Source organism: Crocuta crocuta, unplaced genomic scaffold (genome assembly GCF_008692635.1).
Source record: "Crocuta crocuta isolate KB4526 unplaced genomic scaffold, BGI_CrCroc_1.0 scaffold30, whole genome shotgun sequence".
Taxonomy (NCBI): domain Eukaryota; kingdom Metazoa; phylum Chordata; class Mammalia; order Carnivora; family Hyaenidae; genus Crocuta; species Crocuta crocuta.
The window spans coordinates 9,618,350-9,749,968 of record NW_027528345.1 but is presented as its reverse complement, the minus strand read 5'-3'; the positions used below and the strand labels follow the sequence as shown (position 1 = coordinate 9,749,968).

The window sequence follows — 131,619 nt, the reverse complement described above, 5'->3', positions numbered from 1 at the left end:
CTCTCTCAAAAACAAATAAAACAATAAAAAAAAAAAACAAAAAAACCACAGCCTTCAAACTGGGATCTAGGTATCTTGAGAGTACAGTTGAGCCTTGAGCAACATGGGTTTGAATTGCACAGACCCTCTTCTATGAGAGTTTTTTTTTTTTTTTCCAGTACAGGACTGTTAATGTATTTGCTCTTCCTTATGGTTTTCTTAATAACACTTGCTTTTCTCTACCTAACTTTGTTGTAATAATACAGTTTATAATACACATAACATACAATATATGTGTTAATCAATGTTTTATGTTATTGGTAAGACTCTTGGTCAAAGGTAAGCTCTTTGTAGTTAAGTTTTGGGGGAGTTAAAAATTATGTGGATTTTCTTTTTTTTAAGTTTATTTATTTTTGAGAGAGAGAGAGAGAACGCACACAGGAGGGGCAGAGAGAGATGGAGAAAGAGAATCCGAAGCAAGCTCCACACTGTCAGCATAGAGCCTGATGTGGGGCTCAAATTCATGAACCATGAGATCATGACCTGAGTTGAAATGAAGAGTAGACACTTAACCAACTGAGCTACCCAGGAGCCCCATCTTTCTTTTTTATTAAAGTTTGTTTATTTATTTATTTATTTATTTATTTTGAGAGAGAGAGAGAGAGAGAGAGAGAGAAAAAACACGAGTGGGAGAAGGGCAAAGACAGAGGGGGAGAGAGAATCCCAAGCAGACTCTACACTGACAGTGCAATTTGATGTGGGTTTCCAACTCACATATTGTGAGAGTGTGACCTGAACTAAAATCAAGAGTTGGACGCTTAACCAACCGGGCCACCAGGCACCCTGCAAATTATGTGGATTTTCAGTGGCACAGTGGAGTCCATGCTCCTAACTCCGTGTTGTCCAAGGGCCAACTGTGTATACTATAGACAGCACAGTATTGAGGGGCTCAATTTCCAGATTTTGAACTACAAAATGTACTACAAAATGAAAGTGATTTGCCTGGGAATGGCTGGCATTGAGGATTTCTTTTTCCTAGCCTCCCTTCCCAACTGCTCTGGCCTTTCACAACAGAAGAACACCCCTAAGCCATCTGAACTGTGTTTTGCCCCAAACGAAGGGATAACATGAGAATGCACTATCCTTGAAGGAGAATTTCTTGAGAGCCAATTAAGAAACACTGACAGGGCAGCACCTTATTTCATTCCCTGGCCAAATACTGGCAAGCCTCTGTGCTGCAGACAATGGCGATCTTAGAATTAGAAGTCACAGTGAGGTGGTGGAAGGCCTTGTAGGAATATAGTATTTTTCATTTAGAAAAATGAAGTTAGGGGCACCTGGGTGGCTCAGTTGGTCAAACATCCAACTTTGGCTCAGGTCATGATCTTACAATTCATGAACCTGGGCCCTGTGTTGGGGATTTTCTCTCTCCTTCTCTTTCTGCTCCTTGCCCACTTGCATGCACACTAACTCGCCCTCTTTCTCTCTCTTTCAAAATAAGTAGATAAACCTTAAAAAAATAAAGCTAAACTTTAAACCATGTAGGTTGTTTTTTGCCAGTTGAGTGATACTCCACAAGCAGAATGGGCTAGATCTATGGCTCCATGTTTTTGATGAAAATCTAAGCAAAGCAATTATTCAATACACAATACACCAGAGATATCATCATTTGCAACTATTTCATCTTTTGATGAACACTGCCCTAACATTCACAATATGCAGGACTGCCCAGACTCTCTCATCGCTTCCCCTGACCACCCCCTCAGGCTAACCACACTACATTCATCTCCTAGGCACCCTTCCAGGTCTATGCCTGTGTATGTGTTCATGCCGGTTCCGTCCTCAGAAATACCCTTCCCTCCCATCTCCGTGTGTTGAGTTCCTACCTAACATCTGCTTGATCTGAGGCACTAATTAGGCACTGAGGATGGAAAATGAGCATAATGATAACCATGGTCCCGTTTTCATAGGATGTAAGAGCCTAGTATGGGAGACAGACAGATAAGCAGTGATGATATAATATTACAGAGCTGTGACGGGGAGCCATGAGGGCACCCTCCCTTCACCTGGGGCTCAGGGAGGTCTCAGAGAAGTGACCAGAAAACAAAAGCGCATTGCTAAGCAGGAGTCAGTGGGACATTTTGCAAGAAGGGGAGAGAAGAGGGCTGATCTATGCTGAGAGAACAAAAGTGAGTTTGATTGACACTGGTAAGACAATTCCTCTGTGAAGTCAGGATTTTGACCAGGAGAGACACACTTAACTAGTTGTAGGGTCCAGACAGAAATTTCTACCAAGTTTGATCTGTTTCATGCTCTTGAGAGATTGGTCACATTCTCTCAAAAGCCCAATTTAGAATAGGCCGAAAGTCAAGGGAGAGATCATCCCTAGAAACATTTTCTCTTGCTTTTTTTCCAAAAACAAAATATTTGAATCCGAGGCTCATTTGCAGGGGGGTGGAGGGGGGAGGGAACAGGCAGCCTTTTTATATTAAGTTCACCAGAAATAGCGCTAAGTGAATACTCTTAGGAAGTCTGTTAAGAAAGTGACAGGTGGGGAGCGCCTGGGTGGCTTAGTCGGTTAAGCGTCCGACTGTCGCTTAGGTCATGATCTCACGGTTCGTGGGTTCGAGCCCCGCATCGGGCTCTGTGCTGACTGCCAGCTCGGAGCCTGGAGCCTGTTTCAGTGTGTGACTCCTTCTCATTCTGGCCCTCCCCTGCTCATGCTGTCTCTCTCTCTCTCTCTCCTAGAAATAAATAAAACATTAAAAAAAAAAAAAGAAAGTGACAGGTGGTTAATACATGTGGCTCTGCTCTAAGGATGAAGGCACCCTCTAAGCAAACAAGTTAATGAAATAAGTAGAAACACAGAAGACAAAACATTCCATTTCCAGGGACTGCCTTGTGCCACAACAGAGGAAAGACTGTGAAAGCTTCAGGTATCTGGTTCCTCACTGCTCCACCTCTGATCCTGTCCCTCACTGTCCTGAGACAGAGGCCATGAAAGGACCTTCACTGAGGGATGTTCAATTCTCCACTTCACACGACCACTCACAGTGCTTGTTTGTTATCAAGCTATTTATGTCTATGAAAGACTCTCCTCCACAAATATATTAGTAGAGGGGCTCAGTGGGTTGAGCGTGGAACTTCAGCTCAGGTCATGATCTTGCGGTTCCTGAGCTCAAGTCTGAGTCGTGAGTTGGGCTCACTGCTATCAATGAGGAGACTGCTTTGGATCCTATGCCCCCACCTCTTTGGGTCCCTCCCCCACTTTCACAAGCACATGCTCTCTCTCTCTTTCTCTTTTTAATGTTTTATTTGTTTCTGAGAGAGAGAGAGAGAGACAGCGTGAGCAGGGGAGGGTCAGAGAGAGAGGGAGATGCAGAATCTGAAACAGGCTCCAGGCTCTGTGGTGGCTGTCAGCACAGAGTCCAACATGGGACTCGAACCCACAAACTGTGAAATTATGACCTGAGCCAAAGTCAGACGCTTAACCAACTGAGCCACCAGGGGCCCTTACTCTCTCTCTCTTCAAATAAATAAGGGGCTCAGTCGGTTAAGCAACTGACTTCGACTCAGGTCATGATCTCAGGGTTTGTGGGTTTGAGCCCCGTATTGGGCTCTGTGCTGACAGCTCAGAGCCTGGAGCCTGCTTCAGATTTTGTGTCTCCCTCTCTCTCTGACCCTCCCCCATTTGTGCTCTGTCTCTCTCTCTCTCAAAAATAAGTAAACATTTAAAAAAATTTTAAATAAAATAATTAAAAAATTTTAAAAACCCAAATACATTAGCAGAAGAGAGGTGTGATAGATGTAGTATCAGCCATCAAATCTTTCCTGTACTGGTCACAATTAAGTACCCAGTAACTCTGTTAATTCAAAACATAACATATACACAGTCTCGTTCTCTGATACAGTCCACTCACATATCATTGCAGTGGATTTTTATTTTATTTCTCATCTGTTTTCTTAGTTGTGTATCTTCTTTAAGTGCCCATGTGGAGGCTTAACATATTCTCTATGAAACTACTCACTATGGCAGTAAAATCAGGCAAGTCTCATCCATGAGGGCTTAGTTATTGAAGCACCAAAGGATGTCATTCTAAAACATTGACCGTATGTGGAAGTCACATGACATGGACCCGGAGGACTCACATGACTAGTTATGTTCCTGTAGACTATATTGTTGGTAAAGCTACTTCATCTTTCAGGAAAACCATTATAAACTCACCCTAGAACACAAAAATTCACTTGTGCTAGAAAGTTATTATCAAGCGCTGGAGGGTCAGAACTACATTTGCTAACATTGTTCCATTAAAATTGTTTCCTATCAGTGACAGCATATTTTTTAAGATGGGTGGGCCAACTGTAGTTCTGCTCTAAATCTCTGCTTTCTATCAGTCCCCCAAGCATTTTCTGATTATGGCCTTTAACAAAGTTTGCAACCATGGTGAATGCAGGTCTGTGTTGAAGTATGTATATAAATGCATTTGCAAATGGGTTTAGACCTTTTTGTGAAAAAGGCCTCAAGTCTCCTAAATAGAAAAATCTTCACGTAAATCAGAACTGACTCAAGAGTTTGGAAAATGGTACAGGGCTTAGTGACCTTATATCAAACCACAGCCAAGGCCACATTTTAACACGTTCCCATTCCCAGATTAATTTTATTTCTGTCACCCTCTTCACCTCTGAAATTCCTTCTATTTGGCAAAATCAGTTCCATTGACGAGAACAAACACATTTTGACTTCTGTCCCCGATGCTACCCTGTGTGCCTTGATGAAAAATACAGTTTTAGTTTTCGGCCCTGCACCTGAGAGACGTGCGAGTGGAATGAAATGAATTACGCCCCCTCTTTTCCCCGAAGCCCCAGGTTTTCCTAAGAGAACGCCCATATGACATATGCCAGTGCATTTAGGCCTGAGGGCTCCTCAAAGCTGTGCCCATTTTCTTGCAGAGGATCAGTCTGGTCTCTTTTTAGATAAGCGGACCTGCATGTGAATGCTACCTTGGTGCCAGAGCCTTTCCTGGGGAAAAGGCCGGGCCTTCCTCACCTGCAGCCAACACCTCTCCTTCCCAGGCAGGGCCTTGCAGCGGCGCCGCGCGTCCAGCAGATGGAGCCGCAGCTGAATTTTCGTGAGCTGCTCTCTACACTGTAGAAGAGTCTGGAATAAACAGGAAGGGGTATTTTTGTTGTTGTTTTTTAAGCATTCTAAATTTCAACATCTATTGCCTTCTTTGTTGGGTCAGATGCCCTTTTTATTGAACTAGATTGAAATGCGTTAGAAGTTTAAAAAAAAAAACCGTGATTATGCAATCCCAAATACATGTTTTTTAAGGACTTCCAACCTTTCAAAGGGCCAAAGAAGCAAGTTTTAAAGTAGCATAAACTGTCATAAGAGTATAGTTATGTCAGAGTATAGTAACGTCAGAAACGTTAGCAGGCAGTCCTGGGTAAAGAAAGACTGCCTCAGAAAAACACCAGAAAGGAGGGTAGAGAGCAGGGAAGCCTCCCCAGGCCGCGGCGGAAGTGACCTCCGAGCTGGGCGGTGGCAGCCGCGGGCGCCGCGAAAAACAGCGCCGCCTGCTGGTGAAAAGGGAAACAGCTCAGATCTCGCCGGAGGCTGCGGCATCGCCACGGCGACCGCTGGGACCGAGCCAACATTCCAAAGTCCGTTGCACTCAGGATGCTGCAGAATATACCCCCACCCAACGAAACTGAAAGTAATGGGCACAACCCGAGCAGCTCTTCTGTCGAGAAGGGAAACCTACAGGACCGTTATGGTTTAGGGAACACAGTGTTTCAAAGGGTTTGACTGTTTTTAATGCTTCCTGGAGCTAAAAGAGATCATTGCTATTTAAGATGGTCCTAAAAAAGAGTGAAAATAGAACCTGATAGAAGTTCTCTTTCATTTATCCTATGCTGCTTTATTTACAAAATATGATAAGAGGTTATCAGAAGCAAATTGGAAAAAAACCCCAAACGGGCAAGGGACTGAGTTTCAAGGTGATTGTGCTTATCATTTCCCATAATGGCCCCTCATTTTTATTCCAGGGTTGTTGCAGTGCTGTTTCTTGAGTCCCTCCTCCTCTCCCCACTTCCCTTTTCTCTCCACTCATTTGACAGGAGCCTCCGCAATCATCTGCTTAGAACACGTCATCATCATCCACTGGGAGAGAGCTGTGGCACCACCTTTCTCCCCCTATGGCTGAAGCCCACAGACGGCAGATGAGGAGTTGTGCTTCTGCGCTGCAGCCGCGCGACTGCCGGCAACTGTAACTTGCAAGATGATGCCCAAGTGCAGCTTCCCCTTTTTATGCTGCACAGAACTTTATGCTGCCCTTCTTGAAGCTGATGCTTTCTCCTTTAGAGCCATGTCCTTCACATTGCACAGATGATGTGTTGAGTCCCTTCCACTCGCAGAGATTCAGGACAATGAGTGTAAAAGCCACACATCTCTGTTTTTCTTCTAGTAAGGGAGTAAAGATCCATAGGTGGACGGTTTCATTTGGATTAGTCATGCTGTTTATCAGGTCCCTGTCCTCTGACATGAAAATTCCCATCTCCCATCGGGGTATAGCTGTAGGCATAAATTATAGGCTCTGGTTCAAAACAGGGCCCTCTCTTTTGTCCAGCAGCACCAGAAACACACTAATTAGGGACCTTGCTGGAACAGAAGGCTTCTTGAGGGTCCTGGAAAAGGAAGGTTGGGTCCCCAAGTCCTGTACATGATCACTTGGCCTGTAGCCTTCACAATCTGGATCCAACCAGATGAGCACTGAGAGCTCAGTGTTTGGAGCACAAAGAAGAACAATGAATATATAGTAATTTAGTGGATCAGGGACAGAATCCAAGAGGAAGCCTGACATTTGTTTATCAGTAGAGAAACAGAAGTAAAGGAGGGAATGTCTCCCTAAGTGCTACTGTGTTATAAAAGTGTCTTCTAGAGAGAGGCTACATGAACAGGGCAGCTGATAACATTAATAGTGTGCAGGTAGGCACACATCTGAACACTGCTGAACCAAGCGGTACTAAACTAATGGGCAGGGATACAGCTCTAAGCCTTTCCTGCCACAACCCTCAGAGGGAGTTGGCTCAGACAAAGCAAAGCAGCTTCTCCCTCGGTTCTCTTTGTTCTTCCTTGGAAAATGGGCTCTCTCTCAAGTCTCATACCCCAGGTGCTTTCCCCTCTTGTACAAGGGCAAAATAAAGTAATCGCCAATAATGATTTGGACAGCATATTTTTGGAGTCCTGAACTCTGTGAAATGCAAGGTCGAATTGTTTTTAGAATTCTAATGTGCTGTACATTTTAATTCTGGGTTTATGGGGGAAATTTTCAGAAAGGTGCCCCTCTTTATCAAATAATAAAGAGATCGCCTTCAGAAAGGGATAGTGGAGACAGTGTTTTGAATCCCACTTAACCTAACAACTACATGCGCTGCACCTTATGCTTAAGAATCTCTTTCTCACAGGGCTTATGATTTAATGAGCAAATTCCTTTGTCTGCTAAGAAATCCCTTCAACAGTGTAAAAAAAAAGGCTCTCTGAGAAATCACACCTTTTTATACTATAAGTGACTTTTTCCTAATAAGAATGATTTTTAACATAGCTCCTTTAAAAGTAAGGACCTTCAGAATGGTCCATTCCAGATTTAAGTGTGGAATTAAGACAAAGGATGCTTGTTCTCATATCAGAAATAGGCATGCCACTCCCCAAGCACTCATAGCATCTGCTGGCTGGACTGGTTCTTAAACCAAAAGCCACACATGGCCTCTGTGCTTGACAACTGAGGTGGCCTTTTATGTCCAGTTGGAACTTCAGTTTGGGCCCACAGAAAATGGGTTCTAGGGGTCCCAGAAAGCTTACTGGGCTGAGAAGGACAAGGCTGACATTTTGGAAATATTATAGGTTTACTTCTTGGGAACTTCCTCCCCAAAATAAATACTTTAAGGTCTTTTAGGACCTTAGCATCCTCAGGCTCTTTATAACAGTTCCTGTATTTTTGGGATTTTATCTGCTCACTAAATATCGGCTATTTTGTCCTCCCTTTTTATTCAGTCAAGACTTAGGCTGAGTAAAGAGCAGCTCCTCTCTGCCAGTTCCTGGTGACTTCATTCTTTCCAGCTCTTTCCAGAGGGTATGAGAGCAACCCCCAGCCAGGAGACTGGCCCTGTGTTAGCAGCTTATTTAATGCTCCAGTTCCACAGGTGAGGCACAGATGAGCTTCTAAAATAATCCTGGGGGCACCTGGGTGGCTCAGTCGCTTAAGCATCCGACTCTTGATTTTGGTTCAGGTCACGATCTCACAATTCGTAAGTTCAAGCCCCATGCTGGGTTCTGTGCCTGCCCTTCCTTGGCTTGTGCATGTGCGCTCTCTCAAAACTTAAACATAAAAAAAGTAAAATAAATCTGAAGCTAGATTAGGAATGAATAAGCAGGTGTACATACATATACCTTTGTAATTAACAGAAAAATTTGAGAAAATAGTCACTGGGCATGTATATTCATACTACTACCCTGGGTGTATGTTGTTATCTGTTACCCAGACTGCATATGACATAATGCCTTTCATCTGACAGGTCCTTTTCTGTGTTAACCTGGTATATTAAGGTACTTCAGTTTAATAGCCGTAAGCATTTTGGGGGCAAGAGCCCTGTCATGCACTTCCTTTATGTTTTACACAGTACCCGGCAGGGTATTAGACACGCAGTAGGTGCTCAGGAAATTGCTGCTTAAAAAAAAAAAGTATGGACTAAAGGAATGATGAATGGCTGTGCTTTAATCCTGAGATTAGGCCTGCCTTTACTGTCACATCTGAGGAAACTCGACAGTGAGATTTCACACTGGAATATGGAAGTGGAGATATTAAGCTTCTCTGGCTGATAACGATAACAGCAGCTGGCTTTCCTATATGCCAGAAACTACATAAGTACTTCATGTACATTATCTCATTTATACTTCACCACAGGCTAAGTTTACTGTTACTACTGCCCTTATTTTACCTCTGACAAAACATTACCTAAGCAACAAAACTAATAAATAGCCTCATCAGGACTTGAATCCGGGGATAAGTCCGTCTCCAAAAGCGACGTTTTCAGGCACATTGATGCTCCAGAATATCTAATAACATATGGAGCTCCATTTACTCACAACACAATGTCTGAGGTGGGAGGGAAAGAGGGAGAAGAGGGAAGCAAACAATTCATAACTCACAGGTCTCAGTCTGCACAGTTTTGATGCTCCTTCCTGGGTACTATCCATTTAATTCTCATAGCACTCTGTCAAGTATGTTACTACTATCTCTTATATATAAGGAACGTAGCTCTGAGAACAGGTGGGTTTAAAAAAACAATGACAAAATACAATGACAAAATGTTACAATTCAGAGGCTGAGAGGTAACAAAACTGCAGATAGGTAACATGGTTCCTGCCCTAGGCCCTTCCCTCTGCTCAGAGTGCACGTTAGGTGCTTGCTACATCCTCTTCCTTACTAGTTAGCACTCAGTCGGCTAGAAAGCTTATGCCCACCTCTACCTGCCCCATTAATACAAATATGGTTAATGTTGATTTGATGTGCCAGTAAGTCATTTCAAAAGCAGACGCAAGGTAGAGAGGAAACAGTAAAAGTGACAATGCATGGAACGCTATGTGACAATTAAAAAGAATGAGTTACAGGGCGCCTGGGTGGCTCGGTCCTTTGAGTGTCCGATTTCCGCTCAGGTCATGATCTCACAGCTGATGAGTTTGAGCCCCACATTGGGCTCTGTGCTGACAGCTCGGAGCCTGGAGCCTGGCTGGGGTTCTGTGTCTCCCTCTCTCTCTGCCCTTCCCCCCTGCTCATGCTCTGCCGCTCTCTCTCAAAAATAAATAAACATTAAAAAAATTTTTTTAATGAGTTACATTTAAACAGACTGCCACAAAGTGATCTCCACTCGCATACGAAGTTGAAAAAAATAAGGGCCAACTGCAGAATAAAAAATACAGCAGGGTACCATATATGTTTTTAAAAGACACAAAACAATATGATACAAACATACACACACACACACACACACACACCTACCTATGCAAACACACATAGACAACAGTTGGTTATACCCCAAATTGATAACTGAGTTTCCTGGGAGTGGAGAACTAGGTCTGGGGTGAGGTGGGTAGCATTGGCTGACTTGATCTTTTTTACAAGATAATTTATTCAAATAACATGCATGTAAAAGAAAAACAAAGAAGGAAAGATTAGAAAAGAAACAAGCAATGCTGCTGGAGAAGAAAAGATTAGCAACACGCAGTAAAGTGCCATCAGTGGTAAAAACACGGCAAACTAAAATCCACTGCTCATTCCTGTTCATGAGAGACCAGTGGATTAGAAGAGAGTTCTCATGTTGGCATTATTATTATGAATTGGATGATTTTAAAAATGCAATGTCTCCCAATTCTAGCAGAAATACAGTGCATTAGACCTGGAAGCAGACAGCCGGAGTTCAAGGCCTGACTCTGCATTTCTCTGTAACCTTGGGTTAATTTCTCAGGGCCTTACTTTCTTATCTGTAGAGTGAAGATAAGAGTAAGATATTTCATAGGGCGCTTCAAGGATCAAGTGAGATAATACACAAGAAAGAATAGCAAAATCACGCAGACTGACATTTAGAACTTAGAAATTATGTTTGTGTTTATTACCTCCCATTCTTTCTCTCCCACTTTAGAGAATTCTGCTTTCTCACACCTTTAAGTATGCCCCACACTGAGGCAGAGTTAAATGAACAAACCATCAGTCTTCAATATAATATTTGCTGATAACAGGCCTCCATTATTTGAGACTATAGATTATGTACATGCATAGTTTTTAAGCTTCAATAATGTGCATCCATGTATTTATTTTAAGGAATGTATTTATTTGATTCATTTATAAAATATACCCTTTACCTGCAAAACCTATTTTTGATGCAAGAACTAAAATATTCAAATCAGAGACAGCATTTAAAGGATGAGCCAAAAATATAATTAAAAATTTTTTTGCATCTTAAATGTGCTTATTTGTGGTCCTGCTAAAATTTCAAGCTGTTCTGAAATTTCGAGAATCCAATTATAAGCCTTACAATAAAAAGGGCTTCAAAAGTAATAAAAGAAATACTAATGCCACCAATATAATTAAACACGAAGGAGAAACATGAACAAATTAATAAATATCAATTCCATGCACACAGCACCGCGCCGTGCCAACAACCCATGATGTAACTATTTTAAATTACAACCTCACCTTTGAAACAGAGCCAGGTTCTCTACTTTTGCTGGATGTGCCTGTGTTAAAAAGCGCAGGGACCTGAAGATTTCTGGCGAAGTAAAGAAGGATCCAGGTGAAGTTGTTTTGTAGTTTGATTTCGGAAAGGATCCATTTGAAGGAACCAATTCCGAGCACACAAAGCCCACGTCCCTCCCAAGCTCCTCCACCCCATTAAACTGGGCTGTCATTTCAGAGCTAGGCACCCATTGTTCACTTGTTCTACTCTAATTAGACTTGACAGATTGCTCTTTCTAGCTAGACTGCCTATTGCCAAGAACAGAGAGAAGAGGTGAGGCTGACCTTGTCATTATGCCCTTGGGATCAGTGCCCCTCCCCCCATCCTAGTCCACCAAGAAAGGTATCCCAGCAGCTCTGATCTGTTCCCCTTCTCCTCCAGCCTCCTTCTTACATGCCCCTGGCAGTCTCAGCACCACTGAAATGTCTTTCAGTACTGTGAGATTCAAGCCCTAGTCTGTGGGAGTGGAATTAAGTGTGCTCTAGTATCTTTCATATTAATACTCTGAACCTTGTTTTTCTATTTTTTTCTTTAGGCCTGGTGGGAAAAAACAGACCAGCTTTTCTTTTTTTATGATTTTTTAAAAAGTCTATTTATTTATTTTGAGAGAGAGGAGTGGGGAGGGGCAAGAGAGAGAGAATTCCAAGCAGGCTCTGCATTGTCAGTGCAGAGCCAGACACTGGGCTCAAACCCATAAATCATGAGATCATGACTGGAGCCGAAACCGAGACTCAGATGCTCAACTGACTGAGCCACCCAGGTGCTCCCAGACCAGCTTTTCTGAAGGGATGGATACTGTAGTCCCACCCAGGAGCCAGGAAATATTGATTGTTTAATGAGACAACTCTGGAAAGATTCAGGCCCTGACATTACCTACATGTGTCTGAAGCAAATCCTTTGCCACACTGCCCTCAGTTTCCATATCTGTAAAATGCCATCAATACTTCTTGAACCTTTGACATATCAAAAACATGTTATACTGGCATTATATAAAAATTAGATAATAAAATGGTAGAGCTAGAAATGATCTTAGAGATCATCTAGTCTAATATCTTCATTTGGAAGATTAAAAAACCGAGGCCAGGGATATCTGTGTGGCTCAGTCAGTTGAGCATCTGACTCCTGATTTTGGCTCGAGTTATGATCCCAAGGTCATGGGATCAAGTCCCAACATCAGACTCCTCGCTGAGCATGGAGCCTGATTAGAATTCTTTCTTTCTCTCCCTCTGCCCCTTTCCCGTGCTCACACACTCTCTAAAAACAAAGAAACAAACAAACAAAAACCAAAAAAAAAACCCAAAAAACAAAAAAACAAAAAACCCACAGAGGCCAAAAGAGGGAGGTGACATTCACAGTGTCATGAAAATAGTTCTCAGACTTTAAACATCTGACACTGAATAATAGCTTGCTAACTAACTTTGTCACTAGGCTGCTATTTCCCAGTTTATCCTATGCCAAGAAAGCAACTTTCTCTGAGGAAGGAATTCTCCTCACCCAAGAACTACATTTTCAGAAATGCTTTCCTTTACTGAGAATCCAGTGGTCTTGTAATAAATGGATCCTGACTCACCCAGTGCTACATGCCTCTTACAGGGGCATGGGATGGGACTCAACAGACTTCAGGTTTGGGGCCTGGCTCTCAAATAGGAGTCACCCTGTCCTTGACCTAAGTCTGGCTATAGTCATAGCCTCAAGAGCTGTAAGCAGGAGACACTATTAGAAATTTCTCTTTGGGGGGCGCATGGGTGGCTTAGTCGGTTAAGCATCTGACTTTCGCTTAGGTCATGATCTCGCGGTTCATGGGTTCGAGCCCCGCATCGGGCTCTGTGCTGACTGCCAGCTCAGAGCCTGGAGCCTGTTTCAGAGTCTGTGACTCCCTCTCTCTCTGACCCTCCCCTGCTCATGCTGTCTCTCTCTCTCTCTCCTAGAAATAAATAAAAATATTTAAAAAAAAAAGAAATTTCTCTTTGGAACATATCTAGTGCTTCCTAGTTTGTAACATAAACCCACTCATTTATTGTTCATTCACTTACCTACAAATATTTATTAAGAGCCCATTTTTTGTTAAGCCCATGAGGGCTGATAAGACGACTAAAATGAGTAGTACCCAGCACCAAAGAGCCTCAGAAGGAGCCAGCATGTAAACATTTATGTGCATGGGAGCAGTGGGGTCAGGGTGGAAGGAGGAGGCCATCGATTTTCCTTGGTTGGGATTTAAGGAATTAAAGAAACATAAAGGAGATGATACTTGAAATGAACTTTGGGAAATGAGGGCTATTTTCCAAGTGGAAGTGAGGAGGATACATGGCATTCAGACAGAGTGAGCCTGTTGTTTGGGGGAAAACAATGATTTGACCTGCATAATATGAGGAAGCATCAACCTATATGAGATTGGACATCTTGGCCTTTATGATAGGTCTTTGTGATTCAGATGGGGCTCCCCCCACCCCTGGGATCAGGATGGAGGACAAGTCACAGGCCTAGATTAGCCACTCATTGTCCCATTCCTATGGCCTTCCTGATTGATTTGGGTGAGATATGCTCTAAGCCTTGCAAAGTAGATCTCAGGACTTTAATCTTTAAAGTTACTGGAAGAGGGGTTCTCTCTCTCTCTCTCTCTCAATCTGTCTCTCTCTGCTGGACATGGAATCAATAGGGTGCAGGGCTGCTACAGTCACTTTCATACCACAAGGGACAAGCCTGTTTGAGATTGAAGGCAGTACCTGGAGGGAACACAACCAAGAGAAAGACTGAGAGAAACAGGGCCCCGGTGATGGAAGCAGAACTGCATTCTGCCGTACTTGGAAACAAAACTATTGCTTGTTAGTTTGTGTTGGGTTTTCTGTTGTTTTCAACAAAATCATCTTAACTGATACAATATTTATGGGCATCTGGTGCACTGCTTGACACATGAGACTGTTTAATAAATGTATGTTTAATAGAGAAATAAGTTGTTAGGAAGAGCAATTATTTATCTCTATAGGGCAACTTGGCAATATGTATTTACAACTTTAAAAAAGATCATCTTTCCAAAGATGGATGGTGGTGATAGCTGTACAGCAATGTGAATATACTTAATGGCACTGAACTATACACTTAAAGATGGTTAAAATGGTAAACTTATGTCATATATTTTGCCACAATAAAAAATAAATAAAAGACAAAAAAATCATCATTAGACTAGAAATAAAGGCTTATAGTCCAGTTAACAAATGAAAACATAGGGGGCACCTGGGTGGCCCAGTAAGTTGAGTGCTGACTTTGGCTCAAGTCATGATCTCACAACTTGTGAGTTTGAGCCCCACGTCAGGCTCTGTGCTGACAGCTCGGAGCCTGGAGCCTGCTTCAGATTCTGTGTCTCCCTCTCTCTCTGCCCCTCCCCCAATTACACTGTCTCTCTCAAAAACAAACATTAAAAAAAAGAGTATACTTATCTTTAAAAAAAAAAAAAGAAAACATAGGGACAGAAAAGCTTGTTGCACTATACCAGTAATACTAGTAATCATCTCTACTTTTAGAAAATGTATCATAGGGAAATAGATAAGTATACAAAGTTAGTTTCTCTGAACATTACTGATAACATCATTAGGGACTGGGTAATAAAATCATGATATATTCAAGTAATGGAATATTATACAGTCATTAAATTGATAAAGTAGATTCATATGCTACTTAGGAACATATATATCAGAATGCTAGAGATATTGGAATTATATTAATATCAAATAGTTTCGCAAAAATAAGGAAAGACTTCTTATAAGATTTATGAATTAGATGGGGTAGCTTAGTCAGTTAAGCAACTGACTTTGACTCAGGTTATGATCTTGTGGTTTGTGAGTTCAAGCCCCATGTCTGGCTTGAATATTGAAATGTTTATTTTGAGAGAGAGCAAGCATGAGTGGGGGGAGGGGTAAAGAGAGACAGAGATACAGGATCTGAAGCAGGCTCCAGGCTCTGAGTTGTCAGCACAGAGCCTGACATGGGGCTCGAACCCATGAACCATGAAATCATGACTGAAGTCAGTCGCCCAACCAACTGAGCCACGCAGGTGCCCCTAAAAATTTAATTTATGAATTGGAGCCAAATAATTGGATGGAAGTACATCATTCAGTAAGTGGTAGGAGGTAAACTGCTCACTCAGAAAGAACTTACTGTTATCACTGAATTTCAGATATCATTGGTTGTAAGATACCTCCTAATTTCAAAGATGTTAAAAAGTGAAAAAGTATGTATCTAGAATTTACCAAATATAACACGTCTAGGGGCAGAAAATTGTACATGTTGATGACTGGGGTGATGGAAAATGGGACATGAAAATCAGTAGATAAAGAGAAGTCAAGAGGGGAAGTGTTTTCAGGTTTATGGAATAATATTATTTTACACCAAGTGAAAAGAAGCTAGTGAAAGGCTTTGAGGGGAGGTATAAGATGACCACAAAAACATGCATTGAAAGTTAATTTTGTAACTAAACTAAAGGAAGCAAGCACTATCTCTGCTAATTTGGACACTGTGTAATAGGCAACAGTGAGTGTTAATTCATATACATTTGTGAGATTTCTTTCTCTACTGCATCTTAGGTGGAGGCCAGGCTTATAATTAAAAAAAAAAAAAAGATTTTATTTTTAAGTAATCCCTACACCCAGTGTGGGGCTTGAACATACAACCCCAAGATAAGACTTGCATGCTTTACAGAGTGGGCCAACCAGGCTCCCCAGCCAGGCTTGTAATTTTAGCTCCCCCCTCCCTTATTTTTTTTAATGTTTTTTATTTATTTCTAGGAGAGAGAGAGAGAGAGAGAGACAGCGTGAGCAGGGGAGGGTCAGAGAGAGAGGGAGTCACAGACTCTGAAACAGGCTCCAGGCTCTGAGCTGGCAGTCAGCACAGAGCCCGACGCGGGGCTCGAACCCACGAACCGCGAGATCATGACCTAAGCGAAAGTCGGACGCTTAACCGACTAAGCCACCCAGGCGCCCCGCCCCGTTGTTTATTTTAAGAAGGAGTTTGGCAGCTGAAGAGAGGTAAAAAGGCATGGGAGTAACAAATTGCTAGTACTGAAGATCAAAGGTCTACATTTTTTCACGTAAACAGAATATATGGAATATAAATTCCCTATATTGTTTCTGTGCACAGAATATACGCAATCAGTTAACATATAGTGTAGTATTGTTTCAGGAGTAGAATTTTAATGATTCATCACTTACATCATCCCGTGCTCATCACTAGCGCCCTCCTTAATGCCCATCCCCCATCTCATCCCCCACCCACCTCCCTTCCAGCAACCCGCAGTTTGTTCTCTATCTTTAAGTCTCTCTTAGGGTTTGCCCCACCTCTGTTTTTATTTTATTTTATTTTTCCTTCCCTTCCCTATGTTCATCTGTTTTGTTTCTTAAATTCCACATAGGAGTGAAATCATTCTTCTGTCATTAAACTCAACTACTTCTATCCAAGCAGCCTCACAAGTTAGGAATTTGACCAGCTGTCCATGGGGGAAGTTGGCTTTAAAAAATGTCAAGCATCTCTCTCTCTTTTTCCCCCCCTCTCTCTCTCATTCTCTCTTTCACACACACACCCCCACACACATTCACAGACTTCAGTGCTTAGCAATACACCATATATATGCTATTTATTCACATAGCTTGTTCCTTATTTTCAGTTATTTCTGTCCTCTGTGAAGTGGAAAGCATTAGAGAAGGCAAACTGCTCTTGTTACTGTGACTCACAGCCCATTCAAGTCAGGCACCCAGGATCACTGACCAGCAACAGCTGCATCCACAGCATCACCATAAAGTTGTCCTATGTGATGTAATTACTGATTACAGACAAAAGGACTTGACCAAAAGCCGTGGGTATGGCTCTAGGCAAAAATGCATTGGTAAATAAATGTACTGCATAGAAGCTAAAGAACATGTAAGCTCTGAAATTCCTAACCTTTGGTAAACTACGAACTCACCTTGGGAACTTTTAAAATATCTTGATGTGAGGTCCGAGGGTCATATATTTTTCAAAAAAGCTTCACAAGCAATTTCTAAGCATTAAAAGCTGAGAATCACTATTCAAATCCCATTTCTCTTATTTAACCTGTGGCCTAGATAGGTTGCTGGCTTGCCCACGATCACACACTTGGTTACAAACAGAATTAAGGGGCTCCAGGGTGGCTCAGTTGGTTAAATGTCTAACTCTTGATTTTGGCTTAGGTCATGATCTCCCCACCCTCTCTCTCTCTCTANAAAAAAAAAAAAAAAAAAAAGAAAGAGAGAGAGACTAGAACCTAAGTCTCCTGATTTCTGGGTCTTTATTCCTATGCTAGTATCCTGTGCCACTGATTGTGTTCCAGGTTTTTACTACTATTCCTTCCTAACACATTTGAAAATGTGTGATTTTTTAAAATAGTTTGTATTTATTTTGGAGACAGAGAGAGACAGAGCGTGAGCGGGGGAGGGTCAGAGAGAGAAGGAGACACAGAATCTGCAGCAGCTCCAGGCACTGAGCTGTCAGCACGGAGCCCAACGTGTGGTTCAAACCCACGAACCGCGAGATCATGACCTGAGCCGAAGTCAGCCGCCCAACTGTCTGAGCCACCCAGGTGCCCTTCCTGCTCTTTTCCCCACCTCCTCTCTTCATTTCTGGCTAACTTCCGTGAAATATTCAGGACCTGGAAACATGCCATCTCTTCCAGAAAGGCCTCTGACACCTCCCTTCATCCTTAGGATGGTGGCCAAACTAAAGTAATGGCAAGGAAGTGTAGGAAAGTATTAAGGAGGTACACAATTGGTAGAACCTGCTAATGTGAAATAAATGTAAAAATAAATCATAAAGGTCAAACAGAATAGGGGCATCAGGGTGGCTCAGTTTGTTAAGCATCTGACTCTTGATTTCAGCTCAGTCATGATTCCATGGTCATGGGATCAAGCCCCACATCAGTTTCATGCTAAGCATGGAGCTTGCTTCGGATTTTCTCTCTTCCTCTCTCTCTGCCACCCCACCCCCCAGCTTGTGCATGTGCGTTCTCTCTCTCTCTCTCTCTCAAAATAAATAAATAGGGGCACCTAGGTGACTTAGTCAGTTCAGTGGCTGACTTTGGCTCAGGTCATGATCTTACAATTCATGAGTTCAAGCCCTGCATCGAGCTCTCTACTGACAGTGCAGGGCCTGCTTGGGATCCTCTCTCCTCTCTCTCTCTGCCCCTCTCTCGTTTGCAAGTGCGTGCTCATGCATGCTCTCTCTCTCTCTCAGGGATGAATAAACATCTAAAAATTTTTTAAATAAATAAATAAACATTTAAAAAAAAAAAAGATCAACCAGAATAAACAGTGAACTGGAGAATAAGAACCGGTAACAATTTAGAGTAATTTCATGTACGTTTTTCCAAGTTCTATGTCACTTGCAATTTTAATAAGATGGGTTCTCTGTGTCCTACCAAGTACACATCTTCCTTAAGCATCTCTTTTCTAATAGTGCTTTATTGATCCAGGCCCTTTAATGACTCTCTCCTTGCTAATGCACCAAGCCTAAACTCCACTTGTTTTAAAGGCTTTCAAAGCTGGCCCAGCCCTTCCCATCAGCTCCACCCAGTTGTGGCCAGACCAGCTGCTTCATCCTCCTGCAAGGGTCTTGCTCACTCCTGTCTGGCACTGTTGCCACCTTCTTGCCCGAGGCAGTCCTTTGCCTGTGCACATCTCAGGGACCACTCGATGCTCAGCTTCATGAAATTCCTGCCTGCCTGGTCCATGCCTCCCTGTGCCCTCTGATCTCCTGAAGCATTCATAGTTAATAGCATCCAATTTAGCATTTAATTATATATGCTCACCTAACATAATTTACTGTTGTTTTAGTGTGTGTTAGTCATGTTTCCCCCAACTAGATTATAAATTTATTGGGGGTAGGAACCATGATTTATACTTCTTTAAAATCATAAGTTCTGGAAGCAGAACTAAGGTTCCTCATCAGTAAGAAAACCGTTGGCTCTCCTGCCTGCCAGCTATGTGACATCGAGCAAATGCCCAACTTCTCTATGCCTTAGTTACTGATATTTAAAATGGAGATAATAAAAACACCTATCTCATAGGAGTGCCTGTACTGCTAAATGCAACAACTCATATACAGTGCCCAGCAGATATGTGGCACATTGTAAGAACTCAATATACATTAGCGAATACTCTTATCCCCCACATTGTTTAGCATATCATTGAACAGATGCCCCCAAATTAATTGCTGCTGATTTAGTAGGCTCCATATAAATCTCTTTTAGGTACCTAAAAGAATCAGACACTCTTGTTTTAAGACAAAAAGTGTGTATTTGTACAGACAATAATTATTTTTAAACATTTAACAAGACAATTTTACCTCCCAAGTTTTGGGGGGCATCTCACCATTGCCCTGAATGTATTTCCTCTCCTGGGTCCAGGTGAGGAAATCAAGAGGATCCCCCTCATCTCATAAGGAAATAGGGAATGACCATGAGATGGCTGGGGTATTCCAGATGCCAAGTACCAGTCATCTGCTAAGAATCCATACTAGAGTCCCCACATCTGTAGTCTTCTATTTTTGGTGTGTACACCTCAAGGAAACAAACATACACATTTCCGTATTGGCCTGTTGGTAGCTGAGGCGACAGTATGTCTAGTGGAGTGCAAGACAATGATAAAGGTGAGAAGAAGGTAATTAAAGGCTCAAGCCTGAGCTCTAGACACACACTATTATTATTTTTTATATTATGCCAATTACAATGCATGCCCCCCACCCAATACGATACAAACTAAATGGCTTCAACCAGCTTATTTGGAAGAACCAAATTCCCACGGGCTGCACCCTGGTGAAATTCTTGAGACTCGGGTTACTATGGAGAAAACAGTGTTGCTGTGGTGGAAGAATGGGAGGCTACAGCAGTTGGTACTACCTGGATGGTCCTGGGACATGTGCAAGGATCCAAATCATAACATATCGTAGAATGTGAATTGCATTGTAAAGCAAATCTTTGGGGTTATTCTTCCTCCTTTATATGTAAGTGGTATATTTTCTAAATGAAAGACTATTTGAAAAATGCATTGGCTGAAAAACAGAATGAATTTTTTTACTTTACGATGTGGAGGTATAGGGCACAGAGGCTAGAAGGCAATTGCACTGAATCACAATCTCACCAGCTGACTATTTCCTTTGTCCAAAGCTCTCAAAGTGATGAATGAGGAGCCACAGCTATTAGGCAAGGTGGGAATCAGATGCAGATGTGGTGGGAGGCCAGGGATATCATAAGAACAGTGAGTACACCTAGTTTCCACCCTGCGTCTGCCACCACCTGGCTCTGCCTCTTTGGACAGATCATCTCACTTTTCTGATCTAAGTTTCCTCATTAGTAAGATGACCAGTAAGGGCAGGGAAATCTCTCTAAAACTCCTTCCAGCGCTGACCTTTTATGGTTCTGTTGAGTCTAAGAAAACCTATGAATTATTCTGCATTTTGGATTACTGTTTCCCTAAAAGATTCATCTTTTCCTCTCCTCTGATCCTTCCCTCTTCCTTCCTCCCAAACCATCCCAGCATGCACACTCTGTCCCTTTCTCCCTCAGACTTGTATTTCAGAATCTGAAAAAATATTTTCAAGCTTAAAAATATTGGTTACAGGGGCGCCTGGGTGGCTCAGTCAGTTAGGCGTCCAACTTCGGCTCAGGTCATGATCTCACGGTTTGTGGGTTCGAGCTCCATGTAGGGCTCTGTGCTGACAGCCAGCTCAGAGCCTGGGGCCTGCTTCAGATTCCGTATCTCCCTCTCTCTCTGACCCTCCCCTGCTCATGCTGTCTTTCTCTCTCAGAAATAAATAAAGCATTAAAATTTTTTTAAAAAATATATTGGTTACAATGATGTGTGCCTTAGATTTTTTCCCTCTGGAGGTGTCTTGGAGGCATTTGCTGGAAGCTTGAATTTAAACTTGTAGTTTCAAAGGAAGAGGAAGGTGGATGATACTGAATGGCTGGCCATGCAGAGCTGTCTCAAGGCAATTTCCCTATACAAGCTGAACAGCAAGCAGTTCCACATAAAGCTAATAAAGATATGGCTTCCCTATTTTCCTTTAAATGGTTCCTTAGAATTAGGATCGCTCTAGAGTCTCCATAATCGTTCCAAATCACACTGGTCTTTCAATACCGTTCTCTGCTATAATTTCTGAGCAAGCAGTCAGCATAAAAAAGGACTAGGTCAGCTCTCTTTGTGTGTCAGCTCTTGGCAGCGCAGCTCCTTTGGGACGTGTCTCCTGGCATCCACCCAGCCTAACTATCAACAATGGAAGCTTCTCTGTGTACTTCCAGTAAGTCATAAATAAACCTCCTCAATCCTACCTGTTTTCTGAGAAGAGCTTCAACCATCCTTTACCTTAGGGTAAAAAGAGAGAGAAAGAAAGTGAGAGAAAGAGAGACATGATTGCTCTCTTTTTGGTTTTTCCTAAACCATTTTAGGAAAATGGTTTTTAAATTTCCACTTAAGCAATTGTTCATTTTCATCATTCCCTACTGCCAAACAGTTAGATGTGTAATTTGGGTTCCAGTCCCTTTAGTTGCCAGGTTTGAGACTGGATTGCTTTCCCACTTTATATAAATTGCCTTTTCTGAAGCAGCAATCCTAAGTATGGAAAGTGTTCGTTGTAGAAGAGCTCCTTACGTGAACAGCAGGGAAGGCATACCCTCCAGCAGGGTAACGAGGAGCAGGGGCAAAGACTTCCCTGGCTGCTTCAGAAAGCCTAATAACTATCCCCAAAAGGTAAGAGGGCCAGGACTGTGGAGTCCCAGGCATCAGGCCAATACTAAAGGAAGAACAACAACAATTCCTGTTTAGCTAAACAAGAAAACAACCAATCTCAGTTGCAGCTCAAACAGGTTGGATTCCTTAAACACCACTCATCCAAAACCTCCTCTGAAACATTAAGCCTCATGCTACTGTTCTGAGGTAAACATTAATCCTATTTTCCGGCAAGATGTAGAATGAGGTCAAGCACATTATTTCCTACTGCAGTCAATGTCGGAATTAAAGAAATCTGCTGAATCTATTCTCAAAACTATATAAATTAGTCACTTCAGCTGAGTCATTGTTGAGTTCAAATGAACATCATGTTTCCCGGGCATGAAAAATGGAAGTATGGATTTTTTTTTCCTTCTGTCACATTCCACTGGCCATGAAAGAGGTCCAGAAGGACCAGAAGTGAATATTACCAAAGAAAGTCTCCGATCTGCACTTTGGTCCCTAGGAGGAGAAACAGATTTCTGTGTTTGTTCATGCTTTCTTATAATGCCAAACTCTGAACGAGAATTTTGCACATGTTCGCACAATTCAGACAAATTTATATGACTTTTTTAAAGTAATGAAATCTTTCATATAAAGATAAGAGTTTAAGCAATATAGGGGCACCTGGATGGCTCAGTTGGTTGTGTACAAACGACTCTTGATTTCGGCTCAGGTCATGATCTCATGGTTTGTAGGTTCGAGCCCCACATTGGGCTCTGCATTAAAAATATTTATATAAAAAAGAATTTAAGTAGTATAAAATGCATTTTAAAGCATAACGATAAAATCAGTATTCATGAGGGATGCCTGGCTGGTTCAGTATGTGAAGCATGGACTCTTGATCTCAGGGTTATGAGTTCAAGCCCCATGCTGGGCATGGAGCCTACTTGAAAAAACAAAACAAAGCCAGTATTCATGAAACTACTAGCATCCCAAGGAGCAGATCACCACACACTGATGAAGCTCCCTGTTTCCCCTGCATGGCACTCCTGACTTCCGCACAGAAGAATGTGCTTCTCGGGGCGCCTGGGTGGCTTAGTCGGTTAAGCGTCCGACTTTCGCTTGGGTCATGATCTCGCGGTTCGTGGGTTCGAGCCCCGCGTCGGGCTCTGTGCTGACTGCCAGCTCAGAGCCTGGAGTCTGTTTTGGTCTGTGACTCCCTCTTTCTCTGACCCTCCCCTGCTCACGCTGTCTCTCTCTCTCTCTCCTAGAAATAAATAAAACATTAAAAAAAAAAAGAAGTTAAGTACAGAACAGTTCTCAAGGTGATCATCACAGAAAATAAAAAACTTAAAAAAAAAAAAAGAATGTGCTTCTCATTCTCTTGTTTTTCTTGATATTTCCTACATATTTATGCATCTCTAGACAAAAGTGTTTAGTTCTGCTTGCTGTCCATATTAGTTTGCTAGAACTGCCTTAACAGTGTAGTACAAACTGGGTGCCTTAAACAATAGTAATTTCTTGTCTCAAAGATCTGAGGGCCGGAAGTCCGAGACCAAGGTGCCCTCAGGGTTGGTTCCTTCTGAGGGCCATGAGGGAAGGGGCTGCTCCAGGCCTCTCTCCTTGCCTGTAGGTGGCCATCTTCTCTCCGAGTCCTCATATCATCTTCTCTCTATGCTTCTCTGTGTTACACATTTTCCCTTTTTATGCAGATACCAGTCATCCTGGATTAGGGTCCAGTCTAACGACCTTACTTTCACTTGATGCCCTCATTAGAGACCCTGTCTCCAAATAAGATCACATTCTGATGTACTGCAGGTTAGGACTTCAACATATAAATTTTAGTAGGGGGGACACAATTAGCCCCATTAGACTCTCACAAATAGGTTCCCAGGGAAGCAGACTCTGAGATAGAGTTTAGCAACCATAATATTTATTAATATATTGGGGATCAACATCTAGGGAAAGTAGGGCAAGGAAGCAGAATTTTGGCAAAGGGATAAGTCAAGTTGTGATACAGGCTTGACAACTACCATTGTTAAGTCAACCCCACAGGTTGCTCGGAAGCAAAAATCACCCTTTAGAGTTGTCTCACCTTGGGCTGAGATGGTCAGGGCTTTGTACTGCCACTTCAATGTCACTGGACCTAGCCATCTGAGAAAGGGGCATGGCCTTGGGCGGACAGCTCTCTGTAGGGGCTAACAGCTAAGGGTATCTGCCAAAAGCACCCAGTAGCAGGAGCAATAACCACCTCCCAGTAAAGGGAGATCTGGGCAATGCATCACAGAGTCCACCACACTGGATTTGAATTCTATCAAAATGAAATATGTTGTATGTTTTCTGCAACTTGCTTTTCAAAAATTTTAATGAATATTCTCAAACACATTCAAAAGTAGAGAGAATAGAGGCACCTGGGTGGCTCAGTCAATTGAGCATCCAGCTTTGGATTTCCACTCAGGTCATAATCTCATGGTTCTTGAGATAAGGTCCCACATCAGACTCTGTGTTGGCAGTGTGGAGCCCACTTAGGATTCTCTCTCCCTCTCTCTCTGCCCCTTTCCCACTGGCACTTTTCCCCTCTCTCAAAATAAATAAACTTAAAAAAAGAGAGAGAGAATAGTATAACTAACTCCTATACACCCATCATCTATATTCATCTATTATCAAGATTTTTTGCAACACTTGCTTCATCCATTCCTTTCTCTGTCTTTGTCTCTCTCTCTCTTTTTTAGCAAATCACTTTATTTTATTTTCATTATTATTATTATTTTATTTTAGAAAGAGAGAGTGCATGCACATGGGGGAGAGGAGCAGAGGAAGAGAGAATTGTTTTAAAGAATGTTTAAATGTTTATTTATTTATTGAGTGAGAGAAAGACAGCAGGGGAAAGGCAGAAAGAGAGAGAGAGGGGCGCCTGGGTGGCTTAGTCGGTTGGGCGTCCGACTTTTGCTTAGGTCATGATCTCGCGGTTTGTGGGTTTGAGCCCTGCATCGGGCTCTGTGCTGACTGCCAGCTTGGAGCCTGGAGCCTGTTTCGGAGTCTGTGTCTCCCTCTCTCTCTGACCCACCCCTGCTCACGCTGTCTCTCTCTCTCTTTCTTAGAAATAAATAAAAATATAAAAAAAAAAAGAAAGAGAGAGAGAGAGAGCGAGAACAGGCACTGCACTGTCAGCACAGGGCCCAACTTGGGGCTCGATCCCATGAACCATGAGATCATGACCTAAGCTGGATGGAGAGTCAGACGTTCAACTCACTGAGCCATCCAGGTAACCTGAGAGAGAGAGAGAGAGAGAGAGAGAATCTAAGCAGGCTTCACACTCAGGCTGAGTCCAATGCAGGACTTGATCCCATGACCCTGGGATCATAACCTAAGCTGAAATCAAGAGTCAGGTACTCAACTGACTGAGCCACCCAGGAGCCCCTCTCTCTCTTTCTTTATTATTTTAAGGCAGATTTCATGTTGTTGTACCTCTGCACACTTCAGTATCCATCTCTAACAATATGAACATTTTCTTACATAACCTCAATGTCATTATCACATCTAATAAATTAACAACAATTCCTTGGGCTATATTAGGATTTACCTGATTATCTCAAAAGTTTTATTTTATTTTAATTTTTTAATTTTTTTAAAAAAATTATTTCTGAGAGAGAGAGGGAGACAGTGTGAGCAGGGGAGGGTCAGAGAGAGAGGGAGGTACAGAATCTGAAACAGGCTCCAGTCTCTGAGCTGGCTGTCAGCACAGAGCCCTACGTGGAGCTCGAACCCACAAACCATGAGATCATGACCTGAGCCGAAGTCGGACACCCAACCGACTGAGTCATCCAGGTGCCCCTCAAAAATTTTATTTTTATAATTTGTTGGTTTTAATTAGGATCCAATCAAAGGGAACACATTATTTTGTTTATATCTCTTATCCCTTTTTATCTAAAACCATTCCCTTTCTTTTTATCTTCATGCCATTGTCTTGAAGAATAATTACAATACAAATAAATTAAGACTATGGCCATTTTTTATTTTATTTGCTTCTGAGTGGCTTATATAACTTATTCTTCTATTCTCCATATCTCCTATAAATCAGAAGTTAGCTCTAATGCTTGATGGAATTCAGGTTCAAGGATCTACGTTATAGGTAGCACTGTATGCTTCGTACTGCATCATATCAGAAGACACAATGGCTGGCTATTCAAGGTTATCTTAGTTATGCTAAGACTCATGGGTGGGGTCAGGTTGTGACAGCCTGAGCCCCCTCATCGTAAAATGCTTCATCAACCTTTCTTGTAATGGCATCTTTCTTTGATGACCTTTGCCTGAATCAATGAGTTGACATTAATAGTTGCAAAGTGGTTATTTTCAAATTCTGTACTTTTCCCTACATTTATTAGCGAATATTATTTTTTAAAGCAGTATTGTGGGGATGTCTGAAGCAATTCATATGGAAAAAACTAGGATAAAACTTAATTCTTTCCCTTTAAGTTGTCAATTTTCAGAATACAGCAATGAATGTTTTCATTTTTCTCTTTAAAATCTCATTACAAAATCATTATTTTAAAAATATAATAAGTGTGTTTCCATCAATTACAGTAATTGATGGATTGGATGCTTTTAGTGTCCCATTTTTTAGCAATAGGAGCTTCTTCATGTTAGTTTCCGTGTTCTTTTGACACAATTCTGCTAATTAAAAAAATGTTTTTAATGTTTATTTTTGAGAGGGGAGAGGGGCAGAGAAGAGAGGGAGACACAGGATCTGAAGCAGGCTCCAGGCTCTGAGCTGTCAGCACAGACCCTGACACGGGGCTCGAACTCACAAACCACAAGATCATGACCTGAGCCAAAGTCAGATGCTTAACCAACTGAACCACCCAGGCCCCTCTACAATTCTGCTAATTTTGAAATAAATTTGCTTGCTTTCTGGAATAATAAGATGTCTCAGGGTCATCTTATACTTTTCATGCCCTTTACCAGGAATAAACCATTTCTCTACAAAGTCCTGATTCTTTTTTCTTTTTGTTGTAGAATAGTTTCAGATTCACCAAAAAGTTGTGAAAATAGTACTGAGAAATCTCATATATCCCACATTCAGCTTCCTCTATTATTAGCATCTTACATTATATATTTGTCACAATTAATGAACCAATATTGCTACATGATTATTAACTGAACTCCATACTTTATCCAGATTTCCTTAGTTTTTACCTAATGTTTTTTTCTATTCTAGAATTCTATCCATGATACTACATTACACTTACTTATCATGTTTCCTCAGGCTTCTCTTAGCTATGACAGTTTCTTGGACTTTCCTTGTTTGTGATGAACAGCCTTGACAGTTTTGAAGAGTTCTGGTCATATATTTTGTAGATTTTCCATCATTTGGGATTTGTGTGGTGTTTTTCTCATGATTGGACGTAGGTTACAGGGTTTGGGAAGGAAGAACACAGATATAAACTACAATTCTGGGTATCATTCTCAGGGATACATACTATCAATATGACTTATCACTGATGTTATCTTAACCAACTGAGCCACTCAGGTGCCCCTTCTCACTGGTGTTATCTTGATCACTTGGCTGAGGTTATGTCTATCAGGTATTTCCACTGCAGAGTTACTCGTATCTGTGAAGCTGGGATGACGGCAGAGTAGCAGGATCCTAAGCTTACCTTGTCCCATGGATACAACTAGACAGCAAGTACAGAAGAAAGGAGTCAAACCATGCATCTTTTCTGACCACAAACAATAAAATTAGAAAAAATCTGGAAAGAGCACAAATACAAAAAGGTTCAGTCACATACTACTAAACAATGAATGCATCAACAAAAAAATCAGAGAACAAGTTTAAAAAGTACAGAGAAATAAATGAAAATGAAAAAACAATGACCTAAAATTTTTGGGATGCTGCAAAAGCAGTTTTAAGAGACAAGTTTATAGCAATATAGGACTACTTCAAGTTCAAGAAGCAAGAAAAATCTCAAACAACCTAACCTTACACCTAAAGGAGCTAGAAAAAGAACAACAAATAAAACCCCAAAATCAGTATAAGGAAGGAAATAATAAAGATTAGAGCAGAAATAAATGATATAGAAACTAAAAAAACAATAGGTCAATGATACCAGGAGCTGTTTCTTTGAAAAGATCAACAGGGGCACCTGAGTGGCTCAGTTAGTTAAGCGTCCAACTCTTGATTTCAACTCAGGTCATGATCTCATAGTGCAGAGCCTGCTTGGAATTCTCTCTCCCTCTTTCTCTGCCCCTACCCCACACATGCTTGCACTTTCTCTCTCTTTCTCTCTCTCTAAGTAAAAAAAAAAAAATTTAAAGATCAACAAAATTGATAAACCTCCAGCCAGACTCATTAAAAGAGAGAGAGAGAGGACTCAAATAAACAAAATCACCAATGAAAGAGGATAAATAATAACAGCACAATGGAAATACAGTTATAAGGTAATATTATGAAAAATCATATGCCAACAAATTGGACAACCCCAAAGAAAAGGGTAAATTCCTAGAAATATATAACCTCCACAACCGAAGCAAGAAGAAATGGAAAATTTAAACAGACCTATTACCAGCAATGAAACTGAATCTGTAATCAAAAATTTCCCAGCAAACAAAAGTCTAGGACCAGATGGTTTCACAGCTGAATTCTACCAAATGTTTAAAGAAGAGTTAATATTTATTCTTCCGAAATGGTTCTAAAAAATACAAGAGGAAGGAAAACTTCACAATTCATTCTATGAGGCCAGTATCACCCTGATACCAAAGCCAAATAAAGACACCATAAAAAAAGAGAACTATAGGGAGGGGGGGATGGGCATGGAGGAGGACACTTGTGGGGATGAGCACTGAGTGTTATGTGGAAACTAATTTGACAATAAACTATTTGTAAAAAAAAAAAAAAGAGAGAGAACTATAGACCGATATCTCTGATGAACATAGATGCAAAAATCCTCAGCAAAATACTAGCAACCCAAATCCAACAATACATTAAAAAATCTTTCATCACAACCAAGTGGGATTTATTCCCAGGATGCAAGGGTGGTTCAATGTTCACAAGTCAATGGACGTGATACATCACATCATTAAGAAAAAGGATTTTAAAAACCCCATATGATCTTTTCAATACATGCAGAGAAAGCATTCAACAAAGTACAACATCCATTCGTGATAAAAACCCTCAACAAAGTAGGTCTTGAAGGAACATATTTCAAATAATAAAGGCCATATATTAAAAATCCACAGCAAATCTCATACTCAATGGGGAAAAACTAGAGCTTCCCTCCTAAGATCAGGAAGAAGACAAGGATGTACACTCTCACCACTTTTATTCACCATAGTACTGGAAGTCTTAGCCACAGCAACCCAAGAACAAAAAGAAATAAAAGGCATTCAAAACTGGTAACAAAGAAGTAAAACTTTGCTATTTGCAGATGACATGAAGCTATGTATAGAAAACCCTAAAGACTCCACCAAAAAACTACTAGAACTAGTAAATGAGTTCAGTAAAGTTGTAGGATATAAAAATCAATGTAAAGAAATCTGTTCCATTTTTATACACTAATAATAAGCTGCAGAAAGAGACCTTAAGAAAATAATCCCATTTGGGGCGCCTGGGTGGCTTAGTTGGTTAAGCATCCGACTTTTGCTTAGGTCACGATCTCACGGTTCGTGGGTTCGGGCCCCGTGTCGGGCTCTGTGCTGACTGCCAGCTCAGAGCCTGGAGCCTGTTTCAGTCTGTGACCCCCTCTCTCTCTGACCCCCACCCCCACTCATGCTGTCTCTCTCTCTGTCTCCTAGATATAAATAAAACATTTTTAAAAAAAAGAAAAAAAAAGAAAATAATCCCATTTACAATTGCAGCAAAAATAATAAAGTACCTAGGAACAAACTTAACCAAAGAGGTGAAAAAACTATACTCTGAAAACTATAAAACATAGATAAAAGACATTAAAGATGACACAAAGAAATAGAAAGACACTCCTGTTCATGGGTTGGAAAAAAAAATGTTAAAAAATGTCTATACTACCCAAAGCAATCTACAAATTTAATGCTATCCCTCTCAAAATACCAACAGCATTTTTCACAGAACTAGAAAAAACAGTCCTAAAATTTGTATGGAACCACAGTAGACCCTGAATAACCAAAGCAATCTTGAAAAAAAAAAATAAGAGAAACCTGGATGGCTCAGTTGGTTAAGCATCCGACTTTGGCTCAGGTCATGATCTCACGGTTTGAGGGCTCAAGCCTCACTCTGGGCTCTGTGCTGACAGCTCGGAGCCTGGAGTCTGCTTCAGATTCTGTCTCCCTCTTCTCTACCCGTCCCCTGCTCACATTGTCTGCCTGTCTGTCTTTCTCTCTCTCAAAAATAAACGTTTTAAAAATAATAAAAGAAAAGAAAAACAAACACAAAACTGGTAGTACCACAAATCTGGACTTCAAGTTAAATTACAAAGCTGTAGTAATCAAAACAGCATGATACTGGCACAAAAATAGACACAGAGATCAATGGAACAGAATAGAAAACCCAGAAATGAGCCCACAATTATATGGTCAGTTAATCTTTGACAAAGGAGGAAAGAATATCCAATGGAAAAAAAGACAACCTTAACAAATGGTATTGGGAAAACAGGACAGCTACATGCAAAAGAATGTACCTGGACCACTTTCTTATACCACACAAAAAGAAGAAACTCAAAATGAATTAAAGACCTAAATGTGAGACTTGACACCATAAAAATCCTAAAAGAGCACAGGCATAATTTCTCTGACGTCAGCCATTGCAACATTTTTTTAGTTGTCTCCTGAGGCAAGGAAAATAAAAGTAAAAACAAACTATTGAGACTACATCAAAATAAAAAGTTTCTGCACAGCAAAGGGAACAATCAACAAAACTAAAAGATAACCTACTTAATGGGAGAAGATATTTACAAATGACATATCTGATAAAGGGTTCATATCTAAAAATATATATATATTATTATTATGACTTATTTATTTTGAGGGGGCAGGGAGGAACAGAGAGAGGGAGAGAGAATTCCAAGCAGGCTCCACACTGCCAGCACAGAGCCTGATGCTGGCCTCAAACTCACAAACAATGTCATGTGTCTGTTGGCCATCTGTATGTCTTCTTTGGAGAAATGTCTGCTCATGTCTTCTACCCATTTTTATTTGAATTATTTGTTTTTGAGATGTTGAGTTGTATAAGTTTTTTTTCTAATATATTTTAGGGGCACCTGGGTGGTTCAGTCAGCTAAGCATCCAGCTCTTGGTTTAGGCTCAGGTCATGATCTTTTGGTTTGGGGGATTGAGCCCTGTGTCAGTATCTGCACCGTGCCTGCTTGGAATTCTCTCTCTCTCTCTCTCTCTCTCTCTCTCTGCTCTTCCCCCACTCATGCTCACTCACTCCCTCTCTCTCAAAAATAAATAAAAAAAATTTTTTTAAACATGAGAAAAAGAAAGAAAATTGAAATCCTTCTGTTTGGGAGCTTTGTCTAACTCACCTCCATTAATTACTTAATTATCAGATGTACTCGTAGGTATTTATATTTTGGATTTTAATTTAGTACTACTTCATTTATTTATTGCTCAAATTGCTCCAGCTTTTACCACTGGGCTCTTTGCAATTGGCTCCTATGTCCCTTTGACATATTTCATCATTGTGGGGGTTTTTTGAGCAATCCATTACTTCTGGCACTATAAGATGCTCTAGGGTCATCTTGTTTATTCCTTGCCTTAGTCCTAGAATCTGCCATTTCTCCAAGGAACTCTGGTTCCTTTTATTGGAAAATGTTATTATGAACTCATGATAGGGGGTGGCTGGCTGGCTCAGTTGGTAGCACTGCGACTCTTGATCTCAGAGTTATGAGTTCAAGCCCCATGTTGCGGGTAGAGTTTACTTTAAAAAAAAAAAAGGAAAAAAGAAAGAAAAAGAAAGAGAGAAACATAAGATAGGTATGCTTGTTGCTACTGAGGTATCATTGCTTCTATGCACTTCCAGCTGACAGAAAAAGGAAACATATGTATGTATACTAACCTGTGTATACACACACATATTTGTTAATATTTTTATATGTAATTATTATATGTATATTACATGCATATTAAGTTAATCATGGGTTCCTACTTATGCCTCCAACTCGAATCCATTATCAAATTTTAACTTTTTCTCTTTGTTTGTCTATAACCTCCAACTCCCAACAGTAAGAAAGAAACTTGGCTCCCACCATCCACCATCCACATACTTAATTGTTCAGTTCCAGTATAGATACATAGTGGTTTCACTATATATTGTTAACTTGTACCCTCTGGGATACAACTTTATTGCCTAGAATACAGGACTTATCAACAGTTCTTTGCCTTTGGTCTTACAAATTCCACTCATTTCCAAAGTTACTTGGATCAGCACTTTTTCTCCCTCTTCTCTTCAGGGAGCTTGTTTCATACATCTGTAATGCAGTTAGATTGTTTTATCGCATTCTATTCTGAGATCCCCTGACCTCCTTAATGACTTGGGAATAGTTTCTGAAACTCATTCTGTTGGTGTTAAGGGAGTCCTTTGCTACTAGGATATCATTATTTCTGTTCAGTGAGCAGAATCAGAAATTTTTTTTCATGGCTATAATCTTTTGTTTTTAATTTTTAAAATATTTATTTTTAAGAGATCGACAGAGCTTAAGTAGGGGAGGGGCTGAGAGAGAGGAAGACACAGAATCTGAAGCAGGCTCCAGACTCTGAGCTGTTAGCACAGAGCCCAATGCACAGTTCGAATCCATGAACTGTGAGATCATGACCTGAGCCAAAGTCAGACACTTAACCGACTGAGCCACTCAAGCACTCCTATAATCTTTAGAAAAAAAACAGCTTTATTTAAATGTAAGTAATGTATCATTCGATTCACCCAGTTAAAATGCACAATGTAATGGCTGTAAGTATATTCACAGAGTTGTGCAACCATCACCATAATCAATTTCAGAGAACTTTAATCACCCCACTAAGAAATCCTGTATACATTAGCAGTCACTCTCCATTTTCTCCAACTTCTTCCCACATACCCTCTCCCCACCAGCCCCAGGCAACCACTTATTTACTTTATGTCTCTATGAATCTGTCTCTTCTGGACATTTTACATAAATGAAACCATACAATATGTGACCTTTTATGTCTAGCTTCTTTCACTTAGCAACATGTCTTCAAAGTTCATCTACGGAGACAAACCAAGGAGCAGACTCTTTTTTTTTTTTTTAATTAAATATTTTTATTTATTTCTAGGAGAGAGAGAGACAGCGTGAGCAGGGGAGGGCCAGAGAGAGAGGGAGACACAAACTCCGAAATAGGCTCCAGGCTCTGAGCTGGCAGTCAGCACAGAGCCCAACGCCAGGCTCGAACCCACGAACCGCGAGATCATGACCTAAGCGAAAGTCGGATGCTTAACCGACTAAAGCACCCAGGCGCCCCCAGACTCTTAACTATAGAGAACAAATGTGGTTACCAGAGAGGAGGTGGATAATGGGATGGATGAAATAGGTGATGGAGATTAAGAGTATGCTTATCACAATGAACACTGAGTAATGCCTAGAACTGCTGAATCACTATATTCCACACCTGAAACTAATGTAACACTGTATATTAACTATAATGGAATTAAAATTAAAAACTTAATATAAAAAACAAAAAACCTATATTCTAGTGGAATCACAAACTACATGTAGATAGATAGATAACCTTCAGGTAGCTGTAAATGCTATATTATAATAATAAATAATAATAATAATAAGGTTTGAGAGAGGAGGGTAATGTGTGGAACCGGGGTGGCTCAGTTGGTTGGGCATCTGATTCTTGATTTTGGCTCGGGTCATGATCTCACAGTTCATGGGATTGAGCCCCGAGTAGGGCTTTGTGTGCTGATAGGTTGGAGCCTGCTTGGGATTCTCTCTCCCTCCCTCTCTACCTCTCCCCCACTTGCATGCATGCTCTCTCTCAAAATAAATCAATAAACAAAAAAAAAAAAGATACTTGTTGAATAAATAAATCTGTGTTGACAGACTAAAAAAAGTTCATCTCTATTGTAACATATGTATCATTCCTTTCTATTGTTGAATAATACTCCTTTTTAAGGATATACTGTAATTCATTTGTTCATTCATCAGTTGATGAACATTTGGGTTGTTTTCACTTTTTGGCTTTTATGGATAATGCTGTTCTGAACATTTGTCTACCAGTTTCTCTGTGGGCATATGTTTTCGTTTCTTGGATCTATAACTAGGCATGGAATTGCTGAGTCATATGCTAACTGTGTTTAACATTTTGAGGAATGGCCAAACTGTTTTCCAAAGGGGCTGCACCATTTTACAGTCCCATCAGCAGTGTATGAGGCCTTTAATTTCTCCACATCCTCACTAACACTTATTATTATCTATGTTTTTATTATAGCCATCCTGGGGGTGTGATAGGATTTCAGATATTTGTTTTTAACTGTTGAATCTTGTTTTTATGCTCTTTCCCCAGAACACCTTCTACAGTAAGAAAGTTTATCAAGTAAATTAAAAAAATTTTTTTAACGTTTATTCATTTTTGAGAGACACAGAGAGGCAGAGTGTGAGCAGGGGAGGGGCAGACAGAGAGGGAGACATAGAGTCCGAAGCAGGCTCCAGGCTCTGAGCTGTCAGCACAGAGCCCAATGCAGGGCTCCAGCCCACGAACTGCAAGATTATGACCTGAGCCAAAGTCAGACACTTAACTGACTGAGCCACCCTGGCACCCTTCAAGTAAAATTTATTTAATGATGACAATTTATTGATGATAAAGAGTTCTGAAATGGTGGAAAGAGAATGAAACCTAAATGTAGATATACTCAGGGGGTGCCTAGCTGGCTCAGTCAGAAGAACATGCGACTCTTGGTCTTGGGGTCATGACCCATGGGTTTAAGACCCATGCTGGGTGTAGAGATTACTTCTATAAATAAACTTAAAAAAATACATAAATGTAGATATACTTGAGCTCAAGATCTAAGTTTTTCTCTTGTTATATGTATAAAATGAAAACAGTATCTGTCTCACATGGTTTAAATGAGGAATAAATAAATGAGATAACAGATGTGAGAGCTCTCTGTAAACTATACAGCAGTCTATAAATATCATCATTGCTAGCTGTGCGGGGTGGTAAATAAATAAATAAATAAAAGCTTTTCTTTAGTGATGTTCCTTCACACAATGCTGTATTCAATTTTCAGCTCCTGAAGAAGTGAAGCCATATATTAATCTTTGAGTCCCCAATAGCACCCAGCACATGCTTATGTCTGCCACCTTCTCCTTTACTTAAACTCTCAGGGAACACTCAGATCCATAGTCAGGAATCATTTGCTCGATTTTTCCTCAAGATGCATTACTCAGATCATTACTTCTGTAGGCAGGAACTCTCCTGGGTCTCTAACTTGCTTGCTTCATGTTTTACCTTCTCTTCTTGCTTTGGCCATTTGGATTTAGCAATTCAGTTTTAGAATGTGGTAACCGTAGCACCACTAGCCTGAAAACTTGATAGACCATTGCATCTGGCTATAGTCCCATGGCTCCATGCCTTACATCTCACCTCTCTGCCCATCCTGGACACTTAAAACATTAGTGATTGTCTCATCTGGGGAGGGACACTAGTCACTCATGTCCTGTCAAATCCTGGAAACCTTCCTCTAAAACTCTCACGTTAGATTCTTCCTTTCCATTTTCATTGCCATCAGCCTAGCTCAGACTTCCATTACCTCTTGCATCTTTTTAAATCATATGTTCATCTTCAAGTGACTTTGCCACTAGACCATAGGTTAATTGGAAAGGAAATAGAATACTGTGAAGTTGCTCTAAAATAGGATACCAGTAGTAAACCCAACCATAGCACAAGGCCACATATACAAAAATCTAGTACAGTGAATTTCAAACAGCAGGTTTACCACTCATTAGTATATCAAAAAACCAATTTAGTGACTTGTGACCAGTATTTAAAAAGTGAAATAGAATAGAAGGTGATCCAGCAGTCATATTTGCAATGCTGTTTTCTCTCTCCCACAGTACCTTGTGCTCTTCCTTTCCAACCAGAGTCCAGCAGAAATGCTCCCGCAAAGAAGAGTAGCAAGAAGAAGGGCTATTCTGCCATCAAGGAGGTAGTGACCAGAGAATACACCATTGACATTCACAAGTGTATCCATGGAGTGGGTTTCAAGAAGCATGCACCGTGGGCACTGAAAGAGATCTAGAAATCCACCATGAAGGAGATGGAAACTCCAGATATGCACATTGACACCAGGCTCAAACAAGGTGTCTGGGCCAAAGGAATAATGAATGTTCCATACTGTGTATGTGTGCAGTTGTCCAGAAAACCTAACGAGGATGAAGATTCCCCAAACAAGTTCTATACATTGATTACCTATGTACCTGTCACCACTTTCAAAAATCTACAGATAGTTAATGTGGATGAGAACTAATCACCGATTTTCAGATAGGGATGCATTAAAAAAAGGAAATAGGACAGGATAGAAGACATCAGAAAATATTATACATAGTAAGAGTATTATTTAGGGTATATAATATGAACACAAAATGTAGTATTTACAATGCGTCAATGGCCAAAGTCCGGAAAAATACCAACTAGTGGTATTGTAAATGTTCTGTTAAAAAAATTATTAGAAATAACCTAAATGTTAAGGTTGATCTATATTTAGCATGAAGAAGTATACCAGAAGGCCTACAAAGGCCTTTAGACTTCTTGGGTTTGAACTCTGGCTCTGTTGCTTACTTGGTGACCTTCAGCAATTTACTTAAACATTTTGTGCAATTTTATCATCTATAAAATGGGGATAATTATAGCACCTACCTCTGAGAGTTATAATGAGGAATAAATGAGTCCATACAAGTAAAATGCCTAGAACAGAGCCTGGCACATAGCAGTAAATCAAGAAATGTTAGCTATTGTTATCAATATTCTCAAATCATTTGGCAATAGAAGTCATGTTTTTAAATCCCATTTTTCTAACAATTACCATTCCAAGCCAGGTCATAAGGCTTCTCACACATAGAGACTAGGCCTATCATCTATAGAGTTCAATAAAGACTCTTTGGGTGATCGCCTCAGAATCCAAAAGCCCCTTATAGATGCTGTTCTGAGAAAACTATGCTGTCCCTGCAACCATCTTTGTATGTCTCTCTTAGACACACCCAAACATACCCAAATGTTCTCATTTGGCTCAGTGGCTCACACTGTCCTGTTCATGCCTGTGAACACAATTTCTACCAAGTCTTGTGTTTGAGGGCCCTCATTTAATAAAACTTGTATTAATACACATCACTGAGCAGATGACTTCCTTCACTTATACTGTATGAGAATCCGGCAACATGATGCCTAGTGACACAAGGATGGGCTGTGCTTCACTGAAGTTACACTGCTGATGTATTGCTCTTTGAGAGCGCCTCTCCTGGTGGTTCAACAACTAGCTCTAAGATAAAGAGGCAAAAAAAGCCCAGATTTGTAGCACTGGCCAATTTCCATGGTGTAAATGTTCCCATCATGACCAATTTTAAGCTACCAGTGTGATGTCACTGAATACAGAGTTCCAAAGAGGTACCTACATCCTGTTTGCATGAGCCCTAAGAAGCAGGCCCCAGCACACCATCTGCATGTGACCATTTCATGTTTTCTGCCCAGTGCGTATGTAAGAATGAAAACATTTTTAATTATCAAATATTCCTTTGTTCTGAAAAAACCAATTCAGTGGACTTTTGGGGTATGCAAAGGAAAAGGAAAGATTTTATTCTAAAATGAAGATTTTGAGGCAATGTTACTGCAAGGACCTGAACAAAGGTCTGGGTAATGTAAAATGTGACAGTTCTCCAGACTCTTCTTTTTTGAAGTTTGTTTATTTTGTGGGAGAGAGAAAGAGAGTGTGCAAGCAGGGAAGGGGCAGAGAGAGAGAGAGAGAGAGAATCCCAAGAAGGCTTCGTGTTGTCAGCACAGAGCCTGACACAGGGCTCAAACTCACAAACTGTGAGATCATGACCTGGACCAAAATCAAGAGTTGGCTGCTTAACCCACTGAGCCAGCCAGGCGCCCCAGACTGTTCTTTTGAAAAGGCATTCTTTTCTAAATTAGAATTCAGATCACATAGTCCCTAAAAATGATCTCCTGTTCTTATTAGATAAGCAAAAGAGAAGGAGAGATCAGATGAATGTAGAAAGGCTTTATGGGCAAGTCTTTGCCTTACATTGAAAAAGGGCTACCAGTCTGACTGGGCTGGGATTGCAGAGCCCAATCTGAACCACTCACCTAAAGACCTCAGGGAGTGTTATTATATTTTGAATAACCTGGATTTGGGGAAATGTGAGGATGAGGCATCACGGGGTTCTGGAGGATTATCCTGGCAGGGCCTTTATGGCAAAGTCAACCCAGAGGGGGCAGACATTCTGAGTCTCAACTACGCCATCAGGGAACAGTGAGACCCCAGAATCTATAGTTTTCACCTTGGCACAGGTGTGATGTACTACACAATTTATTCCCATATAAAAAGCATTCTGTATTAAACAGAATACATAAGGTAGTGGCTCAAAGTCAAATGTCGGAGATAGACAGGTCGAGGTTTGAATTTTCATTTTGTCATGTATCAGCTGTGAGAAACCTTGGGCATATTATTTCTCTGAACCTCAATTTTCACAACAGAGGGGAAAAAAGTGATTATAATTGTACCTACCCCTATGAATTATTTTGAGGATTAAACTAGACAGTATAGTATTTAGCCTTGATAAGGTGCTCAAAAATTGGTAATAATCACAACAATAAATATCTCTTCAGACTCACTTTTGGAGGCTAGATGCCTGATGGAAGTAGATATTTGTGATATTTGTGTCATCTCAGCATCAATGTTTACTAAATCTCAGCCCAGATTTGCAATTGTTTCCAGGTAAGTTCAGAGCTATAACTGTCTACATCTGGGTGGGAGATACACAGGAAGCAAAATCTGAGGTCCATATTTGTACAGGATGGCTTGAGTAAATGGGTTGTACTAGTCTCTGAAGCTTACCTAAAAACCAGTATTTCATTTCAAGAGACGATGCAGGTTATTTCTGGGGATCTTATCAGAATCTCTGGATTCCTATTTGAAATGGTACCATCATTTGTACCAGGACTTCTGTTGTCACCAAGGTGATCTCAAGCTGTCAACAAACGTGAACGCAACCTCAGAACCGGAAGTCATCTAAATCTGATGAAATCTTTCTTGTCTGTGTTCTTCTCTCAGGCTCTTTATTATGCATTTAGTTAAAGCTGGTGACACCAGATATAAGCTTTATTTTAATTAAGCCATTCTCCAGTGTCCTCTCAACGCCCTGCGCTGAAGGACAGGCATTCATGGAGAGGACGCTGAGGATGGAACTCTTTGTGTCAAGTCTCCATTTTACACTGATTTTCACTGAACACAAGACAGACTGTTTGCAGCAGGACCATTGGGGATAACGGGCACTGGATTTTGTGCAATGATTTTTATCTCTGGTGTTTCTGGCACTGATTAAGGTTTCAGGCAAACAGAGGCACTGAGGACCTAGCAACAATTGCTACGGAGCTTCCTGGTTGCCAGCAACAGTAAATGCCACAGAGACACAAAGACTCAACCTTTCACATGTACACAATGAAGCCTGGGGCCTGGTTTCCTATTTCAGACACAACAGAGTCTTCCAGGTAGAGCACAACAGCTTCTTCTTTCCCCATTTTATATTAGATTTTTAAAATTTTGCACAGAAACATATTGCCCAGGAGCCTGTATGACAATCTTGCTTCTAAATTTGTTCAAGAGCACTAATATTCTATCTAACCTCTCTATAGTACCGTCCATTTTTACTATTTTGAGAGATAAATGGAATGAAATAATATTGTATATCTGATTTGGAATTTTAAATAAGGTGTGACTTGTTTAATGTGTTTGGAATTGGCAATCTTCTGTACAAAGTTACAATTAGTTTCTACCCTTCTGTTAATACTCAGAAATACTCTCTGAAAGATCTTCTTGCCCAAGTACAGTCTCTAACTTGTTTTTAGAAAAGTTAGAAACATACAGAATATGAAATAGAGCCCTGGAAATTTAAGGTTTTTCCATGACTCATTCAAGGAAATTGCATAATAGCCCTTCCTCTGCCAACCTCACACACTCTTCTCAAATACCTTGCTCTTTTCTTTATTCCATTCCTCCACCCGTCACTTTTTCTATCCTTTCTATATGTCATTATACTTTTTCCTCTTTTCTCTTAAGGCTGTAAAACTCTCTAGGGTATAGTCATGTGTTATGCAAGGTGATAAGGGAACTGAAGTGCCCCAAGCTTGCTAGTCTGTTTCCTAGCAACTATATGACATGTTGCTTAGTAACATGAGGGGTGAGAGCGAAGTCTCCCTCACATATCTAAAAATACTGAAATCATTAAAAAAATAATAGTGAGCTTATTAAAATATACCATGTTTACCATAGAAGTGTACCATGAAGGGAACTTATTTCAGACCATACTATCTTGAGGAAACCTCTATAAGTCTTATAATCAGTATACTAGAAAAACAGATAGCTTTTCTTATAAGAAGACAAAGAAAATAAAACCACAGCGTTTTCTAATCCTTTCTTTTCTACACATGCATAATCAATGTTTCAGCAGAATGAAGAATTGTTTCCTAAATGATCTCTTAGGCTGCAGAGATGAAGAAAAACACAGCCTTTCCTCTTCTTAGCACATGCATAATTGATTTGTAAATCTAAATGAAGACTGAGAAATGTTTCCCAAAACACCTCTCTAGGCTGGGTGTCATTTGAGAGTTGTGTCTTTTAAGATTACAACAGTCTGGACAGTAATTCTCTGCAAACTTATTCAGTGGTTATCAGAATTCAGAAATAACTGAATCATACCACCCCAAACCATTACAACTCTTTAGTTTCAAAATGGTAAATATTAAGTCTAAGAGAATACTATTTACTGAATTAGATCTACTAAGTCAGATTCTCTGTTTTAACTAGCACCTTAGTTACTTTAGCACATTTAGGAAATACTAGAAAAGAGGATGATTCTAATATGTTACAAAGGGTTATCCTCTACTATTTTGACTCTTGGATTTATGTTTAATGCTTAAAGAAGAAGCTTCAAAGACCAAGTGCTAAATATTCTGCCACATCTTGCCCTTGAACTAGCCCCTCTGGCTAATAAAATTGGTCAAGCTTTAGGGGCACTTGGGTGGCTCAGTCAGTTAAGCATCCAACTTCGGCTTAGGTCATGATCTCACAGTTTGTGAGTTCAAGCCCTGTGTTGGGCTCTTGCTGACAGCTCAGAGCCTGGAGCCTGCTTCACATTCTTTTCTGTTGTTTTTTTTTTTTTTAATTTTTTTATAATGTTTTATTTATTTCTAGGAGAGAGAGAGAGAGAGAGAGACAGTGTGAGCAGGAGAGGGGCAGAGAGAGAAGGAGCCACAGACTCTGAAACAGGCTCCAGGCTCTGAGCTGGCAGTCAGCACAGAGCCAGACGCGGGGCTCGAACCCACGAACCGCGAGATCACCTAAGCGAAAGTCGGACGCTTAACCGACTAAGCCACCCAGGCGCCCCGCCTGCTTCACATTCTATGTCTCCTTCTCTCTCTGCCCCTCCCCTGCTCATGCTCTGTCTCTCTGTCTCTCTGTCTCTCTGTCTCTCTCTCAAAAGTAAATAAACGTTTAAAAATTGGTCAAGCTTTAGAAAAATAGTAATTTTTTCATTTTGCAAATATCTATTAAGACAAATTGAAATATAATGGACAGAATTTAGTGATCAGTTGGGATTAACTTGAAAGAGTTGATATACATAAAGTGCTAAGAATAGTGCCTGGCATATAGTAAATATTATATAAGGTTATTATTATTTTAATCTAGTTTGGTACTAGAAAGATGTCAATGTGCTAATATTAAGGATATAGAATAATTAAGATTATAGAACACTCAAGAGGGTAATGGAGAAGAGTAACTAATTCCATTTAGATATGTTGAACTTGAGATACCCACAGGTCATCCAAAAGGATAAAGCCAAATAAGAAATATTAAGTCCTGAATACGGGAAAATGTTGTATAAGACATTTTAAAAGTGAATTCTGACTTTTTGTGTGGCTAGTGCTACATAAAAATGGGCCAGTTATAATTCCTCAGTATTTTACTTCTTACAACATCAAGACATCTATTCTGTTGTTCACTAGTAAACCAACATCACCCTGATTTATCTATAACATGAAATTAGTTAAGACAAGGATTTGAAAGAAAGAAGTGGTGGTTGGGGGAAGGGACTCTGGAGTGTCTTTGATTACTTAGCAAATCGCTGTAGCCTGGGCACCATGGCAACCTTCCCAGGCTGCCACCTAATTTCCATATGCTTTAAGGGGAAGGAGGGGGAGGATGGAAGTGAAGCCCTCAGTGTGCATTCTTGTGAGTATGTGTAATTTGGGTTAATGAAATGCAACCAAATTATAAATTGTGTTTTGTGGAAAACAGAGATTATCTACTGCCTCTCCACTTTCTTCTTTTCTTTCTCTTCTCAGGATGCCTTTGAGCCTCCTCAAGTTTTGTCCCCTTTTCCCAAAGATTAGATTTCAATAGGAGGCTTAGAGTCAGACCAAATTACAAATTAAAATGTGTATGTCAGGACATAAATATATTGTTCAAAAGAGTGGTTCACTAAGAACCTGAATGTCAATGAGTGACCTCAAAGCACTGTATTATAATACAAGAAATTTTTTTAATATTACAGAGTAGAGGCCTTTGCATTATTTCTCAAGTCTTACTTCTGGAATCGAAATTCATTAATATTTCTCTCTACTATACAACAAAAGTCCTTCCCAAAATAGATGAAACTCAGTTACCAGAATCACTACTGATAATTCTTCCAACTGTTATCCAGAAAAACCTATTATTTAGTAATATTGTATTGTGTTGACCAGAGCTTGAAAAAGATAATGTTAAGCTTTAAATAAAATTCTGAATTCAGGTGTGGGTCATATTCTTACCTAAAATGTTAACGATGGAATTTAGCCAAGGTGAATGTAGCAGGTAGTCTTTTTTTTTTTTAATTTTTTAATAGTTTATTGTCAAGTTGGTTTCCATATAACACCCAGTACTCATCCCCACTAGTGCCCTCCTCCATGCCCATTACCCCCCTTCCCCTCCTCCCCACCCCCATCAGCCCTCAGTTTGTTCTCAGCATTCAACAGTCTTTCACGGTTTGCCTCCCTCCCTCTCCCCAAGTATTTTTTCCCTTCTTCTCCTCCACGGTCCTCCTTTAAGTTCCTCCTAATCCTCCTATACGTGCAAACATATGGCATTTGTCCTTCTCCGCCTGACTTATTTCGCTCAGCATAACACCCTCAAGTTCCATCCATGTTGCTACACATGGCCAGATTTCATTCTTTCTCATTGTAGCAGGTAGTCTTTAAAACCCATACATAGTGAGAGTCAAATCACTCAACACATTGATCAGTACTGAACCCTAAAGTAAATAAATATAAATTCACCATGTCAGCATAATCATGTCCATCGCCTCATTTAAATTTAGAGTTTGAGCAGTGCCAGGCTGGCTCAGTCAGTAGAGCATGCAACTCTTGATCTTGGGTTTGTAAGTTCGAGCCCCACGTTGGGTGTAGAGATTACTTAAAAATAAAATCTTAAAGGGGTGCCTGGCTGGTTCTGTCAATAGAGCATGGGACTCTTGATCTAAGGGTTGTGAGTTCAAGCCCCAAGTTGGGCATGGAGCATACTTAAAGTAAAAATTAAAAAACAAAATAAATTTTAAAAATAATACAAAAATAAAATAAATAAAATCTTAAAATAATAAAAATAAATTTAGATCTTGAGATGTGTTTTTGTTAGAGAATTTAGGAGAAACCTATTTGCTTGAATTTACCCTTTTAAACTCAAACTTGCATGAGGAAAGAAAGCAATGTGAATCGGACAGCATGATCATTTCATAAAGGACATAGAGGCTGTAGTATGGTGTGAGACAGTGAACACTATACTGGGATGAAGTTGGGAAATGTGACAGTTCTTTGTGTCCGCAGCTCCTGCACTGTTCTCTCTCACACAGCACTAGATACAATGTATTGTAATAACAGTTTCAATCATTAGACCTTGAACTTCTCTGGTCCAGGAAAAATGTTTAAAGTCTTAATCCTTACCGTTACTTATTTCCTTGTTGCTAAATCCAATGTACATTCCCATCGTTATTAAGTGCCCCTCTGTGGTATTTGATATATTCAGCACTCTACTTGATACTGCCCTTCCTTTGTTTCTGTAACATTAATGTCTTCTGCTTTTCTTCCTCTGTTTGCCAGTCCCTTTTCTTTCTTTTTCTGACACTTCTTTCTCTTGAAGTCCTTTACTGTTTTTAATGTATTAAGTCTATTCTCAAATCTGGTAAATCAACCTCCTAATTATTCCTCAAGCCATTTCTCTCTGTTCAGTCCATCTCTTTCCTTCTGTCCCCAGAGCTTTAGCCTTAATCAGGCCCCTATCATAAAGCTTAGATGACCGTAATAGCCTCTTAACTAGTCTCCTTGCCTTCAGCCTCAGACTCTTGCAATCTGCTCTTCAAAACCAGAACAGTCTTTCTAACCTGATCTACCTTGTGACAGAAAGGAGAATTGAACCCAGATCTGCCTGACTCAAGCCAATTGCAACATCCTTCACTGCTCACAGCTCCTCATTCCTAGACATCGCCAGCTCTTCTACACTCAATCTTCTATATATTTCCCAAATATGTCTACTTCTTTCCACTTCCTTAAGTCAGTCTTACCATACACCAATCGGTACTCTTCTAGCCAGTCTTCTTGCATTATGTTCCCCTATCCCCTACTCTGTTCTATCCATTCTTTCTGTACACAACAGTCAGAAGGGTCTTTCTGAAATGCAAAGTTTATTAAACCTCTTTCCTTTAATGGCTCTCATTGAGTTTGGAATAAGGTCCTTTTATAATCAATTCTTTGCTTAATCCTCCAGCCTTCCAATCCCTTTTTCCTTACACTTTATGTAATAAACCGTAACAAACCACTTCCAGTTTCTGAAACTAACCTGATTGTCTGTGTATTTGCATGTGCACTCTCTTCTCTATTTGTATCTGCTACTTCTATTTTTTTTCAAGACAATCCCAAGAATTGCCTCTTCCAGGAAGTCTTCCTGCATTCTCTATACCACACCATGCCCCCAAAGACGTAGAGGTTATAGGTAATATATATCTCCTTACACAGGATCATGTCATGCCTCTTTCCTGGGATGTATCAGAATGCATTATATCCAATTAACTCTTACCCAAATAAACATTTATTTATCCTACACTATGCCTGGCCCAATATATGCAACTTAGTAGGCAATCAATATGCATTTCCAACAAGAAGAAACAAAAGAATAAGTGTTTGAAAAATATAGGGCTGATCATCCTATATGAGTTAATTACTTGGGTTAAAAAAAGATGATAACTTAGAAAATAATGAAGTTGAAATATGCATGAGCTACTAAGAAGAGGGTGCCCAAATATACATACGGTACCTTGATTCACGACAAAACTGTCACTGGAGTCCAGTGGGGAAGGATGGTCTCATAAATAAATAGTGCTGAGCCAAATGGATATCCATATGGGGAAAGAACAAATCTGACCTCTCCATCACATCAAACACTCACAAAAATATCAGTTCTCATATGTATTGTGGAACTTCTTGGTGGGGGGGGGAGTGAAGGAGCAGAGAGAGGGAGGGAGACAGAGAATCCCAAACAGGCTTCCTGCTGCCAGCGTAGAGCGGGTCTGGGGCTCAAATTCACAAACCATGAGATCATGATCTGAGCCGAAATCAAGAGTCGGAGGCCCAAGCGACTGAGCCACCTAGGTGCCCTGGCAAAGATTTCTTAAATGTAACTCAAAAAGTACTAACAATAAGAGCACCTGACCAGCTCAGTAGTAAAGCATGTATCTCTGGATATCAGGGTTGTAGATTCAAGCCCCACGCTGGATGTAGAGATTACTTAAAACTAAAATCTTTTGAAAAATGTTACCAATGGGGTGCTTGGGTGACCCAGTCAGTTGAACTTCCGACTTCAACTCAGGTCATGTTCTCATGGTTCATGGGTTGGAGCCCCACATCAGGTTCTCTGCTGACAGCACAGAACCCACCTCAGATCTTCTGTCCCCATCTCTCTCTGTTCCTCCCACATACACTCTTTCTCTCTCTCAAAACTAAATAAACATTTTTCTTAAAATGTTAACAATGAAGAAAAAATGATAAACTGAACTACATTAAAATTAAGAACTTCTGTTTATCAAATGACATCATTACATCATTAGGAGAGTAAAAAGGCAAGCTGCAGAGTGGGAAATTTTTTTTTGTAATCTTCAAATCCAACAAAGGACTCTTATTCATAGCATATAATGTACTCCAACCAAACACTAAGATAAAGACAGGAAATTCATGAGAAAATATGAAAGAGCCTTGAACAGGCATTTTACCGAAGAGAATACTTAAATGGACAAAAAACACATGAAAAAAGTATCAAGTTCATTAGTTAGCAAATTAAAGCCACAATGTGATAGATATTATTACTATAAACTCTCCTGGATGGCTACAATGAAGGGGAATGAAAAACAGAACTCTCCTACACTACTAATGGGAGTGTACATTGCTACAACTACTCTGGGAAATTTTGCTGTTTTTCCATTAAAGCTGAACATACATATGCCCTATTATCCCACAATTCCACTCCTAGGTACATAGCAGCGGAAATATATATATAGCATACATCTGTAAATATATTCACCCAAACACATGTATAGGAATGCTTATAGTAGTGCCATTTGTATTAGCCAAAAACTGGAAATAATGCAAATATCCATTAAAATTAGGAAATGGATAAATAAATTATGGTATATTCATACATAGGATACTATACAACAAAAGAACAATTTACAATTACATTCAATGGTATGAGTAAGTTTCACAAACGTAGTATTTGTGTGTCATCCTTGTGCAAGGGCCATGCTAATCTTCTCTGGATCATTCCAGTTTTAGTGTGTGTCCTGCCAAAGCAAGCACCACAAACATAGTATGAACTGAAATAAGCCATATATAAAAAGAATCTATTCCAGGACACCTGGGTGGCTCAGTCAGTTAAGCAATTGACTTTGGCTCAGGTCATGATCCCACGGTTCTGTGAGTTCGAGCCCTGCATGGGGCTCTGTGCTGACAGCTCAGAGCCTGGAGCCTGCTTTGGATTCTGTGTCTCCCTCTCTCTCTGGCCCTCCCCTGCTTAAGCTCTGTCTCTCTCTCAAAAATAAACATTTTAAAAAAAGAATCTATTCCATTTTCATAAAGTTCAAGAACAGGCAGGGGCATCTGGGTGGCTCAGTCAGTTGAGCAGCTGACTTTGACTCAGGTCATGATTTCAGTTCATGAGTTTGAGCCCCATGTCAGACTCTGCTGACAGCTCAGAGCCTGGAGCCTGCTTCAGATTCTGTGTCTCCCTCTCTCTCTGCCCTTCCCCTGCTCTCTCTCTCTCTCTCTCTCTCAAAAATAAAAATAAACATTAAAATTTTTTATAAAAGAAAAACAGGCAAAACAATTCTACTGTGCTAGATGTCAGTGGTATAACCTTTGAGGGCAGATAATGACTGGGTAGAGGTACAAGGGGGAGGCTTCTCAGAGAGCGATAATGTTCAGTTTCTTAATCTGCATGTTGGTTACACTAGCAATAATGTTAAGTTAGCAAAAATTCATCAAAATGTACATTTATGATTGCTGAGAATTTATGTATGTATAACCTTCAATAAAAAGTTTTCAAAATAGGGGTGCCTGGGTGGCTTAGTCGGGTAAGCGTCCGACTTTCGCTTAGGTCATGATCTCGCGGTTCGTGGGTTTGAGCCCCGCGTCGGGTTCTGTGCTGACTGCCAGCTCAGAGCCTGGAGCCTGTTTCGGTCTGTGACTCCCTCTCTCTCTGACCCTCCCCTGTTCACGCTGTCTCTCCCTCTCCTAGAAATAAATAAAACATTTAAAAAAAAAAAGTTTTCAAAATAAAGAAGAAAAAGGAAAGGCTTTTCACTTGGTGAACATAATGGCATGCACATGAACTGTGTTTCTCAGTCAGTAGCATAACTTGAAATTCTGGGTTATACTTGGAGAATTCTATCCTCATACCATACCACCAGCATGTAATGCTGTTGTCATCAAGTTTCAAATATGCATCTCCACCCTTCTAAGTCTTGACCTTTCTTAGATTATCAGTGGCCTCCAAGACTTTGGTCCTCAATCCATCTATCACCTCAAACTATGTAACATTCAACTGCAAGACCACACAACTGATTGGCTCTACCCTCAACAACCACCCCCCACCACCACCACACACACAACACAAACATACACTTCCTGCTCAGACTCGTGTCCCTTCCCAACTTCCCTATTTTCTTTTTCTTTTTCTGTTTTTTACCCAACATGGGGCTTGAACTCACTACCCTGAGACCAACAGCTGCATGTTCCATTGATTGAGCCTGCCAAGCACTCCCATCAACTTACCTATTTTTGCAGAAAGCACCACTACCATTTCATTCTCTTAGTTCGCCAAGTTCAAAACTTTAAGGGTTAATTTTTACTCTCTCCTTTTTGCCTCATGGCCAACCAGTCACTACTGGGACTTTTTTCCTCTGGATGGTCTCTTCTATTATCCCTTTCTATTATTCATCCCCACTGTAATTATGAAGGTCTGAGAACTTCTGCTTGTATTATTGCAATAACCTCCTTATTGGTGCCATTATCTCCAGTCTCTTTCCCTACTCCACTTACCTACCAAATTAATTTTATAAAAGTTAACACATTAATATTAATATTAATTTTATTTAAATGCTGTTTACTCTTTTCTATAAGAATATAACAGCTTCCCATTACTTATGGACTCAAGTCCAAACTCTTTCTTCAGTCTAGAGCTCAAAATGCTTAACTACTCCACTCCCCACATAGAACACATCACCCACAATTTCTCTGCCCAAATCAAGACAACGTTTTTGCCCTCCCTTGTACAGGAACCAGGTCAGCATCATACTATGTCTTTGCTAATATTATGTTCACTGTTTAAAAAACTCACTCTACTCCTGTCCCATTTGGTTACCAGCCACCATTCCTAGTGAAGGCTTCCATAATAAACCATAGGTCTTAATATAAGGATTTTTCCCTTCTTCTGAAACTTCTATAACTTTCTATTCAAGATAGAACACAATAAATTGTGAAGTAAAATTTGTCTTCATCATCCACTATTTTCTCTTCTTGGTACTTATTTTATTAAGAAATTCTTAATTTATTAAGTTTCAAACATACCCAAAAATAGAGAAAACAGTTTAATGAACTCCATATACATATAATTAAAGTTTAACAATTTTCAAGACTTTTGCCACAATTTTTATCTATCATTTTTTCCCTTGTTTCTTTCCTGAAATATTTTAAAGCATATCTCAGACCTTATCTAGTTTAATACACCATACTTCTGTATGCATCTCTAAAAATTATGGATATTTTCTTACATAGCCACATCGCCATCAACACATTTAGTTTTTATTTTTTAATGTTCATTTATTTTTGAGAGAGAGAGAGAGAGAGAGAATGAGACAGAGGGGCAGAGAGAGAGGGAGACACAGAATCTGAAGCAGGCTCCAGGTTCTGAGCTCTCAGCACAGAGCCTGATATAGGGCTGGGATTCACGAACCATGAGATCTTGACCTTAGCCAGTTGGACATTTAACCAACGGAGGCACCCAAGCGCCCTGCCATCAATACATTTAATAAAATTAATAATAATTTGTTGGTATTATCTAATGATCAGTCCATATTCAAATTTGCTGGTTATCTCTAAAATGTTTTACATTTGGTTTGTTGGAATCAGGATCCAAACAATATCCATTGTTATCTTGGTAGTTAGTCTCCAATATCTCTTCTAACCTACAGCAGTCCCCCTTTCTCACCTTCTTTACCCCATGCCACCACTCATCTGGTGCAGAAACAAGATAATTTGTCCTATAGAATGTCCCACACTTTGCATTTGTCTGTTCGCTTCCCTGTGATGTCATCTGACTTGTTCCTATAAATGGAAGTTAGCTCTAAAAGTTTGGTTAGATTTAGCACAGCTGTTTCTGATGCACTTTCATAGGTGACGCTGTGTGCTTCCTATCACATCACATCACAGGTTCACAAGGTCTGGTTGTCCCACTTTTAGTGATGCTAACATTGATCAGTGAGTTCACTTGATAATAGCTGAATCCTTTCATTTAAAAAATCCCCATCAGGGGTGCCTGGGTAGCTCAGTCAGTTAAGCATCTGACTTTGGCTCAGGTCATGATCTTAAGGCTCATGAGTTTGAGCCCCACATGGGTCTCTGTGCTGAGAGCTCAGAGACTGGAGCCTGCTTCACATTCTATGTCTCCCTCTTTCTCTGGCCCTCCCCTGCTGTGTCCTCTCTCTCTCTCTCTCTCTCTCTCTCAAAAATAGACATTAAAAAAATTCCCCATCAACATTTTATCAGAGTTTTTATCCACTGATGGTATCTGCTTGAATAAATTACTTCATTAGGGGATGTAAGGGCAATTTTTCTAATTCTATTACTTACATATTCACTAGTTGACTTTACTCTATAAAACCCTATAAAACAATGATTTTCCCTAATTAACTTGGGTCATTTGGTTACCTTGAAATAATAGTTTATACAGGAAATGCAGGACAAATGCTCAAATCTTTATTTATTTGATTGCCAAAATGTAGAGTATGGATTTGCTGCCCTAGTTACTTCCAGGGGTGCAATGGTATCAGATGATTATTTTTAATTAACTTATTTCTATTTTTATTTTTCCTTTGTGGGATATCTTTATGAACTCATGGTTTATATCATTAAACCTTTTATTATAAAAATGGGATAAGCACAAAAATGAATAAAACATAATTCTATAGCATAGCAAATAATTATAAAGTAAATATCTAGCTTTTATAGCTCTTTTGCCTCCCTCCTCCCTATCTCTCAGGAAATTAGCTGAATTTTGACATAATTTTAAATCAATATGTCCTTTTACAGATTTTGAAGTATTAAAGCAGCCATATTAAGGATATGGGAGTTTCATCTTAAAACTTACCAGGCAGCCATTGATCTGCTTTAAGCAATGAAGTGACATGATCTGTATTATGTTACATGATCTGTGACATATATCATAATAAAATCACTCTGGCTGTTGTGTGAAGACTGAACTGGGTGGCATTAGGAGTATGTGTATAGAAAATTCAGGAGGCCACTGCAATTGTCCAGGCAAAAGATGATGTACTTACTAGAATGAAGGCAGTAGAGATGGAAGAAAAGAATAAGATCTGAGAGAGATTTAGAAGTAGACTTGACAGGACTCAGTGACTGATTCTATGCTGGTCAGAAAAGGAGAGGGAGACAGCAAGAGTAATTCTTGTTTCTGATTTGAGAAACCAGATATATACTGCTCCACTTACTGAGCAAGAGAAACTTGTAGAGGTGCATATTTATGAGAAGATAACTAGTTCAACTGGGGATACCTGTGAGAAACCCAGCCAGAGACTATAAGTTTACTACACAATCGGGAACTAAGAAGAATTATTAAGAAATGATGGGCATATACAAAGGATTTGCAGCCTTGGGAATGAATGCACTTACCGTCTATTAGAAGTGACTAAGGTCATATAGAATAAAATGAGGAAAGGGGCGCCTGGATGTCTCAGTTAGTTAAGTAACTGACTCTTGGTTTTGACTTATGTCATGATCTCACAGTTCGTGAGTTCGAGCCCCACTTCCACACTGTCAGTGTGGAGCCTGTTTGGGATTTTCTCTCTCTCTCTGACCCTTCCCCACTCACTCTCTCTGTCTCTCTCGAAATAAATAAATAAACTTTTAAAATTTTTTAAATAAAATGAGGAAAGAGTCTAGGACTGAACCTTGAGAAACTTGAACATTTAAAGACTGGGAGAGGAGAAACCAGCAGAGAGAGAGAACAAACAAACAAACAAAATGTAAGAGGGAAACCCAGAAAATGTAGAGTTTTGGGGTGCCTGGGTGGCTCGGTCAGTTAAGTGTACAACTCTTGAGTTCAGCTCAGGTTATAAGCTCACAGTTCGTGAGATCAAGCCCCATGTTGGGCTTTGCACTTAGAGCATGGAGTCTGTTTGAGATTCTCCCTCTCCCTCTCTCTCTCTGCCCCTTCCTCATTTGTGTTCTCTTGCTTTCTCTCTCTCAAAATAAATAAATAAACATTTTAAAAAGGCAAAATACTTATTAAATACCTTTAAATTACTAAGCATTATGATAGTTAATGAAAATATCCACAGAGAGAAACCGTTCATTTAATTCAACAAACGTGTATAATGTCTAGTGTATGCTTGGCACTTTGCCAGGGACTAAGATTCACATTTTAATGGAGAAGAGATGTAGATACACAAATAATTTAAATTCTACAAATATAAAAGAAAAGATGTTTTATGCTAATCTTACCGTGGACAAGAACGAACCCCTTAGCAGAATGCTTATGCATGTATGTTTATGTAAGTTAAAGAAACTGGCAGACAAAAATAAGAAATGAACTAGTAAAAAAATTTCTAACATTTTGCATGCCATTAAGTCAGATAATGAGCTAAAAAAGAACAGATTAGTTATTTCCCCTGCTCTCCCACTTAATATATTTAAGGTTATCAGTGCTCAAATAATCTATTTCTGACCTAGATCTTATTGTTACTTATACCCACAGGGAGAAAAAAAATCCTCATTTGCATAAGGAACAGACTAGCTCTGAGATAGAATTACAAAGAATCAATTGCATGAACACACCTCTCTTTTATTTAATCTTCCGTAAACTGCATAAAGAACTGAGACTCTTGGGGAAATGACATCTTTCTTTTATATTGTAAAGAAAATAAAATTCTCATTCCGTAAGGAAAGCTTTGCACACTTTACCATGGTCCAGCGGTGTTTCATGTATTTATTAAAATTTTATAAGAAGTACTTTCAATGAGCTACTTATAAATCCTGAGACTGCCCACTGCCATTTAATTCCTGTTTTTATTAAATGTACTTCTGGGTTAAGAAAGAAGCATTCAACTCGTCCTTAATTCTTTTGTCTTTTTATTGAAATAAACCTTTATTTGGTAAAGGGATGGAGATAAGATGATGCTGAAGGTTGTTTTTCCTATGAAATATGCAAAAAAAATAGATAAAATACTTTGTGTTGGGTTTTATTTTTTCTAGGGAGATGACTGCAGCAAATCTGAACAAGTTAAGCAGAGCCGTGGATAGCAAGCTAGAAAAATCCATGGCAGCCATTGTCACATCACAACCTGCAGCAGCTGTCTCAAGTCCCTCCCTCCCACGCCTGCTGGGCTTGGTAGCCCAGCAGGAATGAATGGGCTCTGCAGAGCACTGTAAATGGTGCTGCAGACCCCGAAAATCTGTTGCTGAAAACTGAACATAAAAATTACCTGTCAAAATATAAATTTTCACCTTTGGTAGCCATAACAAACGTCTTTATGTCATTAGCAATGTCAGGTGGTAATCAGTCCAAGGTCTCATTCTGCATAGCCCATCCTTGTTGATAATAGAATCTTTCTAAATAGCAAAAGAATGTTACTGCAATCTATTTCCTAGGGGTGAAAGCAAAGCTTTTTTGTCTCAAGAGCCAACTGAGCAACCATCAGAGTCTAGCTGAATAGCAACGGTGTAAGGCTGGCTACAATTTCCACAGTTAGAAGCCCAGTCTCTGAGGAGAATTCACGCAAGAACTACCAAGAAAGAAAAATGCAGTTATTGAGCTGACATGGTTGTCTGTGGATGGAGGCAAAATTACAAAATAGACTTTTTTACATTGTATAGAGGTCTCCTTTTTAATTTGGTATCTTAGTTTTTCTTTTCTTTCCAGAAAAAAAAAAAAAAAGAAGAATGCAGAATATTAACTGCATGCACAGGTAGCAGTACCAGCTCCTGAACTCAAATCTACTCAGGAAAGACAATTCATTTAAAGGAGCAATACACTAAATAAAATATATTACATAGACTTCTGGTAAAGGAATATTTCTAGGAGACTATTTAACTATGGTATGTTCATTAGATCTTCAGTATCCTGTTATAACTACTTGTGTGCTTCCATATTTAGTATGGTTTTCTTCCATCTTTCCTTTTTGTTTAGCTCTTTGGGGGAGGGGTACAAAAAAGGTCTTAAAATGAATTACTTGAACCTGAAAAATCGTTTTGGATGGTTCTACTATTTAGCCTTTTTTTATATTAAAAAATTACATTTATTCAAGCCATTTTAAACATCATTCCCATCTTCTCTCCTACTTTATTTGTAAAGCAATTAGAGATGTTGAAGCCTTAGCGAATGTAGTAAAATTTAGAATACTTTGAGAGAGAGGCTGGGAGTAATTTTCTGTTAAATATTTCATCTCAACACAAAACCTGTGATATAAGTGTTGGGGAAAACCTACATTGGTGATTTCAGCTGTAGTGTGACGTTTAAGCAGTATAAAAATCATACAATTCAAGTTCCCTTTCTTCTCTTCACCCCCCACCCAACCCCACCCCATAATGGATGCTCGGCTGACTGTTTTCGCACAGTCTCTTTGTCTGAAGGATGCAAACAGTCTATGGATGCTAGGGAAAAAGGGGTGGGGGAGAGATTACCTCATCCCATGTCGCCTGCACCAATCACCACTCTCCTGTCGTGGCTTCTCCAGGCAGATCGAGGGGTCTGGTCCAACAGGAAAAGGCCCCAGCCCATCCCCATGGTGACCGAGTTGTATATAGGGAGCCGCATCCGCCCATGTGCCGCAGGTTCTCTTACATCGACCGCCTAAGAGTCGCGCTGTAAGAAGCAACAACCTCTCCTCTTCCTCTCCGCCATCTGCTCGGCCGCCGCAAAGCAGCAATCATGGTAAGAATCTTCTTTCTCTGGCTCTTTGTGGCCGTTGGGTGGGGTCAGTCCCCCAAAACCTACTTGGAAAATTTTAAGCCCTCTTTCCTTTAGAACTTCTTTGGGTAGGGGTAGCCTTATGCTTTGTTTGCGAGGCTTAGCTTTGCTGCCCCAAATCCGTGAGTCCGGCCGTGCCGCAGTGCGGGGTACAGAACTGCGCCCAGGGCGCAGCAGAACCGTGGGGGAAGAACAAAGGCGGCGCAGAGGGAGTTCTTGTTACATGAGCCCTTCCGAGCTGCAGGCAGCCCATCTGTCGGTGACGAAAGGGTCTGGGGCAGGGAAAGGCAGTCGTCGCCTGCTCCGTGCCAGTGTCTGTGCGCACGGTATTCATGGAGAGGCTCTTTTCTTCCTGGCGTTGTTCCCAGGGGGAGGGAGAAAAGTCCCGAAAGACCCGGGGTGTAGCTGGGAAAGGGGGAGGGGAGAAGGACAGGGACAAAGCGGAGCCTTGGGTTAGTATAAAAAGATCCTCCACGGTTCGTTGGCAGTTTAGAAAGATACCCGTATATTAACGCGAAAAAAAAAAAAGGGGGGGGTTAGTTTCTGTTGGAGCCCCTGGCAGCCGGCGTCGGGGTGGCGCAGGGGCGGAGTTGTTTGTTTCTGGCTTCTCTGGCCTTAAAGCCACTGGGCGGGGTTCCCCCTCACTAAACCTCCTCTGTCATAAGACTTTTAATAAAATCCTTTCACCACTGTGGAACTGTAGGCGTTAAAAGGTTTTTCATTCACTGTTAAAACTTAGATGAAATATTTTTTCCTTAAGATGCAAAATCGCAGTTCGCTTGACAAGCACTTTAAAGTCTGGTCGGGGGCCGCCCCGCCCTGACTGGTTAGTGTGTGTGTGTGTGTGTGTGTGTGTGTGTGTATGTGTGTGTGTGCGCGCGCGCGTGTGTGCGCGCTAGCCGAACGTTCAGTCAGAGGGAAAGCCCACTTTGAGAGCCAGGGTACCCTAAAGCCCGGGATCCAGGGAAACGCCCTTCCCCTCCCCACCCCACCCCCACCAATATGTCAGTGAGTAGACAATAGACAGACAATGGAAGTTGAAGCCATAAAGACAGTAGAGAAGAAAATCTCTTATTGAACATGATGAGTATGAATATTCATTGGTGACTAGAGAATCTCAAAATGAAAATACTATTTTGCTGTTTTAAATAAATATTTCATTTTCCTTTCACTGGGCTTTTATTAGGTAGCTCTCATGTGATATTTTTCTAATTTAAGAACTGTTGTTTTAAAGATACTAACAATTTTTCAGTTTTTTTGCAGTGGAGAAGATTCTGGAAAGACTTCTTTTTAAGTAATGAAAATGCTGCAGACAAAGAACTATACTCTCTGTCCAGCTGTCTTTTGTTCTAGTGCATCTTAATTAATTCATTTCAATTTAAGCATATGGTCCCAGCCTGGGTCAGAGGAAGAAAACTGGCAGAATAGCACAATGAGATCATGTAGGCAGTTTCTGGAAATAGAACTTACTCTGTTAAATAATGTAGCAGACAGAACAGGCTAGTACCAGGCACAGCAAATGCAGCAATGCAGAAGGCAGACCTTATTTAGCTTCCAATCTTCTAGTACTAATGGATTCTGCAGATAGACTGCAAAGGGGTGTGGCATCTAGCCTCAACTGCAGCACAGATGTCCATGTTAAAATACCAAGTCATATGAACAAGAAACTCTGATCCTTTTTTAAAGGGAAGGTGGTAGTAATATTGATTCCAATTAACTAATGATTGAATTGAATTTACTGCATCTTCCTAAATCTGTGCTTTAAATATTTTTTACATACAAAAAAACTTCTCTTCAAGCATGGCTATGGGAACAATGGGCTTGCACATGTACTGAACAGTGCAACATTTTTATTCAGACCACACCCATCTGCAGCATTTGGAGCAGCTGTTTTTCCTTAATCATTTCTATCGAGTTAGGGATAATCTCAAGTAAACTTGAAGAATACCTGTATATTATTAGAAATATTTTCAGATATTTACTGAAACTTCAAAATGCTAACACAACCTCATTTTAAATTTTCCTCTTTTCCTCCCCACAGCGTGAATGCATCTCTATCCACGTTGGCCAGGCTGGTGTCCAGATCGGCAATGCCTGCTGGGAGCTCTATTGCCTGGAGCACGGCATCCAGCCCGATGGCCAGATGCCAAGTGACAAGACCATTGGGGGAGGAGATGATTCCTTCAACACCTTCTTCAGTGAGACGGGTGCTGGCAAGCATGTGCCCAGGGCCGTGTTTGTAGACCTGGAACCCACCGTCATTGGTGAGTTGGCCTCAGTAACCCAGGGGAGATCTCAGGGCTCTGGGACAGGAGGTGTGTGGTGAGGGCTCCACTGACGCCCGGGGGTTGAGCAGGCGTGTGCAGGTTGTTAGTGACGGTAGCTGCTTTGTTCTCCTCTTCCAGATGAAGTTCGCACTGGCACCTACCGCCAGCTCTTCCACCCTGAGCAGCTCATCACAGGCAAGGAAGATGCTGCCAATAACTATGCCCGAGGACACTACACCATCGGCAAGGAGATCATTGACCTTGTCTTGGACCGAATTCGGAAGCTGGTATGTTTCTTCTCAGGAATAAAGTAAATAATGATCCTAAGGAAGACATTTGAAATACGATCTTTTCATTTCAAACACAGAATAGAAATATCATGGAGTGAGGAAAACTGGTAAATTATTCCTTTATACGGTTTTAAAGTTTTCAACAGAAACATGAATTACTTGGTGTCATTTTTATAAGTGTCAGTGAAGATATTTTCAATGAAATGCTTTGTGATTCTGGGAAGGTCTACATGTACATAAAAGTGTTTCTTGTCAAAGTAAGATCTATATTCTTAGAATTGTATGAAAGCTGAAAAATACATATAATCTGTCTTCTCTCTTCCTTGTTTCTAACAGGCTGACCAGTGCACAGGGCTTCAGGGCTTCTTGGTTTTCCACAGCTTTGGAGGGGGAACCGGTTCCGGGTTCACCTCCCTGCTGATGGAACGTCTCTCTGTCGATTATGGCAAGAAGTCCAAGCTGGAGTTCTCCATTTACCCAGCCCCCCAGGTTTCCACTGCTGTCGTTGAGCCCTACAACTCCATCCTCACTACCCACACCACCCTGGAGCACTCTGATTGTGCCTTCATGGTAGACAACGAGGCCATCTATGACATCTGTCGTAGAAACCTCGATATCGAACGCCCAACCTACACTAACCTAAATAGGCTGATAGGTCAGATTGTGTCCTCCATCACTGCTTCCCTCAGATTTGATGGAGCCCTGAATGTCGATCTGACAGAATTCCAGACCAACCTGGTGCCCTATCCCCGCATCCACTTCCCTCTGGCCACATATGCCCCTGTCATCTCTGCTGAGAAAGCCTACCATGAACAGCTTTCTGTAGCAGAGATCACCAATGCATGCTTTGAGCCAGCCAACCAGATGGTGAAATGTGACCCTCGCCATGGTAAATACATGGCTTGCTGCCTGTTGTACCGTGGTGACGTGGTTCCCAAAGATGTCAATGCTGCCATTGCCACCATCAAGACCAAGCGCAGCATCCAGTTTGTGGACTGGTGCCCCACTGGCTTCAAAGTCGGCATTAATTACCAGCCTCCCACTGTGGTGCCTGGTGGAGACCTGGCCAAAGTACAGCGAGCTGTGTGCATGCTGAGCAACACCACAGCCATCGCTGAGGCCTGGGCTCGCCTGGACCACAAGTTTGACCTGATGTATGCCAAGCGTGCCTTTGTTCACTGGTATGTGGGTGAGGGCATGGAGGAAGGAGAGTTTTCTGAGGCCCGTGAGGACATGGCTGCCCTTGAGAAGGATTATGAGGAGGTTGGTGTGGATTCTGTTGAAGGAGAGGGTGAAGAGGAAGGAGAGGAATACTAAAGTTAAAAATGTCACAAAGGTGCTGCTTTTACAGGGAAGCTTATTCTGTTTTGAATATTGAAAAGTTGTGCTCTGATCAGTTAATTTGTATGTAGCAGTGTATACTCTCATATACAATTACTGACCTATGCTTTAAAACACAACGCTTTGTTAAAGATCCAAGCTGTCCATTTCTCTGATGGGTTTGAATAAAGTATTCCCTGTCTTAAATGAATTCAGTCTTGTGTTTTCTATTTGGGTGTCTGAAATTCATGTATTTTGTTCTGAGAAGAAAGGATAACTGTCGACTGTGGTTTACACCTGTACTATGAAGTGACATTTTTTAATTTTAAATTTTAGTATAGTATAAAACTCAATCATTAAATACAGAATAACTAAAAATTACCGTTAGATAAAATCCATGCAATTCTTAGATTCTGGCTCCACTATACGTTACTTAACTGCTAGTACTCTTTAGAATTGATATTTAGTAATACACAGCCAAAGGTCTGGTTGCCTGCTGAGTCTCATATGAACCACATAAAATGGTGAATATTCCAAATGCATTATCATGTCTTAAGAAGCTTATTTTTGGGGCATCTTGGTGGCTCAGTCAGTTAAGTGTCCGAATTTGGCTCAGGTCATGATTTCACGGTTCATGGGTTTGAGCCCTGCATCGGGCTCTATGCTGACAGCTAGTTCAGAGCCTGGAGCCTGCTTCGGATCCTGTATCCCCCTCTCTCTCTTACCCTCCCCGGCTCACGCTGCCTCTCTCTGTCCCTCAGAAATAAATTTTTAAAAAAAGCATTAAAAAAATTTTTTAAAAAGAAGCTTATTTTCAGGGCACCTAGGTGGCTCAGTTAAGCTTCCAACTTCAGCTCAGGTCATGATCAAATCTGTGGGTTCGAGTCCCGCGTTGGGCTCTGTGCTGATAGCTCAGAGCCTGAAGCTGCTTCCAATTGTGTGTCTCCCTCTCTCTGCCCCTCCCCTCTTTGTACCTCTCTCTCTGTCACTGTCTCAAAAATAAACATTAAGAAAATTTTTTAACAAGAAACTTATTTTCATGCATTCTCATCTTGGCTTGTTTCTAATGCTGTCAGATTTCATCTTCTCTGGGTTCTCAGAAGTTCGCTCTCCCAGCAATTGCTCCCTTGTTCTTTACTTTCTTCTTTCCAAACTTATTTTCAGCTAAATGTCCCAATGGAAAAGCCTTATAAATGTATTCACTCTAATGTGTTAATTTTATATCCGAATTTTAACTTCCAAGCATATTATTATTTTAATATGGGCCAATAACTTCAAAAAACAAAACTAATAGTGCAATTGTAGGCATCGGCACCAACATAGGGAGAGGAACAGTTTTGGACCAATGGCTTCTTCAACAATAGAGTTCAGCTGCCAGTCCAACTGAACAAAAGCTAAGGACCCATGAATAGCAAATTGTCTTGTGCTATCACATATCTTGTTCTAGAATAATATCCAGTTGTGATGAAATGATTTTTTGGTATTAGCAGCCTATTTAATCTATTTTTCCTTTGACACTGCCAACAAAAGGGTGTAACACTATTATATATAAAAATACATTTTAATATTACATATATGTATTTTTAATTTTGAGAGAGAAAGAGCATGAGCAGGGGAGGAGGCAGGAGAGAGACAGAATCTTAAGCAGTCTCCATGCTCAGCACAAAGCCAGACATGAGGCTCCATCCCACGATCTTGGAATCATTACCTGAGCCAAAATCAAGAATCGGGCACTCAACTGACTGAGCCACACAAGCGCCCTTTTTCCAAGTTAGTGGAAAAAATGAAAAATAAGAAATAAGCCAAAATCAACTAGTTTTAAAGCCAATCCAATAGTGTCCAGCAGTTTTAACTAGAAGCCAATGTGAACAGATCTGGGAGAAAAAAAAGGAAAACGCTTTACTTATTCAAATAAAAAACAATGTGACACCTAGATCAAATGTAAGTTTTTAATATGCATTCCCAGCATCTAGCAAAATATAAGGAATATGGTAATGTATGTACAATGTTTATTGGTTGAATGAGTAAAGCGTAGGATAAAAGAAATATAACTATGGGGCGCCTGGGTGGTTCAGTCAGTTAAGCTACTGGCTTTGGCTCAGGTCATGATCTCACGGTTCGTGGGTTTGAGCCCCTTGTCGGGCTCTGTGCTGACAGCTAGCTCAGAGCCTGGAGCCTGCTTCAGATTCTGTGTGTCTCTCTCTCTCTGACCCTCCCCTGCTCACGCTGTCTCTCTCTCTCTCAGAAATAAACAAAACATTAAAAAATTAAAAAATATATATAACTATAAAATTTAAAAGTCCCTATGATTCTAATTTTAATTGTAAATAACAGAATGAATTTATTATATATTTTCTATTATGAAAGAAAAAAAATCCATAATTTTGTCCACTGAAAAGGCCTAGGACCAATTTAGGAATGAGCATCCCTACCACTCAGATGGTGGTCTCTAAATACTATTTTCCACTAAAAGGAATCAGAATATTTAGAGATGTTCAAGCCTGGAGGAGAAAATATACAATTCAACCCCAAATATTTTCTCATGCCAGAAAGTGAGGAAGATATCAAAAACTAAAAGTCATCAAAAGGATTCAGGAATCAAGTAGAAGGGGCTCTCATAGATGGTACAATGTAAGCACTGAAAATAATAGTGACTGCAGTGGGTTGAATTATAAAAAAATATGTTAAAACCCATAAGCTCATATTATTTTTTGCATGATTTATTTTTTATTTGAGAGAGANAGAGAGAGAGAGAGAGAGAGAGAGAGAGAATCTTAAGCAGATTCCATGCTCTGCACAGAACCCAACTAGGAGCTCGATCGCATGACCCTGGGATCATGACCTGAACTGAAATCAAGAGTGGGGCGCTCAACCGACTGAGCCACCCAGGCACCCCTATTTTCTGTGTGATTGAAAANCGCTGTCTCTCTCTCTCTCTCTCTCTCCTAGAAATAAATAAAAATATTAAAAAAAAAAAAAGAAAGAAAGAAAGAAAAACAATTGAGAGTGCCTGGGTGGCTCAGTCGGTTAAGCATCTAACTTCGACTCAGGTCATGATCTCACAGTTAGTGAGTTTGAGCCCCACATCAGGCTCTCTGCTGTCGGCACAGAGTCTGCTTCAAATTCTCTGTCTCCCTCTCTCTCTCAAAAATGAAAAAACATTTTAAAAATTAAAAAAAAAATTGATGGGTTCCTGGGTGTCTCAGTTATTTCAGTACCTAGTTCTTGATTTTGGCTCAAGTCATGATCTCACGGTTGGTGGGACTGAGCCCTGTGTCAGGCTACATGCTCAAAGTGTGGAGCCTGCTTGAGATTCTCTCTCTCTCTATCTCTATCTCTGTCTCTCTCTCTCTCTCTCTCTGCCCCTCCCCCACATGCTCTCCCTGTCTCTCTCAAAATAAACATTAAAAAAAGAAACAATTGAAGACAGTATGGCAGTTCCTAAAAAAAAAGTAAACATAAAATTACTATATGATCTAAGAATTCCACTTCTGGATATATACCCAAAAGAATTTAAAGCAATGACTCAGATATTTTTGTACCTATGTCATATTAGCTTTATTCACAAGAGCCAAAAGATGGAAGCAACCCTAATGTCCATTGATGGATGAATGATTAAACAAAATGTAGTATATACATACAATGTATTATTCAGCCTTAAAAAAATGAAATCCTGACACATACTGCAAATGGATAAACTTTGAAAACATTAAGCTTAGTGAAATAAGCCAGACACAAAAGGACAAATATTGTCTGATTGTACTTGTATGAGGTAACTACAACAGTCATATTCAGAGAGACAAAAAGTAGGATAGTGGTTACCAGGAGCTAAGGGGAAGAATATAATGATAGAAAATTATTTTTTTAAGTTTATTCATTTATTTTGAGAGAGACAGAGAGAGAGAGAGAGACAGAGAGAGAGAGCAAGCTGGGTGAGGGGCAGAGAGAGAGAGGGAGAGAGAGAATCCCAAGCAGGCTCTGAGCTGCACAGAGCCCAGTGCAGGGCTTGACCTCACATACTGCAAGATCATGACCTGAGCCAAAACCAAGAATCGGGCACTTAACTGAATGAGACACCTAGGTGCCCCAGAAATTTTTTTTTTTTTAATATTTTTATTTATTTCTAGGAGAGAGAGACAGCGTGAGCAGGGGAGGGTCAGAGAGAGAGGGAGACACAGACTTTGAAACAGGCTCCAGGCTCTGAGCTGGCAGTCAGCACAGAGCCCGATGCGGGGCTCGAACCCACGAACCGCGAGATCATGACCCGAGCGAAAGTCGGACACTTAACCGACTAAGCCACCCAGGCGCCCCCAGAAATTTTTTTTAAGTTTATTTATTTTGAGAGGGGATGGGAGGAGAAGGGCAAAGAGAGAGGGAGAGAGAGAATCCCTAGCAGGCTCTGCGCTGTCAGCACAGAACCTGACTCTGGGCTCAACCTCATGAACCATGAGATCATGACCTGAGGTGAAATCAAGAGTCAGATGCTTAACTGACTGAGTCGCCCAGGCACCCCAATAGGAAGCTATTACTAAACAGATTACAGAGTTTCAGTTTGCAATGACAAAAAAGGTCTGGGGGTACCTGGTTGGTTCAGTCAGAAGGGCCTGAGACTCTTGATCTCAGAATCATGACTTTGAGCCCCATGTTGGGTGCAGAGATTACTAATAAAAATAGATAAACTTAAAATTTTTTCTGAAGATGAATAGTGGTGATGGTTGTATAACAGTAAGAATGTACTTAATGCCACTAAATTGTACTGTAAAAGGGTTAATATGGGGGTGCCTGGCTGGCTCAGTTGGTAGAATATGCAACCCTTGATCTTGGGTCTTAAATTCAAGACCCACACTGGGTAAAGAGATTACTTAAAAAAATAAAATATTTTTGGGGTGCCTGGGTGGCTCAGTCGGTTAAGCGTCCGACTTCGGTNACAAAACTTTGTATTTGTTGTATAAAAACATGTAACTATATTATATAATTATAATTGTAATTATAATTACATAATTATCCATATTATAATAAAGAATTAAATCAAGGTGGAAAAATATCTAAAAACGAAAAGCAAAATGAAACAAATGAAAATAACCATGCATCAAGTTGTAGCTTTAACTACAGAATTAATTCCGAATTATTTCACCTGACTTTATTTTTTTTAAGCTTATTTATTTTGAGAGATAGAGACAGCACAAGTGGGGAAGAGGCAGAGACAGAGGGAGAGAGAGAATCCCAAGCATGCTGCATACCATCAGCCCAGAGCCTGATGTGGGGCCTTATCTCAAATGATGGTATCATGACCTAAGCAAAAATCAAGAGTCAGACTCTTAACCAACTGAACCACCCATGTTCCCTATTTCACCTGACTTTAACACACAGTAATTTGATTGTACATCCATAGTATGATCTATTCCAAAAAAAGGAAATCCAAAAGAACATAGCTGTTTTCAGTAATCATATTATTAGTAATATTTATAGTTTTGAAATTATTTATATTAGAATAAATAAAATTAATAATTCATTAATGTTATTACTATATAAAACCTTAAAAGTTAGAATTGTATTACATATATTCAAGAAAGTGGATGAGTTTTAAATAGAGATATGGAGAAAAAGCCAAATCAAAATTTTAGAGATGAAAAAAGTATCTGAGATAAAAAATATACCAGATGGGCTTAACAGTAGATTAGACACCACAGAAAAGGATTAATGAATTGAAGACAAACAGTAAAAATTATCCAAATAAACACAGAACAAAAATAAACTAGAAAAAAATGAATAAATGGGTACTAAATAGAACGCAAGCAGAAACAGACCGAAGATGACTCAGCATTTTTAAACAGTTTGTAAAGCTTCAGGAATGAGATTTTAAACTTTTAGGTATTACATTTTCTCATTTACAAACTGCTTTCAACATAAAATACAGTGCTATAGATAAATTTAAAATAAATTTTATAAATCTGTAAAGAGATTTTTTAAATGTTCATTTATTTATTTTGAGAGAGAGTGTGCATGTGTGCCTGTCTGCAAGCAAGGGAGGGGTAGAGATACAGGGCGAGAGAGAATCCCAAGCAGGCTCCATGCTACCAGAGCAGAGCCCAATGAGGGGCTTGAATCCATAAACTGTGAAACCACAACCTAAGCTGAAGTCTGACACTCAACCAACTGAGCCCCTCAGGTGCCCCTAAAGAGATGCTTCTAAGATTAGAATTACAAAATATTAAACACTTTGTTTTGTTTATTTATATATATATTTATTTTAGTTTATTTTTAACTGTAGTAAAATACACAAATCCTGACATTTGCCATCTTAACCATATTTTAAATATACAGGTCAGTAGTATTAAGTGCATTCACATGGTTGTGCAACCAATCTCCAGAACTCTCTTTATCTTGCAAAACTAAAACTTTATACCCATTATATAAACCCCCAATACCCCCTCCCCAGCCTCTGGCAACCACCATTTTACTTTATGTCTCCATAAATTTGACTATTCTAGGTACATCTTTTTGTGACTAGCTTATTTCACTTAGCATAATGTCTTTAAGGTTCATCCATATTATAGTATGTGTCAGAATTTCCTTTCTTTTTAAGTCTGAATAATATCCCATTCTACAAATATACCACATTTTGTTTATCCATTCATCCATCTTTGGACATGAGGGTTGCTTCTACCATTTGGCTCTTGTGAATAATGCTCTTATGAACATTGGTATACAAATATCTCTTCCAGACCCTGCTCTTAATTCTTACGGTTATATATCCAGAAGTGGTGTTGCTGGATCATATGGTAATTCCATGTTTAAATTTTTTGAGGAACTGCCATATTCTTTTCCACAGAGTCTACACCATCTTACATTCCAACGGTGTATAAGGGTTCCATATCCTTGCCAACACTTCTTACTTTCTATCGCTTTGGTTTTTGATGATAGTCATTTCAATGGGTATGAGGTGGTATCTCATTGTGGTTTTGATTTGCATTTCCTTAATGAATAGGACGTTCAGTATCTTTTAATGTTCGAATTGTCCATTTGGATATCTTCTTTGGATAAGTGTCTGATCAAGTTCTTCATTCACTTTTTTTAGTATAATACTTTTTTATTGAGGCATAATTAACATATTATATTAGTTTCAGGTATACAACATAATTATTTGATATTTATAAGTATTGCAGTGATCACAATAAGTCTAGTTAATATCTGTCAGCATATATAGTTAAATTTTTTTTTCTTGTGATAAGAATTTTCAAGACTGGGGCACCTGGGTGGCTCAGTCAGTTGAGCATCTGACTTCGGGTCAGATCATAATCTCATGGTTTGTGAGTTCAAGCCCTACATTGGGTTCTGTGCTGACAGCTAGGAGCCTGGAACCTGCTAAGGATTCTGTGTCTCCCCCTCTCTGCCCTTACCCTACTCATGCCCTGTCTCTCTCTCTCTTCTCTCTCTCTCTCTCTCTCTCTCAAAAATAAACATTAAAACAAAAATGTAAAAAAGAAAAAAGAACTTTTAAGACTTACCCTCTTAGCAATTTTCAAATATGCAATATAGCACTGTTAACTATAGTCACCATGCTGCATGTTATATTCCCATTAGAGATTTATTTTACAACTGAAAATTCATACCTTTTGACCACCTTCACCCATTTTGGCCACCTTTGACCTCATCCCCCCACCTCTGGCAACCACTGATCTATTCTCTATGTCTACTAACATTTGCCCGCTTTTTAATTGAATTAATATTAAAACATTAAAATTTGGGGGAGGGGGCGCCTGGTGGCTCAGTCGGTTAAGCGTCCGACTTCAGCTAAGGTCATGATCTCACGGTTCGTGGGTTCAAGCCCTGCATCTGGCTCTGGACTGACAGCTAGCTCAGCGCCTGGAGCCTGTCTTCGGATTCTGTAACTCCCTCTCTCTTTGACGCTCCCCTGCTCACTCGTGCTCCCTCTCTCTCTCTCTCTCTCTCTCAAAATATAAATTTAAAAAACATTTAAAAATTTTTTAAAATTTTATTTAAATCCAAGTCAGTTAACATATAGCATAATAACGGTTTCAGGAGTAGAATTTAGTGATTCATCACTTACATATAACACCCAGCACTCATCCCAGTAAGTGCCCATCACGCATTTAGCATTTAGTCCATCTCCCCACCCAGCACCCCTCCAGGAACATTCAGTTTGTTCTCTGTCGTTAAGAGTCTCTTATGCTTTGCCTTCTTCTCTGTTTTTACCTTATTTTTCCTTCCCTTTCCCTATGTTCATCTGTTTTACTCCTTAAATTCCACATGAGTAAAGTCACATGAGATTTCTCTTTCTCTGACTGACTTATTTCACTTAGCATAATACATTCTAGTTTCATCCACATTGTTGCAAATGGCAAGATTTCATTCTTTTTGATTGCCAAACAAGATTTCATTATATATATATATTATATATGTATACATATATAATATATATATATATAATGTACACACACCACATCTTCTTTATCCATTCATCAGTCAATGGACATTTGGACTCTAACAATAGTTTGGCTATTATTGCTAGTGCTGCTATAAGCATTTGGGTGCATGTGCCCCTTTGAATCAGCATTTATTTTTTATGTCTTTATTTTGAGAGACAGAGACCAAGAGCGAGCAGGGGAGGGGCAGAGAGAGAGGGAGACACAGAACCCAAAGCAGGATCCAGGCTCTGAGCTGTCAGCACAGAGCCCAACATGGGGCTCAAACCCACAGACTGTGAGATCATGACCTGGACCGAAGTTGGACGCTTAACTGACTGAGCCACCCAGGCGCCCCATGAATCAGCATTTTTGTATCCTTTGGATAAATACCTAGTACTGCAATGGCTAGGTCATAGGAGAGCTCTATTTTTAATTTTTTGAGGAACCTCCATACTGTTTTCCAGAGTGGCTGCACCAGTTTGCATGCCTTAAAACATTTTTAACTACTCTTCAATCTCTGAGGGTCTAAGAATCTTGAGGTAATTACAATGTAAAAATTAGGGGCACCTGCTCTTGCTCTCTCTCTCAAAAATAAATAAATAAACACTTTTAAATGTAAAAAACTAAAAATTGACAACAAAGGAAATATTTTATCTTAAGACAATCATTGTGAATTTTATAATTCTCCTCTGTGTATTAATTCCTTTGATTAAAAAGTAAAAAATAACAATGGCTTATCCTATCCTTTTTCTATCTTTAATTGGAATGTAGCTTTTGGCCTTGAAACATTATAAACAAAAAAGATATTGTAAGTTTATAATCAATATATGGAAAATATATATCAAAGTAAGAATTTCTGTATTATTATATACTCAGAAAGGATGTTGAATTTTATTAAATGTCTTTCCAGCAATATTTGGAGATTGACATGATTTTTCTCCTTTAACATATTATGATGAATTATTTTAAAAGCTTTCCTAATGTTGGATCATCATTGCATTTTCCAGTACAAAAATTTTGGTTGTGGTGAGTATTCTTCTAATATGCTGCCAGATTCTATTTCATATGTGAATTTTCACTCCCACCAGCAGTTTAAGCAGTAACCATACTGCTAAATCATTTATATTGTTTCTTTTAATGTTTATTTATTTTTGAGAGAGAGAGACTCAGAGGGTGAGCGGGGAAGGGTCAGAGAGAGAGGGAGACACAGAATCCAAAGCAGGCTCCAAGCTCTGAGCTGTCAGCACAGAGCTGGACATGGGGCTCAAACTCACAAACCGTGAGATCATGACTTGAGCCAAAGCTGGCTGCTCAACCGACTGAGCCACCCAGACACCCCTTTTATATTATTTTTTAATATAGACTGTGGCATCACACCAGGGTACATTCTAGCAAAAAGGAAAGGAAAGGAGAGGAGAGGAGAGGAGAGAAGAGAAGAGAAAAGAAGAGAAAAGAAAAGAAAAGAAAAAAGAAAAGAAAAGAAAAGAAAAGAAAAGAAAAGAAAAGAAAAGAAAAGAAAAGAGGTGATTCTACCAGAAACAGTGCAGTCCAGACAAGTAGGTCTTTGATGATCTAGCTTAATTCAGAGACAGAATTTAGAGTATCAAAAGCAGGAGTTCAGTCTTGATGACGAAGGGTGAGAACAGATATCCTGTCTTATTTCCAATCATAGGGAGTGTTTAATATTTCATGATTGAGTATGATGTCAGTTTTCAGTTTTTCACAGATTTTCTTTTTTCTTTTAAGTTTATTTTGAGACAGAGAGAATGAGAGAATGAAAATGAGAGAGAGAGAGAGAATACCAAGGCTGACATGGGGCCTGATATCACGAATTGTGACATCATGACCCAAGCCAAAATCAAGAGTCTGATGCCTCATTTACTGAGCCACCCAAGCACCTCTCTAGATATCCTTTTTGGATAGAGTAAGTTCCCTTCGATTCCTAGTTTGCTGAACATTTGGAGGGTTTTTTTTTAAATAAATGGATGTTGGATTTTGTCAAATTCTCTTTCTACATGCATCTGTTGAGATGATCATATGGTTTTTTAAAATTCTATTAATACAGTAAATTAGATCCATTGCCTTTTGAATATGAAACCAAAGACAAATCTGCCATGAACATTTTCCAATTTCTAACCATTTCTCTCCTTTCTATAGGTATATGGTAGTTCTCCTATCAAGAAATAAAGCCTATTCCTCTCTCCCTAAAGCCTCATTGGAGTTATGACTATGCTGACTAATAGAATGTGACAGAAAGAAGCTGTGCCAGATTCAGGTCAATCTCTTAAGAAGCCTGGCAGCTTGTTTTCAGTCAGAGAGGTCATGTGGAAAACACTCAGGGCACCCCACCCAATAGCTGCCACAAAGACCCCAGACATGTGAATGCGACTGTCCTAAACATTATAGTCCCCGCTGAGATCTGGCTGAATGAAACTATGTGAATTAGCCAGATAACAAACACCACATGAAACAGAGCAACCATCCATGACCCAGGGAATTGTGAGAAAAAATAAACAGTTGTTGTTTACTATTAAGTCAGTAAGTTTTGAGATGGTATGAAAAGCAGCAACAGATAACTAAAACAAGGCTTACACACACATCTGGGGAAAAAAAATACAGCTTTCATCAGATTCTCTAAAAAAAATTATTAGAGAAATTAAACACTGAAGATTAATTAGGGAACACCTCATAAATATTCCTTTTTTCAGTGTTTTTGATAGTTTTAACAGCAGTCTGCTTAAGATTATAATCTTTTGATCTGTGTAAGTAGAGTAAAGATATTGAATTTGGCAATTAAATGAAAGGTCATATGCTTAGCAATCTAAAGGAACTGGCAACCTAAGGTGAGAAATGAGAAAACTTACTGGACCACTCCTCTTCTGCTCTGAAGTAAGTTTAGGTAGTATTTTAGGGCCAGACCAAAACTCTTCACAAAAAAACATGTGAAAATATACACACAAAAGTTGTACAAAGAGAAATGAACAAAAGCAGACCCAAAATTTAACAGGATAAAATATGGTTAAAAAAAAAATGTAGTTGCATACATGAACCAGATATATTCAACTACCATAATAAGTATCACAGCCACACTGGAAAGTGACTGTGATTTGAAATTGAGTTAGAGTTTGTCCCCATAGAGCCTGGATAAAAATGACTGAGATATAGCATTGTTTCTACCTGGTGAAAATGACAATACTGTAGACCATTAGTTTCAATCCAGTAAAAGATGTAATAAGTCAGAAGGGCACAAGATAATATGGCAAAGGGAAGCTAAGAACCCTGGAAAAAAGAGCTTGAAGAGATCAGGCCAGGTACTCAAACAGTTCAAAGAGAATGTATCAGGTACCTAAGCAGAGGGCTGCTAGGCAGACTGTCTGACTCCCATGTTGGGTACTATTTAGGGAAGCAACAGCTCTTTCCAGTGTCCAGGATGCTGAAGGCCAGGATATGGAAGGTCAGACCTGGAGAGGGAGGCAAAACCAAGGATTCTGGGTGGCATTCACAGGAATCCTTGCTGTAGCATATCACAGAAAGGCCCAACCCAGTGACAATTTCCTGGAAGGCAGACCAAGTGAGTTAAATGCCAAAACTTGTGGGGAAACCCTCAATGATGAGGGAAATGAGGTGAGAACTAGGAAAGCTGATCAGTTGGAATGCTACCCTGGAAAGACTAGAGCAACAAGCACTTGGGAGAGATTATGTGAGGATCAGAAATATGGGTCCAGCCAAGCTGGGTCCCTGTGACTTAAGATCTCCCATAAGGTTTCAATCATCCTGTTGGCCAGGGCTGCAGTCAGTCTGAAGGCTCAACTGAGGGAGGATTCACTTCTCAGCTCACTCCTCTGGTTGTTAGCAGAATTCAGTACCTATTTTGAGAGGCTCAGTTCCTTGCTGTTCAATTGAGGGCCTTAGTTCTTTGCTGCCTGTTGGCTGGAGACCTGCAGTTCCTTAACACATGGGCCTCTTCAAAGGGCAATACACTTTGAATACACAACCTGGCAACTGGATTCCCTCAGAACAAGTGAGAAGGAAAGCAAGAGAGAACCCCAAAAATAGAAACCAGAGTCTTTTAGTAACTTAACCTCAGAGTGATATCTTCTTATTTTTGCTATAGTCTATAAGAAAAATCAGTAGATCCAGCCTACAGTCAAGGAGAAAGAATTACATAAGGACATGAATAATCAGAAAAGGGGAACAATGGGGACTATCTTAGAGGCTGTGTATCAATAATTACTCAGCTTTAAAAATTCTATCCCTGTATTTAATTGTTGCAAATGTCAGATTACTGGGAGTGAGGATTTCATTGGCCTAGTCTGGGTTAGAGTTTTTTCCTGTGGGTTGATCAACCTTGTTTAGAAGGGGCAAGATCATGTAATACAGGCCATTTCTAGGGTATACGAAATTGTTATAGGCTTGTTAGCCACATGAAAATCTGTTACAAAGATACACTATCAAGCTAGTATTAGAATTGCATAAAAACTAAAATGAGATTCAGTATTGAGAAATAAAGCTATGACATGTTTTCACTCAGTATCATTGATGATTGCCTTATTCTCTAGACCTAAAGGGAGAGAGTAAGAATCATTTTATGACCTGCATATACAATTTAATGGGATAATTTAGACATGCCTTATCTAAGCAAAATTGGAAGGCTCTCAGAGTTATGAAGGAGGTGGTGTGGAAAATAATAAAGAAAATAGTGGCTACAGTAGAAATAAGATCAATAAGGGGTGCCTGGGTGGCTTAGTCGGTTGGGTGTCTGACTTCGGCTCAGGTCATGATCTCACGGTTTATGGGTTCGAGCCCTGCATCGGTCTCTGTGCTGACAGCTAGCTCAGAGCCTGGAGACTGTTTTGGATTCTGTGTGTCCCTCTCTCTCTGACCCTCCCCTGCTCATGCTGTCTCTCTCTCTCTCTCTCAGAAATAAATAAAACATTTAGAAAAAGAAAGAAAGAAGATCAAGAAGAAGATAAATTTTAAATGAAAAATTTACTTGATACACTTGAAACTCAGGCATCTCAAAGGTAAATAGAAAATCATATTCAAGGAGTGCCTGGGTGGCTCAGTCAGCTGAGCATCCAACTTTGGCTCAGGTCATGATCTCAAGGTTCATGAGTTTGAGCCCCACATCAGCCTTGCTGCTGTCAGTGCAGAGCCTGCTTCAGATCCTCTGTCCCCCTCTCTCTCTGCCCCTCCCCTGCTCGTGATCTCTCTCTACAAGGGCTGGTATCTTCTAACACATAGGCCTGACCTGCACTTAAAGAACATATATCACATATGGCACCATACTAGAGGATTTTTAAGTGCTCGCTTCGGCAGCACATATACTAGAGGATTTTTAAAATATAGAATGAAAAGGGGCACCAGGGTGGCTCAGTCAGTTAAGCATCCAATTTCGGCTCAGGTCATGATCTTGCAGTTTGTGAGTTTGAGCCCTGAGTCAGGCTCTGTGCTGACAGCTCAGAGCCTGGACCCTGCTTCAAAGTCTGTGTCTCCCTCTCTCTGCCCCTCCCCTGCTCATACTCTGTGTCTCTGTCTCTCAAATATGAAAAAAATTTAAATAATTTAATTTTTTTTAAAAATTAATAATAAAAAATAAATAAAAAATAAAATATGGAATGAATAAAAGTCCCTGCTGACCATTTTATTCAATACAGGGAACAGTGGCACCAGGAGACAAAGAAAGTACTAGAGGTGTTTGCTTCTAGGGCAGGCCTTCTTATCCTTCTAAGGCTTGGGTAAACATCATGTAGTCACTTTGTTTATCTAGATATTATGCTATAAAATGTTTTTCTCTGTATTTATAAGAAACTTAAAGGATACAAATATCAGGTAGCTAAATACAGATCCTTTTTATCTGGCTAATCAGGCTAACGTGAAAGACTTAAGTAAGATTAGATTTGGTTATTTCTGTTTTCTATGATATGGTTCATATTTTCTCTCTTATGTTTTCTTGACAGATCATGTAAAAGATACAGATGGTTATTATTTTTTGTCAAACTTTTATGCTATAGAGTCTGTCTTTACCATTCTGGAATGTGGCCCATTAACTCCAAAACTTAAGGCTAACTGCAAAATCTTTATGATTTACAGAATTAAAGAGAATCACAGATATGCCATTAATGGATTTTTACTAGTTCACAATTGTGCCTGCATTAATCAAATAAGCTATTAAAGGGCGCCTGGGTGTCTCAGTCAGTTAAGCACCCAACTTAGGCTCAGGTCATGATCTCACGGTTTGTGGGTTCGAGCCCGCATCGGGCTCTGTGCTGGCAGCTAGCTCAGAGCCTGGAGCCTGCTTCAGATTCTGTGTCACCCTCTCTTTCTCACCCTCCCCTGCTCACATTGTCTCTCTCTCTCTCAGAAATAAATAAAACATCTTAAAATTTTTTTTGAAAATAAGCTATTAAGATTATCTTACTAGCTTTATATTAATTTCATCAATAACTATATATATTGTATGAATTTTCTAGTTAGCTGGAAAAATTGCAGGTCTTGGATCTAGTTTTCTCTTGGAAGGCTTGCAAATTATAACTAAGTAAAAGGAATGCCTCTTACAGATTCATAACCAAATACAATGCCAAGTATTTTTTTCCACAATATATAGTGTAAACCCACTTACATAAAATAGTAAATATTTAGTATTTATGATTTAGTATATATTTATACTAAATAGAAATATGTCTATAAGGATCTTTATCAAATTTAACTGTATTTTTACCAATGACAGGATTTCAAGTAAATTTTACTTTCACTGTAACTTTATAAGTTGTCTGAATTTTCTAGAATGAGTAGATAGAACAAAGGAAATGGGAAATGTTTAAAAAGAACAAAGGAACTTCTCTGGTTTGAACTTAAAAGCCTGTTTATAGGGTCACTCAGCTGGCTCAGTCAGTAGAACATGCAATTCTTAATCTCAGGATCTTGAGTTCAAGACTCACATTGGGTGTGGAGCCTAGTTTTTTTAAAAAAAACACACAGAAAAACAAAGAAAAGAAAATGGGGAAAAAGCCTTTTTATAGTGGATATGTAGGCTGGGTGTCAAAAAATACAGGATATTCCTTAATGATGCATTCTATTAAATTTACAAGTCTATTTATAGCTGATGCTAGCATGTTCTAGATGCCACTTCCAGTTAAGAACCTCTCCAAATCATTATTCTATAAATCACTTTGTGGCAATGGGTCAGGAAGCAATTCCTTTTTTTTTTTTTTTTTTTTTAAGATTTTATGTTTGGGGAACCTGGGTGGCTCAGCCAGTTAAGCGTCTGCCTCTTGATCTCAGCTCAGGTCATGATCTCATGGTTAGAGGGATGGAGCCCCAGAGAGGGGCACTGTGCTGACAGTGCAGAGCCTGTTTGGGATTCTCTCCCCTCTCTCTGCCCCTCCCCTGTTTGTTCTCTCTCTCTAAAACAAATAAACTTAAAAAACTAAAAAAAGTTTTAAAAAATAAAGTGTACAAAATAAATAAATAAATAGATAAAAAGTAAAGTGTACAAATCCCTGGTGTTTTAGTATATCCAGAGTTGTGTGGCCATCACCACAACCAATTTTACATTTTCATCACTTCCCCAAAAGAAACTCTGCAACCTAGGCAACTACTAGCCCTAGGCAACCACCAATCTACTTTCAGTCTCTATATATTGTCCTGTTCTGGACATTTCATATCAATGGCATCATACAGCATGTAGGCATTTGTAACTGGCTTCTTTACTTTTTAAAACATCAGCTTAAGTACATATATTTTGTAAATATTTTCATTTCAGTGATCCAAATTGTTATAGGAAACACGAGAAGGGCATGAAATTTTAGAATATAGCAATTTTTTGTATTGTTCACTGACATATAATCCATATACCATAAAATTCAACCTTTAGTGTATAATTTAAGTTTTTAAGCAGTCACCAGGTTGTGCACCTAATTACCTACCACCACCTAATTCCAAACATTTTCATCACCTATCATACTACCAAAAAAAAAAAAAACAAAAAAAACAAAAAAAACCCCAAACCTCCCTACCTGTTAGCAGTTATTCCTCATTCAGTTACCACCTCCTCCCTCCCAGTCCACAGCAAACACTAATCCGTATTTTTGTTTCTCTTGATTTGCCTATTCTGTACATTGCATGTAAATGGAATCATACAATATGAAGCTTCTTTCACTTAGCATGTTTTCAGGGTTCATCTATTTTATAGTATGTATCAGTGCTTCGTTTCTTTTTATTGCCAAATAAATATCCATTGTATAGATATACAACATTCTATTTATCTATTTATCAGTTGATGGACATTTGGGTTGTTTCTACTTTTTGGCTACTATGAATAATGCTGTGAAGGATAGCAGAATTTACCACCGCAAAACATATCACTTTAACACAGTGATTGTTTCGAGCTGAAGGCAANGCGTCGGGCTCTGTGCTGACTGCCAGCTCAGAGCCTGGAGCCTGTTTCAGAGTCTGTATCTCCCTCTCTCTCTGACCCTCCCCTGCTCACGCTGTCTCTCTCTCTCTCTCCTAGAAATAAATAAAAATATTTTAAAAAAAAAGTTGCTGATGAGCAATTAAAAAAAAAAAAGCTCTCTGTCCTTTCCCTATTTGCCTGAAAGCAAGGTATTAATTAATCACTGACAATCCTAAACACTTATTAGCCCAGAGACAGCACAAGACAGCACACATCTTACTGACCAGCTTTGTTATCTCCCATTAGGCCCCCTTATATTTACAATGTGCTACCCCTGGATTCTTTTCCTTTGTCTTCTCACTTCTCTAAAGATTTATTGTTTCTTTGCTATGATGCAAATATATAAGCCCATGTTCCACCCAAATCTTTGAGTTATTATCCCTGAGTTTCTCCCATGTATATATGAGATATACATGTTAATAACCTTCTATTTTTCAAGCTTATTTATTTATTTTGAGAGAGAAAAGGAGAGAGCATGGGTAGGGGCAGAGAGAGAGAGAGAGAGAGAGAGAGAAAGAGAGAATCCCAAGCAGGCTCTGAGCTATCAGAGCCTGATTCAGGGCTCGATCCCTTGAGATCATGACCTGAGCCTAGATCAAGAGTCCGATGCTTAACTGATTGAGCCACCAGGTGTCCCAGTTAACTTCTATTCTTTTCTCTTGTTAATCTGACTTTTGTTACAGAGCCCCAGCTAAGAACCTAGAAGGGTAGAAGAAAAGGTATTTTCCCCCACTGCAGTTGCTATGAACATTGGCATATAAGGTTTTGTGTGTCTATATGCTCTCATATATGTTTTTTCCAAACTGGTCACACCATTTATATTCCTATCAGTAGTGTACGAGACCCCAATTTTTCCAAAATTTGTTGTTATTGTCTCTTTTATTGTAGTCATCCTAATGGTGTGATATGGTATCTCACTAGGTTTTTGATTTGCATTTCCCTGATGGCTAATAATACTGACTACCTTTCCATGTGCTTATTGGTCATTTGTGTATCTTCTTTGGAGAAATGTATATTCAGACTCTTTGCCCAATTTTTTGCCCATTTTTAAATTATATTCTTTTATTTTTTAGATGTAATAGTTTTTAATATATTCTAGATACAAGTATATTATAATATTTTTGATTTGTAAATATTTTCTCCAGTTCTGTGGGCTGTCTTTGCACTTTCTTGATAGTGTCTTTGAAGCACAGATGTTTTTAATTTTGATGAAGTCTAATTTACCTATTTTTTCTTTTGTTGCTTATACCTTGGGTATCATTTCTAAGAAGGCTCTGTCTAACCCAAGGTCATTAAGATTTACTTCTAAATTTTCTTGTAAGAGTTTTACAGTTTTATATATTATATTAGGTCTGTGATCCATTTTGAGTTTATTTTTATGTATGTCTGAGGAAGGATCCAACTTTATTCTTTAGCATATGACTATCCACTTGTCCTAGCACTCTATGTTGAAAAAAACTCTTCTTTCCTAAATGATTTGCCTTGGTACCCTTATCAAACAATTAATTGATGGGGTGCCTGGGTGGCTCAGTCAGTTAATCATCCCACTTTTAGCTCAGATCATGATCTAGCAGTTCTCGAGTTTTAATCCCACGTAAGTCTCTGTGTTGACAGCTTGTAGCCTAGAGCCTGCTTTCAGATTTCTTGTCTCCCTCTCTCTGTCCCTCCCATGCTCACGCTCTGTATCTCTATATCAAAAATAAATTAAGACATTAACAAAATGTTTTTAAAACAATTAACTGACTCTAAATGCTAAAGATTGTTTTTGGACTCTCAATTCCATTCCATTAATCTGTTATATCTATTGTTACACCAGCACTACACAGTCATGATTACTGTAGCTTTTCAGAAAGTTTTGAAATCAGGAAGTGTGAGTCCTCTAACTTTGTTCTTCTTTTTCAAGATTGTTTTGGCAACTCTAGGTTTCTTGAATTTTCACAAGAATTTTAGGACCAGTTTTCTAATTTCTGTAAAGAAGCCAGCTGGGGATTTTGATAGGGATTACAATGTATTTATTTACCAACCTCGAGAATATTGACATCTTAATAATATTAAATCTTCCAATCCTTAAACATAAAATATCTTTTTAGATTGTCTTTGATTTCTTTCAACTATGTTTTGTAGTTATTCTATGATCTTAACTGCAATATTATCTATTATTGGAAAAAATAACTAATTATAATTCAAGTCTCTCCGTTTTTTTTCAAGGTTTTGAAAAGAGATTTATTTATCATACAGACACAAAATCTTTTAAATGCTTAGTGGATCTCCAATTTAAATTTTCTGCCCCATCTCCATATTTTTCCATTTCAGGACCACTAAATCTCAATCCCATGTTGGTAGGCAAGGTTTCTTACTTTTGCTTGGTCTTAATTTGATTGAAGAAACTGGTGTGATGCACACACAACATATTCTCTATGCTTACTGGGGATCCAGTGTGTTTATTCCACTGGTATGGCTTTTTAGATCTGTGATAAGATGCAGGAACTCTTTCCGTTTTGGGTTTGTTATTAAGTAGAACATCTTACTCTGTGGCTGCAATAGAGAATAGCATTAAGACACCTTATGTACAATGAGTTAAATGGGACAAGATATGTTTCTAATTTGTTTAAGAGAGAGAGTTAATATTTATTTATTTATTTATTCATTCATTCATTTATTATAAATGTTTACTTATTTTTGAGAGACAGAGAGAGTGCAAGTGGGGGAGGAGCAGAGAGAGAGAGGGACAGAGGATCTAAGCAGGCTCTGTGCTGACAGCAGAGAGCCTGATGTGGGGCTCAAACTCACATACTGAGAAATCATGACCTGAGCCAAAGTTGGACACTCAACTGACTGAGCAGGCCACCAAGGCACCCCAAGAGAGTTAACTTTTAAAGAATCCTTATTTAGGGGCACCTGGGTGGCTCCGTCGGTTGAGCGTCTGACTTCGGCTCAGGTCATGATCTCACGGTTCGTGGGTTGAAGCCCCATGTTGGGCTCTGTGCTGACAGCTAGCTCAGAGCCTAGAGCCTGTTTCAGATTCTGTGTCCCCTTCTCTCTCTGACCCTCCCCTGCTCACACTGTCTCTTTCTCTCTTCTCAGAAATTAAAAAAAAATTTTTAAGTTAAAAATTAGAAAGAAAGAAAGAAAGAAAGAAAGAAAGAAAGAAAGAATCCTTATTTAATATTCTGAACCTTAACTTCTACCAGATGGGAAATTTAAACACAGCATAATTTTCTTCTATATCTATAGATAGATAGGTAGATAGATAGGTAGATAGATACACACATATACATACAGAAAGAGAGAGAGAGAGAGAGAGAGAGAGAGAAGCAGAATATCTGCCTGCTTCCCCTATAGAATCATATGGTGGTTGATTGAGTATATACCAACATTCTTCATAACTTACATGGATTCAGTGATACATATTTCATAAGTCCCAGTTTATGGTTTTAGGGGTATTGAAGCTAGTATAGACAGGGAGTTATAGATTTCATAAATTTAAAAAAAATCCTTTCTGAGGGGTACCTGACTGGCTCAGTCAATAGAACACGCAACTCTTGATCTTGGGGTTGTGAGTTCAAGCCCCACATTAGGCGTAGAGCCTACATTAAAACATCAATAAATAAATAATAAAATAAGATACAATTTTTTAAAAGAATTTAAAAAAAAAGAAAAGCCATTCTTAGATAATTCTCCAAAAAAACTGTACAGAACATTAATTCTCTTCCTCCATATATAGATATAGATGTAGTTATAGATATAGATTAAGCTTATTTATTTATTTTGAGAGAGAGTGAGTATGGGGGGAGGAGCAGAGAGAGAGGAGAGAAAGAATTGCTGTGAGTGTGGAGGAACCCCATGTGGGGCTCAATCTCACAAACTGTGAGATCATGACCTGAGCCCAAGTCAAGAGTCTTGACGTTTAACCAGCTGAGCCACCAGGTTACCCCTTTTCCTTCATATATAAACTATATTGTTTTAAACTTTTGTTAATGATAATTTAACTTGAATGAGAACTTCAAAATTACCAGCCTCTCATCCATTTTTAATAACTTGTTCTCCCTTCAAGAACATCCAAGGTGGGGCGCCTGGGTGGCTCAGTTGGTTAAGCAACTTACTTCAGCTCAGGTCATGATCTTGCCGGTCTCTGAGCTGTGCTGACAGCTCAGAGCCTGGAGCCTGCNATAAAAAAAAAAAAAAACCTTAAAAAAAAAAAAAAAAAAAAAAAATACCCTAGGTAAAATCAGCATTCTTTACTACTGACCCAACATAATTGCTATTCTTTCTCAGTTACCAAGTTTAATACCTATGTGTAATTATGTTAGATAATGTGACTGGTACTTTTTTTGGATTTTTTCCTTTAATTCTTTGTTTTTTCTAACAGAGCACTGTTTGAGAGTAAACACAAGAATTAATTCCTGAACCTGGATTGTGCCAAAATGACAAGTAATTCCATTTCACAAGATGAAATTACTATATAATTTTCTGTAGGACTAAAATGATCATAGTAAAGGCAAGAAAAGTGGCCCAAGCGCATTCGAATTCATTTGGAAGGCAAAAAAAAAAAAAAAAAAACGAAAAACAAAACAAACAAAACACACACACACACAAACATTACAGACTCTAAAAATCTAAAAAGTAAATTATCTGCCCTTTATATTTTTCGCTGGGGGCACCTGGGTGGTTCAGTCAGTTAAGAGTCCAACTTTAGCTCATGTCATGATCTTGCTATCTATGAGTTCAAGCCCCATGTCAGGCTCTGTGCTGACAGCTCAGAGCTTGGAGCCTGCTTCAGATTCTTTGTCTCCCTCTCTCTCTGCCCCTCCCCCACTAATACTCTGTCTCTCACGCTGTCACAAAAATAAATTTAAAAATTTTTTAATGTTAATAAATAAATAAATAACTAGAATTTTCACTGAGAAGGCATTCTCTGGAGCTAGTCTCCTCATTGTTAGAAGTTAGGGGATGGAGGGGCGCCTGGGTGGCTTAGTCGGTTAAGCGTCTGACTTTTGCTTAGGTCATGATCTCGCGATACGTGGGTTCGAGCCCCGCGTCGGGCTCTGTGCTGACTGCCAGCTCAGAGCCTGGAGCCTGTTTCAGAGTCTGTATCTCCCTCTCTCTCTGACCCTCCCCTGCTCACGCTGTCTCTCTCTCTCTCTCCTAGAAATAAATAAAACATTAAAAAAAATTTTTTTTTAAAAATAAAAAAAGTTAGGGGATGAAGACCCTAGAGAGTCATTATGAGGTGTTGAGGATTAAGATCAATAACCTGAGGGGACACCTGACTGGCTCAGTCAGAAAAGCATGCAGCTCTTGATGTCAGCATCATGTGTTTGAGCCCCACATTGGTTGTAGAGATTACTAAAAGTAAATAAACTTAAAAGAGAAAAAAGAAAATGATTGATAACCTGGGTTGCTATCTCAAAGCTCCACAAAGTAAAAAGAAACTAGTCCTTACATGATACAAAATGTAATCTTCCCATGCAAAAGGAAACAATAAAGTACATAAGTGATACTATATCCAGTCATCCATTAAATATCTTTTCAACACCAAACATATAAATAGCCCTATGGTAGGCATCCGGGGATACATATTTCTACATTTAAGAGCCTGATGCGGGGCTTGAACTCACAAACTGTGAGATCATGATCTGAACCAAAGACACTTACTGACTGAGCCACCCAGGAGCCCGTAATTCTTTTTTTTTTTAAGTTTATTTATTTACTTTTGAGAGAGAGCATGCACATGTGCATGCACACACATGAGAATGAAGGTGAGGGACACACAGAGAGAGAAAATCCAAAGCAGGTTCCATGCTGTTCCCACGTGGGGCTCATTTGCCATGACTGAGCTACCCAGGTGCTCCTCTACATTCAATTCTTATTCAAAACATACGTATTCACCACCTACTACATAAGACTCTGGGGCTAAGGCCATGAATAAAACAGACAAGATCCTTCCCTTTATTTATTTGTTTTTTAAAGTTTATTTATTTTTGAGAGAGAGAGGGAGACAGAGAATCCCATGCAGGCCCTGTTCTGTCAGTGCAGAGCCCAACATGGGGCTCTAACTCACCAACTGTGAGATCATGACCTGAGCTGAAATCAAGAGTCAGATACTTAACCAACTGAGCCACTCTGGCATCCCAAGATCCTCCCCTTTTAGAATTTATATTCCAGTGGGAGACAGAAAATAAAAGAAATGTGCTAAGGGGAAAAGAGAAGCAAGTGCAGGGAGGGAAGAAGGGATGGAGTGTACTATTTTAGAAAGAAAGGTCAAGGCCTCTTTGGGGTGACAATATTGAAAGAGAAACTTCAAGGAAATGAAGAAATGGATATCTGAAGGAAAATGAAACTAGGCAAAGGGAACCACAAGTGGAGAGCTTTGAGGCAAAGTAGCATACTTGCTGTGTTTGAGCTACAGTAAGAAGGCCAGTGCAGCTGAAGTGGATGAGGGAGGGGGAGAATAATATAAGATGAAGCTGGAGAGGTAGCCAGGGGCCAAACCATGAAGAACCTTTTAGAAGAATGTAAGAATTTGGATATTATTCTGAAAATGAAAACAACCCTCCAGAGTAGGCATGATCAAAATTATATTTTTATTTTATTTTTCATTTTCTTTATTTTAGAGAGAGAAGGCACACAAGTGGGGGAGAAGAGCAGAGGAGAGAGAGAGAGAATCACAAGCAGGCTCCACACTCAACATAGAGCCCGAATGGCGCTTGACCTGAACTGAACTCAAGGGTCGCACGCTCAACCAAGTGAGCCACCCAGGCACCCCCAAAGTTATATTTTTAAAGGATCACTTTTAAATGCAGATTGTAAGGATAAAAACAGGGAGAACAGTAAGTAGACTATTTTTGTGTCTGGGAGAGATATGGCAGACAATTCAGGATATATTTTTTAGGTAGAGCTCATGGATTTGCTCATGTATTAGATGAAATATTTTTATTTTTAATTTTTTTATGTTTTATTTATTTCTGAGAAAGAGAGAGGCAGCGTAAGCAGGGGAGGATCAGAGAGAAAGGGAGATCCAGAATCCGAAACAGGCTCCAGGCTCTGAGCTGGCTGTCAGTACAGAGCCCAACGCAGGGCTCTAACCCACGAACCATGAGATCATGACCTGAGCCGAAGTCGTATGCTTAACCGATTGAGCCACCCAGGCGCCCCCTAGATGAAATATTTTTTAAAAAGAGAGAAGTGAAGAGTAACTCAAAGGTCTTTGACCTGCACAACTGGGTGAATAGAGATAGCATTTACTCAGAAGGAGAACACTAGGAAAAGAAAGAAGTAGGTTGTGTGCATGTAGGTGTGGGGAGAAGGTGGAATTCAAGAATTCTGCTTTGGACATGATAAATCTAGGATGCTTATTAGACACCTGTTGGAGATGTTGAGTATGCAGCTGGATATGTGCTTCAGGGAATGGGAAAAGATCTGGGTAGGAGATATATATATGGTAGTCACCAGTATATAGATAATGTTTATTTACTTACTTATTTTGAGAGAGAGTGCAAGCAGAGGGAGGAGGAGAGAGAGAGGGAGAATCCCAAGCAGACTCTAGGTGGTCAGCACAATGTGGGGCTCCAACCAACAAACTTGAGATCATGACCTGAGCTGAGATCAAGAGTCAGACACTTCACTGACTCACCCAGGCACCCCTATATGTAATATTTAAAGCCATGGGGCGCCTGGGTGGCTCAGTCAGTTAAGTATTCAATTTTGTTGGCTTAAGTCATGATCTCATGGTTTGTGGGTTTGAGCCCCTGAGCAGGCTCTGTGCTGACAGTTAAGAGCCTGGAGCTGCTTCAGATTGTGTCTCCCTCTCTCTCTGCCCCTCCCCCACTCTTACACTCTCTCTCTCTCTCTCTCTCTCAAAAATAAATAAACATTAAAGAAATTTTTTTTAAAAAGTAAAGCTACAAGGTTAGATGGGTATATATGTCTTCTTTTTCACGTATGTGACCATTTCTCTATATCAGCAGTCTTCACATTTTTGCTTGTGTACCACCTAAATTTTTTTAAAACCCTTCAGACATCTTTAAGTTGTATTTAAAATTGTTCAAATTTAGTTTAAATGGTTAAAAAAGAATGCAATTTTAATCATATTATAAATTTTGACATTTTAAAGTAAAACTTCTACCATTCTGTTACATCTAATGGAATTCAGAAACATCTAATTTGGTACCTTTCATCATCTGTTTTTAAAAGAGAAAACTGAGAAGCCTGGGTGGCTCAGTCAGTTAAACATTCAACTTCGGCTCAGGTTCATGAATTTGAGTCCCACATTGGGCTCTCAATGTTGGCATGGAGCCCACTTTGGATCCTTTGTTCCCTTTCTCTCTCTCTCTCTCTCTGCCCCTCCTCTGCCTTCCCCAAAATAAATAAATAAACTTAAATAAAATAACATAAGATAAAACTGAGTTTCCAATAATATGGTGGACCAGATATTTTGGGGCAGTTTATTGGAATAGTTTTATTCCAATGAAAACTAAAAATACTAGATAAAACGATAAAATCATTTTCTTAGAAGTTTAAAAAAGCTGATAATATAGTAAGGAATCTTTAAGCCAGAGAGATATGGAACACTGATATCTTTTTTTTCTACAGTCTTTTAAGTGTTAGAATGGAATGTAAAGCCTAGGGTCATCCAAATGGAGAAGTATAATAAATGAAGCACCTGCTAAAGAAAAAAATATGGAACTCCAAAGGACTAAACCCTCAGTGTGAGGGTGAGCCAGAATTAAATCTATCCCAACCCCATCTTCCAGAGAGCTGCAATGAAAATTGCGTTGGTGTGAGCAGGGAAAAGGGGAAAAACAAACAGACAAGAATACCTGAGATATGTCCAAAACAACCAGTTCTTACATGAATTTGGAACTCTAATCCACATAACTTGGATGTTTCAAAAGTCCTAAAGCCATAAATTTAGTTTAAAGTCATCCTAGATAGTAGTGCCCTCAGGCATCTGGCAGAAAAAAAAGCAAAGCTTTATCTTAGGCATCAAAACATTTCAGCCTCAAAATCTAATTTTCCACACTATGTAGGTTCCTCAAAATGTTAAAAATAGAACTATCCTATGATCCCATAATTACACTACTGGGTATTTACCCCCAAAATACAAAAACACTAATTCAGAGGGATACATTCACCCTTATGTTTATTGCACCATTATTTACAACAGCCAAATAATGGAAGCAGCCCACGTGTCCATCAATAGATGAACGGATAAAGAAGATGTAGCATACAGATACAATGGAATATTATTCAGCCATAAAAAAGAATGAAGTCTTGCCACTTGCAACGACATGGATGGAGCTAGAGAGTATAATCCTAAGCAAAATAAGTCAGTCAGAGAAAGACAAATACATATGGTTTCACTCATGTACGGAATTTAAGAAACAAAACAAATGAGCAAAGCGGGAACATGAGAGAGGGGCAAATCAAGAAACAGTCCTTCTAGCAAATTCTTGAAACTGGGAGAAGGGGTCATGGGAACCCCTGAGTTTATAGCTGGTGAGTATAAATATAGGTGGCACACTGGGACTTGTAACTGGCACCTGAAGTGGGGGCAGTCTTTTGTGATTGAATCCTTCACTGGTGAGGTCTGCACTAACTCCACATAGCGTCAGAATTGGACTGAACGCTAAACACCCAGGTGGTGTTCAGAGAATTAAAAACTGGTGTGGAGGAGCACCTCAGTGACTCAGACAGTTTAAATGTTCGACTCTTGATCTTGGTTCAGGTCTTGATCTGAGGGTTATGAGTTCAAGTCCTGTGTTGGGCTCCATGTTGAGCATGAAACCTACTTAAAAATAAAAAATGGTGTGGAAAACACCATGTATTTGGTGTCAGAAAGAACCTTACAGAATGGCTATAAATACAAAAATTCCAAAAAAGAATATATATAAATTATTAGATTTTTTTAAATTTTAGAGTGAGGGGGGAGAGGCAGAGGGAGAGAATGAGAATCTTTTTTTTTTTTTTAATTAAAAATGTTTTGGGGCACCTGGGTGGCTCAGTCGGTTAAGCATCTGACTTCGGCTAAGGTCATGATCTCGTTGTTCATGTTNCTCTCTCTCTCTCTCTCCTAGAAATAAAAAATAAAAAAAAAAAAGTTTTCGTTTTTTGTTTTTTTTTTAAATTTATTTATTTTGAGAGAGAGAGAGCACAAGTGGTAGAGAGGCAGAGAGAGAGGGAGAGAGAGAATCCCAAGCAAGCTCTGCACTTTTGGTACAAAGCCCAATGCAGGGCTCAAGCCCATAAACCATGAGATCATGACCTGAGCTGAGATTAAAAGTCATCAGCTGTTTAACTGACTGAGTCACCCAGGTGCCCCTATATTATTGTGATTATTCAAGTATTATTTATTGCTGAAGCAAATACAGTAAAACCTTGATTTGCAAGCATAATTCATTACGGAAACATGTTTGTAATCCAAAGCACTTGTATATCAAAGCGAATTTCATAAACCATTGGCTCACTTGTGATCATGTGACATTCAGTGTCACATATTCCTTGTATTACAAGGCACCACTTGTTTATCAAGTTAAAATTCATTAGAAATATTTGCTCATCTTGCAGAACACCTGCAGAACAAGCTACTCGCAATCCAAGGTATAGTCCACTATACTGATACTCTCAAACAAACTTTCATTTTTCCTGAACCTCATAACTGCCTCAATCTTTGCTTGGTTTTTCATCTAAAAGTTTCCAAATGCTCCTACCTCTCTGCCAATAGCCCGAGTAGTATTAATAATTAATTAATTAGAAATTAGCTCATCAACCCAATCAAAGGAAGGACCCAGAGACTTGGACCACAGTGAAGGGAGGCTTTAATCAACATTCTTCCAAGCATGGGTGTGTGATGGATACACACACTTGGGGCAGTCACAGCAGACAATTTATTTCCTTGCGTGCAAGTCTCTCCCCTGGTTCCTCATTGGCTCAGTACTACAGAGGTTACAGCCTTACCCAGATGTTGCTATACCCATGTAAGGCAAAAAGTAGACTGATTGGAACAAATGTACATTCCCTGAGGTGACACAGAGTTTTCCAGTCCCTCCTCCCTTTGTTCTTTGGTGCCTGCTCATTGCAAAGCCTGAGAAAATAAGCCCACAAAAGGGAGAGAGGTAGAAGAACCAGGAAGTAAAATGACTAAGGGTTTGGGACTCCATGGGGGGGGGGCCTCATATACATTTCCAATAGGTTGTAAACTTATGGTTAATTAGACAGCACAGCCTTTATTTGGTATTTCTGAAAATGAATCATTTTCTTTATTTCTCACATTCACCACTTCCTGTCTGTTGGTTGAATCCTTACTTGTTTTTAGAGAGTGAATGATTTTTTTCATCATTATGCATTCTTCACAATTCTATGGATTCTGGAATGAACTTTAAACATGAAGTCCTGCTATACTGGCCCCTTGAAATCCACAAGGCCTAAACAAAACCTAGTAGTTCCAAAGAAAGGCTTTGCTTTCAAATATTCATTAAATAAACTATGATACATCCATAACAACAGAATACTCTTGATGAGAGAAAAACTCTCTAAAGAAAGGCCTGATACACAAGGGAAGCCACTTTAGATTTCTTTCTAAGTCAGCATGACTGTACATAAACTTTGTTCAAAACAAAAGCCTGATTTATGGCCTGCCACGCATGCATTGTACATCTGTTTCGTGAATGAGTAGCCTAAAGGAAAATCATCTTGTCCTTGAGACAACCATCAATGCTCCTACTCCCTGCATTCTTTTATGATAAAACTCATGATTACTGCCTATATGCAGACCTATAATCCTTTGAGTTTTCTTTAGATGTAAAAAAGTGTATAACCCTATAAAAACTGCTCATTCGTGGAGCACTTTCTTGCCCATGAAGATCATGTTTCCAGGGCAGCTGTCCTAACTTAGGCTTGAATAAAACTTTCTTCTTTACTTTTAGAAATTCTAAAAGGCGAGGGGTGCCTGGGTGGCTTAGTTGGTTAAGCATCAGACTTCAGCTCAAGTCATGATCTCACGGCTGGCTTGAGCCCCACATTGGGCTCTGTGCTGACAGCTCAGAGCCTAGAACCTGCCTTCGGATTCTGTATCTCCCTCTTTCTCTGCCCCTCCCCCACTTGCGCTCTGTCTTTGTCTCTCAAAAATAAACATTAAAAAAGAAAAATAAAGAAAAAAGAAATTCTAAAAGGCTTGTTCATTTTTTATTGACACCCTATAGATAGACTAGAAAATAAAAATAATGAAGGTGCTCTCTAGGAATTGCTGATATGGAAAGATATCCAGAATATACTGACAAGTGAAAAAAGCAAGGTATAAAACAGCATGCACTATAGATTGCTACCCTTTTGTGCATAAAAAAGGGGTGAAATAGGGGCACCTGAGTGACTCAGTTAATTGAGTGTCCGACTTCGGTTCAGGTCATGATCTCATGTTCGTGGGTTTAAGCCCCACGTCAGGCTCTGTGCCAACAGCTCAGAGCCTGAAGTCAACTTTGGATTCTGTGTCTCCCTCTCTCTCTGCCCCTCCCCTGCTAGTCCTTTTGCTGTCTCTCAAAAAATAAAATAAAACCTAAAAAAAAGGTGAAATAAGAATAAATAGATAACTCAAATTTGTTTACATCTTTGTAAAGAAATATTGACAGAATTCACAACAAACACAAATGCTTATCTATAGGGCTAGTGGGAAGGAATGGGTAGAATGAGTACAGACTTGGGTATTAGCCAAGGTTGTCCAGAAAAGGAGAACCAATAGGATCTCTCTCTCTCTCTCTCTCTCTCTCCATCCATCTATCCACATAGCCATCGATCAAGATTATAAAGCATTAGCTCACATGATTATTGAGGCTGAGAAGGCCCACTGTCTGGCATCTACAAACTAGAGACCTAGAAAAGCCAGTCATGTAATTCAAAGGTTGGAGAGCTAACGGTATAGATTCCTGTCTGGATCTGAAGTCTGAGACTCAGGAGAATTGAGGACTGATTCATGAGCTCATGAATTGATGTCTCAGCTCCTGTAGTCAGGGAGAGAGTGAATTCAACCTTCCCCTGTCCTTTTGTTCTATTCAGCCCTCAACAATTTTTTGTTTTGTTTTGTTTTGTTTTGTTTAGGTAAGCTCTACATCCAAGTGGGGCTCAAACTCAAGACTCTGAGATTAAGAGTCCCATGCTCTCCTGGTGAACCCAGCCATGTGCCCCAGGCCCTCAATGGTTTGAATGATGTCCATTCCCATTGGAAAGAGCCATCTGCTTTGTTCAGTCCACCAATTCAAATGCTAATGTCCTCTGGAAACACCTTCACAGACACATCCAGGAATATTTAACCAGTTATATGGGCATCACAGGGTGGAAGCAAAACTTCTCAATGTATATTGGCTTATCTCTTCAACTTTTGAAGCATGAGAACTTTTAACTATTCAAAAAATGTGTTTAAGTTTTATTTTCAAGTCTACTGTTTTTATTACACTTTTTTTACATGTTTTTTTTAGTGTTTTTTTTTTTTTATTTCTAGGAGAGAGAGAGAGAGAGACAGCGTGAACAGGGGAGGGTCAGAGAGAGAGGGAGTCACAGACTGAAACAGGCTCCAGGCTCTGAGCTGGCAGTCAGCACAGAGCCCGACGCGGGGCTCGAACCCACGAACCGCGAGATCATGACCTAAGCGAAAGTCGGACGCTTAACCGACTAAGCCACCCAGGCGCCCCATATGTTTTTTAAAAAATCCATTGAGAAGATATTCAATTATCTTCTCAGTGACTAACATCTACTTTATCTATTTCACAAATGGCGATCGAGTAATTTCAGCAAAACACCAATCCTGGATAAATCCAATTCTCCACCTATTTCATACCTCACCTGAGCAGCTGATCCTGACTAGAAAAAAACATAACCAGGATGACTGATAACATTTTGTATTTACAACCACAAATGTTTGAAAAACCTACTATGCCTTCAACAATACTTGGAAATTCTATTACACTTCCCCAGTTAATTTACTCTCCCACTCTCAGAGATGACTATTTTATACGTTTGCTCTTTCTTTTTTTTTTTTAAGGTTTTTATTTATTTCTAGGAGAGAGAGAGAGAGACAGCATGAGCAGGGGAGGGTCAGAGAGAGAGGGAGTCACAGACTGAAACAGGCTCCAGGCTCTGAGCTGGCAGTCAGCACAGAGCCCGACGCGGGGCTCGAACCCACGAACCGTGAGATCATGACCTAAGCGAAAGTCGGACGCCCAACCGACTAAGCCACCCAGGCCCCCACATTTGCTCTTTCAAACCTCCCACATTCCCTCCCCAATCCTGACATTTAGTCAATGACCCTCCTCTCCCCATTTCACTGAAAAAAGAAAAAGGAAAAAAAAAAACAAACAGAAGAAAAATTCCACAAGGTCCCATCACATCAGTTGTAACTTCCATCAGCCTCAAATAACAGACACACACATCCCAGGAAAATGAAAAAAGGGAAAAAAGATCAGTGTGACTAAACAGATTGTTTTATTTTCTCCCATAATGAAAAGTCCAGAGGTAGGCAATCCTGGGCTGGTGTGGCAGCTCCACAATGTCATCAGGGATCTAGATTCTATCTTCCTCCATCCTTAGCAATGGTTTAGGACCACTTTATTGTCGTAAGATGGTTGAACTTCAATCATCATGTCCACATTCTAAGCAAAAAAAAAAAAGAGAGAGAGAGAGAGAAAGGGCCAAAAATATAAAAGAGCTCAGAGGCCCCACAAAACAACTTCCACTAACAGTTCACCAGAATATAGTCACATAGACATCCCTTGTGTAATTGAAACAGAAACTTGGCACCCAGCTCTCAACAAAAACAGGGCTCTGCTGTTATTAAGAAACAGGGAGAGAATGAGGAGAAATTACCTGTCTTCCTATTTCATTAGGGTGGGGAAGAAGAAAGAAGCAACCAGAAGAGAGATTCCAGTTTCTCACTACCAAACCTGTCAATCTGAACCTGTACACATAGTCTACTTCCTCCTATGTGTCAGTGGAAAAGCCTCTCCAAGGTTAACCCCTCCAGTGGCACACTGGATCCCTTCCCATTTCACTACTCTAAAACTTTGCTCCTTAATTTATCCCCTCTTTTCCTCACATCATCAATTTTCTCCCTCTTTTCTTTCTTCTCACTAGCAAACACACATTCTAAACTATCTCCCATCTTTTTAAAAAAATCTTCCCTTTATTGAACATCCCTATCCAGCTATCCCAGCTCTCCTCCTTTACTCCTTTAAAGCAAAATTCCTCAAAAGAAGTTTGTATCCCATTTTCTCCACTTCCTCATCTTGCATTCTCTCTCAAACCCACCCCAATCAAACCCTTCATTCATGCCTACTGATGCCATTCTTGGCCAGGTCATCAGCGACATCCACACTGCCAAATCCAACTCTCTGACTTTATCTTACCTAACTTCCCGTAAGAATTTGACACAGTTAACATTCTCCCGCTTGAAGCACTTCCTTCATTTGGTTTCCAGAACACCACACTCTTCATATTTTTCTTCCTACACCACTGACTGATCCTTCTCACTTTTGACTACAGGATCTTCTTCCTCATTTTTAAAACCTGAAGTGCTCCGGGGTTCAATCTTTGGTCCTCTTTTATTTTTTTTTTTTAATGTTTATTTATTTATTTTGTGAGACAGAGTCAGAGAGAGAGAGAGAGCATGAGCAGGAGAGGGGCAGAAAGAGGAGAAAGAGAATCTCAAGCAGGCTCCGCACTGTCCGTGCAGAGGCCTACTCGGGGCTCAATCTCACAAACTGTGAGATCATGACCTGAGTCAAAATCAAGAGTCAGATGTTTAACCAACTGAGCCACTCAGGCACCCCTTTGGTCCTCTTTTAATATATACTTTCTTCCTAGCTGATGTCACCCAGTTTTCATGCTGATGACTCCTAAATTTATTTCCAGTGTGATTTCTCTGCACTTTAGCCTACTGCCTAATCATCATTTCTACTTAGATAACTAATACCTACATTTCAAACTTAATATGTCCAAAACTGAACCTCTGATTCCCTTCATTTCCTTATTCCTGTTCCTCCTTCAGTATTCCCCATTGTCGCTCAGGCCAGAAACCTTAGGATCATGTTTGACTCATCTCTTTCTTTCTCACTCTACATTCCATGCATTAATAAATCCTACCAGTACTACCTTCAAAATATATCCATACACTGACCACCTTTTACCACTTCTACCACTGGTGCACCCTGGTCCAAATAATTATCACCTCTTATCTGCATTACTATTATTCTTTTCTAACTCATATTCCTTATTCCACTCTTAACCTCCTATAGTTTATTCTCATAATAGTCAGAACAATCCTTTTAAAGTCTAAAATAGAATATGCCACATCTTTGCTCAAAACTATGTCATGGCTTCCCTTATTTTTAGAATAAAACATACTCTTTCCATGGGTAATAAGAAAGATACTTGCATGATCTAGACACTGGCTACTTCTCTAATTTTATTTCATAATACTCTCCCCCTCACTTCCTCTGCTCTTATCTCACTGACTTTATTGATACTGCTTTAAAAAACATACACCCTCAACCTCAGGCTTTTACACTTGATGTTCATCTGCATGAAATGCTCCCAATATCACCTAATTCAGGTCTTTGTTCAAATAACTACCTCCTCAGAGAGGCCTTCTCAGACCACTTTCTCTAAAATAGTATTCCTCTTAACTTTAATCTCTTTTCACACTTTATTTTTCTTCATAGCACTCATTAGTACTTAACATTGTATTTCACATCTCTCTGCTATATATTCATTTTCTTTCTCCTTCACTAAAATATAAATTCCTTGAGGGGGGAAGAACATATTCTGCTCATTGTTACATCTACCCAACATTTAAAAAGAGTACTTGGATGGTAAGCTCTCAATAAATATTTGTCCAATAAATAAATAAAAGAAGTCCAATTTATGTGTCCAATAATAAAAGTATATATATATAAACATATATTATATATATACAGTGAACACTTTCTAGTCTTTACCCTACTTAACTTCTCTGCAGCATTTGGTATTTTACTACTTCTTCTGAAAACCATTTCTTTCCTTGGCCTATGAGACCCCCAGTTCTCCTTCTCTGATCATTCCTTCTCAGACTCCTTTTATACATTCCTTTTCTCTACTTTAAATATGGCTATTCTTCAGATTCCCTACTAAGGCCAGGTTCTCTACTAAGGCTACTTCTCTCCTAGTTCCATGCATTTCCCAAGTGGTCTTATCCATCATCATGGTTTAATTACCGTCTTTATGCTGAAGACTCTCAAATCTGTATCTCTCTCCTGTCTCCATATCTGCATATATGACTAATGGACATCTCCAGAGATATGTACCACAGACACTTAAACCTCAAAACAAGCCAAAAGCTGAATTGTTAGCTTCTCATGTGTCCCTTCTTCAGTTCACACCCACCTGTTCCTTCAGTGTTCTGATCTCAGTGAAAAACACCATCATTCAATCAGTTATTTAAACTCAAAACCTAAAAAGGAACCTCCATTCCTCAGTTTTCCTTCAAACCCTGTATACAATCAATCATCAAGTCTGACATTCAACAACAGACAACAAGTTAGGCACTTAGCAAAATAATAAATCTGGAGGTAGGTGGTTTTAAGGTTGGCTTAGCAGCTTCACAGTGCCAAAGCACTGAATCAGTATCTCTTTGTCTTTTTTTTTTAAGGAATAAATGATTTTTTTAATGTTTATTTATTTATCTTGAGAGAGAAAGATACAGAGTGAGCAGTGGAGGGATAGAGAGCGATGGAGACAGAGAATCCCAAGCAGGCTCGGCACTGTCAGCACAGAGCCTGACACAGGGCTGGAACCACAAACTGTGAGATCATGACCTAAGCCAAAAACTCTCATGACCTAAGAGTTAGATGCTTAACCAACTGAGCCACCCAGCCACACCTCTCTTTATATTTATAAAGACCCTGAAAGTCCTAAATTGGTTTCACAGGACATTTCCCAAAAACAAAGGGAAGGACTGAAACAAAAGGGCTTTCCTCAAGGGTGCAATCTCTTTTGATCAGGGAGAAAACTGTACTTGGGACATAGGGGTGCAGGAGCACCTGGCTCTGGGGGTCCCAAACAGATCAGGTTGAACCACTTGCCACTGACAAAACCCAAAGGCAGAGAAACAAGTGGTGGTGAAAGAAGAAAGGAATTTATATCATTGGAGTCAACACTGGGAAGAGAGCAGACTAACATCTCAGACTGTTTCAAAAGTGCTGAAAATATTTCTAGGTATATATAAGGAAAATGTGGAGCAAAGGTTAATGGGTACGTGCAAGTAGGCAGTGAAGGTTAAACTGATCATTGTCTCAGGGTCAGTCACGAGGGGTCCTGCTGGCTCAGGGCACTCCGTATTGCTCAAAGGGGTAGTTTTGGTTCCCATCAGGGGATACTTTGCCCGCAGGGTCTTTTGCCTGAGTTAAGAGAGAAGTTTGGTGGGGTACCTAGCAGCTTAGTCAATAGAGCCTGCTACTTGATCTCAGGGTTGTAAATTCAAGCCTCATGTTGAGTATAGAGATTACTTAAAACTAAAATCTTAAAAAGAGAGAGAGAGATGTTTGGAAAAAAGAATTTAATCAATTAGAAAGTACAGACTGAGTGAGGGTCAGGGGTACCTGGGTGGCTCAGTCAGGTTAAGCATCCAACTCTTGATTTTGGCTCAGCTCATGATCTCACTGTTTGTATGATCAATCCTCGAGTTGGGGCTCTGCACTGACAGCATAAAGCCTATTTGGGATTCTCTCTCAACCCTTCTCTCTCTGTCCCTCCCCCACTTGTGTGTATGTTGCATGCTCTCTCTCTCTCTTAAAATAAATATTTAAAAATCTTCCTGTTTAAAAAAAAAAAAGTACAGACTGAGATCAAAATGGAGGTAGTTGAAATGTTCTTTCAAAACCATTCCCAGAAATACCCTAGCCAACTTCCCTTTATGTTCCAACCAGAACTAGGGTCCAATCATAAGGAGACTAAAAAAGCAAGTAATCAACTGGTAAAAGGAAATAGGGTTCCCTTGATTTGTTCCTGGGATGGAGAACATAAATATCCTTTAAAAGGAGAGACAGATGGGGGCATCTGGATGGCTTAGTCAGTTAAGCATCGGACTTCACTCATGATCATGATATCGCAGTTCATGGGTTCAAGCCCCATGTCAGGCTCTGTGCTGACAGCTCAGAGCCTGGAGCCTGCTTCAGATTCTGTGTTTCCCTCTCTCTCTCTCTCTCTGCCCTCCCCCTGGCTCCTGCTCTGTTTCTCTCTCTGTCTATCTACCTCTCTCTCAAAAATAAAAAATATTAAAAAAATAATAAGAAGAAGACAATAAGGGACAGAGAGAGATCATCCGGGCAAAGAAGAATGGAAGAAGGTGGTTTTTGGAGGGGTAACCAAGGTTGGCTTCCACACAGACATGCAGCTTTCATGCAATCGGGGAAATTTTAAACAAGTAAACAAATATACAAACAAGATAATTTCAGATTCTATAAATGTTATGAAATAAGGGGATGTGATAAAAAGTGACAAGAATATTTTCGAAGATAAAGCTGATAGAATTTACTAATGGGTTTGAATATGAAATATGAGAATAAGATGATTCAAACGAATACTGATTCGCATTCATAAATGAAGCTGGAGAAAGATAATTAAGGATCTAAAGTCATACTCCCATTAACTGACAAAATTAAAATTGCATCTAGTACTATCTGAATCCAAAGCCCATTTTCTTTCCCATATACCATCTGGGAGAGAGGAGGGGAGAGGTGGGAGGGAAGGTGGCAGGCTGAGGGGGGGGGGCAGGAAGAGAGCATAAAAGAGTATATGTAAATTTATAACACTGTGATAAGAAAGAATAAAAAGCCAAATGTTTGAAAATAGTTGATGCTTCATAAGTTATTGCTACTTATTTTTGTCTTTCCCTGTAGAGCTGATTAAAGGAACAAAATATATTGTGACCTATTGTGTCTAAACCACAATATGGAATTATCAAAAATGTTGCTGACTATGTAGAATAGTAGCAAATGGCCACACTTGTAAATAGCAAAGATGGGAGTGAGTCAAATAGCAATACAATATTTCCATTACATCAAAAACTCAAAGCAAATTGTAACAAGCCCTGAAACAGCCCAACAAAAGAAAGATCTATAATATAATCAGTCAAAATGTTAATTCAGTGGATAATACTGTTTATATCCCAGCAATAGATAACTACTATTTAGCTGTTAAAATATGCAAAGCATAGAAATCTATATAGAATACAAGTAAATGAATCTATGTAAGTTTTATATGGGTAAAAAAGAAAAAAAAATGTCAGCTTCTCCTTTCAGGTACTGACTGAAGAGGGTGGCAAAATAAACTTAGCATTATTCTATATTTTTCTGGCATAAAGATACCAGACTAGATTATATTTAAAAGTCCCTTTTGGCTCTAAATTACTCTCTAAAAACTGAGGTATCATCAGGGACCTAAAAACACCCTCAAACACTTCCTCATTCACAACAGGGGAATTCACAGAAACAAGGCTAGCAAAGCTAATGGTTTTAGGAAGGCGTCTAGGGAAACATCCAGGCCCACAGGAGCAATCTCTGCAGTGAAAGCTCTAAGGTTCTGCAGAGAGCTAGAAGGGAGGTGCCTGCTTCTAAATGGCTTTCATCCAGAGCAGACAGCAAAATGGAGTTAAGCAGGGTGGTTCCCTAACATTCATTCTTCTGGTCCAGGCAAAATAATTCTTTTCCATCTCCTTTAAGAATAAGTGAGACAATATTCAAATATATTCCTGTCCCTGGCAACCCAGTTTGGAAAACGTGTGCAAATTTGGATCTTGAGTTGAAAACCCTTTAACAGGATTACAAAAAATAGATATTAGAAATAAAAGAAAATCTCCTTGTTTGTATTCCAGGTTCATAGAAGTGGAGATATTATGTATATTTACAAAATTAGAAATATATATGAAATTAGAAACACACACACATATATCACTAGAAACACACACAAATATATATACCATTAGAAACTACACACACATATTAATAGTGTAAATTTGCTATTTGATATAAAGGGTGAAGGCTTTACCAAATCTGAGTAAGGTAATAACTGAATTACCTACGAATTGTTACTGTTTTATGTTTACTTTTTTTGTTACTAACATATCAAGGTAATAACTGAATATGAGCTACAAATTACTGTTTTATGTTTACCTTTTTGTTACTAACATATCACTGCAAGGATANCACGCCCTTACTTCCTCCTTAGAGGGAAGAGCGGAGGCGGGAAGGAGCCAGACAAAAAAGCGCACGCGCAACCGTTACCTTCCTGCCAGGGAGTGGTGGGGATGTTTTTAAACAAAACAAAGATGCTGCGTATGGAGAAAGGACTCCATGTCACTGTGCTGCAGTACGCCAGCATATTAGTATTGCAGGATTCTCGCACAGAGAGTCGTGACACCGAGGCTTTTCTTTCCAGGAAGCAACTTTATTCGTGCCGGCACCGCTCAGTTGGGTTCATACCCAAAAGAACTGAGCGGCCCACATCACATGGCATAGTTTTCTTAATACATTTTCTATTTCTTTGTCTCCTATATATGGTAACATACATGAACATGCAGTCTGATGAATTTGTCTCAATTTACAAGAACATGGGGAATGTAGGCACCTGGGCGCATATCTAGGTGACCTTGAAGTCTTCTCTCCTCTTCATTTTTTTTCCTCTCTCCTTAGGGAGAGGTTCCTACCACATTCCCCCTTTGATGCTTGGACCCCTCTATTTTGGGTCAAAGAGCATCATCCTGGCTTAGAGGTTTATATTTCTATAACATCATTACATGAGCAGCCATTTTTCTCTCAACCATAGTCTCAGTGAGACTGAAGACTGATCATATAATCGAGGGAGCCAAGCAAGGTAAGATCAAACATCCTCCCAGAATTAGGAGGACAATACCTATGAGGGTTTTGAATCCCCCGAAAGATGAAAACCATCCTCCAAATAACTCCCTGGGGTTCCAACCATTCCAGGTTTGGACTGGGACATGAGCAACTTTTCTCATTCAATCTGTGATCTCCTCTATGACTTTTCCCTCATCATCTATTTGTAGGCAGCAGTTGCTCAGGTTGAATTTTCCACAAACACCACCCTCAGAAGCAAGCAGGTAATCTAAGGCCAGGCGATTCTGGTAGATTGCATTGCGCATTTTGGTTTGCTGGTTAGCAAGTAAATTAAGTGCCCTAGCCGTTTCATTGGTTATAATTTCTACAACTGCTTGCAGCCTAATTATGCGGTTTAGCATATAAATGAGGGTCCAGTAGCCCCAAAACCCATCCTCGTCCAGGTAGCAGGGCATAATAATGAAATATCCGCTTGGGAGGCCATTCATCATCTTTCCAGTTGCCAATTTGCAAGGCACGCCGCTTTCTTTGAACTTTCCTATCTCCATATATTTGAACTCCTAGATGTTCTCCTTCTGCAAGTGGGAGTAGGAAGAAGGATGGGCGAATAGTTCCCAGCACATATGACCCTGACCACCCTGAAGGGAGTACTGTATAGGCTGTTTTCCCACATATCCAGCTGCTGGGGCAACCTCTGCCAATTCAATAGCAAGAAGTAAAGCAAAAATTGCAATAATAGTGAGAGACAAGGGGTGACAGTGCATTACAGTAAGAGACAGATGTAAGAAATAAGGACAGTCTATTTATTTCACCGGACCGGCGATTCCTCAAGCTTCTGCCATGCATAGATGAGTCAGCTTCCAGAGTGACTAAAGCAGGACTGTAGTCTCCCTTTGGAGGAGTCTCCGCCATTGCAGCTCGCTTCTTCCGTATGGTCAGCTTACACGGCATGGACGGATCAGGAATGCACCCCAGTCCCCGGATGCCGGCTTCACTCTCCTGTGGTGAATCCAGGGACCCACCTCGGCTACTTTTACTGCAGTAGGGGTTGGCAAAATGACAGTAAACGGGCCCACTCCTTTACCCATACAGCATCTCCTGGCTCAAAGGAGTGAGTATCTGTGGTCAGACTAACAGGCAATCGTTCGTTAACCCATCGGTGTAGAGTGGCTAGAGTAGAGCCCAGAGCCTGCATTTGCTGCCTTAGGGTTAAATTGCCTATCTCATTTAAATCTCCCCTTATCCCTTTAACATTTGGGGGAGGGCGCCCATAGAGGATTTCATAAGGGGAAAGCCCCATTTGCTTATTGGGGCTGCACCTGATTCTTAACAAGGCTATTGGCAACACCTGTCCCAGTGCATGTGAGTCTCCTGGCACAGTTTATTTAATTGCAGATTCAAGGTTCTGTTCATTCATTCCACCTTTCCGGAGCTCTGGGGTTGGTATGCCATGTGTAACTTCCAAGTTATCTTTAGCCCCTTTGCCACCAGCTGCACCACCTCAGCCACAAACACTAGCCCGTTATCTGAACCCATAGTGATAGGGATCCCAAATCGTGGGATAATTTCCTTGAGAAGAAGTCGGGCCACTTCATGTGCCTTTTCTGTTCGGGTAGGGAAAGCTTCTACCCAGCCTGAGAAAGTACATACAAAGACCAACAGGTATTTACATCCCTGAACCCGGGGAGCTCCGTGAAGTCCATCATCACATTTTCAAAGGGGGCTCCCCCAACGCTCTGTACTCCAGGGGCGGCCTTGGGCCCCTGACGTGGGTTGTTTCGGGTACAGGTTTCACATTGCTCACATATCACTCGAGCTATACTGGAGAGCTGAGGGATGTAAAAATACCAGCTTAACATTGTTTCAAGGGCTGTCCGGCTGATGTGAGTTTCCTGATGGAACTGCTTAACAAAAGCTGGAGCTAAGGCCTCAGGAATTGCTACTCGGCCGTCTTCAAATTTCCACCATCCACCTGGGAGGTAGTTGCCACTCTCAGTCTTAAACCAAGTACTTTCATGGTGTGAGTAATTAGGGTCCCATTCTGTCAGTGGGTTAGGGAACAGTGCAGCAGGTAAAGCCGCTGATTTTATTGCTCCTTTGGAAGCTGCTAGCTTTGCCTCTCGGTCAGCCTTTCGGTTTCCCAGTGCAGCCGTGGTGTCCCCCCTTTGATGCCCCCGGCAATGCATGACTGCCACACTCTTAGGGGCCCACACGGCATCTAAGAGTTCAAGGATCTTCTTACCATATTTTATGTCTTTTCCTCCTGAGTTTATTAGACCCTTCTCCTTATATAAGCCCCCATGTACGTGGAGAGTGGTGAAGGCGTATTTAGAGTCTGTGTATATATTAACACGTATCCCTGCTGCCAGTTGGAGGGCTCGGGGTTAAAGCAATTAGCTCTGCCTTTTGTGCCGAAGTCCCCTTCGGCAGGGCCTCTGCTTCAATGACCGAGTTTAGAGTCACCACGGAATATCCTGCAAGAGGCTCTCCCCTTTCTATAAAACTGCTACCAGTCAGTGAAATACTCAGCATCAGGGTCTTTGAGAGGCTGGTCCCGCAAGTCTGGTCTGCTGGAGAACACCTCATCCATGACTTCAATGCAGTCATGGTCTGGCTGGCCTGGCCCGACAGGCAATAGGGTTGCAGGGTTCAGGGTCTGTACTACTTCTAGGTGAATGCGCGGGTTCTCACATAGCATTCCTTGATACCTGACCATCCTGGCGTTGGTGAGCCAGTATTGTCCTTTGTATTCCATTAATGTTAATACCGAATGTGGCACTCGGACTGTTAATTCCTGTCCCATAGTTAACTTGTCAGCCTCAGACACTAAAAGGGCTGTGGCTGCTAGTGCCCGTAGGCAGGGGGGCCAGCCTTGGGCCACAGAGTCAAGTTGCTTGGAGAGATTATGCCACTGGGCGATGCCATGATCCCAACATCTGAGTCAGTACTCCCACTGAAATTCCAGTGCGCTCATGGACATACAGGAAAAGGGCTTGGTCAGGTCTGGGAGCCCTAAACCAGGCGCATTAGTAAGTGCATGCTTTATTTCCTCAAAGGCCTTTCACTGTACTGACCCCACATCAAGGGTTGCCTTTCTCCCACCTTTGTAGCCTCATAGAGGGGTTTTGCCAGGACTGAAAAGATAGGTATCCAGATTCTACAGAAACCTGCAGCCCCGAGAAACTCTCAAACCTGGTGCCCGGTTGTGGGAGTCGGGATAGAGCAGGATAGAGCAAACGGCCTGCTTTCTCTCTGGGCTGAGCTGACCCTGCCCCTGAGTTAAGTGGAAGCCAAGATATTTAACCCTTTCTTGACAGATCTGGGCCTTTTTTCTCCAGACCTTGTAGCCTGCTTTCCATAGGAGGGTAAGGAGCTGCTGAGTCCCTTCCATGCAACCCTCCTGGGACTTCCCAGCTAATAGCAAGTCATCCACGTACTGAAGCAGGACACGGTCATATTGATCTGCTGGGAAGGCTTCTAAGTCAGAGGGTAATGCAGTGCCAAAAATGGTTGGGGAGTTTTTGAACCCTTGAGGTAACCTAGTCCAGGTTAATTGGCCCCTATCACCGTTTTTAGGGTCCTCCCATTGGAAGGCAAAAATCAATTGGCTCTGGGGGGGCAGGCAGATGCAGAAAAAGGCATCCTTAAGGTCCAAACAGGTGAAGAAAGTGGCTTCAGCAGGAATGAGCCCCAAAAGTGTATAGGGGTTCTGGACCACTGGGTATATGGTGACAGTCCCCTGGTTTACTGCTCTCAGGTCCTGAACTGGCCGGTAGTCATCTGTGCCTGGTTTTTGAACAGGCAAGAGGGGTGTGTTCCAGGGCGACTGGCACAGCCTGAGGATCCCATACTTTAAAAGTCTTTCCAGGTGCTTTTGGATCCCGACCTGTGCCTTGCGAGGGATGAAGTACTGTCTCTGGCAAGTGGGCTCTGCCCCAGGCTTTAGTTCAACAACCACAGGGGGTATGTTTCGCGCCAGTGCTGGTGGGTTATCTTCAGCCCACACCTTTGAGACCTTAAAAGGAAGCTCAGGCACCAATTGTGGTTTTTCCTTGAGGCTATTGAAGCTATAGAGATGCCATTCCTCTCCCTGGGGAATCGTGAGACTCATAATCTTTGCCTCTGGTTTTCGGAGGGTCAGAGCAACTTGTCCCTGGGAGTTGAAAGTTATCTGGGCCTGCACTTTTCCCAGTATGTCATGGCCCATTAGAGCCACGGGGCAGTCAGGGAGGTACAGAAATTCATGGATGACTTCGTGGCCACCTAAACTGCATCGTCGAGGTAACAGGAAGAGACGACATATCTGATCACCTGTGGCCCCCACGATGGTGGCTTGTCTCCATGAGAGGGGGCCCACGGGTGGGTCACTGCTGAGTGTTCTGCTCCAGTATCTACCATAAAGTCAGTGGGTTGGCCCCCCACCTTCATTCTGACCATGGGCTTCTGGGGGCCTAGCAAAATAGAGCCTGGTCTGTCCTAGTCCTCCTCATAGTCGTCCATGGCGGCTAGACCCACAAAATCATTCTTGGGGGCCCCATGAGGCTGCGGGGCAAGTTGGTACCGGCCCTGGAACACATGGCCCCTTTTTTTCTACATAGGACCTTGCTGAGAATCATCTGGTCGCTGGGGGCACTCACCTTTCCAGTGGCGCTCCTGACGGCACAAAGCACACTGATTCCAGCCTAGTTTTGATCTAGGGCGAGACCCCCCTCCTCGCTGCTCCCCTTTCTGGATTTGGCCCTTTCCCTGCCGGGCTTTCTTCTGGGGGTGTCTTGACCGCTCCGCCAAAGCGGCAGCTAATAAATCTGCCTGTTTTTGCATCTTTCGGCGTTCTTCCTTCCGTGCTGCCTGGTCACGGTTAATGAACACCTGGGTTGCTACTTCTAGCAACTGACTGATATTCATGCCAGTGAAACCTTCTAGTTTCTGCAGCTTGCGCCATATATCTCCCTGGGCCTGGCCTACGAAAGCCGCATTAATCATCTGCTCATCCGCTGGTTGGGGGGTTTCTTCAGGTTCTCCTGACTGTATGGGCTTTTTAACCTCTGGCCCATATTTGGAGGCAGCCGTGAGGCGAGCCAGGATTACTTTACAGCTCTCTTCAGTACAGACTTTTAGCCAAGGAGGCCAGGACAGGACCAGGTCTTGCCAACAGTCAATATAAGAAAATTGGTCAGGGTGGCCTGGGTCCCCTGCAATGACCCTGAACACTTGGCCAACTCGTTCCTTATCAAGTGACACCTCAGAGGGCCAGCCCACCCCGAAAGATGGCCAGTCAATTTCACAGAATGTCCGGAGCTTTTCAGGAGTTAATTTTACACCATAATTTCCTGAATATCCCTTTTTTAAATTCCTCAACATACACTCTAGGGGGAGTCGGTTTACTCTGCTTTCCACCCATTTCCTCCCCCTAACAGAAGACTTTCACGCACAAGAAGGGGAAGACCAGGGAAGGATGGGGACCAGTTTGGAAAGGACACACACCCGCTTTGTCCATTTCCGGCTGCTCTCCTGTCGTAGATATTTCAGGCCCCTCTTAGCATTGGCAGGTTCAGTTTCAATACCTGACCCGGATCAGACTCCCAAGGAAGTCTGACGCTGCCTTAAGCCGTATGAGGTCACCACGGAACCGCGGATCAGGACTCAACACTCGCTTCGGCCCTTGGTCAGGTCGGAACTTTCCCGTTGTCCGTCTCAGTCACACACACTCACACAACGACTCCAGCCCACCGCCCTACATCCAGCGCCTTAGAGTTGCAGCTTCATTCCTCTTCCCTTGTGGACTTACTAGTTCATCTCTGGGAGGTGCCTCTTAGGGGCAGGTCCACCAAAACGAACTCGGGTTCTTACCAGTCAGATGGGCGGCGCTCCTTAAGCTGATTCCTGGGCCTCGGGTTCCATTAGCGCACACAGGGCCCTCGCCCCTACTCGCCGGGATAGGCTAGTCCCCTACAGATCAAGCGGTCCGCTGGCGCCAGGTGAGGTCGCTTCTCCCGGCGCTCCGAGGCTCGTACCCTGGTGGCAAGGGAGGTGGAAATGCACTGTCTCCGAGTCCCGGGCAAGCCCCCAGGCAATGTTGCAGGATTCTCGCACAGAGTCCTGACACCAAGGCTTTTCTTTCCAGGAAGCAACTTTATTCGTGCCAGCACCGCTCAGCTGGGTTCATACCCAAAAGAACTGAGCGGCCCACATCACATGGCATAGTTTTCTTAATACATTTTCTATTTCTTTGACTCCCATATATGGTAACACTCATGAACATAGTCTGATTAATTTGTCTCAATTTACAAGAACATGGGGTATGTAGGCACCTGGGCGCATATCTAGGTGACCTTGAAGTCTTCTCCCCTCTCCTTCATTTTTTTTCTCTCTCCTTAGGGAGGGGTTCCTACCACATTAGGACAATTCACTCCCAACAGCATCTAGACTCCATCTGTCCTTCCTTGATCTGTTAGGAATGCGTGTAGGAGCAGCTGGTGGCGGTGAGGGATTTTGAGAGAACCGAAATCGGATCTTGGTCCATGTCTGGACTGCTGATAATCCGCTGCTGCGCCCTGGCCGATGCGGGGGTGCGGGGCTGAGCCCAGCGCCTGGGGGAGCATAAGATGGTTGGCAGTGGTGGGGCCTCCAGACGTGGCCGCTGAGTGTATCTGCAGCTGCGCGGTCCTGCTGGCCACAGCCAGGCGCGCGCGCGCACACGCACACACACACCCTGAATTGCACATTCATCCTGTGCCGCAAAGCCCCGCCCTTTGTCCCTGCGGCCAGACATTTCCTCTGCACTGTTCTGGCCGGTGGTAGCTGCCCGGAAATCTAGCCTCCTAGGCCAAAATGGAATTCTGAAGCCTGAGCACTGGATGAATGACCTCCTTCCTATCTTGGTGCTCAAANATAATCCGCTGCTGCGCCCTGGCCGATGCGGGGGTGCGGGGCTGAGCCCAGCGCCTGGGGGAGCATAAGATGGTTGGCAGTGGTGGGGCCTCCAGACGTGGCCGCTGAGTGTATCTGCAGCTGCGCGGTCCTGCTGGCCACAGCCAGGCGCGCGCGCGCACACGCACACACACACCCTGAATTGCANTGGCAGGGAAGAAGGGAAGTGATACCAGCAGCCCTCTGACTCAGGCCTAGTAGGACCAGGAGCCTTAAATATTGCCAGAAGGAACAGGAGTCTTTCAATCCTATCTGTGGAGGGTACTCGGTGCCCCTATCGGTGGAGGGGACCCGGCGCCCCTATCTGTGGACATAAAATAGTATATGTAAATTTATAACACTGTGATAAGAATAAAAAGCCAAAGGTTTGAAAATAGTTGATGCTTCATAAGTTATTGCTACTTATTTTTGTCTTTCCCTGTAGAGCTGATTAAAGGAACAAAATATATTGTGACCTATTGTGTCTAAACCACAATATGGAATTATCAAAAATGTTGCTGACTATGTAGAATAGTAGCAAATGGCCACACTTGTAAATAGCAAAGATGGGAGTGAGTCAAATAGCAATACAATATTTCCATTACATCAAAAACTCAAAGCAAATTGTTACAAGCCCTGAAACAGCCCAACAAAAGAAAGATCTATAATATAACCAGTTAAAATGTTAATTCAGTGGATAATACTGTTTATATCCCAGCAATAGATAACTACTATTTAGCTTTTAAAATATGCAAAGCATATAGNTAGCAATAAATAGTTTATAGTATTGTAATAGATTCTCCTGAAAGGCGCCAGCAGGGTCTGGGGTACCCGCTATTATATGGGCCTCCTAGCACTGCGCTCTAACTGAGGAGCCTGAAATTAAGTCCTCCATTAGAAACAACCTCAGGCTGCCTGTAGTCCCAGTTCCAGGAAAAGCCTCAGCTGAAGCCACTCTCGGACTGCCCTCGGATCTGCCAATCAAAAGAAATATGTAACATTCCTGTAGTCTTGGAGACAGTCAGGGCTGAGAACTGCAGGTAGTTACTTTGTATAAACTTGCCAATCAATCACTGCTTGCATAAGTCCCACGTAGATTCTCTGAGCCCACCTCATAATTGGTGATTTTAAAAGACTCCCAAAGGTCACGATTGGGTCCCCCCAAAAGTAACGGCCGCCTCGCAGACACTGAATGGTCAAAACTGTTACTATGCTGTTACTATGGGTGTTATACAATTATGATTGGTGCTTATGTAATGATGCAAAATGTACAACGTGTGCACGGTAACACCCCCGCCCTTACCCCATAAAAACCCTGCTCCCCACTGTTCGGGGTTCCACTTCGCAGCCTCTGCACCGGGAGACAGGTGAGCTCCTGCTCAAGCTTGTAATAAAGACCCTTTTGTACTTGCATCGGTGCCGGCTCCTTGGAGGTCTCTGGGGACTCGCGATTCGGTCATAACATTTGGTGCATTGGCCGGGAACCCCAAGACCCCCAGGATTCCCAATCCAAAGGGTCAATCAACCGGTAAAAAACTATTTGTCTCTGTTTGTCCAGTCCGTCAATTCTATGTTCTGTGTTCTGGTGATCCCGGGGAAAGTTGTTTCGGGAGGTGGCCAATAACGGTTGGGGCAGACGCGCCAAAGGGCCAAGGCCACGGGGGTCCTGTGAAGAGGTTCCAGGCCCCCATCTGTGGAGGGGACTTGGCGACCCTGTCTGTGGAGGGGACCCGGCGCCCCTATCTGTGGAGGGGACTTGGCGTCCCTATTGGTGGAGGGGACTCAGTGCCCCTGACTTCTAAGGAACTTGGTGTCTCACTTTCTGATTGCCCCTCTCTTAGATGGAACTCGGTAAAAGGCAGAGGGAGTTGCTACCGCAAATCGATGCCTCACTTTTCTAATTGCCCCTCTCTTAGGTGGAACTTGGTAAAAGGCAGAGCGAGTTGCTACCACGAACCGGCTTGAGGCCGGCGTCTCACTTTTCTGTTGTCTAGCCTTCTGTGTCTGTGTCTCTCTGTGATTGTCGATTTTCTCTCTTGGTGTTCATCACCTTGTGACTGAGACTGACGCTATGGGACAGACTTCATCCAAACCCCTGGACTTAATGTTAGCCCATCTTGGAGAGGTTAAAAAAAAAAAATGAGCTCATAACCTCTCGGTGATTGTCAGGAAAGGTCCATTCCGAACTTACTGCAGCTCAGAGTGGCCTGGTCTCTATGTAGGATGGCCACCAGAGAGGACCTTCAACCGCGATACCATTCGGAAGGTCGAGGATCGGGTTTTCCGACCCCGAACGGGGCATCCAGACCAAGTCCCATGATGACCCACCCCCTTGGATTAAAAGGTCTTGCCTCCACAGAGACCTGACGTCCTGGCTGTAGATGAAAAGCACCCACCCTCCCGAGTATCAGAGACGCCNACCCGAACCGCTGGCGCCCCCTGCCCCACCAGCCCCAGCAGCCCTGAGGCCGGCGGAAATGGGCCCCGCTCAAGGGACCCGAAGCTGCCTTGGAATGACGCCTGAGGGACCAGACTCTACTGTCCTGACCCTGAGGGCCACAGGCCCCCCTGATGATAGGGGCAACCAGCCCCACCATTACTGGCCCTTTGCCACAAGCGATCTGTACAATTGGAGGTCCCAAAATGCTCCATTCTCCAAGAATCCCCGCACCCTATTAATCTATTAGAAACTGTTTTGTTCACTCATCAGCCCACCTGGGATGATTGCCAGCAACTGTTGCAGGTTCTGTTCATTACTGAGGAGCGGGAAAGAATCCAGTCGGAAGCCAGGAAATTGGTTCCTGGGCCCACTGGAGTTCCCACTACTGACCAGGCTCGAATTGACGCTGGGTGTCCCCTAGCATGGCCAGATTGGGACTACAACACGGCAGAAGGTAAGGAGAGTCTCTTAGTCTACCACCAGACTCCGTTGGCAGGTCTCAAGGCTGCGGCTCGCAAGCCTACTAACATGACTAAGGTATATAATGTCAGTCAGGGACCAGAGGAAAGCCCTGCAGCATTCCTTGAGAGAATAATGGAGGCATTCCGCCAGTACACCCATATGGATCCTGAGGCCCCAACAAACCTAGCTGCGGTGGCCATGGCTTTTATCAATCAGTCTGCTCCCGACATTCGTAGAAAACTTCAGAAATTAGAACGTCTAGGAGAAAAGAGCCTCCAAGATCTAGTGGTTGTGGCAGAAAGGGTATATAGCAACAGGGAAAGTGTAGAGGACAAACAGATAAGAGCTGAGAAGAGACAAAACCAGGGCTTGGCCAAGATCCTACTCGGGCAACTGCAGAATCGGAGGACTGGAGAAGATGCCTCAGGCAGTTGGCTTCAGGAGAAGAGAGACACTGGGCCAAAAATTGTCCCAATGTCAAGTGCACCTACTGCAAAGAAAAAGGACATTGGGTTAAAGAATGCCCCAAGAGAAAGTCCAAAGCTCCCATTCTAGTAATGGGAGATGACAGCGATTAGGGGAGACAGGGTTCGGCACCCCTCCTCGAACCCAGGGTAACCCTAATTCTTAGTTTAGTGGACACTGGGGCTCAACACTCCGTGCTCCAGCAACCAGCTGGCCCCCTGTCAAACAAGACATCATGGGTCCAAAGGGCCACAGGGATAAAGCAGTATCCATGGACTACCCGAAGAACGGTTGATCTCGGTGTGGGCCGGGTATCCCACCCCTTTATGGTCATCCCAGACTGCCCATACCCCTTGCTAGGCTGCGACCTACTGACCAAGCTGGGAGCTCAAGTCCATTTTTCGGCCAAAGGGACTAAGGTATTAGACAAGGCTGGGCAGCCAATACATGTGCTCACCTTGGGGCTGACGGACGAATACCGCCTGCATGAGGTGCCGCTGACTCCAGATGCAGGGATTCAACCTTGGCTCCAGCAGTTCCCGTCAGCGTGGGCTGAGACTGGAGGCATGGGGTTAGCAAAGCGTAGGCCCCCAGTGTTCGTGGAACTGAAGCCTGGGGCAGACCCGGCCTGGGTCCGCCAATACCCCATGTCCCTGGGAGCAAAAAAAAAAAGGCATAACTCCCCATATCAGACTGCTCACAGCTGAGGGAAAAACTATCAAAAACAAAGAAGAAATCCTGGCCTTACTAAAAGCTTTATGGCTCCCCAAAAAGCTGGCTATTATTCACTGCCCAGGTCACCAAAAGGATGATAATCCAATTTCAAAGGGCAACCACCTAGCAGACCCAAGCAGCCAAGCAAGCTGCTCTTAGGGCCAATCATACCCTGGCCATTACCCTGGTTGACCCTGGAGACCCTACTCTCCCTAAAGTCCCCTAATATAGCAAAGAAGGTTTACAATGGATCAAAAAGCTGCCTATGACCAAATACCTAGAAGGATGGTATAAATCGGCAGATGACAAACTCATCCTCCCTGAAGATCTAAGGATGAGAGCCCTGACCAAGATACACCATGCCTCCCATATGGGAATCAAAAGAATGCAAGATTTAGTTCTCCATGCTAAGATAAAAATCAGAGATGCTAACTCTAAGATTGGACAGATTATGGCCAATTCCTAGGCATGTCAACTCACGAACGCCATGAAAAATCCTTACAACCCCGGTACCCACCTGAGAGGAGGACAATCCGGAGCCTACTGGGAGACAGATTTTGCTGAGGTAAAATCAGGGCTATATGGGTACAAATATCTACTAGTGTTTATAGACACTTTTTCAGGATGGACTGTGGCATATCCACCAAACACGAGACTGCACAAGTGGTGGCAAAGAAACTGCTAGAAGACACCTTACCAAGGTATGGATTTCCTCACATGATAGGGTTAGATAATGGACCTGCATCTGTGTCCAAGGTAAGCCAGAGTTTAGCCAAAGTCTTGGGGATTGATTGGAAATTACATTCTGCGTACAGATCCCAGAGTTCAGGACAGGTGGAAAGAATGGATAGAACCCTAAAAGAGACCTTAACTAAATTGACCTTGGAGACTGGAGGAGACTGGGTGGCTCTCCTCCCCTTTGCACTCTATAGACTGTGCAACTCCCCCTACCAGATGGGATTAACTCCTTTTGAAATCATGTTTGGGATGACCCCTCCCATCATTCCCAACCTCCAAGCACAGGTGATTAACGAGTTCGAAGATCAGCGCCTACTGAATGATTTGAAAAACATCCAGTGGGCCCATAAACATGTCTAGCCTAAATTGCATGGCCTCTATCCAAATAAAATGCATGATTACTAAAGATAGGTTTGAGTTTTCAACTTCCTGTTGTAAAGAAAGTGAGACTATTTGGACCCTTTGAAAAACATGGTTTATGCTTCATTGGTTCCTGAATTTACCATTAAAAAATCCTAAACACCTCTCAATTAGTTACTAAGTCCTCAAGTGGAGACTAAGCTTTCCTAAGTTAAAATTCTGCTAAGTATACTTAAGACTGATGGAAAATAAGGAAAGAAATCCCGTATATAAGAAACTGAGAGATACATAAAAAGATGTAAGAAATGGAAATACATTTTTGTTGAAGGTAAAAGAAAGTAATTTTGTCATAAATAAGACTGGTTGTTTAGAGAGAAATGGTTTTGGGACAAAGTCTAAAGGCAAAGGAAAGGTGTAGAAGGTCCGTGAAGGGAAATCTTTCAAAAGGAATTTTATGTGTGCTCAGGATAGACTAAGGTTGAGATCTGTAATCCTATTTAGTATGCACTTTATAACTTCCTAAGGTTTTAACAAACTTCCCAGGACTTGAAAAATAAAAAAAGTCTTTTGGCCAATTAGGCCCTTTTATTTCAGATGCTAAGTTACTTGGAAAAGCACTGTGTACAACAGTAAGCCTTAGGTTCTATTGCATGGGCAAATGCTATAACTGCCCAAATATATATACAAATCCCAAAGTTTTAATGTTTTGGTATAGGGTTATCATGTAATATTCTGATTACTTAAAATAATATATGTCACCAAAAAAATTGAATTTCTTTGTCAATTGCATTATACTGAACTCTCATCAAATCTTTAACAATGTCCATTGGAGATTTTGTCATTTAAATAGATTGCTTACCTTCATGCAAGAAGGTCTAGGGGCAATACAACCCATAATACTCAGGTCCCAGTACNGGCTCTCCACGCCCTTACTTCCTCCTTAGAGGGAAGAGCGGAGGCGGGAAGGAGCCAGACAAAAAAGCGCACGCGCGACCGTTACCTTCCCGCCAGGGAGCGGCGGGACCGCCCTTGCAGTCTGCGCGTGCGCGCTAGGGTCCTGCGGGTTCACCGCTGTAGGGCGTGTCGTCTGTTAGCCTCAGTTGTTTCTTTTGTTTGTTTTTGAATATTTTTAAACAAAACAAAGATGCTGCATATGGAGAAAGGACTCCATATCACTGTGCTGCAGTACGCCAGCATATTAGGGCAATTCGCTCCCAACAGCATCTAGACTCCATCTGTCCTTCCTTGATCTGTTAGGAATGCGTGTAGGAGCAGCTGGTGGCGGTGAGGGATTTTGAGAGAACCGAAATCGGATCTTGGTCCAAATCTGGGCTGCTGATAATCCGCTGCTGCGCCCTGGCCGATGCGGGGGTGCGGGGCTGAGCCCAGCGCCTGGGGGAGCATAAGATGGTTGGCAGTGGTGGGGCCTCTGCAGACGTGGCCGCTGCGTGTATCTGCAGCTGCGCGTCCCGCTGGCCACAGCCAGGCGCGCGCGCGCGCACACACCCTGAATTGCTCATTCATCCTGTGCCGCAAAGCCCCGCCCTTTGTCCCTGCGGCCAGACATTTCCTCTGCACTGTCCTGGCCACGTGCTTCCTGTGATGGTAGCTGCCCGGAAATCTAGCCTCCTAGGCTNTTTAAGAAAATTAAAAATCAAGGGGCATCTGGGTGGCTCAGTCAGTTAAGCATCCAACTCTTGATTTTGGCCTAGGTCAGGCTCTGCGCTGACAGTGGGCCTGCTTGGGATTCTCTCTCTCTCTGCCAATCCCCACTCCCCCCATCTCTGTCTCTCTCAAAATAAATGTTTAAACTTAATAAAAATTTTTAATAAAATATATTTAAAAAGATCAAAAATCTGTAGTAAACAAAGCAAAACATTACGATGACAAGCTGGTAGTAATTTTATTATCTATTGCCACATAACAAATTGCCCCAAAACTTTGTGGTTTAAAACAATATATGTGTGGGGCACCTGGGTGGCTCAGTCGGTTAAGCATCCAGCTTCGGCTCAGGGCGTGATCTCGCAGTTCGTGGGTTCAAGCCCCACATTGGGCTCTGTGCTGACAGCTAGCTCAGAGCCTGGAGCCTTGTTTTGGATTCTGTGTCTCCCTCTCTCTCTCTCACCCTCCCCTGCTCACGCTCGCTCGCTCGCTCTCAGAAATAAATAAAACATTAAAAAATATATATATACGTGTATTACTTCAGGCAGTTTCTGAGGGTCAGGAATTCGGAAGTGCTTCAGCTGGATAGTTCTGTCTCGGGATTTCTCATATAAGGTTGTAGTCAAGATGTTGACTGAGGCTGCAGTTCTCTGAATGCCTCATTCGGACTGGAGGATTCACTTTCCAACATGGTTCACCTGCCTGCCTTGCAAGTTAGTGCTGGTTGTTGGCAGGTGGCCTTAGTTCTTCCCCACGTGGACCCCTCTCCAACAGGGCTGCTTGAGTGTCTTCAGTACATGGGAGCAGGCTTCCCCCAGAATGGGTGATCCAAGAGAGGGCAAGCTGGAAACTGCAATGTTATGACTTAACCTTGCAAGTCATACTCTCTCATTTCTACAATATCCCATGTGTTACACATGTCAGTCCTGTTCAACGGGGGAGAAAACTGTACATTGACAGGAGGGAAGAATCAGTAGGAGTTACATACAAACCCCTAAGTTTTGATGTTTCTATAGGATAGAACGATACCACTCATATTATCCTTCTTTCTCCCTGTATGCTTGATAATATTTGATTTTTTAAAAGGGAGGAAACTTGGAGTGCCTGGCTCGCTCAGTCAGAGGAGCACGTGACTTCTGATCTCAGGGTTGTGAGCTCAAGCCTCGTGTTAGGTGTAGAGATCACTTAAAAATAAAATCTTGGGGCATTTGGATGGCTCAGTCAGTTAAGTGACTCTTGACCTCAGCTCACGGTCTTGATCTCAGGATCATGAGTTCAAGCCCCCCCTTGGGATCCAGGCTCAGTGTTGAGCCTGCTTAAGATTCTCTCCCCTTCCTTGCCTTCTGCCCTTCTCCCACTCTTGTGCACACTCTCTCAAAAAAAATTTTTTTTTAATAAAGAATAATAACTGGGACACCTCAGTGGCTGAGTCAGTTAAGCATCTGACTTCACCTCAGGTCATGATCTCACAGTTTGTGAGTTTGAGCCCCATGGTGGGCTCTCCACTGTCAGCGTGGAGGCTACTTCAGATTCTCTGTCTCCCTCTCCTTCTGCCCCTGTCTCTCTCTCTCTCTCTCAACACTAAGTATTTTTTTAAATAAAGTAAAATAAAAATTTTGAATTTTAAAGTAAATGAGGAGGAGGAAGCCTATATTCAGAGGGAAGAGATTTTCCATTTTCTACAGTTTAAACTCAAATTTTTTGGTTGTCTTAATTTAAGCTGTCCTTTAGAATAAACACCTCCTATCTACACCCCTCCTGAACTAATCCTCTTTATACTCTAATTACTTGGTTATTGATCCAACTGGCTGCTTGAATTCAGTATTCCCTCTGTCCCTTCTGTTCCCATTTTATATGTCAAAATGATGATTAGTAGTTACTAATGGTCAAAACCTTTGGTGACATCAAATACCAAGTGTGACACTGGGGTAGGGGAGTAGGGGATGCCCATAATGAAATACCAAGGCAGGCAGGCCAGGAATCAAGCATTCCTTTGGGGGATACTGGGGTCTGATTATCTGTATCTCTGCTCTGGCAGCAAGCACAATGCCTGGCCGTGATGGAATGCTCTAATGGGAGTATAGATAAGGATTGTTTATTTTCCCCTTAGGACAGAGTCTTTATTCTTCTATTCAATATAAACATTAAACCTGAGGGTTTTGTAAAATGTATTCATTCTCTTTCCAGGCCCAGGTCTCTTTAAGCACCTCCCGAGGAGTTGAGTTTCAGGGTAGAGAGGCCTAGGAAACAGACTGAGACACTTGACTTTTTGTTCTGTCATCAGTCAGATTCTCTTAACCTTCTAGGCCTACAGATTTTTTCCTTTTTGCCCTACAGATTCCCATCCTGGCTTTCTCAGAAGAGGGTGGTGAACGGGACAAGCACGACTGGAAGGACCTGAAGTTTAGAGATGTGCTTCCAAGCTTAGAAGGTGAGGGGCAAGGTACCCAGGACTTGACAGCCCAACTCAGTGAGGTACCAAAACTACAGCAAAGGAAAATGAGCCGTTCATTTAGAAAAGAAAAAGGCATAAGTAAGATCCAAGAAGGGTTTACTTAGAGATGGTGAGGAGGAGGAGGAGGATGATAACTCACCTTAATGAATTTAACTTCTTTAAGTTCTTTCTTTAACTTTCTTTAACTTTTTTAACTACATGAAGACTTTCAATTTACACCCATCCACCTTTTTTAAACACCAGCATGCTTAAATACCTTCGCAACGCAGTATTTTTAACCTCTTTGAGGTGACCTTAAAATGAGAAGAGCCCAATACATCCTTTTTTTTTTTTTTTAACAAATAACAGATTTCATTGGCAGNATGACCTAAGCGAAAGTCGGACGCCCAACCGACTAAGCCACCCAGGCGCCCCCTCCATCCACCTTTTTTAAACACCAGCATGCTTAAATACCTTCACAGCGCAGTACTTTTAACCTCTTTGAGGTGACCTTAAAATGAGAAGAGCCCAATACATCCTTTTGTTGTTGTTGTTGTTGTTGTTGTTGTTGAACAAGTAACAGATTTCATTGGCAGGAAGAAGGGAAGTGATACCAGCAGCCCTCTGACTCAGGCCTAGTAGGACCAGCGGCCTTAAATATTGCCAGAAGGAACAGGAGTCTTTCAATCCTATTGTACCTTTCAGATTAAGAGATTTGGATGAGAGAGAAGTTTATAAAGGGTTATTTTCCCCTCCCAATCCCATCTGGCAAATTCCTGAATGCCCTGCAGATGGCACCACTGACAACAAGTTCTCTGCTCAGAATTGCTGAGCTCAGATTTGTGAACTCTGCCCTGTCACCTTGGACCTGAGCCTGAAAGATACATAACAAACAGGAAGTGACTGACTTGGTATCTCTGGCTTGTCGTTTTTTTGTTCTGTTCATTCCTAGAGGCAGCTGGGCCTCATGCTAGGCCGTTATGAATCAGGCAGCCACAGTATTCAGGAACTCCCATACCCAAGCTCTTAACTTCAACTCCTGCTTCTAGGGTACTCTCAAGGGTGGGGTGGGTATAAAACATGGCCTTGGCGTCACCACGTAGATCAATCTGAACTCATTACTGACACAAAGTCAATAACCACCTGATGATGTAGAAATTATCATGTAGATACTGATCATTGTGTTGTAAGGCCCAGCTACTTCCTCTCTGCCATCTGGTCCATAAACCAAAATAAATGCTCTTCCCCACCCATCCCTCAACTGACCAACCTATGTCCCAGCTGACAGCTTGCTATATGTTACTATGTCCAACATGATAGAATCAGGCTCACCATCTCATTCCTGCCTAGGACCTTTACTCTTCCCTCTACCTTTACCTTTTCCAACCATAACTGTCCCCACCTCTTTGTCTAGTTAACTCATACTCTTCCTTTGATGATGGAAACTTAAGTGTTACCTCTTCAAGGACTTAAAGATTAGGTCAGGGTAGGTCAGAGTTCCCATTATGCATTTGAATAGGACCTTCTACTTTTCTCTTGCATCATTGATCACATTTTGGAATTATATACTTATTTGTGTGATTATTTAATTAATATATTTTTCCCCTATCAGATTTTATAAGCTCTACATCTGTTGTGCTTACCACTGTATCACCAGTACCTAACTTGGTGCTTAGGGCATGACTGGCACTCAACAAATATTTCAAGAATTAATTTGAGGCAAGGACAAAGATTCAAACTTTTAACTCTGAAAGCTAGAGATGACTGCCCCTCCACTGCCTTCTCTCCTAGCCTCCCCCTTTCCCAGCCCAAAGATGACTCTGGAAGACACCACTGTAGACAGAGACATCAAATGGAGGTGGAAGGGAAAGCTGTTCTAAAGATTCTTAAATCTTTAAGAATAAAGATTTAATGATAATAAATAAGATCCCTTAACCTCCCTCTGGCCCAGCTCAAGTGTCTTATGATACTAGCATACAGGAACTTCTGCTGGCTTACAGTGACCAAATAAATCTGTGCCAGAGGCTGAAATGTGACCCAGCTGTCAGAACAGGCTAGTGTCACCTTAGACATTCCATCTATACATCAGTATGCAAAGCTAGGCAGGTGAGCATTCCCACCATCCTCTTCACTGGTCACCCTGCTATGCAAACTGTTTATCCAGTTGGGAACCTCAAAGAGGAAACAGACAGGCAAGAGAGTTCCCTCCCAGGGGTGAGTGGAATGTTAAGGAGCCTTCGGTAGAGGAGTTCATAGAACTGAGGATGTTTAGATTAGAAAAGAGAAACCCAATAAAGATCTGCTTTCCAGAAATGGCAGCAGCCTTATTCCTCAAAACCACAGAGGGCACAGCAAAGGATGGGGGGAAACATTGCAGCTTACTTTCTAATAATTAGCTAGTACCAACAACGAGCCACTGTGTCATCCATGTTGCGAATGGCAAACAGGGAGAACTAAAGATTTCTAAGACCCCTTTCCATTCCCAGGGTTCAGGATTCCACAAAGTTTCTTGCTATCTCCAGCCAACCTTCCATGATGAATATCTTCTCAGATATTTTTGGAGAGGTCAGCAATAGGTAGAGACAAAGGAACAGAATCTCTCAAAACGTGTTTCTTAAACCCCTCCTCTAACGCCTGCCAACAACAAGTTCAGAGGACTTACCTAAAAGGAGCCTCTGGTTTTCTGGCTTCCCTGGTACCTTAGATAGGAGGGCAATCCCAAAGCTGAGAGTCCATTTCTAGGAACTGGTACAATTTCCATCAGAGTGAAAGGAGGAGGCTTAGAGCCTTAGCTTGGTCTGTTATAACAAAATACCATAGACTAGATGGCTTAACAAACAAACTTTTATTTTTCATAGTTCTGGAGGCTGGGAAGTCTAAGATTTAGTGTCTGGTGAGGGCACTCTCCCTGGCTTGCCTACCTGCTATGTCCTCACATGGCAGAGAGAGAAAACTCTAGTCTCTTTGTCTTCTTATAAGGCCACTAATCCCATCAAGGAGCTGTATTTAATTTACACATAATTACCTCTCAAAGATCCCATCTCCTAATACCATGACATCAGTGGGTTAAGGTTTAACATACAAATTTTTTTTGAGGTAAAATTGACTAACATTAATTTGGGACATGTGAAAACAAAATTCACACAAAATAGCACAGCCTATATATAGCATTTTCAGCTTAGAACTGGATGAGTTCTTCCTGAAGACCCCTTAAGTCCTGGGAATAAAATCATCCTAAAGGTAGCAAGATTTTTTCTGTACTTACTGTGTTTTCTCTGGGAACATTAGAACATGTAAGTAAGCAAACAGAAAATGAAGATTAGCCATAACATGGAAAGTTTCTTGTTTAACAAAAAGGGTAGCTTTTCCAAATCCCCCTCTCTGTCTCTCTCCTGCCCCAGTCACCGTGGGGAGTGGATGCCTCTGGTCTTCTGTCTGCTCCTCTAAAGGTGCTGTTCAGCAGTAAGTCTTCATCATTTGGAAGCTCAAAAGTGGCCTCAGATTGTGTATGTGGGCGTGGGGGGGACAGTTTCCAGGGTTCTTGAGGGTACTGAAGTTCAAGTTTTAGCTTTCTATTACACTGAATATCTAAGCAGTATAGTAATGAGAATACAGAAGCAGGGGCTATAGCCACAGCAGAACATCAGGAAAAGGGGAGGCTTTGGAATCATACAGGCTGAGTTCAAACCCTAGCTCAACCCTTTACTATTGTTGGCCCTTGTACAAGTTACTTAATCTCTTTAAACTGATTCCTCATCCAAAAAGGATAAAGTCTACTTTCTAGGGTCCTTTTGACACTGAATAAACTAATCTATGTAAAGTATCTGTTAATGTTTAGCACTTAGTGGAGGCTCAATGTGGATTAGTTCCCTTCCTTGTTATGCTTGAAGAAGTTGAAATTAACTCTCCATAATTAGTTACCCCTTCCCTACTAAAAATGGGTAACTAATGTCATAGGCAGATCGAATCCATAAACACTGAGTGTTTACTATGAGAACTGCACTGAGGCTGGATGGAAAGGGATGCATCAGAAGCCAAATACAGGTTTCCAACCCTTGAAGGAAAAGGGAAAGGAGAAAAGATATAAATGGAGGTAAATTTAAAGTATAGAAAAGATTTAAATAGTAGCTCAAGGTAAAGTTATTTAATAGTGCATATATGCCTAATTGTTCACTGAACTAGATTAGCTGAAATTATACAGGCAGAAATCCCTTCAAGAAAGAATGAAAGAAAAGACACTATTGGTGTTGAGCCTTAGAAGTCTATAGGATTTGGACAAAGTGAGATTTGTTAAGTTTAAAAAGATATGAGGGAGTGTCTTTTTGCATAGTTTTCTGAGTGGTAACTCAGTAATCTTGTAATCTCTTGCCAATTCTAAATATAGGCAGTGAAAAGAGTTATTGGCTTCCAATGGATTTGTAAACAAGGGCTCAAAGACTTGTGAGCAAGTAAATCAGATTGCCCTTGGGCCTGAAAACACTTTCTCTAGGAAGTATCCTAGATTCTTTCTCTCTATTCTGAGCTTTGAGCTTATCTTCTACTATGCAGTTCCAACTTCATATGTTTATTGATATTTTGCCTTTTGAAGTTCACTTCAGTTGTACATATCTGTACATTCTGGATGATGATAAATCTCTAAGCAGAATCTATGTTAACCAGTCATTGTAAGAATCAGATTTAATAGTCTGTGGATTGGGTGATGTCACAGCACTTTGTAAACTGCAAAGGGCTGTGAACATTAGATTTTGAGATTTAGAAGCAATCTGAAGGGGGTTCTGGTTTTGCAAACGAGATTTAGTCCAGAATGACAGTGCTAGAACCAGAACCCAGCTCTTTTGATTATTAGCAATGCCTGCCACCTTTTTTTGCTACATTTGTTAATATTTGAGGGTCTATATGTATTAGGCACCAAGCTAAGGGCTAAGGAAATGACTACATTCAAGACAGATTCAAGACAGAAATGATTCTTTCCCTTTACAAGCCTATATGGAGGAGACAAACAAGTGCAAACAAATTAAGCTATGACCACTTGTTATAAATAAATTGACAATATTAGGTTACTTTTGATAAGGTAGTGAACAATTGTCATTTAAGCTCAAACCTGAGATTTAAATCAGCCAAAACGGAATTGGTAAGGAGAAGGGAAAGAGGAGAGCTTTCTGGCCAGAGGCGATATCAAATACAGAGCCCTAAGGAAGGAAGGAGCTCGTCAATGTCCACCAGGAACTGAGCAAAGGCTGGGGTTAAGACGATACCAAGTTGAAACAGTAGAGAAGGGTTAGCTCATAGGTTAGAACCTCAAATGCACAGCTGGGCTGACAATGTAAATGGAAACACTAGTGAGGGTAAGCGCTTCCCCAAGTGATAAAGACTGTAGAAAAACAGCACATCCTGCCCCATCTACAGGGCCATATGTCCCTGTTGCCCAGGTCTGCCAGATCTTTTTTTTTTTTTTAATGATTACTTATTTTTGAAAGAGAAAGCGTGAGTGGAGCAGGTGCAGAGAGAGAAGGAGACACAGAATCTGAAGCAGGTTCCATTTCACTCACGCCCATTAAGCAATGATCCCTTGTGCGCATTTCCTCACAAAGTTTCAGAAGGTATTTCTGTGGTTCTCTATCCAGTTTTCTTCACTATTTGTTTCAGCACACACTAGGCCTCCCACAAAAGTTAAAACTTCTGAGTGAAAACTTCTAGCGGCGAAGGGGACCCACCCCAACATAAACACATTTTCAGAAAATGATGCTACAGGCCTTGGGTTACTGGGCTGCGGTACCTTTCAGAACCCCCATGGTGCTCTCCCATCCTGCCTGGCCTAGTCCAAAAGGTTCATTTAACCACAGTCAAATTAAAATCTTGGTTGCTCGGAAAATGCAGGAATAGACTTCTCTCAATAGCAGGAGCTGAACGAGACAGTCGTTTAAGTTTTAGAACTGGCACCGGTAGGGCCCCAAAGATCCCGCCTCTTTCCATGGGGCAAGCCTATCAGCGTTCCTTTAGCGATGAGCGGCAGCTCCTTACGAGCCAATGAACTCAGCTCGCTGGAAGAAACCGCCCACCCCTTGTGTCGTCAGTTGGCCTCCAACCGACAGAGCACCTGCGCTTCCTCTTTGCAAGCCTGTTGGCGGGTGTTTGCGTTAAAGTTGAGTGAGGCCAAACCTTAAAGGGGAGGGAGCAGAGGGGGCCAGCGCCCTTTAAAACGAGGCGCCTGGTGCCTGCCCCTTTAAGGCGTCCGGACGACTGAATCTGAGCTCCAGATTATCCCGAGTTTCCGTCGCAGGCTGCGAGGAAAGGCTCCTTGGCTGGGTCCGGGTGCGTGGCGGCGGCGGCTTCATCCCCGCTCGTCCTCCCCGGGCCCAGAGACACCCCCGCCCCAGTCATGCTGAGCAGAGTATGGAAGCAGCTGACTACGAAGTGCTATCCGTGCGAGAGCAGCTATTCCACGAGAGGGTTCGCGAGTGCATCGTGAGTACGGGCAGGAAGGGTAAGACCAAGCGGGGGAGAAGCACGGGTGTCGCGGGAGAGGGAGAAGTTCGGGTCGAAGTGCGACCACCTGGGCCCAGAGCGAGGTCCAGGGGCAAGCGACGAAGAGCCCCGGCCTGACAGAAGGAAGGACCGGTGCCCGGGCTGGTGAACCCCCAGATCGGATCAGTCGGGTAGCTGCGTGGTAAACAAAGCCGCGGGTCGGTTTCCGTTCCTCCCTTCTACACGCCCCTCCCCCCGCCCTCCCTCCTGCCTCCCCTCACCCCTGCCGGAGTTCAGGGCGTGGGCCGGCGAGGCTGGTGCGTTTTATCGATCGTAATCGGATAGTCTGAGAGGGATGGCTTTAATTGAGGGAGGGCTTATTTGCATTACCCGCAAACTCCACTGATGTTTCACGAAAGGGGGACGTCCAAACACTGAACTAGAGTCCAGAAAAAACTTGGGAGGTGTAGGGGTGGCATGTCAGAGGAACGGGGGACTTTGGTGAGTCTCCCACTTCGGAAGAAAGGTCTCTTGCTCGGATAGATTCTGGGTAGAGATGGAGAACAATTAAGTTTCCCTCTTCTTTTCCTTCTCAATGGTGTTTGTTAGAAACCCCCACAAGCCTAGGTTCCTAGCTCCCCAGCGGAGCCCGGATTTCCCCTGTGAATGCCCCTCTCCCTCCCCAGTGCTCCAGAGGGCAGCAGGCTGCGTTCCCTCCTCCCTCACTGCCACCTACAGCAATAGCTGAACCTGCCACCCAGTGATAGACTCCTCACTCCTTGGCCCCAGGTGAGCCTGGTAGCGCTTAAGGAGCTGCATCTTCCCCACGCCTGCTTTCAATTCTCATCCCTCCTCTATCTCCTTCCCCAGAGTAGCCCTCACCTCCAAATACTAAATGGAAGGCAATGAAGAAAGGTCTGGAAGAATAGAAGTCTTAATGAGTAGGGGGACCCACTGATGGGGTCATCCTTTATTTTTCTCAATCTGCCCTGGGCAGCCTCAGACTGGAGGAGAGTTAAAGTGAGCCATGACATAATTAGGTCTGCTCTGATCTGTGAGGAGTGGAAAGTAGGGAATGTATCAGTCCACGTGTGGAACTCTAGATCAGCTTTCCTTGGGTGATCCTTAGTGGATAGTCCCACATGGTAAGGTTTGGCATATTGTGGAGACATGCCAGGCATTGAAACAGTGTAGGGACAGACGCCCACATTCAGAGAACGGGGAGGGGTGAGACCTTGGACAGAGAAGCAGCCTCCTTGATGTCTCCCCCACTCTTTAGTACCATTAGCTGAGGACATCAGTGCTGGCCAAGGGCAGCCTGAAGGCTTCTGGTGCCTCCCCCACCTGGCTCCCATGCTGTGTTCTAGAGAACGACCTAGCCTCTGCTGGAACTGCGTGGAACTCCAGCCTGACCTTTTGAGCCCTCCCACCTCCCTGGCTATTACACAAGCCCAAGGGCAGAGAGAACACTGGGCGGTAGAAACCCTCAGTACAGTCTGAGTAACTCATTCTACTTGGCTTCCCTAATATTAAAAGCTTAAATTTTGTTCTAGATCCATTGCTCTCCTTGGGTCTCTGACCTCTTCCTTCCTTGTATAGATCACTGTGTGCAGATTCCTTGTGGGGTCAGCTCCTCTTGGGGACTGGAGGACCCAAGAGACTGATCCTGCTTTCTTTGCTTACTTTAAATGCAATAACAGCTCATGGTGCCTGGCTGGCTCAGTCGGGAGAATGTGTAACTCTTTTTTTTTTTTTTTTTTTTTAAGTTTATTTTTTATTTTGCCAGAGACAGTGCAAGTGCGGGAGTGGCAGATAGGGAGAGAGAGACCATCGCAAGCAGGCTTCTCGCTGCTAGCACAGAGCCCAGTGTGGGGCTCAAACCCACAAAGCCATGAAATCATGACCTGAGCCGAAAGCAAGAATAGGAGAGCCTTAACTGACTGAGCCACGCAGGTGCCCCAGAAGAGTGTGTAACTCTTAATCTCAGAGTTTTGAGTTCAAGCCCCACGTTGGGTATAGAGGTTACTTAAATAAATAAATTTAAACATAAATAAATAAATACAGTAACATCTCTTCTCAAGACTCTGGCACTGATTGCAGAGCCAAGCTGACCAGTGGCTCCCCCTCTGGGTGGCAGCGGATTACTTGGGGTACCGTAGGGATGCATGCATGTGTAGTTACCTGGCCAAGTCCTGCCATAACTGGTGATTGGAGGCCCAGTTGCACACGGGCGTGGGCAGATCCTGAGAGGCCTGCCTCTGGAGTTGGAAGTCACCTGAAGTAGGGACCAGGAATAAACAGCCTATAAAGGGGCTGATGTGAGCACTGGGTGTTGTTATGTAAACGATGAACCAGGGAATCTACTCCCAAAAACCAAGAGCACACTTTACACACTGTATGTTAGCCAATTTGACAATAAATTATATTATAAATAAATAAATACAATGTAAAAATTTTTTTAAATATAAAAGAAAAATGAATAAATAAAAAATTAAAATTAAAAAAGGGGGACTTCTATAGCTCTAGAAATGTTGTAGATTTTAAATGTTGGGCTTCAACTAAGGTCTGTTCTCAGGGACAGGGGATTAGATGAGGCTCTGGTTTAGCCCAGAGCAGATCTGATCGTTGAGAGCCCCTGAATAAACACAGAGTAGAAATTTTGACTTAGCCTAGGGACATGATTCCTACTTGTTCTCTCCTGAAGCTTGGGTCAAAGTGGCAGCAGGGGAAGAGGGAGAGGAAGGAGGGGTGGAATATCAGGACAGTGCAGGCATCTCCTTCTTCCCTGAAACCTGCTTTTCTTTCCAATAATGTACTAGGAGTAAACTCCCTCTGGTTCTGTGGCCCATTTCAGGTATGTGAGTGTGTGCATCTCTAAGGAGTTTTCTCTGCCATTTACCAACCACGGTTCAACTGAATCTATTTTCTCCCAGACAGACCTTCATAGGGCTTAACTTAGTACTGTCCCCCCTACCCTGTCTGGTGCTTCTTAGAGGCCCCTGGGGCCCTGACCAGAAGAAAGTACTGGGGAGAAAGGTGGAACCCCAGGAAGTATGGTGCCTTGTTTTGGGAAAGTGACCCCATAGAATTAACAGGCCTTGGGGGCTGTGGAGTATTCTAGGGATTAGAGCATCTTATCCCAGCTCATGCTCTGCCACAGATCTCAACACTTCTGTTCGCGACACTCTACATCCTCTGCCACATCGCCCTGACCCACTTCAGGAAGCCTGCTGAGTTCACCACAGGTACTCGACTTCCCTCCCTTCTGCCTGGCCCCTGCCGGTGTTCCTGTTGCCATGGGGCCAGCCTCAGGGGAATGGGCCTATGGTGCCTCCTGGGAAAGGAGAGGAGACTGTTCTGGAGCCTTTGCCTGTTCAGCTTCCCTTCTACCACAGGCAAGGGCAAGGTGGTGTAGTGAAAAGTCTAGACAGAAGGGTCTGCAACTAATAAAGGCAATGGTCAAGTCATGTAACTTTTCTGACCTTCAGTTCCATCCCCTACAAAACTGGCCTAATAGTCTCTAACCAGTCCACTGACATTGTGTGGACCAGATGAGATGGGTAATGTGGAAGCCCTCTGTGAACCTAAAATCGATAACAGGGCAAATGCTACCATGGGCACAAGCTCTGTTCTCTCACTAGTGCATCCACACCCCGGAACAGAGACCTGCTGACCACTGGGGCCCCAGGACCTGGTAAAGGTGGCCTTTTACTTTATAGAGAGCCTAAGTGAGCTCAGATTGGAGCTTTCCTTCCTGTAGGCATTGTGTGATTCAGGGGGGACACACTTGCCCCGGTTCCCTCCCCCTGCCTGTCCAGATCACCCTGTCCCAGCACTAGCCTTTCCTACCCTCCAGAAGGCTTCACAAGCCCCCACCCTAGAAGGCAGCTACTCCTCAGTGTAATTCTCCTGAGGACTTTTTCTGTGACTCTCCCCTCCCACTTCCCCTCCCCTGATTTCCCTTTGCTGCATCCAGCCACTGATGTAACCAGCCTTACAGACCAGTTGTTTCTTATATTTGCAGCTTGCAAAGAGGAACCTGCAATGGGAGAGATCGTGGGGAGGGAGGGAAGTGAGAGAATTTCTGGCCTGTACTTACTCTACCTGGGACCACAGATCTTTTAAGCTGCCACCTTGGCCAGAGAATAGGTTGTGGGGTTCATAGTGTGGACTCTCCCAACACTTCCAATCCAGCTCTGCCTCAGGGGCAGGGAGTTGGTGGAAGGGCCCCCTGTACCACAGATGCTTCCCAGAGCTGCCCACTGATATTCTACCTCTTCCCCTTGCCCGTCTCTCTCTGTCTCTGTCTCATAGTGGATGATGAAGATGCCACAGTCAACAAGATTGCGTAAGTGTTGCTGCCTCAGCACCTGGCACCAGAAGCCTTTAGAAGCTGGGATCTAGTGAGACTCCTGAGCCGGGGGGGAGAGTGGGGTGTCGTACAGTGAAGAGAGGGCTTCTGTTCCCACTCCATTTCTGGCTGCTTCCGGCTTCACCCGACCCTGGGGACGCTTGGAAAAGCTGTTGTTCCTGTCGTCCTGGTTAAGCCAGGAGTTTCTGGGAGCCTCTTGGCCAGGAACTGTGATCTGGGGCCTGAGTCACCGGAAGTGGTTCCAGCTTGGCTTCACCTCCCAGTGGCCATCAGGGAAGGAGTGCTGCAGGGATGTAAACCAATGGGACTAGAGCAGGGGATGTGGAAGGTGGAAGTGCCAAGGGCAGGGCCGTGCTTGGTTCTGAGAGGACAACCCTTGCTCCAGGCTGTTTGTATTCACTAGCACATATAGGGAAAATAGAGAGATGATGCCTCCAGGTCAACAGATGAGAGTAAGGCAACCTTCCCCCCTTTGTGGACCAACTAGATAAAAGTGTCTCCTCTTTTCAGCTCAGGCAGCCCTGGGCCTTGGCTATCAAGCTGGGTTTCAGCTCCTCCTTGTTCTCCTTTGCCTAGTGCCTCCATGCAAGGCATAGCCATAGGGGGTGACCCTACTCTTATTTGGACTGGAGAAGGCAAGCTCAGAAATCCATGTCTCTGAGCAGAGAAGAGAAGACAAAGCACCTTAGCTTGGATGCCTGCTGTACTCAGCAGGCATGTGTAGGAGGACCACATTCCAGGGGACAGTGTGGGCAAGTGTCATGGCAGATGACATGAATGCCTAAGGTGTGCCCATCCTTTGTGCCATGGCTTCCCTGGAGGGGGTGTTCAGGGGGCAGTGGGTAGTGCCCTAGCTGGATGGCTCCTTCCCTCAGTCTGCCACTGATACAGGTAGTTCACAGGTGCCCATGGAGACAAATAGGGCTTCTTGGGCCAAGGGAACTGAGTGTCTGAGCTAAGCAAGGGCACCACCCATTCTTTGCCCAGGCTCGAGCTCTGCACCTTTACGCTGGCAGTTGCCCTGGGTGCTGTCCTCCTCCTGCCCTTCTCCATTATCAGCAATGAGGTGCTGCTCTCACTGCCTCGCAACTACTATATCCAGTGGCTCAACGGCTCCCTCATCCATGGTACGTTGCTCCTGGTTGCAACCTGGGGTGGGGATAGGAGACTGCTAGGTTCAGACAGACACAGACAGCCTAGGCTAATTAGTCATATATCACCCAACCCTTGCCCCCTGCTCTGCCACATGGCAGTCCCCAATAGATCGTCCCCATGTCCCTGCTGACCACCTCTGCTTTTCCTTTTTTGCTCTAGGCCTCTGGAACCTCGTTTTTCTCTTCTCTAACCTGTCCCTCATCTTCCTCATGCCCTTTGCATACTTCTTCACTGAGTCTGAAGGTTTTGCTGGCTCCAGAAAGGTGAGTGGGGTTATATGAATCAATCCAGACAGGAAACAGAATTCCACTCAGATGGTTCAACTGAAGAGATTTTAACAAAGACTGTTGGCAGAAGTTTAGTCAGACTTAAGGAGACCAACAAAGTTTGAGGTGCTACTGTCAGGAGGAAGTCATTACCACCTCTAGGCCTGCGGGAGCAAAGGGAAATAATTTCTGGAACCCACTGATACTTGAAGCTGGAAGATGCTTCACAGCTACTGCCAAAACCATAAAGCCAAATGTAGAAGGAAACCGAAGAACTACCCCGATCCCTCTCTCTTTCTACTTTCCATTCTCCTGCCTATTCTTCCCATTGGGCAAGCTGAACCAGAGGGCAGAGAGCTTGTGTGATGCAGCCCTCAGGGGTCAGGCTCCCAGGGCAAGGCAGGATAGGGAAGGTACCTGGGGAGGGGGGTTGCTAATGAAGCCTGTCAGCCTGTCTGGCATAAGGAGTAGCCTAGATGTGTGATAGGAGGACAGAGTGATTTTGCGGAATAAGAGAGAGATGCCCTTCCCTGTCTCCTGAACCCAGTCCCCTGTGGTTTCCCCAGCCAAGCTGCCATCTTTATGTCTCCTTCCTTCCCCTGATGTTGAACTTGCCCCTCACCTGTTGCCTCCTCCTATAGGGCGTCCTGGGCCGAGTCTATGAGACGGTGGTGATGTTGATGCTCCTCACCCTGCTGGTGCTGGGCATGGTGTGGGTGGCCTCGGCCATTGTGGACAACAACAAGGCCAGCAGGGAGTCACTCTATGGTGAGAGGGCCAGTCTCCTCCCCACCCTCCAGGCTGAGTGGCTCTGCAGTTGGCTGATATTCCCCTCCCTGGACCAACTGTATCCCTCTAAAGTGGAGAAGGTTGGAACCGTGTTTCTTAGACTGAAGTTTCAAACCGATGGACTTCAGGCCAAGTCCAATCTCCAGAACTGATCCATGGGACCCATGCAATGATTAAAAATATAAAGGGATCAGTTGCTGAGATGTAAAAGTTGGAAATTTTCACATTGATATCCACATTTGTGCCTTTGCCTGGCAAGGGGGAGGATCCAGCCACACTAGACCCTAGGGGCTGAGCCTAATAGCAGTTGTGTTCTTTAGATACGACTTAGGACCTCCAGTTTGTTGTAGTCCCCACTGCTTCCTGTTCTGGCGACACTGGGCCAGCTTTCCTCATTCATATTACTTGCCTAATACCTGTAGGCTTGTGTGTGGTGTCCTTGCGAGTCTCTGAGGCCTGTCAGCCCTCAGGAAGCTGGAGGAGAGACGAGCTGACATAACTTCTTTTTTATTCTTAGACTTCTGGGAGTACTACCTCCCCTACCTCTACTCCTGCATCTCTTTTCTTGGTGTCCTGCTGCTCCTGGGTGAGTGTTCAGGGTCTTGGAGAGAATGGTAAAGTCCATGGATCAGAGTAACCAGGATGGAAGGAGAGGGAATGGAAGGGTGGGTGGCGAAAATGGTTGACAGGTCTGGCAGGTAACTGGCTCCTGTCCCCACAGTGTGTACTCCACTAGGACTCGCCCGCATGTTCTCAGTCACTGGGAAGCTACTGGTCAAGCCTCGGGTATGTAGTACTCTTTACTCTTTGACTCCTGCAGAGCTGGGGCCAGACAGTGAGGCAGGACTCCACTTGTGTGGTGCACACCTTGCAGAAGGCCACAGCCTTTGCTGGCTCCGGTGCCCTTCACTTCCATCATCTGGAACTGGTCACCAGACATGCAAGGCAGAACACAAGGCAGTTGGGAGGGACCAGATAAAGCCACTGGCCACAGGGTGGTGAATGAAGATTAGGGAATGAGACTATGGAGCCTGGGATGAGCAGGGGTCTCCTGGGGCCCTTCAGACCAGGGAACCTCTGACAGGTTCCCCTTTCCCCTGCCCCCAGCTGCTGGAAGACCTGGAGGAGCAGCTGTACTGTTCAGCCTTTGAGGAGGCAGCTTTAACCCGCAGGATTTGCAGTGAGTCATGGTTCTCCTCAGCTGGGATGGTGGGTGTGGCTCGGGCAGGGGCCTCCAGACTGGTGAGCAGCACCATCTTCTCTGCCCTCAGATCCCACCTCCTGCTGGCTGCATTTGGATATGGAGCTGCTGCACAGACAGGTTCTGGCTCTGCAAACACAGAGGGTCCTGCTGGGTATGTAGGTTGGTAGGGATTGGGATGTCAGAGTTTCCCCCAAGAAGAGTAGCCCTTTATTCTAGGCCCTTGCTAACAGCTGTCCATCCCTGAACAGAGAAGCGGCGGAAGGCTTCAGCCTGGCAGCGGAACCTGGGCTACCCACTGGCCATGCTGTGCTTGCTGGTACTGACGGTAGGTCTTCCGTGTCTGATGGCGGGGAGGAATAGGAGGCTCTTGAGTACTTTCGGTCTCAGGGAAGTGGGAGGAGATTCAGGGACCTGGTTATCTTCAATAACAGTAATTGCCTCTTACTGATTGCTACTTTGTGCCCTGCCCTGTACTGAGCACATCAATTCCCATTTTGTAGATGAAGAAACAGAGAAGTGAAGGAGTTTGCCTAAGGTCATACATGGCCACTGAGTAGTTACACAGGTTTTCTCTGGGGTGAAAACAAGGCTTGAAATCTAGTCCATCCCCGTACTTACCACGTTCTGGACTTGGAAGTAAGTCTTACTTACTTCCAAGGGGTACATTTTTCTATTCGACCTTTTTGCAATTCTTCTACCCAGAAAGGGTGTCTTATAATACCCTCAAAGGTGCTCTGTTGCTAGCAACAGCCTTGTAAAGGTCCCACACAGCTAATGGGAAACTGAAAATGATGGACCAGAGTATCTGCTCTTAACATTCAACTCAATACAGCTGTGGGCTGAGGCAGGAATGGGAGTCCATGACCTTGCTTCACACAGGGCCTCTCTGTGCTCATTGTGGCCATCCACATCCTGGAGCTGCTCATCGATGAAGCTGCCATGCCCCGAGGCATGCAGGTACTGGGCCACCCTCCCACCACATCTTTTGGGGAGAGTCTAAGAAAGGCTGGGGTGAGAAACAGAAGCTGAGGCCTGAGAAAAGGATGGGTGCTGGGTGGTGCTCCTGGTAGGGAGTACTCCATAGTGACACTACTCCATCTCTCAGGATGCCTCCCTGGGCCAGGTCTCTTTCTCCAAGCTGGGCTCCTTTGGTGCCGTCATTCAGGTTGTACTCATTTTGTATCCTTCTGGAAGCCCACCATTGCCTCTGTTCACTGGACCTGTCTCCTAGGACTGTGGTGGGGAGGTATGGTGGAAATGATGGGGATGGGGGCAAGTCTTCACCAACCTGGGGTTCAGAAAGAAGATTTTATTTGAAAGGAGGGTTAGGGGAGAGGTCCATTCCCTTTGAGATGACTCTAACCCCTGAGAGCTGGCCAGTTCTTCCTTAACCCTGTGGCAGTTACCTGATGGTATCCTCAGTGGTGGGATTCTACAGCTCTCCACTCTTCCGGAGCCTGCGGCCCAGATGGCATGACACAGCCATGACGCAGGTAGCTGGGGGCAGGGAATAGAGGAAGCCTCCTGGGGGCATGCATGGGTGCTCGGTGATGGCAGCTCTGCTACCCTACCCTCCCCTTTTCCTTATTCCCACCCAGATAATTGGGAACTGTGTCTGTCTCCTGGTCCTGAGCTCAGCACTTCCTGTCTTTTCTCGAACCCTGGGTAAGTAGGAAAAGGAGGTAAGAGAGTTAATTGGCTTTTTCTGACAGCCTACTGGTGCTAAACTTCTACTTTCTATACAGCAAACCTTTGAGGAGGTATTACCTCGATTATACAGATGGAAGAATTGAGTCCCTGTAAAATGCCTGTGTTGAGCTTCAGAATAGTGTTGCTTCAGAGTTCATACTTCTCCTATTAGCTACATCCCATAGCCTCTCCCATTTACTTCCATGTTTTGGTGGGGAAGCACTACTTTTCCCCCAAATCTTCCTTTGGGCTGGATCCGCTAATAAACATTCTCATTTTATAAAGACAAACGGAGAGGCTAAATTGACTTAGCCAGTTAGACAACTAGTTTGAAGCAAGGCCAAGTCAGGCTAGAACCCTTGTCTCTTTTATTTATTTATTTTTAATGTTTACTTATTTTTGAGAGAAAGACAGAGCATGAGTGGGGTAGTTCAGAGACAGGGAGACATAGGATCTGAAGCAGGCTCCAGGCTCTGAGCTTTCAGCACAGAGCCCAACGCGGGACTCAAAACACATGAACCACAAGATCATGACCTGAGCTGAAGTCAGATGCTTAACCGACTGAGCCACCTAGAGGCCCCAAGAACCCTTGTTTCTTAAACGCCAGTCCAGTGCTTTTCCCATACACTGGGGCACCAAATAATACACTCAGTCCTTCTCCCATCCTTAGAGCTATGATCTAGAATTACCTGGTAGAAAATGTTCAGAAGTATAATAGTTCCCCCAAGGGTAGCATGGGAGTTGCATAGGTCATTCCACACACACACCCCCAATCTATCATACCATTATCCATGTCTCCTAAATGATTTAGTGTTTACATCAGTTCTGTCTGGTTCTTCAGTTCATACAGTCTCCATTACACCATTTGTACTACTAATGCCATGGGGATTTAGTAGGACACTAGGCTTGTGGGTCCACTAGTTAATTCCTTACCTGGGTTGGATGCAGGTAAGAGTATGTTTTTAGGTGGGGGAGGGCCCCAATATTGGGACTTATGATGACATTATGATGGTTACGGCTCATGAAGTGTTTGAATAGTACCTGGCACATAGAGTGCTTTAGGTGTGTTGTCTCATTTAATTCTCACAGTCCCATTGTTTTCTCTACCTGATAGTTAAGGACACCAAGGCACAGAAATTTAAAGAATCTGCTGCAGATCACACAATTAGCTAGGGGTGGAGTTTGGATATGAACCAAAGCAGCCTGATCAGCGTCTGAGCTCTTAGCCTCCACACTGCTCTGTCCACCAAAAAAGCACTGAGTGACCAGCTTTTAGGTTCCTGGCCCAGGAACAAGTAGGAGGCCCAGCGAGCCCCTAGGGACATGTAGAGCCAGAGGGGTCCCCCACTGGAGGAGAAGATGCCAAACTCTGGAAGGGAGATTGGAGCAAGCCTAGCTGCTGATGATTTCTTCAACATCCATGAATTCCCTTGAGACAAGTTGGGAGTGAGAATAATTAATGCAAAGGGGAGACCAACCTGTCAACTGCAGTGTTGAGACGTGGCCACCAGGAGGCAGCAGAAAGCTGGGCTCTGAGCCAGGGAGGAACTGGGGAGCCCACTCCCATCCTGGCCTTTGTACTTTAGGGCTCACTCGCTTTGACCTGCTGGGTGACTTTGGACGTTTCAACTGGCTGGGCAATTTCTACATCGTGTTCCTCTACAATGCAGCCTTCGCGGGCCTCACCACTCTCTGTCTGGTGAAGACGTTTACCGCAGCTGTGCGGGCAGAGCTGATCCGGGCCTTTGGTGAGCAGGAGTGTGGGGGCAGGCTAGTGAGGTGGTTGTGAGGTGGGGCCCTCTGGAACCATGATCATTCATGTGGGAGAGATGGCCTGCTCTCTGCTTCGTTTGTAACATGCCTCATACACACGTTCTGTGGCTTGGTTGCCTTATC

At 41.9% G+C, this 131,619-nt stretch overlaps 2 protein-coding genes, 3 long non-coding RNA genes, 1 other non-coding gene and 1 pseudogene across 10 annotated transcripts in view; 4 read left to right on the top strand and 3 right to left on the bottom strand.

The window, feature by feature from the left end:
• Positions 1-19,886: 19,886 nt before the first annotated feature.
• On the top strand, positions 19,887-36,438 carry LOC144222832 (large ribosomal subunit protein eL31 pseudogene; annotated as a pseudogene).
• A 1,166-nt stretch (positions 36,439-37,604) lies between these two features.
• On the top strand, positions 37,605-52,878 carry LOC144222729 (uncharacterized). Its single transcript, XR_013332469.1, has 4 exons — positions 37,605-37,662; positions 38,796-38,904; positions 39,513-39,677; positions 52,753-52,878. It is a non-coding gene; the product is annotated as an uncharacterized LOC144222729 (long non-coding RNA).
• On the bottom strand, positions 46,954-47,060 carry LOC144222997 (U6 spliceosomal RNA). The gene has a single exon (XR_013332512.1). It is a non-coding gene; the product is annotated as a U6 spliceosomal RNA (small nuclear RNA).
• A 1,958-nt stretch (positions 52,879-54,836) lies between the features above and the next one.
• LOC144222728 (tubulin alpha-1A chain) lies at positions 54,837-59,051 on the top strand. The gene is made up of 4 exons (XM_077753305.1): positions 54,837-54,927; positions 57,005-57,227; positions 57,369-57,517; positions 57,857-59,051. The coding sequence occupies exons 1-4, from the start codon at positions 54,925-54,927 to the stop codon at positions 58,835-58,837; spliced, it is 1,356 nt and encodes a 451-aa protein (XP_077609431.1). The 5' UTR covers positions 54,837-54,924; the 3' UTR covers positions 58,838-59,051.
• A 39,330-nt stretch (positions 59,052-98,381) lies between these two features.
• On the bottom strand, positions 98,382-104,219 carry LOC144222727 (uncharacterized). Its single transcript, XR_013332467.1, has 2 exons — positions 103,450-104,219; positions 98,382-98,635 (listed from the first exon to the last, which is right to left on the bottom strand). It is a non-coding gene; the product is annotated as an uncharacterized LOC144222727 (long non-coding RNA).
• A 3,379-nt stretch (positions 104,220-107,598) lies between these two features.
• On the bottom strand, positions 107,599-110,601 carry LOC144222879 (uncharacterized). Its single transcript, XR_013332497.1, has 3 exons — positions 110,547-110,601; positions 108,333-108,528; positions 107,599-107,900 (listed from the first exon to the last, which is right to left on the bottom strand). It is a non-coding gene; the product is annotated as an uncharacterized LOC144222879 (long non-coding RNA).
• A 9,273-nt stretch (positions 110,602-119,874) lies between these two features.
• LMBR1L (limb development membrane protein 1 like) overlaps positions 119,875-131,619 on the top strand; it is a 12,401-nt gene continuing 656 nt past the window's right edge. Inside the window, exons 1-16 of one of the 5 annotated variants that reach the window (XM_077753301.1) lie at positions 119,875-120,248; positions 123,409-123,493; positions 124,563-124,596; positions 125,608-125,747; positions 125,935-126,038; positions 126,683-126,809; positions 127,348-127,416; positions 127,552-127,616; positions 127,938-128,010; positions 128,102-128,185; positions 128,283-128,359; positions 128,914-128,991; positions 129,140-129,213; positions 129,437-129,527; positions 129,633-129,699; positions 131,394-131,471. In XM_077753301.1, the coding sequence (XP_077609427.1) occupies positions 120,177-120,248; positions 123,409-123,493; positions 124,563-124,596; positions 125,608-125,747; positions 125,935-126,038; positions 126,683-126,809; positions 127,348-127,416; positions 127,552-127,616; positions 127,938-128,010; positions 128,102-128,185; positions 128,283-128,359; positions 128,914-128,991; positions 129,140-129,213; positions 129,437-129,527; positions 129,633-129,699; positions 131,394-131,471 (1,318 nt within the window). In that variant the 5' untranslated portion in view covers positions 119,875-120,176. Of the gene's footprint in view, positions 120,268-120,796; positions 121,038-123,408; positions 123,494-124,562; positions 124,597-125,607; positions 125,748-125,934; positions 126,039-126,682; positions 126,810-127,347; positions 127,417-127,551; positions 127,617-127,937; positions 128,011-128,101; positions 128,186-128,282; positions 128,360-128,913; positions 128,992-129,139; positions 129,214-129,436; positions 129,528-129,632; positions 129,700-131,309; positions 131,472-131,619 lie in introns of those variants that run through there. The other 4 variants (XM_077753300.1, XM_077753303.1, XM_077753304.1 and 1 more) reach the window with 4 other exon arrangements.

What these genes read in the sequence shown, in the direction of transcription:
- LOC144222728 (XM_077753305.1), top strand. An exon ending in CCTGGAACCCACCGTCATTG is followed by an intron (nt 57,228 to 57,368) that starts GTGAGTTGGCCT and finishes CTCCTCTTCCAG; the next exon opens with ATGAAGTTCGCACTGGCACC. An exon ending in TGGACCGAATTCGGAAGCTG is followed by an intron (nt 57,518 to 57,856) that starts GTATGTTTCTTC and finishes TGTTTCTAACAG; the next exon opens with GCTGACCAGTGCACAGGGCT.